This window comes from Nerophis ophidion, linkage group LG03 (genome assembly GCF_033978795.1).
Source record: "Nerophis ophidion isolate RoL-2023_Sa linkage group LG03, RoL_Noph_v1.0, whole genome shotgun sequence".
Taxonomy (NCBI): Eukaryota; Metazoa; Chordata; class Actinopteri; order Syngnathiformes; family Syngnathidae; genus Nerophis; species Nerophis ophidion.
Window position 1 is genome coordinate 67,921,850 of NC_084613.1, and position 136,933 is coordinate 68,058,782.

The 136,933-nt window shown below is 40.3% G+C and overlaps 3 protein-coding genes across 9 annotated transcripts in view; 1 reads left to right on the forward strand and 2 right to left on the reverse strand.

The window, feature by feature from the left end:
* Positions 1-16,976: 16,976 nt before the first annotated feature.
* Positions 16,977-19,219, reverse strand: htr1b (5-hydroxytryptamine (serotonin) receptor 1B). Its single transcript, XM_061893743.1, has one exon. The coding sequence runs from the start codon at positions 18,970-18,972 to the stop codon at positions 17,830-17,832; it is 1,143 nt and encodes a 380-aa protein (XP_061749727.1). The 5' UTR covers positions 18,973-19,219; the 3' UTR covers positions 16,977-17,829.
* A 38,227-nt stretch (positions 19,220-57,446) lies between these two features.
* Positions 57,447-121,631, forward strand: nt5e (5'-nucleotidase, ecto (CD73)). Its single transcript, XM_061893791.1, has 10 exons — positions 57,447-57,452; positions 78,819-79,253; positions 79,340-79,562; positions 98,665-98,853; positions 99,791-99,988; positions 100,112-100,266; positions 100,426-100,534; positions 102,106-102,255; positions 103,296-103,496; positions 120,201-121,631. The coding sequence occupies exons 1-10, from the start codon at positions 57,447-57,449 to the stop codon at positions 120,362-120,364; spliced, it is 1,830 nt and encodes a 609-aa protein (XP_061749775.1). The 3' UTR covers positions 120,365-121,631.
* Positions 121,632-124,645: 3,014 nt separating this feature from the next.
* The window catches only part of snx14 (sorting nexin 14), an 86,095-nt gene continuing 73,807 nt past the window's right edge, over positions 124,646-136,933 (reverse strand). For 3 of the 7 annotated variants that reach the window (XM_061895905.1, XM_061895902.1, XM_061895900.1), the window contains 5 exons: positions 136,829-136,933; positions 131,137-131,232; positions 130,955-131,046; positions 128,481-128,537; positions 124,646-124,821 (listed from right to left, as the gene is read on the reverse strand). The exon at positions 136,829-136,933 is cut by the window's right edge and continues 60 nt beyond it. In XM_061895905.1, coding sequence (XP_061751889.1) covers positions 124,783-124,821; positions 128,481-128,537; positions 130,955-131,046; positions 131,137-131,232; positions 136,829-136,933 — 389 coding nt within the window. In that variant the 3' untranslated portion in view covers positions 124,646-124,782. Of the gene's footprint in view, positions 124,825-128,480; positions 128,538-130,954; positions 131,047-131,136; positions 131,233-136,828 lie in introns of those variants that run through there. The other 4 variants (XM_061895904.1, XM_061895901.1, XM_061895899.1 and 1 more) reach the window with 2 other exon arrangements.

Consider the following 136,933-nt stretch of genomic DNA (forward strand, 5'->3'; position numbering starts at 1 on the left):
AAAAAACACAAAGTTACCTAGTTCAATGTTTTTGTTCATATAGTGCAGTGCTTTTCAACCTTTTTGAGGCAAGGCACATTTTTTGTATTAAAAAATCCGAAAGGCACACCACCTGCAAAAATCGTTAAAAAATTCAACTCCACCAGGTTGTCCTGCCCTATTTTGATTTTGTTGGTGTTTTCCTGTGTGGAGTTCCTTATTTCTTGTCTTGCGCTTTTATTTTGGTGGCCCTTCCTGTTTTGCCTGTGTTTTCCTGTAGCAGTTCCATGTCTTCCTTTTAGTTAGCAAGCGAACCCAAAGGGGAATAAGCGGTAGAAAATGGATGGATGGATGGCAAGGCTATTTACGTTGTCGCTACCCTTCTTTGTGTGGACATTGTTGATTGTCATGTACTTTTTGGAAGTTTTTGCTGTCGTCCAGCATTCTGTTTCTGTTTACTTTGTAGCCAGTTCAGTTTTACTTTCGTTTTGCATACCATGAATTGATTAACGTGGACACCGACTTAAACAAGTTGAAAAACCTATTCAGGTGTTACCATTTAGTGGTCAATTGTACGGAATTTGTACTGCAATGTACAATCTACTAATAAAAGTTTCAATAAATCAATCAATCAATCAAAGCCATTGCTTTTTCCTTTCCCTTTTGTTCATTTTTGGTTTAAGCATTGTATACCTTTTTACCTGCACACTGCCTCCCGTTGTGGTCTGCATGCCGGGATCACAACAAACCATCCTCCTCTCACCAGACACATTCTGACTTTTACAAAGCAATTAACTACCTGCTGTCACCTACTGACATGGAGTGTTCCCTGCCGGGTTTTACACAGCACAGACACTGAGTAACATCACAATATTGGCTGATTCTAATTATTGATTTGCAAAAAATATCTTTTGGACCATTTAGGTGAAGTTGCATAATTTCCCACGCCACACTAGACAATATCTCAAAAATGTTAACCTCTCCACCAACTAAAAGCTTTAAAAACATTTTCAAAAAGTTGCTTCTATGTCACATATTTTAATTTTGATGCGGTCAGTGGTTGAGGTCAGAGGTCAAAGGACTACTGCATATATCCGTCAAATGATTCCTCCCTCTAAGATGAGCGACGATATCTTATTGTGTTGTTATATTGTAACCATGACAACTCACCCTTGCAGGAGCTGCGCCAAAATGAAAAGAAGAGCAGAGTCTCATCCTGAATGTGTGTCACGCCTGTGGATTATGTTGTGTTTTTGTTATGTTTGGTCAGGTTATGTTTTGCTTTTTTTGGACATTCAGTTCTGTCTTTTCACTTCTTGGTTTGTTTTCGTCTCCATGCCAACCCATTAGTCTCCTAGTCACATCCCTTCTCTCAGCCTCAAACCTGTTAATCATTATCATTGGTATTATTTAAACCGGTAGTTGCAAAGTGTTCAGTCTGGCAACTTCACATATTCCTGATGTTCCTCCTTTCCAAGCCATGCCTAGTTTCCCTTCTGCTCATGCCACGTGAGTTTTATTTGTTTATGCCACAGTGCAAGTGTTTTCTTTTCATGTTTGCAGTTTGCAGCATTTATGGTAGTCTTTTGTTTCACAGCCTAGTTTTTGTACTTCCGCCCTCGTGCGCGCTTTTTTGTTTGTCTTTTAGTGTTAAATAAATAAACTCACGCTCACGTCTCGCTCGTGCTAACTTCCCTCTGCGTCGCTGAAACGATCCACGTCCAAGTCATTGTTTGACAATGTGTTCCTTTTCCATCAAGACATGATTGAAACAGTGGGATTTTTCAATAGATCGAGGCAACAATAAAGGTGACGGGAGGTTATGTTTAGTAGGGGAAAAAAAGTAAACGCCTCCGGAAGCCGTTCTAAATATCAAAACCTGTGTCAAAGCCGTCTGACATAAGCGAGACGTCTGCGCGTAAAATGGTCTTGACAACAAGCTGGGAGGCTTTGTGCGCGACATGAAGAGCGCCGAATTAGGCCTGCGTCAGGCCCATTTCACGCTAAAAGCCAGAGTGACATTTGGCGCTGTTATTGCATGTGGAATTGAGAAATGACAAACACGCTCGTTTCCGTCTCAATGCACCTTCCCAGGCTTAATATCAAAAGGTTAATAGACAATATGTAAATGGGGGCCTCAAGGTGCCGGGGAAAAACCCTCATCAATATTCCTGCAGACGCTGCTCGAGTCCATCCGTGTGATGTTTTTTTGTTTTGATCTTTTCACAAAGACGCGGCGCAGAAATAATAGAAGAATGTGTGTCTTCATGTTGTGCCGCACTGTATGTGACAATAATCACTTCCTGTCGCAGTAAACTACGCTATATTTGCTGCTTGGATTACTCGCATTTCCATCCAAATATATTCGGCTGAATGTCACCGAGGGCAAACGAGACCTTAGACGTGCTGTCTGAACCATTGCACGGCCCCACGAGCAACCTTGACCCCCTAGTGGGGGAACGTTTAAGAGCAAGACAACTCATTAGCTTGTTTCCTCCAATACCTTAAAGGCCTACTGAAACCCACTACTACCGACCACGCAGTCTGATAGTTTATATATCAATGATGAAATATTAACATTGCAACACATGCCAATACGGCCAGGTTAGTTTACTAAATTGCAATTTTAAATTTCCCGCGAGGTATCCTGTTGAAAACGTCGCGGAATGATGACGCTTATGTTGACGCGAGCTTGAATGTGGGGTTTTGTAAGAGACACCTAATCTTGATTAAGCTCTGTCTTCTCTGTCTTTGATGTGACATGTGACTTTTAGTTGACCGGGCATCTGTGTTATCTCTTCCTAACCCCCCTCTGGGCTACACTGTTCCCCTTTCCTGAGTGATTCCCCCCCCCCTTTCTGGGCAAACGACACCCCCTCCTCTTCACAGGACTTTGGGTATTCTTTCACTGGTGTACTGTATGTTAAAGAGCGTGAAGGGTTGGACTTCTGAGAATGTATAATTGTCATGTCATATTCTAAAGCAGGCAGAACAGGCTGGGACGGACGCATGTGCCGTTCGGGTTTGGTCTCGCTTTGCAAAGCTCGTTATTATTTCTTGTTACTTTAATAAATCATTTTAAAGCTATTTGTCACTAAAGGATCATCTTTGAAACATTTCCACGACACCACCCCCTAGAGACGCCACTGGAGTAGTGTCACCAAACAGAGTCTGCTCAAGATGTCCATTCTGAGTGATGACTCCTCCTACACACTCACACCAGGACTTAATTCTGCGGCACGGATCCTTTCAGACCTGAGTGGCAGTTAACAATGATGGATTCGGTCGGCGAGCTCCTTCTTTGTAGAGCAGCGGGGGCCTCCACAAGTGTAAACACACAAACAGCGAGCCGCCTGTCAAGTGGGTCACCGGCGACGTGGGATTTTTTTTTTTTTTTTTTAAATGTTGGTGTTTTATTCTTATTTTCTACGGCAGGTCGCGTATAGCGTGGCCAATTTTGTGAGTCTGGGAGGTGGAGGAACATCCGAACCACACGTAGGGGGGGCGACAAGGAGAGATAACATGAAGCCTTTTAAGACCACCTGTGCAGTGAAGCCTGCACACAACACAACAATTATGATGAATACAATGAAGAGTGTGTGTGTGTGTGTGTGTGTGTGTGTGTGTGTGTGTGTGTGTGTGTGTGTGTGTGTGTGTGTGTGTGTGTGTGTGTGTGTGTGTGTGTGTATCAACATGGCGGCTGCTGCTATGCACACACAATGATTGGATAAGGAGAGATAGCTATTCATCCCAATTGTTATTAATTTATTATTCATTTTCCCCATCAAGGTTGGAACAAATCATGCACAATGCAACGGTAGATAACCGATAATTGATAACCGGCTGACTCCGTCCACACCTTGGGGCAGGTCATTTATCCGTAGCAGATGGGCCTGTGTGTTTCCAATTCCTGGTGATTAATGCCCACCAAGGCTTACTGGCGTCCAGGACGGGTAAAACAATCAAGCTGCTAACCAAACCTACATGGAGCAGGGGAATATTTTATGGCTCCATTATCGGCGTGCTGTGCCTCAGCAGCGACGTCCTTCACTCCATGCAAAGCAGCAAAGCAGCACATTGCGGCTAATGGGGGGGGAAATAGACGTGTGCTGCTGCTGCTGTATTTAATGTATTTGCGCCGGAGATGCAATCATCACGTGTCAACACCTGAATGTGTGCCGGCCCACGAACAACGCTGCACTAAGCTGAATGAGGACTCCTTTGGATGCACAAAAATCAGAAAGTGCTGATTGGTAACCTGAAATGATTGCATTGCATGACAATGGGTGTACTTAAAGGCCTATTGAAATGAGATTTTCTTATTTAAACGGGGATAGCAGGTCCATTCTATGTGTCATACGTGATCATTTCGAGATATTGCCATATTTTTGCTGAAAGGTTTTAGTAGAGAACATCCACGATAAAGTTTGCAACTTTTGGTCGCTAACAGAAAAGCCTCGCCTTTAGCGGAAGTCGCAGACGAGGACGTCACCTGTTGAGGGCTCCTCACATCCTCACATTGTTTTTAATGGGAGCCTCCAGCAAAAAGAGCTATTCGGACCAATAAAACGACAATTTCCCCATTACTTTGAGCGAGGATGAAAGATTCGTGTTTGAAGATATTGATAGCGATGGACTAGAAAAAATAAATAAATAAAAAAAGTTTAAAAAAAAAAACTCGATTGTATTGGGACGGATTCAGATGTTTTTAGACACATTTGCTAGGATAATTCTGGGAAATCCCTTATCTTTCTATTGTGTTGCTAGTGTTTTAGTGAGTTAAATAGTACCTGAAAATCGGAAGGGTGTGTCCACGGGTGTCTTGAGACCAGTGTCTGATGGAAGTCGACGGCAGCTGTACGGACGGCACAAGCTCAGCTGATCTCCGGTAAGTGGCGACTTTTTACAAAAATTTCTCACCAAAAACTGCTGGTTGACAAGTGGTCTGGATCCATGTTCGCTTGACCGCTCCGATCCATAGTAAAGTTTCACCCCCGGGAATTTCAAACAAGGAATCACCGTGTGTTTGTGTGGCTAAAGGCTAAAGCTTCCCAACTCCATCTTTCTACTTTGACTTCTCCATTATTAATTGAACAAATCACAAAAGATTCAGCAACACAGATCTCTAAAATACTGTGTAATTATGCGGTTAAAGCAGACAACTTTTAGCTGTGTGTGTGCGCAGCGCTAATATTTCTTAACCGTCCGTGAAGTCACGCGTACACGTCAGCATTCAGCGACGTTTTCAACAGGACACTTCGCGGGAAATTTAAAATTGCAATTTATTAAACTAAAAAGGCCGAATTGGCATGTGTTGCAATGTTAATATTTCATCGTTGATATATAACCTGCATGGTTGGTAGTAGTGGATTTCAGTAAGCCTTTAAACATGTCAGAGCTTTTCTTACCAAGCGCTCACTTCAACGCTCGATACTAACAATTAGTAACATCAATATTTGTATGAATAATAAAATCATAATATTTTCCAATAACACAAATCTAAAACCCATCCGACAAGATTGTGTGTCCAATTGTCAGCGCTCAAGCCTTTGCGATAAAAACACCTTTTGAGGCAGAAAAATGGGTCCTAAACCCAACCTGTGTCCTGATGACTCAGCTTTTATGACAAAAACAACACACTTTACTATTTTGTCCTTGTTAGAATTTAGCAGGAAACACAAAGAAACATATTCCACAAAGAATGCTGACAAACTGCATATATATATATATAGATAATTCTGTCGTTGCCCCCGCACTTGAGGAGCCGAGCTAACTGATAGCAGCGGTCTGATAGCAGTTTTCTAAACTGGACTTTCAATCGAAGCAGGAGGTAATAAAAGATCTCCATTTAGACAGAGAGACTTTTAAAACTGAAGAAAGATAAAGAAGACTTCTATAAACAAGTTATCGATGCTTTTGATCAGAAGGAGCTGCGCATGGACTTCATTTATAAGTAAAGGGAAGACCAAAATAAAGTTTTTTTTATTAAATGTGCTTTTCATGACGGTATCCTTACATCACACTCAAATTTTTACTGCATGTTTTTGGTAAGAGTGAGAAGAGGTTTTAAAATAATTAGCGCATGCTTAAATCTACCGCATGCCTTTGGTAAGCGCAGGAGTGAGAAGAGGTTTTAAATCAATTAGCGCCCTGGCGGCAATCAAAGGAAATAGGGTAAATTTTATGTAATATACCATTGTTGTTTTTTGAAAGTTGATTATGCACTAGTAAGTTATATAAGCATTGCTTGTTCCATATTCAGTGTTAAAGCAAATCGGTGTAGCAAACTGAGCAATAATTCAAGTTTTATTCATGCACTTTCTCTTGCTACTTCAAGGCTTGAATGTTTGATTCATTCATTATTGTTATTTTATTTTCAATTTTATTATTAGGCTGTAAAAAAATTTTATTTTGATATTTGCCTTAGCAGGGTGCAAATAGAAAAGAGGCCTTCAATTTTTATTTAAGTTTTGTTTGATATGCCATTGATATGTTTTATTTCTTATTATTATTATTTGAAACTTAATTTTGCATGTCACTATCAATCAATCAATCAATCAATCAATGTTTATTTATATAGCCCCAAATCACAAATGTCTCAAAGGACTGCAAAAATAATTACGACTACAACATCCTCGGAAGAACCCACAAAAGGGCAAGGAAAACTCACACCCAGTATAAAGTTATATTAGCCTTGCTTGTTCAATAATCAATGCAAAACTTGTTTGGGTCCTCATTAAAAGGTTCATTTGTTCAACCTTGGCCCGCGGCTTTGTTCAGTTTTACATTTTGGCCCACTCTGTATTTGAGTTTGACACCCCTGAGTTAAAGAAAAGGTTAAAGTACCAATGATTGTCACACACACACACTAGGTGCGGTGAAATTTCTCCCCTGCATTTGACCCATCCCCTTGATCACCCCCTGGGAGGTGAGGGGAGCAGTGGACAGCAGCGGTGCCGCACCCAGGAATAATTTTTGGTCATTTAACCCCCAATTCCAACCCTTGATACTGAGTGCCAAACAGGGAGGACATTTTTATAGTCTTTTGGTATGAAGTCACAACCTACCGATCTCAGGGCGGACAATCTAACCACTAAGCCACTGAGTAGGTTGAGATGCTACCTCAGTAGGTTGGAGATGCTACCTCAGTAGACGCATTCAAGTCCCATCTTAAAGAGGAACATTATCACAATTTCAGAAGGGTTCAAACCAATAAAAATCAGTTCCCAGTGGCTTTTTTTTTTTTCGAAGTTTTTTCAAAATGTTACCCATCATGGAATATCCCGAAAAAAGGCTTTCAAGTGCCTGATTTTCGCTATCTGTGTATCCACCCCCCCGCCCCCCATTTTCCTGTGACGTCACTGCGTGACGCCAATACAAACAAACATGGCAAATATAACAGATAGGTATAGCGACATTAGCTCGGATTCAGACTCGGATTTCAGCCGCTTAAGCGATTCAACAGATTACACATGTATTGAAATGGATGGTTGGAGTGTGGAGGCAGATAGCGAAAACAAAATTGAAGAAAAAACTGAAGCTATTGAGCCAATGATGACGAATTCGGCGATCGCCTTCCAACCAACGATTGCATCTTTTGACCACTGGAGCAACTTTGAATCCGTCGATTGGTATTTGTTTGTTTGGCATTAAATGTGGCTGGAGGAAAAGGCTGGATGCAAATATATCTACAAATGTACATACAACTAGCCTAAATTGCATGTTAGCATTGATTGGCTGGCAGTCATGCCGTGACCAAATATGTCTGATTAGCACATAAGTCAATAACATCAACAAAACTCATCATTGTGATTTTGTTGACTTTATCGTTGGAAGTGCATCTGCTTTGAGTGTCGCAGGATATCTGCAGATCTCTGTGCCATCCGTCGTATCATAGCTGTCGTTGGTAAAATGTGCAGAACAAACGAGGGACTTTCGCATCTTTTGTCCACTGGTGCAACTTGAATCCGTCGATTGGTATGTGTTTGTTTGGCATTAAATGTGGGTGGAGGGAAAGGCTGGATGCAAATATAGCTACAAACGAGGCAAAATGATGCAATATGTACATACAGCTAGCCTAAATAGCATGTTAGCATCGATTAGCATGCCGTGACCATTGATACAGTATGTCTGATTAGCACACTCCACGTAAGTCAACTTGAAACCTTCTCTGTTCGTGTCGTTGCACCCTCCGACAACACACAGACGAGGCATAATGTCTCCAAGGTACGGAAAACAGTCGGAAAAAAAACGAAAAATAACAGAGCTGATTTGACTTGGTGTGTGTAATGTTTCTGAGAAAATGGCAGATTACTTCCCTTTGTAACATCACGGGTGAAAGGTCATCGCTCCGACAGCGAACAATTGAAAGGCGTTTCAATCGCCAAATTCACCCTTTTAAGAGTTCGGAAATCTGTTAAAAAAAAAAATCATATGGTCTTTTTTCTGCAACATCAAGGTATATATTGACGCTTACATAGGTCTGGTGATAATGTTCCACTTTAAATAGACCCATTTTTAGACCAGTTGATCTACTGTCTCTTTTTTCTGCTCTGCCCCCCTCTCCTGCATAGAAACCACGGATCAGCTTCCACCAATGACGCGCTAGCTGTTCAAAGTCTGGACCACTTCTCTGTGCCTCTGTTGGTGACCACTTGCAAGAGGATCCCCTGCTGGTCTCCCAATGGACTGGACTCTCACATTACACCGGTCACCAAAGCGGCGCATCCTGTAGAGACGGTCAGAAAGCAGCGTGAAAACGGTCGGTAAAACCTCGTATAAGCAACATTTTGACCAAAGACACCGTTACATTTTATGTCGAGCACCTTTAATGCGTCTTATGGTCGGGAAAATACGGTAACTTCCTTTTACATTTGTAGATGCTTCTGAAAGGATTTCGGGCATTTGATGAGGAAAATTGGTGTTATACTTTTTACGCTTTTTCAGTAAATAGATGTTGCTATTATATGCTTGTTGATTTGTGGACTTCCATCACTTAACACCACATGCTAATTGTGCTTGTGTTTACAAACACATTTCTAATCACGTTAGGAGGCCAGACTCAGATTTTCGCTCATTGACAGTAGAAAAACTAAGAAAAAACGACTGCTTCTGCAAAATGCAGTGACCTTTATGGGCCTTTGATTACGCGTGTGGGATGATGTGAACATACATTTTCTACCGCTTGTCCCTTTTGGGGTCGCAGGGGTTGCTGGAGCCTATCTCAGCTGCATTCGGGCGGAAGGCGGCGCACACCCTGGACAAGTTGCCACCTCATCACAGGGCCAACACATATAGAGAGACAACATTCACACTCGAGGGCCAATTTGGTGTTTCAAATCAACCTATCCACAGGTGCATGTCTTTGGCGGTACTAGGCCCAATTTTGTGTTTCCAATCAACCTATCCCCAGGTGCATGTCTTTGGAAGTACTAGGCCCAATTTAGTGTTGCCAATCAACCTATCCCCAGGTACATGTCTTTGGAGGTACTAGGCCCAATTTAGTGTTGCCAATCAATCTATCCCCAGTTGCATGTCTCTGGAGATACTAGGCCCAATTTAGTGTTTCCAATTAACCTATCCCCAGGTACATGTCTTTGGCGGTACTATGCCCAATTTAGTATTTCCAATCAACCTATCCCCAGGTGCATGTCTTTGGCGGTACTAGGCCCAATTTAGTGTTTCCATTCAACCTATCCCCAGGTGCATGTCTTTGGAGGTACTAGGCCCAATTTAGTGTTTCCTATCAACCTATCCCCAGGTGCATGTCTTTGGAGGTACTAGGCCCAATTTAGTGTTTCCTATCAACCTATCCCCAGGTGCATGTCTTTGGAGGTACTAGGCCCAATTTAGTGTTTCCAATCAACCTATCCCCAGTTGCATGTCTCTGGAGATACTAGGCCCAATTTAGTGTTTCCAATTAACCTATCCCCAGGTACATGTCTTTGGCGGTACTATGCCCAATTTAGTGTTTCCTATCAACCTATCCCCAGGTGCATGTCTTTGGAGGTACTAGGCCCAATTTAGTGTTTCCTATCAACCTATCCCCAGGTGCATGTCTTTGGAGGTACTAGGCCCAATTTAGTGTTTCCAATCAACCTATCCCCAGTTGCATGTCTCTGGAGATACTAGGCCTAATTTAGTGTTTCCAATTAACCTATCCCCAGGTACATGTCTTTGGCGGTACTATGCCCAATTTAGTATTTCCAATCAACCTATCCCCAGGTGCATGTCTTTGGCGGTACTAGGCCCAATTTAGTGTTTCCATTCAACCTATCCCCAGGTGCATGTCTTTGGAGGTACTAGGCCCAATTTAGTGTTTCCTATCAACCTATCCCCAGGTGCATGTCTTTGGAGGTACTAGGCCCAATTTAGTGTTTCCTATCAACCTATCCCCAGGTGCATGTCTTTGGAGGTACTAGGCCCAATTTAGTGTTTCCAATCAACCTATCCCCAGGTGCATGTCTTTGGAGGTACTAGGCCCCTTTAGTGTTTCCTATCAACCTATCCCCAGGTGCATGTCTTTGGAGGTACTAGGCCCAATTTAGTGTTTCCAATCAACCTATCCCCAGGTGCATGTCTTTGGAGGTACTAGGCCCCATTTAGTGTTTCCTATCAACCTATCCCCAGGTGCATGTCTTTGGAGGTACTAGGCCCAATTTTGTGTTTCCAATCAACCTATCCCCAGGTGCATGTCTTCGGCGGAACTAGGCCCAATTTAGTGTTTCCAATCAACCTATCCCCAGGTGCATGTCTTTGGCGGTACTAGGCCCAATTTTGTGTTTCCAATCAACCTATCCCCAGGTGCATGTCTTTGGAGATACTAGGCCCAATTTAGTGTTTCCAATCAAACTATCCCCAGGTGCATGTCTTTGGCGGTACTAGGCCCAATTTAGTGTTTCCAATCAAACTATCCCCAGGTGCATGTCTTTGGAGGTACTAGGCCCCATTTAGTGTTTCCTATCAACCTATCCCCAGGTGCATGTCTTTGGAGGTACTAGGCCCAATTTTGTGTTTCCAATCAACCTATCCCCAGGTGCATGTCTTCGGCGGAACTAGGCCCAATTTAGTGTTTCCAATCAACCTATCCCCAGGTGCTTGTCTTTGGCGGTACTAGGCCCAATTTTGTGTTTTCAATCAACCTATCCCCAGGTGCATGTCTTTGGAGATACTAGGCCCAATTTAGTGTTTCCAATTAACCTATCCCCAGGTACATGTCTTTGGCGGTACTATGCCCAATTTAGTGTTTCCAATCAAACTATCCCCAGGTGCATGTCTCTGGAGATACTAGGCCCAATTTAGTGTTTCCAATCAAACTATCCCCAGGTGCATGTCTTTGGCGGTACTATGCCCAATTTAGTGTTTCCAATCAAACTATCCCCAAGTGCATGTCTTCGGCGGTACTAGGCCCAATTTAGTGTTTCCAATCAACCTATCCCCAGGTGCATGTCTTTGGAGGTACTAGGCCCAATTTAGTGTTTCCTATCCACCTATCCCCATGTGCATGTCTTTGGAGGTACTAGGCCCAATTTAGCGTTTCCTATCAACCTATCCCCAGGTGCATGTCTTTGGAGGTACTATGCCCAATTTAGTGTTTCCTATCAACATATCCCCAGGTGCATGTCTTTGGAGGTACTAGGCCCAATTTAGTGTTGACAATCAACCTATCCCCAGGTGCATGTCTTTGGAGGTACTAGGCCCAATTCAGTGTTTCCTATCAAACTATCCCCAGGTGCATGTCTTTGGAGGTACTAGGCCCAATTTAGTGTTTCCAATCAACCTATCCACAGGTGCATGTCTTTGGAGGTACTAGGCCCAATTCAGTGTTTCCTATCAAACTATCCCCAGGTGCATGTCTTTGGAGGTACAAGGCCCAATTTAGTGTTTCCAATCAACCTATCCCCAGGTGCATGTTTTGGAGGTACTAGGCCCAATTTAGTGTTTTCTATCAACCTATCCCCAGGTGCATGTCTTTGGAGGTACTGGGCACAATTTAGTGTTTCCAATCAACCTATCCCCAGGTGCATGTCTTTGGAGGTACTAGGCCCAATTTAGTGTTTCCAATCAACCTATCCCCAGGTGCAAGTCTTTGGCGGTACTAGGCCCAATTTAGTGTTACCAATCAACCTATCCCTTAGTGCATGTCTTTGGTGGTACTAGGCCCAATTTAGTGTTACCAATCAATCCATCCCCAGGTGCATGTCTTTGGAGGTGGGAAGAAGCCGGAGTAGCCGGAGGGAGAACATGCAATCTCCACACAGACAGATCCCGAGCCTGGGATTGAACTCAGGACTACTCAGGACCTCCGTATTGCGAGGCACATGCACTAAACCCTGTCCCACCAGTGTGAATATTGCTTTACAATTCTGTGTGAGTGCGGGCTTGGATAAAATCCCCCCCAAAAAAGGAGATTAGGAACATCTGCCTGCTCATTATTTAATTGCTTTTGTTAATACATGATGAGCCTTATGAAAATTCATGAGCGCTAGACTGAAACATATGTGTGCGTGCGTGTGTACGTGCGTGTGTGTGTGCGTGAGTGCGTGTGTGTGTGTGTGTGTGAGACACCTCAATCAACAACATCCATCAGTCTGGACTGATGTTCTTTATGTTGTCACATGGGAATCATACGCCAACATAAACAAATAAATAACAGACATCGCATGGGCATTACACGCCGAAACAAACCAAGAAAAAAAAACAAATCCTGCATCCAAATGTCACAGAATAGGCCAAAGCAAATACTTAAAAGTCTTTATTGCACAGCATCTCTGAGAGGAAGGAGATCTCCATGTGTGAGGGTCAAACAGCAGTCAAACACATTCTCACGCGCACACGCACGGAGTCGATAGCAGCACACACAGCATGAATCTTTCATTTCAAAAGGAATTCCAGCCGTGTGACATTTTTAGACTATAAGAAGCTCAGCCATGATATCACAGGTGATCAATTCTCCAAAATATACAAAGAGACACACATACAACTGCATGAGTCGCCGTTGTGCAAAGGTTTGTGATGACCGACTTGCACTATTCTAATTGGATCCAACACGTGGAATAAATGAATACAGTAATTCATAGAATACAAATTAATGACGATAAATTACCGTTATTTTATTTTAAACAAATACAACAAAAGACGATACATTTAAGGGCTGTAATTTCAAGATCCAATATGAGAGCTGTATCAGAAAAACAAATTACACGTTAATAAAACCATTTAAAAAAAACATGATGTATAAAAAATAGGGCTGTCAAACTTAACAAGCTAACGCTTGGGTTTAATTACATAAAAATGTCTCATTATTCATGTTTCAACACAGGTTAATCAGCCAAACATTGTTCTTCATATTTCATATACATTTCTTCAAAATACACTCCAAAGGATAATAATGTCAGCAAGTTCTGAGCAAATAAATTACATATATTCTGTAAAAAAAAAAGAAGGTTTAATATTTGTGTTTTACATTCTGACAAAAGAAATGAGTTTGTGTTCAAATATTGAGGTATTTTGTGCATTTAATTGAAGTTATGCAAGCAAGCAATTTAAAGTGATTAATCATGATTAATCATAATTTTAAAGTATGATTAATCTGAGTTTTAAAATCTATTATTTGACAGCACTAATTTACATGAATGTGTATGTGTGTATATGTAACTTACAAATGTTGTACTTAGATAAAATTATCCTTGACGTTTATGTTTTGATTTGTTATGAATTTTTTATAATAATTTTTTACACCGCATTTGATTAATCCCCCAAAAAAATTGCATTCAGAATGTATCATCATAGTTTAATCTCCCAATTTATTTTCTACTTATTTTATTTATAATTCTTCAAAATACACTGCTGATGGGATTTTAAAACATTGATTGACAAGTTTTGAGCAAATTAAGTATGTAAGTTTAGGAAAAAAAATATTTTAAATTTGTTTTTGTATGACATTCTGACAACAAATTTGCATTTGTGTGAACATATTGAGGATTTTTCCAAAGTTAATTTTAATAATGCAAGCAAGTGATGTGATTATTTATGTTTAATCACAACTTTTTTAAGTGAGATTATTCTGATTCCTAAAATGGATCATCTGACTGCATTAATACATCAATTAAAAATATATATTTAATTATATATTGTAATTAATTGGACAGATTATGTTAGATATCATGATGCCTAAAGGTCACAATATTTTATTTTATTTTGAACTGCCTTACAATGTTTTTTGTATGTTTTTATTGTTTTAATTGGATCGGATAATATGCTTTTATGTTTTTTTCTAATTGTGTGTTAAATTTTGTTGGACCAAGAAATTGGTGCGTTAATAGACTGAAGCCTTGGTTATCCATCAATTGATAATATAAAATAAAATAAAATAAAATAAATAGATAAATAAAAAGTATATATATATATATATATATATATATATATATATATACATACATATATATATATATATATATATATATATATATATATACATTAGGTCAGGAAAAAACATGGAGGCTACAGTATATCATCCCTACAAGCCAGTTTCGCAGGTTTCATTTTATTCCTGAAAATCCCCTGAAGAGCAGGATAACCTGCAAAACAGGCTTGTAAGGATGATATAGCCTCTGTGTTTTTTCCTGACCTAACATATATTCCGCTCGACCCCAGTATTGAGCACCATATAAAGGATGAACCCCAGAAACTTCGACTATGTGTGTGTATATATATATATATATATATATATATATATATATATATATATATATATATATATATATACATATATATATATAATGCACATAGGCAATTGTGTAATAATAATCCTGAGGCAATTATACATCAACATTCAGTTAAAATGTTTAAAAACTGGTTAATCACGCTTTTAAAATTGTGATTAGTCATGATTAATCTAAATTTATTTAAATTAACTTTAAAAATACTTCTATATTTTGATACAAATGTAATGTTATTCTCAGAATGACATAAACAATTCTTTTTGAAGTTTGACAAAATTTTACATGAAAAAACGCAAGATAAATCGAATACATTATCATTATTACATAATATTATTTTTTTAAATATATCAAATTGACAGCATTAAGAAAACACACATTTAATTATCAAAAATAGAAATAAATCAAATGAAAGATAAATTATAAAATAATGATGAGGATATTAAGTAAAAACATTGTAAATAAATTAAAAAAAATAAAATTACAAAAAGAAATATGCATGCATTCTGCTTTGGTCTTTGGCAGCTGCACAATAACCAAAAAAACAAAATTTTTTTCACAAATTTTAACAAACCCAGTCAGTGTAACTCTTGCACTGGATGTCAAAAACAAAATAAAAAATAAAAAATAAAAATAAATAAATAAGAATAAAGCTTGAAAAAAAAGCTTGATTAGATTGTGCAGTAAGTGGTCATAATGTTGCAATTAATATATTTTTTAGCACATGCAGCCATATCTAAGATATAGGAGCTTTAATCAACAAAACACTGGATTTGTGTCCTTATTCTTCCCCAACTGGCTTCCAAATAGCATTTATGGCATTGTAATATTTACTGTTTCTTTTTTTCCCCCCTCAAATAAATGAAACATTTTAAAGGGATCACTCCCTGGAACACCTGAAGTTCACCAATTTGTGGAAAGCCTTCTTGAAGTTCTCGTTGGACATGGTGTAGACCAGTGGTTCTCAAACTATTTTCAGTGATGTACCCCCTGTGAACATTTTTTTAAATCAAGTATCCCCTAATCAGAACAAAGCATTTTTGGTTGGAAAAAAAGAGATAAAGAAGTAAAATACAGCATTATGTCATCAGTTTCTGATGTATTAAATTGTATAACAGTGCAAAATATTGCTCATTTGTAGTGGTCTTTCTTGAACTATTTGGGAAATATATATATAAAAATAACTAGTGATTCAATTATAAATAAAGATTTCTACAGATAAAAGTAACCATCAACTTAAAGTGCCCTCTTTGGGGATTGTAATAGAGATCCATCTGGATTCATGAACTTAATTCTAAATCTTTAACATCAATATTTATGGAACATGTCCACAAAAAAATCTAGCTGTCAACACTGAATATTGCATTGTTGCATTTCTTTTCACAGTTTATGAACTTACTTTCATATACTTTCATATTTTTTTTAAATATTATTCAATAATATTATTATTATTCACGGTGGCAGAGGGGTTAGTGCGTCTGCCTCACAATACGAAGGTCCTGCAGTCCTGGGTTCAAATCCAGGCTCGGGATCTTTCTGTGTGGAGTTTGCATGTTCTCCCCGTGAATGCATGGGTTCCCTCCGGGTACTCCGGCTTCCTCCCACCTCCAAAGACATGCACCTGGGGATAAGTTGATTGGCAACACTAAATTGGCCCTAGTGTGTGAATGTGAGTGTGAATGTTGTCTGTCTATCTGTGTTGGCCCTGTGATGAGGTGGCGACTTGTCCAGGGTGTACCCCGCCTTCCGCCCGACTGTAGCTGAGATAGGCGCCAGCGCCCCCCGCGACCCCAAAAGGGAATAAGCGGTAGCAAATGGATGGATGGATGGATTATTCAATAAATATATTTATAAAGGATTTTTGAATTGTTGCTATTTTTAGAATATTTTTGAAAAATCTCAAGTACCCCTTGGCATACCTTCAAGTAGCCCCAGGGGTACGCGTTCCCCATTTGAGAATCACTGGTGTAGAAGATGGGGTTGATGAGGGAGTTCAGGTAGCCTGTTGCGCAGGTTTCCCTGCTCTTCGGGGGTTTGTATTCCTGAAAATCCCCTGACGAGCGGAGTAACCTGTGAAACAGGCTTGTAGGGATGATATAGCCTCTGTGTTTTTTCCTGACCTAACGTATATTCCGCTTTACCCCGGTACTGAGCACTGTATAACGGATAAACTACAGAAACCTTGACTATATATATATATATATTTATATATATATATATATATATATATATATATATATATATATATATATATATATATATATATATATATATTGGCAATTGTGTAATAATAATCCTGAGGAAATTATACATCAACATTAACGTTTACAACTTTAAATACATGTTAATCACGCTTTTTAATTGTGATGAGTCATGATTAATCACAGTAAATGAATTCATTTAAATTGACTTTAAAAACACCTCTTTTTTTACACAAATGCAATGTTATTGTCAGAACGACATAAACAATTGTTTTTTTAAGTTTTACTAAATTTACATAACTTTATTTGTTCTTATCATGTTAACAAAAAGTGCGAGATAAATCGAAACCATTGTCATTATTACATATTATAATTGGGTTTTTTTTAATATAAAATTGACTGCATTAAGAAAATGCACATTTAATTGTCAAAAATGAGAATAAATTAAGTTAAAGATAAATGAGTAGAAAATAATAATAAAATAATAGTGAGAATAATAAATAAACACATTGTAAATAAATAATAAAAATATACATAAAATATAGTTTTAAAGGGTTTTTTGGGGGGGGTTCAAAAAAAGTTTGCATTCTGCTTTGGTATTTGGCAGCTGCACAATAACAAAAAAAACAACAGATTAACACCCTTTAACAAACCCAGTCAGTGTAACTCTACTGAATGTCAAAGAAATAAAAAAAATAAATAAATGAAAATAAAGCTTGATTAGATTGTGCAGTAAGTGGTCATAATGTTGCAATTAATTATTATTTTTTTGTAGCACAGCCATATCTAACATATAGGAGCTTTAATCAATAAAACACTGGATTTGTGTCCTTATCTTTCGCCAAGTGGCTTCCAAATAGCATGTATGGCATTGTAATATTTACTTCTTTTTCCCCCCCCCTCAAATAAATTAAACCTTTTAAAAGGGATCACCCTCTGCAGCACCTGAAGCGCACCAGTTTGTGGAAAGCCTTCTTGAAGTCCTCGTTGGCCATGGTGTAGATGATGGGGTTGATGAGGGAGTTCAGGTAGCCCAGCCAGGTGAAGAAGTCAAAGAGCTCGGGCAGGTCGCAGCCGTCGCAGGTGGCCACCACCAGCGTGTAGATGAAGAAGGGCAGCCAGCAGACGATGTAAGCCCCCAGGATGATGCCCAAGGTCTTGGTGGCCTTCCTCTCCCTGGCTGCGGAGATGCGCTTCTTCTCCAGAGCCGCGTCGGACAGCGTGACCTTCACCTGGTTCTCGCTGGTGGACGAGTTGGTGTCGCTGGAGGGCGCGTCCTGCAGCCGCGCCCCCTGCAAGGGGCTGGTGGAGGCGTTGGAGCCCGGCGAGTTGGTGGCCAAGTACGCCGAGGTCAGCCTCTTGCCGGCCGCCTTCTTCTTCTTCCGCCGGGGCGACTGCTTGAGGATGCGCTGGCGCGCCTCCACGTAGATGCGGCCGTAGAGGACGATGAGCAGCAGGGTGGGGATGTAGAAGGCGCCGAAGGTGGAGTAGATGGTGTAGAAGACGTGGTCCGTGTTGACGCCGCAGCTCGTCAGCTCGTCCGCCTTCACCTGCCGCCAGAAGAGCGGCGGCAGCGAGATGGAGATGGCGATCACCCAGGCGGTGGCCACCATGCCGGCGGCGCGTCCCGGCGTGCGCTTCTTGGAGTACTCCACCGCGTCCGTGATGGCCCAGTAGCGGTCCAGGGCGATGACGCACAGGTGGAGGATGGACGCCGTGCAGCAGGTGATGTCCGACGACAGCCAGACGTCGCACACCACCTGGCCCAGCGTCCACTTCTGGGTGACGGTGTAGAGGACGCACACGGGCATGACCAGGATGGACACCAGCAGGTCGGTGACCGCCAGGGAGGCGATGAGGAAGTTGGCGGGCGTCTGGAGCTTGGTGGACTGGGAGATGGTGGCGATGACGAAGGCGTTGGAGAGGCTGGTGGCCAGCGTGATGGCGGACAGGAGGGACGCCAGGCTGATCTGGTAGGCGAGGCTGTGCGCGCCCGAGCCCGCGTCCTCCGACAGGCTGAGGTTGGAGGCGTTCACCGGATCGGTAGGCTCCGCTTGACCCTCGACCTCCATCACTTTTGCCTCATGGTCTTCCCGCCGTCTGACATGATTGGGCGTGGTATAACATGAAGACGTTTCAAAAGCTTTTTGTTTTGTTTTCACTTGTAATCCAATCCTCGTAGGAATAAAAGTTCACCCTTCTTCATCCTGACAAGACCCACTGATGATGACGACGTCCTGCTCTTCCGGCGTGTGGGGGACATAATCCGCATGAAGGGCAACAAGTTCTCCTGACAGGTGCGTCTCCTTCAAGCCCACCAGTGGCTGACTGACGAGAAGAATGTTAAAGAGCTGCTTTTATACTGTCTGTGACATCAACTGATGTGTCCGTGGAGGAGCGGGCTGTCTGCTGGGTCATAGTGCCCGTGGTTCATCTGTCACACGATGTACTTGTACTTTTAAACCAAGTAACTGCCATCGCCTTTGATATATTTCAAACCCTTTAATTACAGGGGCGTCAAACTCATTTTAGATTGGGGGCCACATCGAGAAAAATCTACTCCCAAATGAGCCGGACTGGTAAAATCACGGCACGATCACTTAAAAATAAAGACAACTTCAGATTGTTTTCTTTGTTTAAAAATAGAACAAGCATGTTCTGAAATTGTACAAATCATAATGTTGTTGGGTTTTTTTTTTTTACACTTACATGATGCAGCTAATAATATTCTATCCTTAGTTGTCGTTATTTATACTTTCTGAACAAATGATGTTATAATGTTCATTCAATCCATCAAAAATAAAAAATAAATATATCAAAATCAAATTATGTAGTTTGCTCATTTTCCTCGACCGGTTCACTAACATGAAGTGGTTTATTATTATTTTTTTACATATGTAACATCATCTACAAAGATACAAAGAATTGCTATTGCGACATCCAGTGGACAGTTTTAGAACAGCAGTTTCTTTCATTCAAAAATTTCGTCTCATTTTTATACTTAGCAAACTCATCCCGCGGGCCGGATAGAACCTGTTTGCAGGCTTGATCCGGCCCACGGGCCGTACGTTTGACACCCCTGTTTTAAACGAACGAAATGGCATCGCCTTTGATACATTTTTGAACCCTTTAATACAGTGGTGTCAAACTCATTTTAGATGGGGAGCCACATGGAGAAAATTCTACTCCCCAAGTGGGCCGGACTGGTAAAATCACGGGACGATCACATAAAAATAAAGACAACTTCAGATTGTTTTCTTTGTTTAAAAATAGAACAAGTTCATTGTGAAATTGTACAAATCATAATGTTGTTGTTTTTGTTTTTTTACACTTCCATGTTGCAGCAAACAGTATTCTATCCTTAGTTGTCTTTATTTATACTTTCTGAACAAATGATGTTATAATGTTCATTCAATCTATCAAAATAAAAAATATATATATCAAAATCAAATTACAGGATGTTATTATAATATTTATGTAGTTTGCTAATTTTCTTCGACCGGTGCACTAACATCAAGTGATTTTTTTTTTTTGTTTTTTTACATATGTAACATCATCTACAAAGATACAAAGAATTGCTATTGCGACATCCAGTGGACAGTTTTAGAACAGCAGTTTCTTTCATTCAAAAATTTCGTCTAATTTTTATACTTAGCAAACTCATCCCGCGGGCCGGATAGAACCTGTTTGCAGGCTTGATCCGGCCCACGGGCCGTACGTTTGACACCCCTGTTTTAAACGAACGAAATGGCATCGCCTTTGATATATTTTTGAACCCTTTAATACAGTGGTGTCAAACTCATTTTAGATGGGGAGCCACATGGAGAAAATTCTACTCCCCAAGTGGGCCGGACTGGTAAAATCACGGGACGATCACTTAAAAATAAAGACAACTTCAGATTGTTTTCTTTGTTTGAAAATAGAACAAGCTCATTGTGAAATTGTACAAATCATAATGTTGTTGTTTTTGTTTTTTTACACTTACATGTTGCAGCAAACAGTATTCTATCCTCAGTTGTCTTTATTTATACTTTCTGAACAAATGATGTTATAATGTTCATTCAATCCATCAAAATAAAAAATATATACTTCAAAATCAAATTACAGGATGTTATTATAATATTTATGTAGTTTGCTAATTTTCCTCGACCGGTGCACTAACATCAAGTGATTTTTTTTTGTTTGTTTTTTTACATATGTAACATCATCTACAAAGATACAAAGAATTGCTATTGCGACATCCAGTGGACAGTTTTAGAACAGCAGTTTCTTTCTTTAAAAAATGTTGTCTCATTTTTATACTTAGCAAACTCATCCCACGGGCCGGATAGAACCTGTTTGCAGGCTTGATCCGGCCAATGGCCGTACGTTTGACACCCCTGTTTTAAACGAACGAAATGGCATCGCCTTTGATATATTTTTGAACCCTTTAATACAGTGGTGTCAAACTCATTTTAGATGGGGAGCCACATGGAGAAAATTCTACTCCCCAAGTGGGCCGGACTGGTAAAATCACAGCACGATCACTTAAAAATAAAGACAACTTCAGATTGTTTTCTTTGTTTAAAAATAGAACAAGCTCATTGTGAAATTGTACAAATCATAATGTTGTTGTTTTTGTTTTTTTACACTTCCACGTTGCAACAAACAGTATTCTATCCTTAGTTGTCTTTATTTATACTTTCTGAACAAATGATGTTATAATTTTCATTCAATCTATCAAAATAAAAAATATATATATCAAAATCAAATTACTGGATGTTATTATAATATTTATGTAGTTTGCTAATTTTCCTCGACCGGTGCACTAACATCAAGTGTTTTTTTTTTGTTTTTGTTTTTTACATATGTAACATCATCTACAAAGATACAAAGAATTGCTATTGCGACATCCAGTGGACAGTTTTAGAACAGCAGTTTCTTTCATTCAAAAATTTCGTCTCATTTTTATACTTAGCAAACTCATCCCGCGGGCCGGATAGAACCTGTTTGCAGGCTTGATCCGGCCCACGGGCCGTACGTTTGACACCCCTGTTTTAAACGAACGAAATGGCATCGCCTTTGATATATTTTTGAACCCTTTAATACAGTGGTGTCAAACTCGTTTTAGATCGGGGGCCACATGGAGAAAAATCTACTCCCATGTGAGCCGGACTGGTAAAATCACAGCACGATAACTTAAAAATAAAGACAACTTCAGATTGTTTTCTTTGTTTAAAAATAGAATAAGCAGGTTCTGAAATTGTACAAATCATAATGTTGTTTTTGTTTTTTTTACACTTACATTTTGCAGCTAATAGTATTTTATCCTTTGTTGTCCTTATTTATACTTTCTGAACAAATGATGTTATAATTTTCATTCAATCTATCAAAATAAAATAAAAAATATCAAAATTAAATTACAGGATGTTATTTATGTAGTTTTCTTCATTTTTGCTCGACCAAAACACTGATTTGTCAGCATAATTTGGTGTAAAAAGATTCCGTTCACAAAATTCAAACGCAAAAAAAAATCAGTTACATAAATTCCGTGTCAAAAAAAAACTTTGGTAATCCATCCATCCATCCTTCCATCCATTTTTCTACTGCTTGTCCCTTTCGAGGTCGCAGGGTTGCTGGAGCCTATCCCAGCTGCACTGGGGCGGAAGGTGGTGTACACCCTGGACAAGTCGCCACCTCATTGCAGACTTTGGTAATCCATCCATCCATTTCTACTGCTTGTCCCTTTCAGAAAGACACAAATTAACCTCCATAGCAAAGTGCACCACAAGCCTCTTTTACACAGAGCTTCTTCACAATTTCAATTCAGTAGACGTACCTCCTACACAGAACCTAGCAAGGGTAGAGTTTTACATGGTATTCTCAATCACACAGAACAGCAGCAATGCATGTTGGGTATTGAACACCCCTGTCACACCTTTTTGACATTCTCTGTTCCAACCTCAGAAGGTGGAAATTTGCCAGGCAAACGTATTCACCCCTATTCCATGTGTTTTCTGTTCATGCAGAACTACAAGGATCCATCTAAAAAGTGGGAAAATGCTGGCTGGGTGAAAGGAGCTTTTCCATTTTTGTTTTGAGAAAATGTGGTCGATCTAAAATTGCCAAAGATGGTGTTTTCATTCCGATGCAGCAATTTTGCAGCATCTCTGTGTAAATAAGGGTTATCTGTCTATAGATGTATCTATATCAGGGGTGTCAAACTCATTTGAGCTGAGGGGCCACATGGAGGGAAACCTATTCCCAAGTGCGCCGGACTGGTTAAATCATGTCATAATAACTTAAAAATAAGGACCACTTCAGATTTTTTTCTTTGTTTGACTTTGGATAAAAATAGAACAAGCAAATTCTGAAAATGTACGTGCCTCTTGACAAAACACTTCAAGTTAGTCGAAAATTCATAGGAAAGGTTTAGTGCGGTTTCAAAAACACAACAAAGCCCAGAGCAAACTTAGACTTTGTTTCATTGTATCTACAAAGCCAACTTTAAAGTCCTCCTAAACGGGGATAGCAGGTCCAGTCTATGTGTCATAATAGATCATTTCGCAATATTGCCATATTTTTTGCTGAAAGGATTTAGTAGAGAACATTGACGATAAAGTTTGTAACTTTTGGTCGCTAATAAAAAAGCCTTGTCTGTAGTGGAAGTAGCAGACGATGTGCGCGTGACATCACCGGTGTGAGGGCTCCTCACATTGTTTATAATCATAGCCTCCAGCAACAAGAGCTATTCGAACCGAGAAAGCGACAATTTCCCCATTAATTTGAGAGAGGATGAAAGATTCGTGGATGAGGAAAGTTACAGTGAGGCACTAAAAAAAAAAAAAAAAAAGCCACGGCTCCGGGCGGCGGCAGTGTTAGCGTTTCAAATGTAATTAGACACATTTACTAGGATAATTCTGGAAAATCCCTTATCTGCTTATTGTCCGTCCATCCATTTTCTACCGCTTATTCCCTTTTTGGGTCGCGGGGGGCGCTGGCGCCTATCTCAGCTACAATCGGGCGGAAGGCGGGGTACACCCTGGACAAGTCGCCAACTCATCACAGGGCCAACACAGATAGACAGACAACATTCACACTCACATTCACACACTAGGGCCAATTTTAGTGTTGCCAATCAACCTATCCTCAGGTGCATGTCTTTGGAGGTGGGAGGAAGACGGAGTACCCGGAGGGAACCCACGCATTCACGGGGAGGACATGCAAACTCCACACAGAAAGATCCCGAGCCTGGATTTGAACCCAGGACTGCAGGAACTTCGTATTGTGAGGCAGATGCACTAACCCCTCTTCCACCGTGAAGCCCTTCTGCTTATTGTGTTACTAGTATTTTAGTGAGATTAGATGAGTAAAGTCATACTTGAGTGTCGGATGGCTGCGGGGAACGCCAGTGTCTCAGAGAGAAGCCTATGAGGAGCCAAGATCACAGCTGCCTTTTTGACAGCGACAAGAGGAGGTCCGATAATCCACTGAAGTCTCCGGTAAGAGCAGACAATTTTCCCATCCAAAAACTCTCTGTTTGACGTAGAGAAACATGTTCGCTTGGCCGCTCTGTGTTAAAGCTTCACAACAAAGACAAAGAAACACCGGCTGTGTCTCGGTGCTAAAGGCAGCCGCAATCCACCGCTTTCCACCAACAGCCTTCTTATTTATAGTCTCCATTATTAATTGAACAAACTGCAAAAGATTCAGCAACACAGATGTCCAAATTACTGTGTAATTATGCGATGAAAAGAGACGACTTTTAGCCGTAACTGGTGCCGGGCTAAAATGTCCCCTCCAACCAATAACGTCACAAACACGTGTCATCATTCCGTGACGTTTTCAACAAGAAACTCTGCGGGAAATTTAAAATTGTAATTTAGTAAACTAAACCGGCCGTATTGGCATGTGTTGCAATGTTAATATTTCATCATTGATATATAAACTATCAGACTGCGTGGTTGGTAGTAGTGGGTTTCAGTAGGCCTTTAAGTCACATCCTATCTGGGATTGAACAAAATAGACAATATGAAAACTCTTCTAGGGGCTAATAGAAGTGTGGAAATAGATATTCTGTGTACCACACGCACCTACCCACACACACACAGCAGGTTTAGACAGGAGGAGAACAGAGTTTAGGTACACAGAACATCAGAGGGTCAAAATGTGCGAGAAAATGAGAGCAGACCGTGTTGACAAACAATATTGCAACCTTGTGTGGGAACCGCAGGTGTAGAAACACAAAAGAAAAATCCCTGTGGGATGCAAAAACTGGCTGAGAAATCTTCCGTGTAACGTTCATATTGTTACCCAGCCGGCGCTTGTGGGTCTAATGGACCTGTTGCATTTTGTGGCTTTTAATGCCTCACAATCAAACACTTGTATTTTAAATACTGAACAGATGTTTACCTTATCCCAATGAACATATTTTCAGTATTTTAACATAAAAGTGTTCATATTGTTGTTACTCAGTCGGGGTTTGTGGGTCTGATGGACCTGTTGCATTTTGTGGCTTTTAATGCCTCACAATTTTAACATTCTTATGTTAAAATACGGAACAGATTTTTACCTAATCCCAATAAACATATTTTCAATATTTTAACATAAAAGTGTTTATATGGTTGTTACTCAGCCGGCGTTTGTGGGTCTGATGGACCCGTTGCATTTTGTGGCTTTTAATGCCTCACAATCAAACACTTGTATGTTAAAATACAGAACAGATGTTTACCCTATCCCAATAAACATATTTTCAGTATTTTAACATAAAAGTGTTCATATTGTTGTTACTCAGCCGGCGTTTGTGGGTCTGATGGACCCGTTGCATTTTGTGGCTTTTAATGTCTCACAATCAAACACTTTGAATTGATTAACCATGAAATGATTAACGTGGACCCCGACTTAAACAAGTTGAAAAACTTATTCGGGTGTTACCATTTAGTTGTCAATTGTAGTGCGCAATCTACTAATGACAGTTTGAATCAATCAAATCAATCAATCAAAGTTAACAATGTAAATGTTACCAGAGGTTGTTGTTTGTGCTTGTTGGATGAATCCTTCGACAGTCCAGAAGGGCAAAGCAAGAAGGCAGTCTGTGGGCAAGCGAGAGGTCGGGGGCTGGAGGGAGGCGAAGAGGTCCGTGTCCAAGCGGGGGTCGAGGATCGAGGGAAGCAGTCCATAGTCCGGTGGGAAGTCGAGGCGCACAGCTCAATCACAGGATACAGAGGGAACACTGTGGGGAACACAGAGGACATGAGACACGGGCAAAGGGAAAACACAGAGAGAGCTAGTAGGAGGAGGGAAGTCAGAGACGGAATGCTTACTACTTTGATTGATTGATTGATTGATTGATTGATTGATTGATTGATTGATTGATTGATTGATTGATTGATTGATTGATTGATACTTTGATTAGTAGATTGCACAGTTCAGTACATATTCCGTACAATTGACCACTAAATGGTAACACCCGAATAAGTTTTTCAACTTATAAGTTAATACATGTATTATAATATAAGCTACAAGAGTGAAATAAGTTCCGGCACTGGATCTTTGGGTCCGCTGGTCTTTATTCTGTCTGCCCTCATCAGAACCAGGTGCGCTGATTGTTGGTTGCCCGCAGCAGTGCAGGCGCATGGTCGCGACGCGGGAAGAGCGAGCAGGGGGGTGTCCCGGCGCGCTTCTTGATAAGTGCCAAAAAAAAAATAGATAAGTGGCTCGATGACAGTCCGTCTTGTTTCACGTGTTATTATATAATATTAAGCACCATATGGAAACAAGAACTCCTATCAGACAGGACAAAGATGATCTTCCTATTTTAAGACTCATTTTAGGATGTGTTCATCTACAAGGACACACATACAGTACCATCATAGCTACCTACATTTAATAGACTCATCCTTGACTCCCCTCCCACTCATATCATAATAAAGCCATGTCCTTAGTATCAGCTCCTAGCCTAGCATCACCCTTCCCGCTTGTCTGTCTTTTTTTTCCTTTTTTGACACGCGCATGGAGAATGGAGTTCTGCTGCTTTTGGCACCTTAACTGCTGCAGCTGACATTAGCGATGTTAGGGTTGCTTCACTGACACCAGGCTGTGAAGCTGTCGGTGCCACGCTAAGCCCTGACTGGAAATAGTTACTGTGTGTAAGGGAAAACTAATTATACAGGGAGTAATGCAGCTATTTTGCCAGGAAAAAATGAACACTTACTTATTAATGAAGCTGATATTCTATTGACACCGATATGTTTATTAGTGTTGATGCATTGCTTCATACTGATAGCTGCATGTAGTATTGTGGTTACTTTTGGCCGCAATATGTGATGGACACAATATTAGGATCAGCTTTTAGTACCATGCACTACAGCGAATTCTAATGAATTATTAAGTGTGCATTATTACCTATTAAAAATATAAGAGTCCATTATCAAACAAAGTGTAGAGTGAGTGTATACTGCTATCTTTTCAAACCCTTATTAAAATACAGTATTAACTGGGGATCAGATTACCAGTTTTTTGTAAACGTTATGGTGTGGGGTTGCAAAATGGTTCAATTTCTCTCCTGTTGCCGTACATTGGATGAAGTCTGATTTAGATAACATAACCCAAGCTGTCAGGACAATAATGAATAGTGGTGTCATCTTGCTAATGACAAAGGTGAGCCACAGGGTTCAATTCTGGGGCCACATTTATTTAGTCTCTAAATCAGGGGTGTCGAATGTACGGCCCGAGGACCGGATCAGGCCCGCGAACAGGTTTTATCTAGCCCATGGGATGAGTGTGCTAAGTATAAAAATTGACCTCAAATTTTTGAATGAAAGAAACAGCTGTTCTAAATGTGTCAACTGGATGTCGCAATAGCAATTCTTCGTATCTTTGTAGAGATGCTCCATACACTATATTGCCAGAAACATTTGGCCACCTGCCTTGACAAAAATATGAACTTGAAGTGCCATCCCATTCCCATTCCTAACCCACAGGGTTCAATATGATGTCGGTCCACCTTTTGCAGCTATTACAGCTTCAACTCTTCTGGGAAGGCTGTCCACAAGGTTGCGAATTGTGTTTATAGGGATTTTCCCCCATTCTTCCAAAAGCATATTGGTGAGGTCACACACTGATGTTGGTCAAGAAGTCTCCGTTCTTTTTAAAATTTTCTGAAGGAACTCTCCTGAAGGAATCAATAAAGTAATATTTGTCTATCTGTTTCATCCCAAAGGTGTTCTATCTGGTTCAGGTCAGGACTCTGTGCAGGTCAGTCAAGTTCATCCACACCAGACTCTGTCATCCATGTCTTTATGGACCTTGCTTTTTGCACTGGTGCACAGTCACTTTAAAAGATGAAAGGGCCCGCTCCAAACTGTTCCCACAAAGTTGGGAGCATGGATTTGTCCAACATTTTTTGGTATCCTGGAGCATTCAAAGTTATTTTCACCGGAACTAAGGGGGTAAGCCCAACTCTGAAAAACAACCCCACACCATAATTCCGCCTCCACCAAATTTCACACTCGGCACGATGCAGTCCAAAATGTACCATTTTCCTGGCAACCTCCAAACCCAGACTTGTCCATCAGATTGCCAGATGGAAAAGTGTGATTCATCACTCCAGAGAAGGCATCTCCAATGCTCTAGAGTTCAGTGGCGACGTGCTTTACACCACGGCATCCGACACTTTGCATTGGACTTGGTGATGAATGGCTTAAATGCAGCCGCTCGGCCATCAAAACCCTTTCCATGAAGCTCTTTCCCATTCTTTCACTAATGTTTGTAGAAACAGTCTCCATGCTTAATTGCTTGATTTTATACAAGTGATTAGGACACCTGATTCTCATCATTTGGATGGGTGGCCAAATACTTTTTGGCAATATAGTGTATGCATAACCACATGATGTTAGTGCACCAGTCGAAGAAAATGATCAAACTACATAGGGGATCGGCAACCCGCAACTCTTTAGCGCCGCCCTTGTGGCTCCGTGGAGTTTTTTAAAAAGTGTATGAAAAATGGAAAAAATTGAGGGGAAAAAATACCTTTTTTGTTTTATTATGGTTTCTGCAGGAGGAAAAACATGACGCAAACCTCCCTAAAAGCACACCGTTTGTATTAAACATGCTTCACTGATTCGAGTATTTGGCGAGCGCCGTTTTCTCCTACTAATTTTGGCGGTCCTTGAACTCACCGCAGTTTGTTTACATGTACAACTTTCTCCGACTTTCTTGGACGTATTTTATGCCACTTCTTTTTTTCTGTCTCATTTTGTCAGCCAAACTTTTAACGTTGTGCATGAATGCACAAAGGTGAGTTTTGTTGATGTTATTGACTTGTGTGGCGTGATAATCAGACATATTTGGTCACTGCATGACTGCAAGCTAATCGATGCTAACATGCTATTTAGGCTAGCTATGTACATATCGCATCATTATGCCTCATTTGTAGCTATATTTGAGGTCATTTAGTTTCCTTTAAGTCTTCTTTATTCTATTTATATCTCATGATACACTATCTGTATGTAATATGGCTTTTATTTTTTGTAGTTTTGGTTCAATATGGCTCTTTCAACCTTTTGGGTTGCCGACCACTGAACTACATAAATAACTTCTGTAATTTGATTTTGATATTTTTTTTCTTGATAGATTGAAAATTAACAACAATGAGTTGACTGATGAACATTATCACATAATGTATGCAGAAAATATAAATAACGACAAATAACTTGTCAACCGCAACATCCATCCATTTTCTACCGCTTATTCCATTTCGGGGTCGCGGGGGGCGCTGGCGCCTATCTCAGCTACAATCGGGCGGAAGGCGGGGTACACCCTGGACATGTCGCCATCTCATCGCAGGGCCAACACAGATAGACAGACAACATTCACACTCACATTCACACACTAGGGCCAATTTAGTGTTGCCAATCAACCTATCCCCAGGTGCATGTCTTTGGAAGTGGGAGGAAGCCAGAGTACCCGGAGGGAACCCACGCATTCACGGGGAGAACATGCAAACTCCACACAGAAAGATGCCGAGGCTGGATTTGAACCCAGGACTGCAGGACCTTCGTATTGTGAGGCAGACGCACTAACCCCTCTGCCACCGTGAAGCAACATGTAAGTGTATAAAAAACCCAACAACATTATGATTCGTACTTGTGCTTGTTCTCTTTTTAAACAAACAAAACCATCGGAATATGTCTTTATTTTTACGTTTTCGTGCCGTGGTTTTACCAGTCCGGCCCACTTGGGAGTAGATTTTTCTCCATGTGGCCCCCGATCTAAAACGAGTTTGACACCCCTGCCCTACATTAATGACCTGCCATCTGCGAGCTCTGAATGTGGAGTACAAATGTACGCAGAAGATGCCATGACTTATAAACATGGGAAAGACAAGCAGGAAGTTGCAAAAAAAAACCTTTTTTAAAACTATGGAGTCCGTTTCTAAATGGCTTTACAACTCATGTCTTTATTGAAACGTTAAAAAGACAGAGTTTATGTAAGACGAAATTCGATTTACCAGATCCTGAGGTGTTTATTGCAGGGGAATAGATCCGGGTTGTAACTGAGTATAAATACTCGAAAATCATTTTAGATTCAAAATTTACATTTAAAAAGCATGTCAAGAAACCAATTTGCATGGCTCAACTAAATGTTGCTCATTTTAGGTATGTCAGACAGAGTTTATATACAGACGCTGCTAAATACATTTTTTAATTAGGTAATAATGCACACTTGTGTCACCAGCTGGTCTTCGGGCTGAAACCAATCTGCTCTGTTTATAGGCAGGCTCTGAAAGTCCTGGACATATAATGGTTTCATTATCACTGTGATATATGGGACAAATTTCAACTATAACGAACTGGGAATATTTGGTAAAATTTCATGATGCTAATCTGTTTTTTTTACATGGTTTGACCCCACTATAAAAATGGGACACATTACCTTCCTGCTTGACTCTCAGCATCAATGGTTGGAATTGGGGGTTAAATCACCAAAATGATTCCCGGGCGCGGCCACCGCTGCTGCTCACTGCTCCCCTCACCTCCCAGGTGGTGATCAACCGTGATGGGTCAAATGCACAGAATAATTTCTCCACACCTAGTGTGGGTGTGACAATCACCGGTACTTTAATTTACTTTACTTTACTTTAATTTAATTTACTTTACCACCACTTTCTGATTTTGTACATCTGAGCAGAGGACAAACTCGATCCACTCCCTCAAACAACCTGATAGTTCCCCTCAGTAAAAGTGCCTTCGGCCAGTCGGCCTTCTCGGTGAGGGCAGTCCAGTTTTGGAACAATATCCCTTCGCTGTGTTGATACATTAAGGCAGGGGTCGGGAACCTTTTTGGCTGAGAGAGCCATGAAAGCAAATGTATTTCCGTGAGAGCCATATAATATTTTTTAACACTGAATACAGCTAAATGCGTGCATTTTTAAATAAGACCAACATTTTTAGAGAATAATAAGTCTCTTATTCTTTTTAATAACATTGTTATTCTAAAGTTAACCAATAATAAATATAATACTTCTCACCATTAATGCGACATCTTGAACAGGTGCAATAGAAAACGGATGGTTGGATTAAAATGCATGAGAATGTTTTATAATTGGAATTTTATTTTTAACACTGTGATTACCAGCGGAATTATTAGTTATCGTGTTAAGCAGTGTCAGCTAAGATTTATCTGAGAGCCAGATGCAGTCATCAAAAGAGCCACATCTGGCTCTAGAGCAGGGGTGTCAAACACACAGCCCGTGGGCCGGATCAGGCCCGCCAACAGGTTTTACCCGGCCCGCCTGATGAGTTTGCCATGTATTAAAGGGGAACATTATCACCAGACCTATGTAAGCGTCAATATATACCTTGATGGTGCAGAAAAAAGACCATACATTTTTTTAACCGATTTTCAAACTCTAGAGGGGTGAATTTTTGCGAATTAAACACCTTTCTGTTTATCGCTCTGTGGCGATGACGTCAGAACGTGACGTCACCGAGGTAATACAGCCGCCGTGTTCATTTTCAACACATTGCAAACACCGGGTCTCAGCTCTGTTATTTTCGGTTTTTTCGACTATTTTTTGGAACCTTGGAGACATCATGCCTCGTCGGTGTGTTGTCGGAGGGTGTAACAACACTAACAGGGAGGGATTCAAGTTGCACCACTGGCCCGAAGATGCGAAAGTGTCTGCCGCCAAACCCCCTTTGAATGTGCCGGAGTGTCTCCACATTTTACCGGCCATGACAGACATGGCACAGAGATGTATGGATAACCTGCAGATGCATTTGCAACGATAAAGTCAACAAAATCACAAAGGTGAGTTTTGTTGATGTTGACTGCCAGCTAATCGATGCTAACATGCTAGGCCAATCGATGCTAACATGCTATTTACCGGCGGTGTTAAAGCAGACATGGCACAGAGATGTATGGATAACCTGCAGATGCATTTGCAACTATATTATGTTTCCTTCCACCCACATTTAATGCGAAAAAAACACTTTCCAATCGAAGGATTTAAGTTGCTCCAGTGTCACGAGATGCGAAAGTCCTGATCGTTTGGTCCACACATTTTACCGGCGATGCTAACGCAACTATTCGGCCATGCTATGGCTATGAATAGCGTCAATAGCTATTCGCTCAGTAGCTTCAGTTTCTTCTTCAATACTTTCATACTCCAACCATCCGTTTTAATACATGCGTAATCCGTTGAATCGCTTATGCCGCTGAAATCCGAGTCTGAATCCGAGCTAATGTCGCTATATCTTGCTGTGGTATTCGCCATTGTTTGTTTGTATTGGCAGCACTGTATGACGTCACAGGAAAATGAACAGTGTCTTGGCAGAGAGCAAAAAAAAGGCACTTTAAGGCTTTTTTTAGGGATATTCCGGGACCGGTAAAATTTAGAAAAAAAATACAACAAGCCCCTGTGAACTGATTTTTATTATTTTTAACCCTTTTGAAATTGTGATAATGAGTTGCATTTTTTATTTTTAAGAAAGAAACTGCTGTTCTGAATGTGTCCACTGGATGTCACAATAGCAATTCTGTTAGGACCAGCAAGAGGTACAAAGTAAAACGTAGAAACTTAAAACCTGCCGTTTTGTGTCTTCCGCTTCAAACACATCGTTATTTGGAACCCTTACTCCCCGATAATGTCTTTGTGTGGGTTTTAAGAATAGACGGGAGTATCTTGTGTCCTCGGATAAGCAACTTTTACCTTGAAAATCATCTTTTGTCTTGAAAATCAACTTTTACCATTGCAAGATGCCTCGTTGTCGTCGTTTTTCCATAATAATAACATTAATAATAATAATAGATGGATAAAACTCTTTTCTATCATGCCATGATTTTACCATTCCGGCCCACTTGGGAATGGATTTTCCTCAATGCGGCCCCTGAGCTAAAATGAGTTTGACACCCCTGCTCTAGAGCCATAGATTCCCTACCCCTGCATTAAGGCAATTAAAAACATGCTAAAATCACGGCTACTTTACTTTACTTTTATGGGGCAGTATAGCTCGGTTGGTAGAGTGGCCGTGCCAGCAACTTGAGGGTTGCAGGTTCGAATCCCGCTTCCGCCATCCTAGTCACTGCTATTGTGTCCTTGGGTAAGACACTTTACCCACGTGCTCCCAGTGCCACCCACACTGGTTTAAATGTAACTTAGATATTGGGTTTCACTATGTAAAGCGCTTTGAGTCACTAGAGAAAAGCGCTACATAAATATAATTCACTTCACTTGAGAGTCAAACTTGTGAACATCGTCGTTGTGTGAATGCTCCATTATTCAAAAACTTTTTCTTCTTCTCCCGATTTTGGCACGCTTTACCTTCCACATTTTTCACCCGATTCAAACCGTTCCAACTTCAAACTGTTCAGCCTATTCGGGAATCGCAGGCTTTCCCTCAACAAATTCCAAAAATTTTCCAGATTTCCCAGAATTCCAGGTTTTCCGGGACATTTTTCCCATCCAAAATGAATTGGTAATTTTTCACACTCTCACCATTTCCACATTTTTAAACCCATCCATCCATCCATTTTCTACCGCTTGTCCCTTTTGGGGTCGCGGGTGGTGCTGGAACCTATCTCAGCTGCATTCGGGCGGGAGGTGGGGTACACCCTGGACAAGTCGCCACCTCATCGCAGGGCCAACACAGATAGACAGACAACATTCACACATTAGGGCCAATTTAGTGTTGCCAATCAACCTATCCCCAGGTGCATGTCTTTGGAGGTGGGAGGAAGCCGGCAATCGTCACATACACGTCAACCAATAAGAATTCGGCGAGGGAGGGTCATAGCAGAAGTGCATTGTGGGTCATGGGATGCCAACTGCTATATCATGGGTGTCAAACTCTGGCCCGTGGGCCAAATTTGGCCCGCCGTGTAATTTCGCTTGGCCCTTGAGGCAATATCAAATTAACATTAGAGATGGCCCGCCGCTGTAAAACCGCATTCACCACTAACACTCTTACTTGCCAACCCTCTCGATTTTCCCGGGAGACTCCCGAAGTTCAGTGCCCCTCCTGAATTTCATCCCGGACAACAATATTTAGGGTGGGCTTTAAAGGCACTGCCTTTGGCGTTCTCTACAACCTGTCTCCACGTCCGCTTTTCCTCTATACAAACAGCGTGCCGGCCCAGTCACATAATATATGCGGCTTATACAAACACACAAGTGAATGCAAAGCATACTTGGTCAACAGCCATACAGGTCACACTGAGGGTGGCCATATAAATAACTTTAACACTGTTACAAATATGCGCCACACTGTGAACCCACACCAAACAAGAATGACACATTTCAGGAGAACATCTGCACCGTAACACAACATAAACACAACAGAACAAATACCCAGAACGCCTTGCAGCACTAACTCTTCCGGGACGCTACAATATACACCCCCCGCTATCACCAAACCCCGTCCACCTCAACCCCACCCCCGAAAAGAGGCATTCAATTTTTATTTAAATTTTATTTGATATGCCATTGATATTTTTTAATTATTATTATTATTTGAAACTTGATTTTGCATGTCACTATAAAGTTATATAAGCCTTGCTTGTTCAATATTCAATGCAAAACTTGTTTGGGTCCCTATTAAAAGGTTAATTTGTTCAACCTTTGCCCGCGGCTTTGTTCGGTTTTAAATTTTGGCCCACTCTGTATTTGAGTTTGACACCCCTGTGCTATATGCTATATGCTACTGTCGTAGCTATTAATATGGATCGTTTCAACGTCGGCGTTAACTTATAAAAACTGAGAAGGGCTGAACAAAAATGGCATCGAAAAGGAAATCATGTACTGCAGATTACAAGCTGGACGTAGTGAAATATGCAGCAGAAAACGACAAGAAGAAGCGGCGCATACCTTTGGAGTTGGCAGAGTTGTTTAGAAGCGACTTTGAGGAAGAAGATTTCATCAGATTTATCGATTAGGAGTGACAGATTGTTTGGTAAACTTATAGCATGTTCTATAAGTTATAGTTATTTGAATGACTCTTACCATAATATGTTACGTTAACATACCAGGCAGGTTCTCTGTTGGTTATTTATGCGTCATATAACGTACACTTATTCAGCCCGTTGTTCACTATTCTTTATTTATTTAAAATTGCCTTTCAAATGTCTATTCTTGGTGTTGGATTTTATCAAATACATTTCCCCCAAAAATGCGACTTATACTCCAGTGCGACGTATATGTTTTTTTCCTTCTTTACTATGCATTTTCGGCCGGTGCGATTTATACTCCAAAGCGACTTATAATCCGAAAAATACGGAATCTCGTAGTGAGCTATTTAATACATAATAGGGACACTTGCTCTGTAAAAAAAAACACAAAAAAACCATTGCAAACGGATATTATAAAGAGATGACAGTTGGCTGACCGTTGAAAATCAAATCTCTGGTGATAATGAAGCGGCTGCGTGGGGAATAGGTACTCATGGAGCTGACAAGAGGAGTGGGCGATGTTTGCATGCCAATGACAAAAGGTCTTCAGAGAAAAAGAAACTGGTTCTGAAAAACAGACTTTGTTGCAGGTAATGACTGAAATGATTGCAGGTATTGAGCTCATTTGAGCCACATTGCGACAGTCGGTGAACCCCCGAGTGGGTTCGTGATAGTCACACCCCGCCTCGTTTGAAGGTAATGTAACCTTTGCAAACCAGACTTCAAATCAAGGATGGCAAGTCACGCAGTTGGCAACAGTTTACAAACATTTATTTAAATCCCAAAAAGTGTCAAAAGGTGATCAAAACAGGAAGACAAAGCACCAACATTCTCAGTAGCTGTTTGATGTATGACGACCGAAACTCTTGGTCAGGACAGAGAACCTCCTCTGGCAGTGACAGGCAGCAGACTGCTGAAAAATGGCATTTTCCCCACTTAAATTGCCCATAGCCCCGCCCACCAGCTGGGACCAATTTGACAGGCGAAATTAAGAAAACAGTTCTTTTGTAAATTTAACCATAAATAACCATCAGATGTCTAAAAACTATCCACATAGTACTTTTGCATTTTTAAAGCAGTCACTTTTGTCCACAGTGTATTCAGGTTTAGACAATACAACTTTCAAATGTCCAGTGTCCCTCAGCAACACCCAGCTCCTGACAATCATGGTTTGGCCTAAATTAGACCTAGTTAGTCAACGCAGGTGTGCTCACCTACATAAAGTCTTCAGCCCCACCCTGACTCTTTTAGCCATGTACATAGTGCCATGTACATAGTCTATATCATTTTATTAAAAAAAAGATATATATTATTTTTTTTTATTATTAAATCAACATAAAAAAACACAATATACACTTACAATTAGTGCACCAACCACAAAAACCTCCCTTTTTCATGACAAGGAAAGAAAAAAAAAAGGATTTCTACATACTGTGCCTGCTAGGGGTGTGGGAAAATTTTTTTTCGAATTTGAATCGCGATTCTCACGTTGTGCGATTCAGAATCGATTCTCATTTTTAAAAAATTGATTTTTCTTTTTGAATCAATCCAACAAAACAATACACAGCAATACCATAACAATACAATCCAATTCCAAAACCAAACCTGACCCAGCAAGACTCAGAACTGCAATAAACAGAGCAATTGAGAGGAGACACAAACACGACACATAACAAACCAAAAGTAGTGAAACAAAAATTAATATTATCAACAACAGTATCAATATTAGTTATAATTTCAGCATAGCAGTGATTAAAAATCCCTCATTGACATTATCATTAGACATTTATAAAAATAAAAAAAAGAACAATAGTGTCACAGTGGCTTACACTTGCATCGCATCTCATAAGCTTGACAACACAGTGTCCAATGTTTTCACAAAGATAAAATAAGTCATATTTTTGGTTCGTTTAATAGTTAAAACAAATTTATCTTATTGCAATCAGTTGATAAAACATTGTCCTTTACAATTATAAAAGCTTTTTACAAAAATCTACTACTCTGCTAGCATGTCAGCAGACTGGGGTAGATCCTGCTGAAATCCTATGTATTGAATGAATAGAGAATCCTTTTAAATCAGGAAAAAAATCGTTTTTGAATCGAGAATCGTGTTGAATAGAAAAAAAAATCGATTTTGAATCGAATCGTGACCCCAAGAATCGATATTGAATCGAATTGTGGGACACCCAAAAATTCGCAGCCCTAGCGTCCGCTTGTAAGTACTCCGTGATTGTGCGCTGCCAAACATGCTCGTCTGCCCGTAAACCACGGGGTGGTGGACCAGTACTTTTCAAAGGCAGTATAGTACTGAATATGATTCATTAGTATCACGGTGCTATACTAATACCAGTATACCGTACAACCCTAGTCCATTCATGTTATGTCCTTGAACATACTGTGCATGGGATCTCATGCACAGTTCACTCCACCCCAAGGTTACAAAAATTCTCCTAACAACTCCTACATTTGGGAGACCAAACAACATTTGTCCAGAGTTCGCAGACTGTTTTACTCTCCAAAAGAAAGAGACACAGACGCAGAGACCAGCAAGCCGGTTTATTCACCCTAAGATGAGAGGTGGGGGAGTCCGGTTATTGCGGGAAGTGTTTTAATGAGAAAATGGCCAGATCATAAGGACGAGGTCCAGACACAAACTAGGACAAGACAGGTTGCCATGGGAACCGAAACCAAATCGGGAGATCAAATGAGATCTGAGCATGACAAGGACTATATCTGTCGGTAGGGGTGGCTTTGGATTGCATTTTAACCGATGGTAGTAGCACAGCAGTACTTAAAAAAATGATATTGTTGTGCAAAGGATGTTTGGTGGCTGTTGGCGTGACCCCAGGATACAGAGAAACTCAAGGCAATGTTATTATGAACAAAGCAGGCAAAATAAAGCATGCAGCAGACAAAAACACTAACAGCATGTAAATTGTGACAGATGAGCCTCCTATTTGACAACCAGAAATAGGTGAGGAGAACAGTGTTCACAGCAGGGGGGAAGTAACGGCTTAACATGCCAACAAAGGAAGTGGAACCAAAAAAATAGGAGCGCTAATCGGAAATTATAAAAAAACAAATAATGTCCTAATCATCACAATGGCTTTTTGTGGAATTTTGTGACAGTCAAGTTAAACAGACTCAGTAATTTAAATACTTCCATCAATCCATCCATCCTTTTTCTACATCCTATCTCAGCTACACCCTGGACAAGTCGCCGAGCTTGGGTATCGAATCCAGGACCTTCCTAGTAACCAGACAGAAAAAAGAAGAAGCTATCAGTGCCTTATATCCGTGATAAATTAATGCAAACTCATCCACCTGGAACAAGTTACTGTAAGGTGATGTTATAAGTACCGTCTTGTAATTAATGTAGCGTCCCGACAAAAGCACCCAGTTTGATACCCGGAATTATGAGTATCAAACATTACAACTGATGAGGTGGCGACTTGTCCAGGGTGTACGCCGCCTTCAGCCCAAATGCAGCTGAGATAGGCTCCAGCATCCCCCGCCACCCCATAAGGGACAAGCAGTAGAAAATGGATGGATGGAAACATTACAACTCAGCAAGTAATTTTTTCCATTATTTCAATGTTCTGTATTGCTGTAATAATTGATAATTAATTATTACATAATAAAGGATAATACATATACAAAAATATTCAATGTGGTTTGTTTTTATTATTTGAGACTGTATTGCTTAGTTATTTAATTCAAGGGTCCCCAAAAGTACTCCCCAAACCACGGTTACGGGAAGTCCCAAGTTAAAAAAGTTGTTTAAAAAAAATTATATATATAATTTTTTTCTTAATTATTATAATTTTTTTAAATCTAAACTTCTCAATCCATTTTCTACCGCTTGTTATTCTCTGTGTCTCCAAGCCGCTCAGTCAAATCATATTGTCTAAAAATGTGACATCATCGCGCAGCGGCCAAATTTTTTCAACCCAATGCAGTCCCCGTGTCAAAAACTTTGGGGACCCCTGATTTAATTTATAAAATTCTAGTTTTTTAATTAATAGTCTGTTGAACTTAAATGACATAAAATACAAATGTAAAATTTCAATTTTTTTGCATATTTTCGATTTAAAGTACCGGTTGAGTTTTAAAGTACAGATTTAGTACTAGTATCGGTTAAAATGTTAACCACATTAATCACTACAGGTTGCATTCAGGAATACCCGGAATTATGAGCACCAAACATTGCAACATAAGCAAGTTCATTTTTGTACATTCTCTATATATTGCTGCAATATTTATGACAATTTGTCGTAGTTTGTGTTCTTATTTTTGAATGTATTACTTTGCTACCATTCAATCTATATAATTGGGGTATTTCACGTAGTAGTCTGTTCAAGTTGAATGTCACAAAAGGAAAATTTATTTTTTTGGTACACATTTTAAAGTTCCAAAGACATGCACCTGGGGATAGGTTAATTGGCAACACTAAATTGGCCCTAGTGTGTGAATGTGAGTGTGAATGTTGTCTGTCTATCTGTGTTGGCCCTGTGATGAGGTGGCGACTTGTCCAGGGTGTACCCTGCCTTCCGCCCGATTGTAGCTGAGATAGGCGCCAGCGCCCCCCGCGACCCCGAAAGGGAATAAGCGGTAGAAAATGGATGGATGGATGGCATTTTAAAGTCCCTGTTCAGGCACCGTTTAAGCACAGGTACTGTCTTTAAAGTACCAATTTAATAGTATTATCAGCTAAAAAATAAACACACCGTTCCCTACAGGTTGCATTCAGGAACACCCGGAATTATGAATATCAAACATTACATCTCAAGAAACTTATTTTTTGCACATTTTCTATGTTCTGCATTGCTGCAACAATTATGACAATTTGTTGCAGATTGTATTTTTGATTTTTGAATGTATTACAAAGTTATCATTAAGTTTATATAATTGAACTATTTCAATTACTAGTCTGTTCAACCTGTCACAAAACAAATTAAGAATGCTTTTTTTGTTGCATATTTTACATTTTTTTGAGTACCAGTTGAGGCAAATTTAAAGTACCAATGCGATACTAGTATCGGGTAAAATGTAAACCACATCCATCACAGAACATCTTAAAGAACACCTGGGATTATGAGTACCAAATATTATAACTCAAGCAATGTTATTTTTTGCACATTCTCTCTGTACTGCTGCAATAACAAAGACAATTTTTTGCCGACTTTATATTTTTATTTTTAAATGTATTACAGCAGGGGTGTCAAACTCATTTTAGCTCAGGGGCCGGATGGAGGAAAAACTATTCTAACATGGGCTGGAATGGTAAAATCATGGCATAATAACTTAAAGATAAAGACAAATTCAGATTGTTGTCTTTATTTTACTTTGGCCAAAAATAGAACAAGCACATTATCTTGGCAACATTTCAAGTTAGTTGAAAATTCTGAGGCAAAAATTGGTGCAGTTTCAAAAACACTTTAAAAAACTTAGACTTTGTCTCAGTGTTTTTACAAAGCCATAACTGTAAGTACTTCCTGTTACACATTTCCATGTTGGCAGTACACCGTTAAAAACGTGTTTGGAAAAGCAATCGAGTCTTTCCTCAAACCAATGTATTGGTGACATCTGTAACTGCCACAACACATTTATTTAGATAACAATTATGATACAAACAAAATAATTATCAAAATGACACCATAGCCCAAAATCAAGGTAACATAACTACAAACTTGACCAATGTGAACATAATATAGTTATACATAAAATAAAATAGATCAAACAACAAATGTAGAAACACAATTTTTTTTACAATGGCGTTCAGGGTGCGCATCGCGCCTTGAAAACAATTACAAGCGCTACAAATATGATGGTCATATTGACTTAAGTCTTTGCATCTTACCATTTTGTTATTTTATCCATTAAGTGAATCATTTACAATGGAATCAATCATTGTACGTTGTTTGTGCGTCTGCTGCCAGCCACAACAGGAGCAGTTGATTGCTTGTACCTGCGCTGATTTAATTAGCGGCAGGCAATCCAGAGGGTACTTAAAGTCAGCTGACACACCCTCTTTAGACAGTGTCGTTTGTGACGTTGGTTACACTTGAATTGCTTTTGCGACATCCAGTGGACATATTTAGAACAGCAGTTTCTTTCATTAAAATAATGGCAGCTAATTTATATTTTAAAAATTCATCTTGCGAGCCGTGGGATGGAATTAACCTGTTCGACGGTGTGTTTGACACCCCTCCATTACATATTTATGATGTAATTTATATAATTGAAGTATTTCCATTACTAATCTGATAAACCTGAATGTAACAAGATCCATCCATCAATTTCCTACCGCTTGACCCTTTTTGGGTCGTGGTAGTTGCTGTAGCCTATCTCAGCTGCATCCATCCATCCATTTTTTACCGCATGTCCCGTTCAGGGTCGCTGGAGCCTATCTCAGCTGCATTCAGGCGGAAGGCGGTGTACACCCTGGACAAGTCGCCACCTCATCGCAGGGCTATCTCTGCTGCATAAAATTATATATTTTATATTATATATATATTATATATATTAAAGTATATATTATATACTTTCACAGTATCATGTTAGACCCGCTCGACATCCATTGCATTCGTCCTCTCCAAGGTTTCTCATTGTCATCATTGGCACCGACGTCCCACTGGGTGTGAGTTTTCCTTGCCCTTATGTGGGCCTATCGAGGATGTGTAGTGGTTTGTGTTTTGTTTTGTGCAGCCCTTTGAGACACTATTGACTTAGGGCTATATAAGTAAACATTGATTGATTGATTGATTGATATTTTTTGCAGCACATTTTCAATTTATTTCAAGTACAGGCCTCGTTTAAGCACCGGCAATGTTTTTGAAGTACCGATTTAGAACAATCTGTATCGACATAGTCGCTCGGTTATGGGCGGGTTGTTCTCCCAAGATGCAGCAGGAAACTCCGGAGGCAACGTGCAAGTGAGACAATGATTTATTCACATAAATCATGCAGAAAAAAAAAACAATTGTGCCAATAGCACGGGAGGCAAAGCTAAGGAAGGGGCTGGCACCAAAGCTTAGCATACATACAGGCATAGGAATCAAAAATAGGCGTCATTAACTGTTGCATAGCGCAACTAAGGAAGCCAAATTGATTGTGGAGGAAAACAAGCATAAGTAGCTCTCTGATTAATGCCCAGGAGCAGGTGAGGGTCCGGAACACTAATCAGAGGCTGGTGAAACTAATCTGCAGTCATGGCACTAACACACAACCCAGGGGTGCTGAAAACAGAACAAAATATGATCCGGGCAACGGATCATTACACAAGTATCCCTACACGTTGCATTCAGGCACACCCGGAATTGTGAGTATCAAATATTACAACTCTATGAAGTTATTTTTTGCACATTCTCTATGTTCTGTATTGCTGCACAAAATATGACGATTTGTATTTGTATTTCTTAGTTTGGAATGTATCACTTGGATATTGTTAAGTTTACATAATTGCCATGCATCCATTTTCTACCGCTTGTCCCTTTCGGGGTCGCGGGGGGGCTGGAGCCTATCCCAGCAGAAAGCGGGGTACACCCTGGACAAGTCGCCACCTCATTAAGAACTGGCTCTCGGACCTCATATTTATGGAGTATATTGTGAATACATTGAGAACAGGAAGTGAACAAAAGTTTTAGCAACTGTGATGTAAAAGAAAAGGGGTAGGATTTAATAAGCTCTGCTTCTTCCTACTCCTTTTCGAACATGTTGAAAAGAGAAACTGGAAATTGTAATGTATCATGTTGTATGCTTGCATGTTCGAAATAAACTCAAACTTTTACTGTAAATACAAAGCTTTATCACTTGGACTGTTCAACCCCAGGCCACTCTTGTAGCTGAATGTTTTTTACATTTTAAGATTAGGAACCATATGTGGCACTCGGACATCATTCGTTCATTCATTGGTATTATTTATGTTCTTAACTGGGCCACCCCCATATCTTTATAAATGACATGCCATTTGTAAAGACATGCCAGGCTGACAATAGGATCATGTAAACAACACTGCCAGAGCCGCAATGAGTTAATAGTAGGTGTGTGAATGATCAACAATCAATATTATTGGCAGAAATAGAGGGCCCCCAAAATCAAATTTTGCTTAGGGCCCCATGGAGGCTTGGGCCGGCACTGATTAGACGTATTCTTGGTGCGTCAAGTCGTGCTTTGTTCTCGAGGAGGCCATTCGAGATTGTACATCGTTTCGCTCCAATCAATCACATGGTTAAATAAATCTAAGACAGCGAATCGGAAATTGCCCGCCGCTTGGTGAGTCTGCTTTATTAGACGTAAACAAACCCGCTGAAAGAGAAAGTGACTCTGGGCTCTTCCAGAATAGCGTTAATTAAAGATGTGGATAAACATACAATTTAATTGGCATTTGAGGATGTGTGATTTATTTTTTTATATTTCCTGTTAATGTTCAGCACGTGTGACCCAGTTCTGAAGCAGCAACATATTCTCTGACACTGTGCACCCCTCTGTGCAATCTCACCTCTTTTTCGGGCTCATTTTGGCAAAGCACAGTCACAGGCTACGAATTTTATCCATCTCATCTCCCACCGACTCTGAAAGGACTATTTTTAGTCTTGAAAGACTCTCCTTACGTCTTATTCTGAATAGATTTCTCCATCTCTCTGGAAATATTATTTGCTCACAATGACAGCAAAAGTTTGAAATACGGACGAAGAAATTGGAACGTTACGCCGACCTACGGGGCCGAATTTCTATTCTGGTTCATTTGAAAGGTGTTCTTTTATACCAGGGGTCGGGAAACTTTTTGGCTGAGAGAGCCAAAAAGCCAAATATTTTAAAATGTATTTCTGTAAGAGCCATAAAATATTTTTTTTAACACTGAACACAACTAAACAGGTGCATTTTTAAGTAAGACCAACATTTCTAGAGTATAATAGGTCTCTTATTCTTTGTAATAACATTGTTATTCTGAAGCTAACTATGGAGGGGGCGTGGCCCGCCGGCCTGCAGCGTACTGGGATGTGCCAGGACCGGCCTCGAAATCAGCGAGAGCTGCATAGATGGCCCACCTGAGCCATGTTAGCTGTCGCTCTGTTATAAGCAGCAGCCAGGAAGAGCGACGGGGTTGGGGCTGGAGCCAGCGCGCGAGCGAGAAAAATACAATTGCTGGAAAGCAACTGAGAGACTTATTGAAAAATAAAACAATAGTATAACCCTGAAACGGGCTCTCTTGTCAGTGCTTGGTGGTCTGAAGAACCCCCAGGAGGACAAGCCCCACAGTAACCAATAATAAATAAATAACTTCTTAACGCAACTTCTTGAACAGGTGCGGTAGTATACGGATGGATGGACTAAAAATGCATGAGAATGTTTTATGTTTTGAACATTATTTTTAACACTTATTACAAGTGGAATTATTCATTACTTATCATGTTAAGCAATGTCAGCTCAGATTTATCCGAGAGCCAGATGCAGTCATCAAAAGAGCCACATCTGGCTCGCGAGCAATAGGTTCCCTACCCCTGTTTTATACAAAAAAAATATAATAATTAGGGTTCAGGGCAAAATAAGGGGTGGAATACAAACGCTGATTCATTCGATGGGTAAATAATTATGAAGGGTAATTATAATTATGAAGGATGTACCATTTCATGACAGCATTGAAAGATATGCTTGCATACATTTAATTTCTATACCCTTAACATTTTAAAATCATTTGACATTTGACAATGACTTAAGGACAATTACAGTATTACCCAAATTGACAAATTTAATTGGTTCTGAGATGGAGCTTATAAGTCAAAACATTTGCATCTCAAATTGTCTCCCATTGAAACGTATTGAAAGCAATTCAATTGGTGCTTGGTTCCCCCTAAAGCAGCACCATTTAAACATTTAACAGACACTTTAAAAATACAAACTTTTAGGTAATAAATATTGTATAAAAAACAATACAATTGGATGTATTACTAACAACTACAGTTGTTTTAGAACAGGCGTGTCAAAAAATCTGCTCCCAGGTGGACCGGTCTGGTGAAAGTGTCAGGGTTATTTTGTGTCGAACCCCAAGATGCAGAGAAGGAGGGAGGCATTTTGCAGGAAAACATAGTTTAAGGCTTCACGGTGGAAGAAGGGTTAGTGCGTCTGCCTCACAATACGAAGTTCTTGCAGTCCTGGGTTCAAATCCAGGCTCGGGATCTTTCTGTGTGGAGTTTGCATGTTCTCCCCGTGAATGCGCGGGTTCCCTCCGGGTACTCCGGCTTCCTCCCACTTCCAAAGACATGCACCTGGGGATAGGTTGATTGGCAACACTAGATTGGCCCTAGTGTGTGAATGTGAGTGTGAATGTTGTTTGTCTATCTGTGTTGGCCCTGCGATGAGGTGGCGACTTGTCCAGGGTGTACCCCGCCTTCCGCCCGATTGTAGCTCAGATAGGCGCCAGCGCCCCCCGCGACCCCGAAACGGAATAAGCGGTAGAAAATGGATGGAACATAGTTTAATTTAAAATACTACAACTAGAACAAACAAAGGGTACAAACAAAAAGCACGCATGTGGGCGTAATAACAAACTAAGGGAGCTAGCACTGGAAGCTAGAAAAACAAAAGGAACTTTGGCATGGAAGCTAGAGGATAACAAACAGAAAGACTGGAAATAGCTAATGGCTAACAAAAACAGCTTACCGCTACGACGACCGGGACAAAATGTAGCACGACAGGTAGTAGCTGTAATGATGCCAGACAAGACAGGTAGCAAAGACACAAGAACGCCATGTGGCAACGACAAGACAATACAATACAAATGACAATGATCCAGCACTGACTGGAGGAACAAAGCAGGTAAAATAGGAGCTGGCCAATTGACATCAGGTGTGACCAGATGCCAATCACCCGAAGCTGAGTGAGAACAGGACACAGGGAGACAAACAGGAAGCTGAACCAAAATAAGAGCACTAGACAGGAACTAAGGACAGGAAATACTAAACACACAGAGGAGAAACTAAAACACAAACAAACTGTCAGTGGCAACTCTGACAGAAAGCACGGCACGATAGCTTAAATATAAAAACAACTTCAGACTGTTTTCTTTGTTTAAAAATAAAACTAGCACATTCTGAAATTGTAAAAAATATAATGTTGTTGAGGTTTTTGTTTATACCATTACCTGTTGCGGATAGTAGTATGTATACTTTATTTGACGTTATTTATATTTTCTGAATAAATTATGTGGAAATGTTCATCAGTCAACTCTATCCATCCATCCATCTTCTTCCGCTTATCCGAGGTCGGGTCGCGGGGGCAGCAGCATAAGCAGGGAAGCCCAGACTTCCCTCTCCCCAGCCACTTCGTCCAGCTCTTCCCGGGGGATCCCGAGGCGTTCCCAGGCCAGCCGGGAGACATAGTCTTCCCAACGTGCCCTGGGTCTTCCCCGTGGCCTAAACACCTCCCTAGGGAGGCGTTCGGGTGGCATCCTGACCAGATGCCCGAGCCACCTCATCTGGCTCCTCTTGATGTGGAGGAGCAGCGACTTTACTTTGAGTTCCTCCCGGATGACAGAGCTTTTCAACCTATCTCTAAGGGAGAGCCCCACCACCCGGCAGAGGAAACTCATTTCAGCCGCTTGTACCCGTGATCTTGTCCTTTCGGTCATGTCCCAAAGCTCATGACCATAGGTGAGCATGGGAACGTAGATCGACCGGTAAACTGAGAGCTTTGCCTTCCGGCTCAGCTCCTTCTTCACCACAACGGATCGGTACAATGTCCGCATTACTGAAGACGCCGCACCGATCTCACGCCTGTCGATCTCACGATCCACTCTTCCCCCACTCGTGAACAACCATAGCTGTTTATTTTCTTTCCATTAAGATAAAAAAAATATATATAGCCAAATCAAATTACAATATGTTATTCATGTAGTTTGATTATTTTCCTGGACTGATGCACTACCAGCTCAGTGGATTTGTGGTTATAGTGACCACCCTAAAACCGGGAGGTCTTTGGTATGACTAAAACCGAGTCATACCAAAGACCACAAAAAATGGGATCCATTCCCTCCCTGCTTGGCACTCATCATCAAGGGTTGGAATTGGGGGTTGAATCACCAAATGATTGCCGAGCACGTCGCACGCTGCTGCTCACTGCTCCCCTCACCTTGCAGGGGTGAACATTGGAATGTGTCAAATGCAGAGGACACATTCCACCACACCTAGAGTGTGTGAGACAATCATTGGAAGTTTAACTTTAACATCATGTGGTTTATTTTGTACATATGTGGCATCATCTACAACAGGGGTCACCAACCTTTTTGAAACCAAGAGCTACTTCTTGGGTACTGATTAATGCGAAGGGCTACCAGTTTGATACACACTTAAATAAATTGCCAGAAATAGCCAATTTGCTCAATTTACCTTTAATAAATAAATCTATATATATATATAATAAAAAAAGGGGTATTTCTGTCTTTCATTCCGTCGTACATTTGTTTTCCTTTTACAGAATGTTTTTTGTAGAGAATAAAAGATGAAAAAAACAGTAAACTGAGAGGTTGAAAAGAGGAGAAAACACGAAAAAAAGGAAAATTCAATTTTGAAATATAGTTTTTCTTCAATTTCGACTGTTTAAAATTCAAAATTCAACCGAAAAAAATGAAGAGAAAAACTAGCTAATTCAAATCTTTTTGAAAAAATTAAAAAAAGAATTTTTGGAACATCATTAGTAATTTTTCCTGAATAAGATTAATTTTATAATTTTGATGACATGTTTTAAATAGGTTAAAAGCCAATCTGCACTTTGTTAGAATATATAACAAATTGGACCAAGCTATATTTCTAACAAAGACAAATCATTATTTCTTCTAGATTTTCCAGAACAAAAATTGTAAAATAAATTCAAAAGACTTTGAAATAAAATTTAAATTTGATTCTACAGATTTTTTAGATTTGTCGGAATAATTTTTTTGAATTTTAATCATAAGTTTGAAGAAATATTTCACAAATATTATTCGTCGAAAAAACAGAAGCTAAAATGAAGAATTAAATCAAAATGTATTTATTATTCTTTACAACAAAAAAATACATTTACTTTTGAACATTGATTTAAATTTTCAGGAAAGAAGAGGAAGGAATTTAAAAGGTATATGTGTTTAAAAATCGTAAAATAATTTTTAAGGTTGTATTTTTTTCTCTGAAATTGTCTTTCTGAAAGCTATAAGAAGCAAAGTGAAAAAATAAATGAATTTATTTAAACAAGTTAAGACCAAGTCTTTAAAATATTTTCTTGGATTTTCAAATTCTATTTGAGTTTTGTATCTCTTAGAATTAAAAATGTCGAGCAAAGCGAGACCAGCTTGCTAGTAAATAAACATAATTTAAAAAATAGAGGGATATCACTGGTAAGTGCTGCTATTTGAGCTATTTTTAGAACAGACCAGCGGGCTCCTCATCTGGTCATTGCGGGCTACCTGGTGCCCGCGGGCACCGCGTTGGTGACTCCTGATCTAATAAAGATAAAAAGAATTGCTATTGCGACATCCAGTGGACACATTTAGAACAGCGATTTATTTTATTAAAACATTTCAGGTTAATTTTTAATAATAATAATAATAATGGATTAGATTTATATCGCGCTTTTCTATTGTTAGATACTCAAAGCGCTCACAGAGAAGTGGGAACCCATCATTCATTCACTCCTGGTGGTGGTAAGCTACATCTGTAGCCACAGCTGCTCTGGGGTAGACTGACGTAAGCATGGCTGCCAGTTTGCGCCTACGGCCCCTCCGACCACCACCAATCATTCACCAGTGTGAGCGGCACGGGGGGCAAGGGTGAAGTGTCCTGCCCAAGGACACAACGGCAGCGATTTGGATGTTAATAGGTGGGAAGCGAACCTGCAACCCTCAGGTTTCTGGCACGACCGCTCTACCCACTACGCCATGCCGCCCCACTTAGCAAACTCATCCTGCGGGCCCGATAAAATCTGTTCGTGGACGTTTAACACCCCTGTTTTAGGACGTAATGTAACAATAAAATGCATAATTTATGTCAACGCACCTCTAACAAGGCAATGTCGCTGTAGTGTTGTATTGCTGTGGTTGTACCTAATAATTATAAGTCCTTCATGAGCATCCATGCTGAAAGACCCGCTTCTGGGCATATGTTACCGTTTGTTGCAGGCTCAAATCTTCATCAGCAAGTCTGTACTTGGAGATTCCTGATTCACACTGTGTTCTGCTGCTCGACAAAGAAAGAAAAAAGGGATGAGGTGGAAGAGAGATGCAAAGAAAATGCAGGGCTGATTAGGAACCGCTGAGTCAATTCTGTGCAGGTTCCTGGCTAAGAGTGACGATTGGAGGTTTGTAAGTGAGTTGCTGAATGTTCCAGGGTTCATATCAGCAGCAGTATCGGTGACCTTTTCAGTTCTCGTGATATATTAAAGTGCATCTGGAAAATATTCACTGTGCTTTACTTTTTCCACATTTTGCTATGTTACAGCCTTTTGCCAAAATGGAATTAATTAATTTTTGTTTTTAAAATTCTACACTCGTTGGTGACAAACCCCAAGATGCAGAGAAGGCGGCAAGCATTGTGCAGGGAAAACTTGATTTAATGTCCATAAGTAAAAATAAAGAAAAATCACAAACCAGAAATTAGGAGGACAAACTGGAAACAAAAAGACAGTAAACTACAAACAGCTACAGAATATAGTTTACCGCTCCCGCCTACAGCTACACTGACATTGACACGACGGGTAGGAACGACGATAATCCAGCACGGACTGGATGGGAAGGCAGGTTCAAATAGCGTCCTGGCTGATTGACACCAGGTGTGGCCAGGTGCCAATCAGCAACAGCTGAGGGGACACAGCCCTCAGGGAGACCAACAGGAAGCAAAACCGAAATAAGAATGCTGACAGGAACTAAAGACAGGAAACAAAGACAAACGCAGAGGAAAAACTAAGAGAAAGTCAAACTGTCAGGGACAAGCCAGACACATTCAATAATACCACCTGATGACAATGGGAAAAGTTTCTTCTTTTTTTTTCAACTTTATTTTTAAAAACAACTGTAAAATCACATGTATTTTAGTAATTACATCCTTTGCTCAATACTTTGTTGATACACCTTAGGTAGCAATTACAGCTTGTTGGATGCCACAAGCTTGGCACACCTATTTTTGGGCAGTTTCTCCCATTCCTCTTTGCAGCACCTCTCAATTCCATCGGATTGGATGGGAAGAGCTGGTCTTCATCCAATATGTCTCTGTGCATTGCTGCATTCATCTTTCCCTCTATCCTGACTAGTCCCCAAAAACATCCCCACACCATGATGCTGCCAGCACCATGCTTCACTAAAGGAACGTATTGGCCTGGTGATGAGCGGTGCCTGGTTTCCTCCAAACATGACGCCTGGCATTCACGCCAAAGAGTTCAATATTTGTCTCGTCAGACTAGAGAATATTGTTTCTCATGGTCTGAGAGTCTTCCAGGTGCCTTTTGGCAAACTTTCACGAAGGAATAGCTTCCGTCTGGCCATTATATCATACAGGCCCGATTGGTGGTTTGCCGCAGAGATGGTTGTCCTTCTGGAAGGTTCTCCTCTCTCCACAGAGGAATGCTGTAGCACTGGCAGAGTGACCATGGGGTTCTTGGTCACCTCCTTGTCTCGACTAAGAAGAATGCAGCAATGTACAGAGACATCCTGGATGAAAACCAACACTTCCATTCCAACCTGATGCAGCTTGAGAGGTGTTGCAAAGAAGAATGGGCGGAACTGGCCAAAGATAGGTGTGCCAAGCTTGTGGCATCGTATTCAAAAAGACTTCCATCCATCCATCCATCCATTTTCTACTGCTTATTCCCTTTTTGGGTCGCAAGGGGCGCTGGCGCCTATCTCAGCTGCAATCGGACGGAAGGCGGGGTACACCCTAGACAAGTCGCCACCTCATCGCAGGGCCAACATAGATAGACAACATTCATACTCACATTCACACACTAGGGCCAATTTAGTGTTGCCAATCAACCAATCCCCAGGTGTATGTCTTTGGAGGTGGGAGGAAGCCGGAGTACCCGGAGGGAACCTTCGCATTCACCGGGAGAACATGCAAACTCCACACAGAAAGATCCCGAGCCTGGGATTGAACCCAGGACTGTAGGACCTTCGTGTTGTGAGGCAGAAGCACTAACCCCTCTTCCACCGTGAAGCCCTCAAAAAGGACATTTGTTGCTTTTTTTGTAATGACTTTGCAAAATTATGGGGTATTGTGTGTAGTATTTTGAGGACAAACATTATTTTTTTCCATTTTGCGAAATGGTTCATTCGACGGGCAGCACAGTGGGACATGGGTTAGTGCATGTGCCTCACAATACAAATGTCCTGAGTTCAATCCCGAGCTTTGGATCTTTCTGTGTGGAGTTTGCATGTTAATAATGATAACATGCAAACATAACAATCTCTCCTTGAACACAGACAAGAACAAGGAGATGATTATTGACCCACGGAGAAGGAGTGCACAGTACACACCTCTGTACATAGGGGGGAGAAAGGTGGACAGGGTGAAAACCTTTAAATTCCTCGGGACCCACATCAGCGAGGACTTCACCTGGGATCACAACACCCAACAAACAATAAAGAAAGCCCAACAGCGACTGTGCTTCCTAGAAGGCTGAAAAAAATTTGGCATGCCACCCAAAATTCTCAGCAACTTCTATAGAAGTACGGTTGAGAGTGTCCTTACCAGCTCAATCACGGTCTGGTATGGAAACTGCACTGCTAAGGACAGAAAGGCACTCCAGCGAGTCATTAAAACTGCTCAGTACATATCAGGAGCAGCCTTCCCCTCACTACAGGACATGTACTCTACCAGGGCCACCAGGAGAGCACACAACATCATAAAGGACAGTACACACCCCCAGCACAGTCTCTTCAGCCTCCTACCATCAGGCAGACGATACAGGAGCCTGAAAATCCAGGACAACGAGACTGACAAACAGTTTCTACCCACAGGCCATCAGGCTTGTGAATGCTAACCTGCCCCCCGTTTTTACTTTTTTCTTTTTGAACAAAAGACAGCTACCTTGACCACCCCCGAACTGTGAACCATTACTGTAGACTCTTTTTACCTTTGATCACTAAATACACTTTAACTGCTGCTGTGACCCAAGGTCACCTCCATATTTATACTGTTGACTGTCAATCAGAATGTGCAATTATGTTATGTTACTTACTGTGCATTGTATTTACATTTTTATTTTTTTATTTTGTGTTTATTTTTAGCTAAGTACCGTGTGACTTGTTGAAGGGTGGACTAGACTGTCTGTTCAACTGTGCATACGACAATAAACATCTTGAATCTTGAATCTTAAATGTTCTCCCCGTGACTGTGAGGGTTCCTGTTCTCCGGCTTCCTCCCACTTCCAAAGACATGCACCTGGGGATAGGTTGATTGGCAACACTAAATTGGCCCTAGTGTGTGAATGTAAGTGTGAATATTGTCTGTCTATCTGTGTTGGTCCTGCGGGTGTACTCCGCCTTCCGCCCGAATGCAGCTGAAATAGGCTCCAGCACCCCCCGCGACCCCAAAAAGGGAAAGCGGTAAAAAATGGATGGATGGGGTTCATTCGACCTGAATAGCCAAAATCTATCTGTGGCATCATAGGGGTATTGTACACTGTGTATGTGTTTACCTCTTGCATCTCATTGCACATAACTGCGGTTCATTCAAGGACCCTCGATTAAAGTTAGAAACAGAGGTGTCACTATGTTTTAAAGACAAGAAGAGTCTTAACCCCCAGAAGCTGTACTAACAATAATGTAATCGTAAAAACAATGATGTATAGATTGGATTTATAATAATCCAGTTATGATAATCCTATATGTATCAGCTAATCTCCGCTTTACAGATGTATAATCATTTTATACTAGTCTGTCGTGCATGAAAACAAATCATAGCTTCTATTCTCATTATAGTCTAAAAATGTGCACATAAGTAACCAAGTCTACTATGTTGAATACAATTTTAACAATTATAAACTGGATTACTGTAGCATCTGTGCCCTATTAAATGCATGTGAGCTAAATGGTATGGTATAGTATATTATGGTATGGTATGAATTTATTTCGAACATGCATACATAATAGTCTAAAATGGAATCAATGCTATGATATTGACTACATTTTAAATGATTAAAAACAGATTACTGTGCCTGTCCCCTATTACACACATAATATTGGCTTCTGTATATAGTCTAGATCAGTGCTTCTCAACCTTTTTTCAGTGATGTACCCCCTGTGAACATTTTTTAAATTCAATTACCCCCTAATCAGAGCAAAGCATTTTTGGTTGAAGAAAAGAGATAAAGAAGTAAAATACAGCACTATGTCATCCGTTTCTGATTTATTAAATTGTATAACAGAGCAAAATATTGCTCATTTGTAGTGGTCTTTCTTAGTTATTTTAATATATTTTTTTCCAAATAGTCCGAGAACTTGTTGGAATATAAACTAGGGATTCAATTATAGATAAATGTTTTTGCACATAAAAGTAATCATCAACTTAAAGTGCCCTCTTTGGGGATTGTAATAGAGATCCATCTGGATTCAAAAACTTAGTTCTAAACATTTCTTCACAAAAAAAGAAATCTTTAACATTAATATTAATGGAACATGTCCACAAAAAATCTAGCTGTCAACACTGAATATTGCACTGTTGCATTTTATTTTCACAGTTTATGAACTTACATTCATATTTTGTTGAAGTATTATTCAATAAATATATTTGTAAAGGATTTTTTAATTGTTGCTATCTTTAGGATATTTAAAAAAAATCTCACGTACCCCTTGGCATGCCTTCAAGTACCCCCAGGGTACGTGTACCCCCATTTTAGAACCACTGGTCTATATAGTGTATTAAGAATAAAGGCTATGACATAAACTATATTTTTGAGTATTAAAAACTGGATTACTCTAGAGACTGTCCCCTATTAAAACACATACCGTATTTCCTTGAATTGCCGCAGGGCATATAGTATGCGCCTGCCTTGAATTACTGCCGGGTCAAACTCGCTTCCCAAAATAATTCGCGCATGCTTAGAATTACCGCCTGGTCAAACTCGTGACGTCACGAGTGACACTTACCCTGTCATCATTTTCAAAATGGAGGAGGCTGATTTCAATACCGGTAATTTGAAATCGCATGAAGGGAAGAAGATTAAGAGCTATTCAGTAGGATTTAAGCTCCAAGCTAACATCACACTCAAATTTTTACTGCATACCTTTGGTAAGTGCCGGCGTGAGAAGAGGTTTTAAAATAATTAGCGCATGCTTACTTTTACCGCATGCCTTTGGTAAGCGCAGGAGTGAGAAGAGGTTTTAAATTAATTAGCACCCCGGCGGCAATTCAAGGAAATACGGTATCTGCTATTTTAGTTATGATATTAACTACATTTTAATTAATAAAACCAAATTACTAGAGATTGTGTCCATTACTAAAACATAAAAATATTGACAAAAAAAAAGTTTTTTTTCCATTTTGAAATAAGGCTGTGTAACATAAGAAAATGTAGAAAAAGTGAAGCGTTGTGAATACTTTCCCGGTCCACTTTGTGGGAAGTTGAGGCATTTGTGTACTCAGTACCAAATAGAGCGAATCCAAAATTGAGGCCATATCCCAGGTTGTTGCACCCGCCCCTTTCCACCTACCCCCAAAAACCTAAGCCGCGGGAAGTGTCTTCATCTCGTCCAAGTGATAATAAGACGCCACACGGGGGGAAGAGGCGACCACGCTGAGCTACTAGGTCAGCCATGTTTGGGTTTGGATGATTTAAGGAAAAAGGAAGCGTGTTTCCATGATGATTGTGATTACATTCATCTATCACGCTCAGTATTGAAACTGCACAGGTTTGTCAGGCAATGTGCTATTTTATGCAGTGTCTTTACAGTGGACATTGACATCTTGCCTGCTATCATATCAGATATTTAGGGAGATATAGCAATCAAATCAGGCATGCGCAGAAGACCGTTTTTCTTTTTGGACACATGCATCTTGACACATTTATTGCGTCCAACATCTTCATTTTATAGGGAAAAGTCATCATGTCGGAATGAATGGATTTAATCAAAACCCAGAAAAGTATTGATTTCCACCATTAAACACACAATACCTGCATCGATAAACAACAGAAAAGCCGGCTGGTTGCTATGGCAACCGTTTTGGCAAGACAGAGCTTCAATTTTATCGTACGCACTAATCACATGTCACTGGGAAGCTCGGGATGTTCTCTTCACAGAACAAAATTTTATTCTGCTCGTGTTTGAAGTAAATGCTTTTTTCTCTCAGAGAGGACAAAAAAAGTAGAGCTCAGTTCAGATTGGCTAAATTGGAGCCCTGAGTAGAATTTTCTTTTTATCTTTTTTTTTTTTCATACTTTTAAGTCAAATTTGAATTGAATTTGATACTTGTTTTATACTAAAACACATTTGTGGAAAATAAATCATTTAAAAAAATTATAATTTGTGCAAAATATGAAGAATTGTACACAACTTCCGAATCCTATTTATCTCATTTTGCGAATCACAACTTATAAACAACTATTTATTCATAAGAACTTCATTTGCTTATTTATGTTACATATTGAGCACAGGAAGCGACTAACTATATTACAAAATTGTTACCAAATGGAAAAGGGGTAGGATTAATTACACACTGTTTCTTTTTACTCTTTTTCAGAAATGTTAGAATGAGAATCTGGAAACATGTAATGTAGCAGATATTGTAAATGTATGCATGTTCGCAAAAAAATTCTTATGGGTGCACAGGGGAAGAAGACAGCAGAGACAACAGGGACGTCATTTAACTCTATGTTTAATTTTATATATATATATATATATATATACATATATATATATATATATATGTGTATATATATATATATATATATATATAATATATATATATATATATATATATATATAATGTCTTGATTGGATTATCCAGAGAATAGTGCTCGATACCGTGGTAGAGCGCAATATGTAGGTGTGGGAAAAATCACAAGACTACTTCATCTCTACAGAACTGTTTCATGAGGGGTTCCTTCAATCATCAGGAGATTTTAATGGAAGCATTCACATACAATGGTTTATATAGGACACAGAGTGGGTGGGTACAGGCAGGCGTAGGGGCGTGGTGATTGGCTCATGTGTTACCTAGGAGGTGTTTCCGTCTGTGGCGGCATGTTGAAATGATTTCACTGCGCTTGTTGAGGGATGATAGATCTGGATGATATATAATAAACAGTTTCTCTTTCAAGCATAGGTTGCATCTTTTATTACCACTGTTGTAAGGTGTGCTGGATGCAAGAATTTGCCATGTTATTGAATATTCAACATTATTGTATTTGAGGTTCCAAATGTGTTTGCTGAGTTCTGTAGCATTCCGCAAAGTCTGGTCTCTAAAGGAGGCGTTTCTAAAGGTGTATATATACTGTATATACATATATATATATACATATATATATAAAATGTATATATATATATACATACATATATATATATACATACATACATACATATATATAAACATATATATGTATGTATATATATATATATATATATATACACATATATATTTATATATATACTGTATATATATACATGTATATGTATATATATATATAAATATATATATATATGTATATATATATATATGTATATATATATATATGTATATGTATATATATATATATATATGTATATATATATATATATGTATATATATATATGTATATATATATATATATATGTATATATATATATATGTATATATATATATGTATATATATATATATATATATATATATATATATATATATATATATATATATATATATATATATATATATATATATATATATCAGAAATGATGTGTATGAACTAATCGCAATGTTTGTATGGTGTGTGACGAGGTGTAGGAATTAAATGTTGAGCGAGAGGCGAAAGGACTGGCTCGGAGGTCCGTGAGCGGGCAGGAAGTCGGGAGGCAATAGAGAGGCGTCAAAGTCCAAGTCCAGGCAGAAGGTCAAGATCCAAAAGTGAAGCCAGAGAACCAAAGGGGAACACAGAAAGGCGAGACTCACAGCTCGCAACGCGGGAATGGAGGTAGGCGGTGCACAGGAACAGGTAGCTATGTTCTTGCCCCGGATAGCAGGTTGTGCTGCTTTAAGAAGGCAGGTACTTCTCATCAGCGACAGGTGTGTTAATTGCTGGGGATTGATTGCAGCTGCTTACTTCAGCCGGACTGGTGCGCGCCTGCCGCGCTCTTGGAGGTGTGCACTGATGTGCACCCAGCCATGACAAAATTTAAACTATACCTAATCATAAATATCTCTAACCGGGATTTGATCACACTACAGTATCACTACAGGACAATTCTAGGTGAAATTTCCTTATGAAGTGTCCGGTCATTTATTGATTGACATTTTGCATAAACTTGTTTATATTTGATGCAAGGGGCTGTTTTATATTCTAAGCCGATTTTACATGATCATAGAACATTTTTATATAGCTAACCGCTAACTATTTAAAAAAAATAACAAAATAAAACATAATACGGAAATACTTTTTAATAAAAAGTGCATTTAAATTAGAAAAGGTTAACTTTAAGCATCTAGATTTTTTTCTATGTCCCAGTGCCTCCAAGATTTCACTTGCATTGCTTTTTTTGTGTGAGTGCGGCGGCCTGAAATGCCTGATTTCGCGGCAGCTTTTTCAAAAAGTTGCACAAAAGATATATTAGCCTCATGGCATGATGCAAAGACACTGTAGAACAGCTTTGTTACTTTTAGTACTAAGTACCATGAATATAACCAGGTACACCAAGACAATACTGGGAATAATCTGTCATAGTAATTTTTTTTTTTTTCACAAAAATAAAATAATGTGTATTAAAGGCCTACTAAAATTTGATTTTCTTATTCAAACGGGGAGAGCAGGTCCATTCTATGTGTCATACTTGATCATTTCGCTTTATTGCCATATTTTTGCTGAAAGGAATAAGTCTAGAATATTGATGTTAAAGTTCACAACTTTTGGTCGCTACTAAAAAAGCCTCACCTTTACTGGAAGTCGCAGACGATGACAACAGCCGTGTGAGGGCTCCTCACATCCTCATGTTGTTTTTAATGGGAGCCTCCAACAAAAAGAGCTATTCAGACCGAGAAAACGACAATTTCCCCATTAATTTGAACGAGGATGAAAGATTCATGTTTGAGGATATTGATAGCGAAGGGCTAGAAAAAAAATAAAATAAAATCAAGTTTTTAAAAAAAAAGGCGATTGCATTGGGACGGAGTCAGATGTTTTTAGACACATTTACTAGGATAATTCTGGGAAATCCCTTAGCTTTCTATTGTGTTGCTAGTGTTTTAGTGAGATTACATAGTACCTGATAGTCGGAAGGGTGTGTCCACGGGTGTCTTGACGCCAGTCTCTGTGGGAATTAGTCATGGCAGCAGCAGCACGATGGAAGTTCCGCTGATCTCCGGTAAGAGGCGACTTTTTACCACAATTTTCTCACCGAAACCTGCTGGTTGACAGGTGGCCGGGATCCATGTTCGCTTGACCGCTCTGATCCATAGTAAAGCTTCACCTCTGGGAATTTTAAACAAGGAAACACCGTGTGTTTGTCTGGCTAAAGGCTAAAGCTTCCCACCTCCATCTTTCTACTTTGACTTCTCCAATATTAATTGAACAAATTGCAAAAGATTCAGCAACACAGATGTCCAGAATACTGTGTAATTGCGCGATGAAAAGAGACGACTTTTAGCCGCTAGTGGTGCTGCGCTAATATGTCCCCTCCAACTCGAGACGTCACGCATAGGCGTCATCATTCCGCGACGTTTTCTACAAGAAACTCCGCGGGATATTAAAAATTGCAATTTAGTAAACTAAAAAGGCCGTATTGGCATGTGTTGCAATGTTAATATTTCATCATTGATATATAAACTATCAGACAGCGTGGTCGGTAGTAGTGGGTTTCAGTAGGCCTTTAATAGCACATTTTTTACGTTGACAATATTGGAAAGTGCATGAAAATTGATTGAGAAAATGAGCAAATCATGATTAATTTTCTTTCTTTTTTTGTCCTGTCCAGCTACTCAGGCAAATCATATAGTTGATGTAGATGTCCAGATGGGCTGTGCAAACTTACTTTACAAAAGAGAAGTGTGGGATACTTCTCATGTTGCATTATTTGTGTTTGACTTTATTAGATGGATTTACATTATTATTTGGTGCAGCCGGGCCGGAGCAAGAGGATAGAGAAAGAGAAAAAGGCAGACAGACGGGGTAAATTGCGGGGACAAAAGGGGGAGAAGACAGAGAGACGACAACAACAGCAAACAACAATAACAACAACAGTCAGAGCAAATTCCAAACGCACCATTTGGAGGAAGTATGAAGGAAGGCAAAATTGTTTTATAAATATCTCTGCAATGCCTCCACGGTTAGATTTTCAGGACTTATGCAGATCCAAAATACACATAAGCAGGAACCACTACCATTTAGTGGTACGCCAAAGAATCCCCTAATTAAATATTCAAATACAACGTTACTGTTCAAACTGTGTGCAATGTTACATTAGCCAAAATAGATGTACATTAAAAACACATACTCTTTAAAGTAAAAGAACATTCATCCATCCATTTTCTGTGCGCTCAAACTAATTTGTTGCGATTAATCTGCGTTTGGACATGCCATGATTTGTTGTGATTGATCGCAAGAGTTAAAGCAGCATCCAAAATCCGGGCCACGGGAAGTCCCAAGTTAAAAAAAAAGGGGGTTGGGGGTTTTAAGAAATGAAAAACAAAACTCCTTTCTGAGCTACCAACTTATCATGAAAGAGGAGTTTGCATGCCCCAATGATTTTAGGAGCTGTTGTCCGGGGGCTTCGTGGGTCCCCCCTCCAATGAGCTCACCACTCGTAGGAGGGGCCAAAGAGGTCGGGTGCAATGTGAAATGGGCGGAAGTCAAAGTCAGGGCACTTGGCGGTCCGATCCTCGGTTATATAAGCTAGCTCTTGGGACGTGGAACGTAACCTCGCTGGGAGGGAAAGAGCCAGAGCTAGTGCGCTAAGTGGAGAAGTTCCGGATAGATATAGTCAGACTCACTTCGACGCACAGCAAGGGCTCTGGAACCAGTTCTCTCGAGAGGGGCTGGACTCTCTTCCACTCTGGCGGGCTGGGGTGGAAATTCTTGTTTCCCCCCGGCTCAAAGCCCGCATGTTGGAGTGCAACCCAGGGGACGAGAGGGTAGCTTCCCTCCGCCTTCAGGTGGGGGGACGGGTCATGACTGTTGTTTGGCCTTATGCACCAAACAACAGCTCAGAGTACCCACTATTTTTGGATGCCCTTGAGGGAGTACTGGAGAGTGCTCCCTCGTGTGATTCTCTTGTTCTGCTGGGGAACTTCTACGCTCATGTTGGCAACAACAGTGAAACCTGGAGAGCAAGATTGGGAAGAATGGCTGCCCGGATCTGAACCCGAGTGGTGTTTTGTTATTGGACTTTTGTGCACTTGGCACCAGGACACCCTAGGCTGATATTCCATGATGGACTTTGTAGTTGTGTCATCGGATTTGCGGTCTCATGTTTTGGACGCTCGGGTGAAGACAGGGACAGAACTTTCTGCCAATCCCCGTGAGCTGGCTCCGATGGTAAGGGAGGATGCCGGACAGACCTGACAGGCCCAAACCCATTGTGAGGGTCTGCTGGGAACATATAACAGAGTCTCCTGTTAGAAAGAATTTAAATTCCCACTTAGGTAGAACTTGTCAAATGTCACGAGGGAGGCACTAGATATTGAGTCCGAGTGGACCATGTTTCGTGCCTCTATTGTCAAGGCGGCTGATTGGAGCTGTGGCCGCAAGGTGGTTGGTGCCTGTTGTGGCGGTAATCCTAGAACCCGCTGGTGGACACCACCAGTGAGAGATGCCGTCAAGCTGAAGAAAGAGTCCTATCAGGTCGTTTTGGCTCATGGGACTCCAGAGGCAGCTGACAGGTACCGACACGCCAAGCGGTGTGCGGCTTCAGTGGTCGCAGAGGCAAAAACTCGGACAATGGAGGAGTTCTGGGAAGCCATGGAAAACAACTTCTGGATGGCTTCGAAGCGATTCTGGACCATCATCCGCCGCCTCAGGTGGGGACGCAGTGCACTGTCAAAATTGTGTATGGTGAGGATGGTGTGCTGCTAACCTCTACTATGGCTGTTGTGGAACGGTGGAGGGAATACTTTGAAGACCTACTCAATCCCACCAACACATCTTCCTAATAGGAAGCAGTGCCTGGGCACTCTGTGGTGGGCTCTCCTATTTCTGGGGGTGAGATTGCCAAGGTAGTTAAAAAGCTCCTCGGTGGCAAGGCCCCGGGGTTGGATGAGATCTGCCCAGAGTTTCCTTAAGGCTCTGGATGCTGTAGGGCTGTCTTGGTTGACAAGACTCTGCAACATTGCGTGGACATTGGGGGTGATTACTCTGGATTGGCAGACCGGGTTGGTGGTTCCTCTCTTTAAGAATGGGAACTGGAAGGTGTGTTCCAACTATCGTGGGATTACACTCCTCAGCCTTTCCGGTAAGGTCTATTCAGGTGTACTGGAGAGGAGGCTACGCCGGATAGTCGAACCTCGGATTCAGGAGGAACAGTGAGATTTTCGTCCAGGTCATGGAACGGTAGACCAGCTCTATACTCTCGGCAGGGTCCTTAAGGGTGCATGGGAGTTTGCCCAATCAGTCTACATGTGCTTTGTGGAATTGGAGAAGGCATTCGATCATGGAAGTCCTAAGGGGAATGCTCAGAGAGTATGGGGTATCGGACTGTTTGATTATGGCGGTCCGCTCCCTGTATGATCAGTGTCAGAGCTTGGTCCGCATTGCCGGCAGTAAGTCGAACCTGTTTCCTGTGAGGGTTGGACTGCACCAAGGCTGTCCTTTGTCACCGATTCTGTTCATAACTTTTATGGACAGAATTTCTCTGCGCAGTCAGGATGTTGAGGGGATCTGGTTGGGTGGCTGCTGGATTAGTTCTCTGCTTTTTGCAGATGATGTGGACCTGATTGCTTCATCTGACCAGGATCTTCAGCTCTGACTGGATTGGTTCGCAGTCTAGTGTGAAGCGGCTGGGATGAGAATCAGCACCTACAAGTCCGAGTCCATGGTTCTCGCCAGGGAAAGGGTGGAGTGTCATCTCCATGTTGGGGAGTAAGTCTTTCCCCATGTGGCATGGCGCGGTTGGGAGAGTGGCTGTGCCAGCAACCTGAGGGTTCATGGTTCAATCCCCACCTTCTACCATCCTAGTCACGTCCGCTGTGTCCTTGAGCAAGACACTTCACACTTGCTCCTGATGGGTCCTGGTTAGCGCCTTGCATGGCAGCTCTTGTATCAGTGTGTGAATGTGTGTGTGAATGGGTGAATCAGGAAATAGAGTCAAAGCGCTTTGAGTTCCTTAAAAAGGTAGAAAAGCGCCATACAAGTACAACCCATTTACCATTTACCATGTGGAGGAGTTCAATTACCTCGGAGTCTTGTTCATGAGTGAGAGAAGAGTGGATCGTGAGATCAACAGGCGGATTGGTGCGGCGTCTTCAGTAATGCGGACGTTGTAGTGAAGAAAGAGCTGAGCCGTTAGGCAAAGCTCTTAATTTACCGTTCAATCTACATTCCCATCTTCACCTATGGTTATGAGCTTTGGGTTATGACCGTGAATTGATTTACGTGGACCCAGACTCAAACAAGTTGGAAAATGTATTCGGGTGTTACCATTTAGTGGTCAATTGTAAGGAATATGTACTGTACTGTGCAATCTACTAATAAAAGTTTCAATCAATCAATCAAAAACCGAAAGGATAAGATCACGGGTACAAGCGGCCAAAATGAGTTTCCTCCACTGGGTGGCGGGGCTCTCCCTTAGAGATAGGGTGAGAAGCTCTGTCATCCGGGAAGAATTCAACAAAGTAAAGCCGCTGCTCCTCCACATTGAAAGGAGCCAGATGAGGTGGTTTGGGCATCTGGTCAGGATGCTACCCGAACGCCTCCCTGGGGAGGTGTCAAGGGCACGTCCGGCCAGCAGGAGGCCACGGGGAAGACCCAGGACACATTGGGAAGACTATGTCTCCCGGCTGACCTGGGAACGCCTCGGGATCCCCCGGGAGGAGCTGGACGGAGTGGCTGGGGAGAGGGAAGTCTAGGCTTCCCTTCTTAGGCTGCTTCCCCAGGGACCCGACCTCGGATAAGCGGGAAAAAATGGATGGACTGAAAACACAAGAAAAACAAAAAAAAAAGCAAAACGCAAGATTGAGTGAGGTTGCACGCGGGTTTTTTTTTCCGTAATTTTTTAAAATGTCCTCTAAAATCTCCTATAAAGAGTTAAAGCAGAAAGTGTGATGACTTATGTAGGCCACTTGATGAGTTCCAGAGGTGTAGTGCAGGACAGACCAGCCTGGTCCGGCGGCATATGGCGCCTTGTGCTACGCCAATCGGCTCTAAAAAAAAAAGTGTCTGGAGAGATTTCTATTTTGAAGCGAAAGATTTCGGAGAGAGGGGGCTGCTATGGGTGTCTAGCTTTCCGGATGTGATGATGGTAGAGAACGAAGGAGACATGTACTAGGGGTGGGAGTGGGGGGTGTGCCACTTTATGCCCCAATTTTACATGCAAATCAGCAACTTTTTAGCTGATGAATGTGACAAGTGCGCATTACGAGCACCAACTTTGGCGCCTTTGGGAAAACGTGACAGTAAATGAGGCGTCGCTGCCTGTTTTTAGAAGAAAAACACTCCGGTCCATTTAGCAGCAGAACGGTCAGATGGGAAACCGAGGCCAGGGGTTTGGAGGCAGGGAAAAAAATGATTTATTAAAATGTCAATTCCATCGTGCCAATCAACTCAGGATTATTATGCATTCCGAAAACTCCCTGGTATTCAGCCACAGTATCACAGATGGAGCTTTCCTTTCAGCAATTAATAAGAGATTACCCGACGGTATACAAACAATGTGCTGTGAGCGCAATTGGCGCAATTATTCCAGCGATGTGAGAAGCAGGCTTGATTGGCCGCCCTCCCACAGGAACGACTCTGTCGCATTTTGCACGTCTCTGTCTCCGTGTCATACGTGTTCGCTTGGCATGTTGAGGACTGACGCATGACGTGCAGGCGTGTGCGAATCACGCTCGCACAAAGGGGGAAGAGGAGTGCGAAAGAGAGGATAGGTTAGCTGCACCGGAAAAGAGAGGCGATAGAAAGTCAAACAAGATGTGCTCAGATATTATCAGTTCAGATAAATTGTTAAGAACAAAAGTTAAAGGCCTACTGAGGTATAGTGAAGTGAAGTGAATTATATTTATATAGCGCTTTTCTCTAGTGACTCAAAGCACTTTACATAGTGAAACCCAATATCTAAGTTACATTTAAACCAGTGTGGGTGGCACTGGGAGCAGGTTGGTAAAGTGTCTTGCCCAAGGACACAACGGCAGTGACTAGGATGGCGGAAGCGGGAATCGAACCTGCAACCCTTTAAGTTGCTGGCACGGCCACTCTACCAACCGAGCTATGCCGCCCCAGCTCGGTTGGTGGAGCGGCCGTGCCAGCAACTTGAGGGTTGCAGGTTCGATCCCCGCTCTGCTATCCTAGTCACTGCCGTAGTGTCCTTGGGCAAGACACTTTACCCACCTGCTCCCAGTGCCACCCACCCTGGTTTAAATGTAAAAAAAATAAATAAATATTGGGTTTCACTATGTAAAGCGCTTTGAGTCACTTGAGAAAAAGCACTATATAAATATAATTCACTTCACTTCACACTACTGAAACCGACTACTACCGACCACGCAGTCTGATAGTTTATATATCAATGACAAAATATAAACATTGCAACACATGCCAATACGGCCTTTTTAGTTTACTAAATTACAATTTTAAATTTCCCGGGAGTTTCTTGTTGAAAACGACGCGGAATGATGACGTGTACGCGTGATGTCACGGAAATAAGAGCGCTGCGCACACACACAGCTAAAAGTCGTCTACTTTAACCGCATAATTACACAGTATTTTGGACATCTGTGTTGCTGAATCAATTAAAGATGGAGTTGGGAAGCTTTAGTCTTTAGCCACACAAACACACAGTGATTCCTTGTTTAAAATTCCCAGAGGTGAAGCTTTCATCTGGGTCAGAGCGGTCAAGCGAACATGGATCACGACCAAATGTCAACCAGCAGTTTTCTGTGAGAAAATTGTGGTAAAAAGTCGCCACTTACCAGAGATCAGCTGAACTTGTGCCGTCCACACAGCTGCCGTCGACTTCCTTCAGAGACTGGCCTCAAGACACCCGTGTACACACCCCTTCGACTATCAGGTACTGTTAAACTCACTAAAACACTAGCAACAAAATAGAAAGATAAGGGATTTCCCAGAATGATCCTAGTAAATGTGTCTAAAAACATCTGACTCCATCCCAATGCAATCGCCTTTTTTTTAACTTGATTTTATTTATTTTTTTTCCAGCCCTTCGCTATCAATATCCTCAAACACAAATCTTTCATCCTCGCTCAAATTAATGGGGAAATTGTCGTTTTCTCGGTCCGAATAGCTCTTTTTGTTTGAGGCTCCCATTAAATACAATGTGACGTCATCGTCTGCGACTTCCGGTAAAGGCAAGGCTTTTCTATCAGCGACCAAAAGTTGCGAACTTTATCGTGGATGTTCTCTACTAAATCCTTTCAGCAAAAATATGGCAATATCGCGAAATGATCAAGTATGACACATAGAATGGACCTGCTATCCCCGTTTAAATAAGAACATCTCATTTCATCTCATTTCCTCTCTGAGCTGCCACCTTACCGTGGTAGAGGAGTTTGCGTGTCCCAATGATCCTAGAAGCTATGTTGTCTGGGGGCTTTATGCCCTCTGGTAGGGTCTCCCAAGGCAAACTAGTCCTAGGTGAGGGACCAGACAAAGAGCAGCTCGAAAACCTCTATGAAAAGTAAAAACAAAGGACCCAGATTTCCCTTGCCCGGACGCGGGTCACCGGGGCCCCCCTCTGGAGCCAGGCCCGGAGGTGGGGCACGATGGTGAGCGCCTGGTGGCCGGGCCTGTACCCATGGGGCCCGGCCGGGCACAGCCCGAAGAGGCAACGTGGGTCCCCCCTCCAATGGGCTCACCACCCATAGCAGGGGCCATAGAGGTCGGGTGCAATGTGAGCTGGGCGGCAGCCGAAGGCAGGGCACTTGGCGGTCCGATCCTCGGCTACATAAGCTCGCTCTTGGGACGTGGAACGTCACCTCACTGGGGAGAAAGGAGCCTGAGCTAGTGCGCGAAGTAGAGAAATTCCAGCTGGATGTAGTCGGACTCACTTCGACGCACAGCAAGGGCTCTGGAACCACTTCTCTTGAAAGGGGCTGGACTCTCTTTCACTCTGGCGTGGCCGGCAGTGAGAGGCGACGGGCTGGGGTGGCAATTCTGGTTGCCCCCCGGCTTAAAGCCTGCACGTTGGAGTTCAACCCAGTGGACGAAAGGGTAGCCTCCCTCCGCCTTCGGGTGGGGGGACGGGTCCTGACTGTTGTTTGTGCTTACGCACCAAACAACAGTTCAGAGTACCCACCCTTTTTGGGTACACTCGAGGAAGTACTGGAGAGTGCTCCCCCGGGTGATTCCCTTGTCCTACTGGGAGACTTCAACGCTCATGTTGGTAACGACAGTGAAACCTGGAGAGGCGTGATTGGGAAGAATGGTCGCCCGGATCTAAACCCGAGTGGTGTTTTGTTATTGGACTTCTGTGCTCGTCACAGTTTGTCCATTACAAACACCATGTTCAAACATAAGGGTGTCCATATGTGCACTTGGCACCAGGACACCCTAGGCCGCAGTTCCATGATCGACTTTGTAGTTGTGTCATCGGATTTGCGGCCTCATGTTTTGGACACTCGGGTAAAGAGAGGGGCGGAGCTTTCTACCGATCACCACCTGGTGGTGAGTTGGCTGCGATGGTGGGGGAGGATGCCGGACAGACCTGGCAGGCCCAAACGCATTGTGAGGGTTTGCTGGGAACGTCTGGCAGAGTCTCCTGTCAGAGAAAGTTTCAATTCCCACCTCCGGAGGAACTTTGAACATGTCACGAGGGAGGTGCTGGACATTGAGTCCGAGTGGACCATGTTCCGCACCTCTATTGTCGAGGCGGCTGACCGGAGCTGTGGCCGCAAGGTAGTTGGTGCTTGTCGTGGCGGTAATCCTAGAACCCGCTGGTGGACACCAGCGGTGAGGGATGCCGTCAAGCTGAAGAAGGAGTCCTACCGGGTTCTTTTGGCTCATAGGACTCCAGAGGCAGTGGACAGGTACTGACAGGCCAAGCGGTGTGCAGCTTCAGCGGTCACAGAGGCAAAAACTCGGACATGGGAAGAGTTTGGGGAAGCCATGGAAAATGACTTCCGGATGGCTTCGAAGCGATTCTGGACCACCATCCGCCGCCTCAGGAAGGGGAATCAGTGCACTGTCAACACCGTGTATGGTGCGGGTGGTGTTATGCTGACCTCAACTCCGGATGTTGTGGATAGGTGGAAGGAATACTTTGAAGACCTCCTCAATCCCACCAACACGTCTTCCTATGAGGAAGCAGTGCCTGGGGAATCTGTGGTGGACTCTCCTATTTCTGGGGCTGAGGTTGCTGAGGTAGTTAAAAAGCTCCTCGGTGGCAAGGCCCCAGGGGTGGATGAGACCCGCCCGGAGTTCCTTAAGGCTCTGGATGCTGTGGGGCTGTCTTGGTTGACAAGACTCTGCAGCATCGCGTGGACATCGGGGGCGGTACCTCTGGATTGGCAGACCGGGGTGGTGGTCCCTCTCTTTAAGAAGGGGGACCGGAGGGTGTGTTCCAACTATCGTGGGATCACACTCCTCAGCCTTCCCGGTAAGGTTTATTCAGGTGTACTGGAGAGGAGGCTACGCCGGATAGTTGAACCTCGGATTCAGGAGGAACAGTGTGGTTTTCGTCCTGGTCGTGGAACTGTGGACCAGCTCTATACTCTCGGCAGGGTTCTTGAGGGTGCATGGGAGTTAGCCCAACCAGTCTACATGTGCTTTGTGGACTTGGAGAAGGCATTCGACCGTGTCCCTCGGGAAGTCCTGTGGGGAGTGCTCAGAGAGTATGGGGTACCGGACTGTCTTATTGTGGCGGTCCGATCCCTGTACGATCAGTGTCAGAGCTTGGTCCGCATTGCTGGCAGTAAGTCGGACACGTTTCCAGTGAGGGTTGGACTCCGCCAAGGCTGTCCTTTGTCACCGATTCTGTTCATAACTTTTATGGACAGAATTTCTAGGCGCAGTCAAGGCGTTGAGGGGTTGCGGTTTGGTAACCGCAGGATTAGGTCTCTGCTTTTTGCAGATGATGTGGTCCTGATGGCTTCATCTGACCGGGATCTTCAGCTCTCGCTGGATCGGTTCGCAGCCGAGTGTGAAGCGACCGGAATGAGAATCAGCACCTCCAAGTCCGAGTCCATGGTTCTCGCCCGGAAAAGGGTGGAGTGCCATCTCCGGGTTGGGGAGGAGACCCTGCCCCAAGTGGAGGAGTTCAAGTACCTAGGAGTCTTGTTCACGAGTGAGGGAAGAGTGGATCGTGAGATCGACAGGCGGATCGGTGCGGCGTCTTCAGTAATGCGGACGTTGTACCGATCCGTTGTGGTGAAGAAGGAGCTGAGCCGGAAGGCAAAGCTCTCAATTTACCGGTCGATCTACGTTCCCATCCTCACCTATGGTCCTGAGCTTTGGGTCATGACCGAAAGGATAAGATCACGGGTACAAGCGGCCGAAATGAGTTTCCTCCGCCGTGTGGCGGGGCTCTCCCTTAGAGATAGGGTGAGAAGCTCTGCCATCCGGGAGTGACTCAAAGTAACGCCGCTGCTCCTTCACATCGAGAGGAGCCAGATGAGGTGGTTCGGGCATCTGGTCAGGATGCCACCCGAACGCCTCCCTAGGGAGGTGTTTAGGGCACGTCCAACCGGTAGGAGGCCACGGGGAAGACCCAGGACACGTTGGGAAGACTATGTCTCCCGGCTGGCCTGGGAACGCCTCGGGATCCCCCGGGAAGAGCTAGACGAAGTGGCTGGGGAGAGGGAAGTCTGGGTTTCCCTGCTTAGGCTGTTGCCCCCGCGACCCGACCTCGGATAAGCGGAAGATGATGGATGGATGGAAACTGGATAACTGTAGAGGGTGTCCCCTTTTATAGCACATAATATCAGCTATTAGTGACTGTATTTAAGATACCTTATTAGGAATCAAGGCTATAATATTACCGTATTTTTCGGATTATAAATCGCTCCGGAGTATACGTCGGACCGGCCGAAAATGCATAATAAAGAAGGAAAAAAACATATATATACGTCGCATTGGAGTATAAGTCGCATTTTGCGGGGAAATTGTGCAATCTTCTAATAAAAGTTTCAATCAATCAAGTTACTGCCAACGTTGAAATGATCCATATTAATAGCTACGGCAGTAGCATATAGCAGTTAGCATCCCCTGACCCACAATGCACTTCTGCCATGACCCTCCCCCTCCGAATTCTTATTGGTTGACGTGTGTGTTTCTTTGTCTCTTCCGCGAATTAGATAAGTAATATTATTTAATATTTTACGGTAATGTGTTAATAATTTCACACATAAATCGCTCCGGAGTATATGTCGGCCAAACTATGAAAAAAACTGCGATTTATAATCCGAAAAATACGGTAGCTACATTTTTAAATATTAAAACTGGTTTACAGTAGAGTATGTCCCTTAAACTACTTCAAAGCTTCTATTCTAATTATAGTTTAAACAAATGTACTGATTAGTAATCAAATTTACTATATTAAATACACTTTTTACAATTGAAAACTGGATTACTATAGGATCTGTCCCCTTCCCCCAGGAGGAAGAAAATATTTTGCGCTCTAAAATCCATCCATCCATCCATCCATGACTTTAAATTGAATTAATTCATGTAATTCATACATTTAAAAACCTACTTTATTGAATGCAATTTTTACAATTTAAAACCGGATCACTATAGGTTCTGTCACCTATTAAAACACAAATGTGCTATTTTAATTATAGTCTAATAACTTATTAGGAATCAAAGCAATGACATTAACTACATTTCAATAAATGAAAACTAGATTTAGTAGAGCCTTTCCTCTATAAAAACACACAATACCTGCTTTTTTAATTACAGTCTAAATAGCTTATTACAAATCAAGACTATGATTTTTATCAAAATTTGTATTAATTAAAAAAAATTTACTATAGAGCAGGGGTCTCAAACTCAATTCACCTGGGGGCCACTGGATGCAGAGTCTAGGTGAGGCTGGGCCGCGAGAAAATATTTCTTTAAAAAAAAAAATGTTGCATACTCCTCAGCAGTAGTATAATGACGCTTCAAATTGTATCCCTTGTGCACCGCAACTTTCTCTGTGCAAATAAGACACGTCGGGGTGCCCCTGTGCTCAACAAAGAAATATTTCATCTCCCACTTTTCCTGGAATTGTCTTTGCTCATCACTGACCTTTCTCTTCACTGCAGGCTTTGAAAAAGACATGTTTGGGGTTGTGGAATATATTTGTATTTAGCCGACGCACGGAGAATAATGTTATTTCCGCAATGTGTGTCGTTCCGCTTTTCCTCCCTATAGCATCACGGCGGTCGGCGGATAAAAGCCAAAAAAGTACCCGGATAGCGAGCGCAAAAAAAGTTATCCGGCTTCATATAGAAATATATGTAGTGTTCATTGTGTGAGGGAATGCAAATTAAATCACAAAAAAAAAAAAACAACGGTTTGAATTGGTCCAGGTTATCAGGGACTGTTATTACTGACGGACAGGTGTCGCGGTGTGACTGCAGCCAGGCACGTAAGGAAACCCTCGTCTCCATGGCAACGTCTCTATCGCTTTCACTCATTTGCCACTTTTCCACTAATGCAGGGGTAGGCAACCCAGAACGTTGAAAGAGCGATTTTGGACCCAAATAACACAACACTGTCAAGCGCCATTCATATAAGACTTGCGGGCCGCACCAACATTAAACTTTCATATTAAGGTGGGTGCCTCAAAATAACGTCTCACAGGTTCAAGGTTCAAGGGTCAAGGTTCAACTTTATTGTCCCCGCGGGGAAAATTGGTCTTGGACGCAGTGCATCATTGCTTTCTTAACATACACAAAAACAACAGAACAAAAACACAAGCACAGACACAACCACAACCAGACAACTAACATTTAAACATATAAACATCAGCACATGGAGCTTGATAGACATGGGTGGCACTTTGATGTAGGCATGAAATCTACAGTATGAAGATAAAGATAAAGTACCAGTGTGCATTGCACTAGAGCTCATGGATAAAGTGCTGTGTGCTAAAGTGTTTAGTTCTAAACTGCTATGTGCTATAGTGCTATGTGCTAAAAAAAAAATAAAGTGCTAACCTATGTATTAATATTCTATTGCACATTGTTGGTCAGCTTAATGGAGGCTGGGACAAATGATAATTTAAGGCGGTTAAATTTGCATAGTGGGACCTGGAGTCTTCTCCCTGATGGCAGGGTTCCATATTCAGGGAAGAGTGGGTGTTGTGAATTGGAAATTATTGTCTTAGCTTTTCTTAGGCTGTGTGTCTGAGACCCCTTCTGTAGAGCCTTTCCCCTATTAAAACACATAATAGCTGCTATTTAAATGGTAAATGGGTTGTACTTGTATTGCGCTTTTTTTACCTTCAAGGTACTCAAAGCGATTTGACACTATTTCCACATTCACCCATTCACACAAATATTCACACACTGATGGCGGGAGCTGCCAAGCAAGGCGCGAACCACGACCCATCAGGAGCAAGGGTGAAGTGTCTTGCTTAAGAACACAACGGACATGACAAGGTTGGTAAAATCTGGGGATCGAACCAGGAATCCTCAGATTGCTGACACGGCCACTCTACCAATCGTGCCACGCCATCCCCAAATAAATACTTTCTTGAGTTTATTAAGATCAAAGCTATGACATCAACGACATTTTTAATAACTGGAGTACTCGATAGTGTAAATATCGATCCATGCCTCATGACAATAAAACTCTAAAACTTGAATCCCTGAACAATGCAGAATACAATTTGAACAAACTACTGCAGGTTTTGTCCCCTTTTAAAACACTGAATATCTGCAATTTTAATAATCATCTAAATATATTATTATGAAGAATTTTACATTATTGACAACAAAGTTCACAATCAAACACTGCATTACAGTAGGGGTCTGTCCCCCTTTTAAAAATCATAATAGGTACTATTTTATTTACGGTTTAAATAGCTATGCAAATTAGGAATCAGGCCATTGTCAAGCAGCTCATTGTAACAAAAATGCACATTCTGTTATGATGACCTTTTGACCCGTCCGTCATGCATCATTCTGTAGCCATTAGTGGGCGATGAGGCTTGGAAATGTGTCCTCATCTTTCTCTCTCTCTCTCACACACACACACACACACACACACACACACACACACACACACACACGCCACGAGACGCACACACACTGATCTCCTCTAAGTGTTTTCACTGAGCGATACAGATAAATGGAGGATGCTTGTCAAGATGTATTAGTGCAAGGGGGAACGTGGACAACTTTCCTTTTTGTGCACTCTCACCATGTTTCACAGTGGCGGCGGTGGCGATGCTCCCACTCAATAGGCTTGGCTTCTTACCCGCAAGTTACTAAAGCCTGCAGGTCTCCATGGCTACAAAGCTGCCATGTGTGTCTACAGCTTGGCTGTTCGGTAAAGAAAGGTCTGTGTGTGCTGTGGATCATCCACTGACAACATGGATGCTTCACCTTGCACATGACAAGCCTGCCTCCATTTGTAATACGTGTAATATACTTGGAACAACACAATCATGAACATTTGTCGAGCAAAACTGAGCATTGTTATCTTTGTATGGGCACATGTTGGACATGAATTTTTTTGTATTGGATATTATTGAATATAAACAGTCCAAATATTGACGCAAAATTATGCAGTCATCCCGTTTGAAGTGCAATTATGGAAACAACATTATTACTGGTAAACATAAAGCTCCTCTCAAACACTGCAGTCTAAAGCAGTGTTTGAGAGCACCTGAGTCAAACTGTTTGACTCAGGTGCCGCATTGAGTTTAAAGAAATTGGCCGGGGGCCGGGCTGTATACATACATATATATATATACGTGTATATATATATATATATATACGTGTATATATATATATATATATATATATATATATATATATATATATATATATATACGTGTATATATATATATATATATATATATATATATATATATATATATATATATATATATATATATATACACGTATATATATATATATATATATATATACACGTATATATATATATATATATGTATATATAAATATATATATATACATATATATGTATATATATGTATATACTTAGTCAGCCACCGATTGTGCAAGTTCTCCCACTAAAAATGATGACAGAGGTCTGTAATTTTCATCATAGGTACACTTCAACTGTGAGAGACAGAATGTGGAAAAAAAATCCCGGAATTCACATTGTAGGAATTTTTAAGAATTTATTTGTAAATTATTGTGGAAAATAAGTATTTGGTCAACCATTCTAAGCTCTCACTGATAGAAGGAGGTTAGGGCTCAAAATCTCACGATACATGGCCCCATTCATTCTTTCCTTAACACGGATCAATCGTCCTGTCCCCTTAGCAGAAAAACAGCCCCAAAGCATGATGTTTCCACCTCCATGCTTCACAGTAGGTATGGTGTTCTTGGGATGCAACTCAGTATTCTTCTTCCTCCAAACACGACAAGTTGAGTTTATACCAAAAAGTTCTATTTTGGTTTCATCTGACCACATGACATTCTCCCAATAAATAAATGGTTTGTACTTGTATAGCGCTTTTCTACCTTCAAGGTACTCAAAGCGCTTTGACACTACTTCCACATTTACCCATTCACACACACATTCACACACTGATGGAGGGAGCTGCCATGCAAGGCGCTAACCAGCACCCATCAGGAGCAAGGGAGAAGTGTCTTGCTCAGGACACAACGGACGTGACGAGATTGGTACTAGGTGGGGATTGAACCAGGGACCCTCGGGTTGCGCACGGCCACTCTGCCACTGCGCCACGCAATCCTCTGCTGTATCATCCATGTATCCATTTTGGTATAAACTCAACTCGTCGTGTTTGGAGGAAGAAGAATACTGCGTTGCATCTCAAGAAAACCACACCTACTGTGAAGCATGGGGGTGGAAACATCATGCTTTGGGGCTGTTTTTCTGCTAAGGGGACAGGACGATTGATCCGTGTTAAGAAAAGAATGATTGGGGCCATGTATCGTGAGATTTTGAGCCAAAACCTCCTTCCATTAGTTAGAGATTTGAATGGTTGATCAAATACTTATTTTCCACCATAATTTACAAATACATTCTTTAAAATTCCTACAATGTGAATTCCTGGATTTTTTTTTCACATTCTGTCTCTCACAGTTGAAGTGTACCTATAACGAAAATTACAGACCTCTGTCATCATTTTAAGTGGGAGAACGGTGGCTGACTAAATACTTTTTGCCCCACTGTATACATACACAAATATGTATACAGTGTATACATATATGTGTCTATACAAAGACACATGTATGTCTTTGATGTTTGATGTTTCCCTCTTACACACATGGAAGAGGGATGTGTACTATGGCTATGAGTTGTTCTTTTCCCTTGGCCTCAGTCTGCACCCCCACTCCAGGGCCTAGGCTAAGACCGTTTTTTTATTTATTTAATTTATTTTAATCTTCTATCCCCCCCCCCCCCTTGTTTACCTGTATGTCATCTTTTTTTGTAAGGGGCGCTGGAAGCCGGCAGACCCGTCAGCGATCCTGTTCTGTCTCCCTGTAATGTTTGTCTGATCTTGAATGGGATTGTGCTGAAAATTTTAATTTTCCTGAAGGAACTCTCCTGACGGAATAAATAAAGTACTATCTAATCTAATCTAATCTAATATACACAGCCCGGCTGTATATATTTTTTACGTTCTTTTTTATGAGCGTTCCATCAAAGCTTCTGGGCCATAAAACAAAACAGGGCAAATGTCTTCCTTGAAAGAGAAAGGACACAACAATAACATATATTTTATAAATATATTTCCTTGGCACTTATCCTGTCTTTTGCAATACCAATGAGACTTGCTGGTGATTTCCAAGCACAAGCCTGGGTGCAGCCATGCATGCCACTTTGATTACACACAAGTGTTTTCACTTGTCACTTATCATTGCTCTCTGCATCTCTTTTGTGCAGTATTATTTTGTCAACATTTATTGGTTTTCATTTCATTCTCTGACAGCCGAGAGCCGGCCCTTAGCTGCTTTGAAGGCCCCCCCCCCATTCTTCCCTCATGTTGTTTGCTTTGCTATTGCTTCACAAATCACAACAGGGACCTTTTTGATGGCAAACGTCTTAAAATAGTGAAAGCAGATTAATTGGGGTATTTTAAACATGTTTTTTTTTCTGCAGCCAAACACAGTCTTTAAAGCATATCTAAACTAGATTTTAATATTTATAGTATTTTCCGTAAAGATGTATAAATTAAAATCAATATTTTACCACTGATATTTCAGTTCCTGAACTATCTTTTTAGCCAACAAGTGTACTCAACGCTCATTAATGATTATGTTATTGTTGTAGTTATTATAGGTACAATAATGGTCTGAGTAGTAATATGAACATGAGGTTATTTTGTAATGCTTAACTCTGCACACTTGGTGTCGCCATTTAGACTTCATGTTGCATTCATTAATACATAAATAAAAAACAACTAACTGTTTGCTAAAGTAATTAAAATTATATATTTTCTTTGGATTTCGGGAAAGAAATTGAATCCTGGGAAAAAAAAGAATTCAAATAAAAAAATAAAAAAAAAATAAAAAAATTAAAAAAATAAAAATAACAAAAAAAAAATTATATATATATATATATATATATATATGTGTGTGTGTGTGTGTGTTTATACACACACACATATATATACATATATATACAGTGGGGCAAAAAAGTATTTAGTCAGCCACCGATTGTGCAAGTTCTCCCACTTAAAATGATAACAGAGGTCTGTAATTTTCATCATAGGTACACTTCAACTGTGAGAGACAGAATGTGAAAAAAAAAATCCAGGAATTCACATTGTAGGAATTTTAGAAAGATTGTTTGTAGATTATGATGGAAAATAAGTATTTGGTCAACCATTCAAAGCTCTCACTGATGGAAGGACGTTTTGGCTCAAAATCTCACGATACATGGCCCCTATTGATATCTAATGTATTCATACATTGTTTATGGAGAATATAAGCATGTTTATATAACCTAATCATATTGTTTATTCAATTTCTCTGGGATTATATTCCCAGTTTTGATCTTGGACGTCTGGTTACTTGTAGCATATAACAATATTCTATTACTGTTAAGCAAACTGAATAATAAAACACGCGAAAACATGTTTCATTTATCATAGCTATACTTATGGAAAAAAAAAGGGAGAAAATCAGTGGTAATCAGTGAGGTAATATGAATTAAATGCGCTGACAGTTCATTGCTCCTGCCAAATGAATTGCACTGAGTGGAGCGGATCACCACTCCAAGATGGCGCCCCAGCGTCTCGTCAGCGCCAGTGGGCAGTAGCGCTCGATGCTGCGTCTACTTAGATGTCTATGGTTATAGCGTTAGCAGTGAGTTTACAGTCTTACTGATTTAACTACACAGCAAATAAAAGTTTCGTTACTTAGCCAAGAAACGCTTACATTCAAAACTTACTGTTCTGTGTGCAACTTCAATTGTCGAACAAAGTTGGAAGTTGTTGCAATTGCAATTCGTTTTTTGTTGACCAAGTCGTAGTTTTAATACCCGAACAAAAACTACCGGAGCGCTCCTGAATAACTTTTTAATCTTTGGGTTTTGGGGAAAGTAGCAAGTCATGTTAAGTCAAAAGGCTCAAGTCCAAGTGAAGTCACAAGTCATTGATGCTAAAGTCCAAGTCGAGTTGCAAGTCTCTTTTCATTTTGTCAAGTCGGATCTAAAGTCATCAAATTCATGACTCGAGTCTGACTCGAGTCCAAGTCATGTGACCCGAGTCCACACCTCTGCTTTATACAACCTATACAGCAAGATGTAGTCTGCATTGACCAATAGGTGCAAAACAAACTATAAATTAATTTGTTTTATATATATATATATATATATATATGTCTTGATTGGATTATCCAGAGAATAGTGCTTGATACCGTGGTAGCGCGCAATGATTGATGATTGAGGGAACCCCCCATGAAACAGATCTGTAGAGATGAAGTAGTCTTGTGATTTTTTCCCACACCTACATATATATATATATATATATATATATATATATATATATATATATATATTTCACAATGAATGAATGAATTCATTCTTACAAACCTCGTTTCCATATAAGTTGGGAAATTGTGTTAGATGTAAATATAAACGGAATACAATGATTTGCAAATCATTTTCAACCCATATTCAGTTGAATGTGCTACAAAGACAACATATTTGATGTTCAAACTGATAAACATTTTTTTCTTTTTGCAATTATTCATTCACTTTAGAATTTGATGCCAGCAACAAATGACAAAGAAGTTGGGAAAGGTGGCAATAAATACTCATAAAGTTGAGGAATGCTCATCAAACACTTATTTGGAACATCCCACAGGTGTGCAGGGCTAATTGGGAACAGGTGGGTGCCATGATTGGGTATAAAAACAGCTTCTCAAAAAAAATGCTCAGGCTTTCACAAGAAAGGATGGGGGCGAGGTACACCTCTTTGTCCACAACTGCGTGAGCAAATAGTCAAACAGTTTAAGAACAACGTTTCTTAAAGTGCAATTGCAAGAAATTTAGGGATTTCAACATCTACGGTCCATATTCAGATCAGATCAGAGATACTTTATTAATCCCTGAGAGGAAATTTAAATTTTCAGCAATTCGGTGGTAGAGGGGTTAGTGCGTCTGCCTCACAATACGAAGGTCCTGCAGTCTTAGGTTCAATCCCAGGCTCGGGATCTTTCTGTGTGGAATTTGCATGTTCTCCCCGTGAATGCGTGGGTTCCCTATGCACCTGGGGATAGGTTGACTGGCAACACTAAATTGGCCCTAGTGTGTGAATGTGAGTGTGAATGTTGTCTGTCTATCTGTGCTGGCCCTGCGATGAGGTGGCGACTTGTCCGGGGTGTATACCGCCTTCTGCCCAATTTCAGCTGAGATAGGCGCCATCGCCCCCCTCGGCCCCAAAAGGGAATAAGCGGTAGCAAATTGGATGGATGGAGTTGGTAAATTATACGCCACCCCTCTTAACCGCGCCCCCACCTCCCGAAATCGGAGGTCTCAAGGTTGGCAAGTATGATGAAAAGTGCTATAAAAAAATAAAGTTGCCTTGCCTAGGATGGAAAGAAAAGAACACGCCTTCTTTTTTTTTTGTCGTCCCCTTTTCACACCTTGGCCTCCACACACACACACACGAACACACACACACACACACACACGCGTACATCCAAAATGACTCCACCTTGCCTTCACTTGCTGCTCTTGTTCCACACTTGGGCCGTGGGTTCGAGTTTCGAGCTGACCCTGTTGCACACCAACGACAACCACGCGCGGATCGAGGAGACCAGCGTGGACTCCGGGAGGTGCCCGGCCGAGGGTCGCTGCTTCGCGGGCGTGTCGCGCCGCTTCACCAAGGTGTCGGAGATCCGCCGGAAGGAGAAGAACGTCCTGTTGCTGGACGCCGGAGACCAGTTCCAAGGCACCGTGTGGTTCAACTTCTACAAGGGAGCGGAAGCGGCTTACTTCATGAACAAACTTAAATATGACGCCATGGTAAACGTTGGGAGCAATTATTTAAAATACTAAAAAAAAGAAAGAAAAAAAAGGGGGAAATCTCCACTTATCGCTTTGTGTCACAGGCGTTTGGCAACCACGAGTTTGACAACGGAGTGGAGGGTCTGATTCAACCTTTCCTGCGGAATGTTAATTGCTCCGTGGTGAGCGCCAACCTGAAACCGGACGAGACTTTGGCTCCAAAGCTGAGTGGTTACTACCAGCCTCACGCCGTGTTCACTGTGGGCTCCGAGAGGGTGGCTGTGGTGGGCTACACCACCTCAGAGACCCCCTTCTTGTCACAGCCAGGTAAGAAGATGAAAAACACACACAAACAGGCTCCACGGCATGTGACAATTCCTTGGAGCAGGGGTAGGGAACCTATGGCTCTCGAGCCAGATGTGGCTCTTTTGATGACTGCACCTGGCTCTCAGATAAATCTTAGCTGATGTTGCTTAACACCATAAGTAATAACTGAGCTTGAACTGAACTCTCGCGGCTGTGTTGGCGCCACTATGGATTGAACTTTCACAGTATCATGTTAGACCCGCTCGACATCCATTGCTTTCGGTCCCCTAGAGGGGCGGGGGTTGCCCACATCTGAGGTCCTCTCCAAGGTTTCTCATAGTCAGCATTGTCACTGGCGTCCCACTGGATGTGAATTCTCCCTGCCCACTGGGTGTGAGTTTTCCTTGCCCTTTTGTGGGTTCTTCCGAGGATGTTGTAGTCGTAATGATTAGTGCAGTCCTTTGAGACATTTGTGATTTGGGGCTATATAAATAAACATTGATTAATTGATTGATAATAAATAATTCCGCTGGTAATCACAGTGTTAAAAATAATGTTCAAAATATAAAACATTCTCATGCATTTGAATCCATCCATCCGTTTCTATCGCACCTGTTCAAGAAGTCGCATTAATGGTCAAACGTATTTTATTTATTATTGGTTAGCTTCAGAATAACAATGTTATTAAAAGAATAAGAGATGCACACATTTTTTTGTAATCAGGGAAAGTCCAAATAAAAGAGGAGGTGTAGCATTCTCTTGTTAGAGCATGGGTGTTAAACTCTGGCCCGCGGGCCAAATTTGGCCCTTGAGGCAATAGGAAATTAACATTACAGCTGGCCCGCCGTTATGGGGCGCCGCTAGGGATTTTGGGCCCCATGAAAATAATCTTTACAGAGCCCCCAACACATAATGTCATATAATTTCATCATCATTAGGGGCCTCTCTGGGCCCCCCTCCATCATGGGCCCCTAGAATCCGTCTCCTTTACCCACCCTTTTCGGCGCCCCTGGCTGTAACACCGCAATTTCTCACACTTGCCAATCCTCCCGAAGTTCATTGCCGCTCCCAAAAATCTCCCGGGGCAAGCAAGCATTCTCCCGATTTTCACCCAGACAACAACATTGAGGGCGTGCCTTAAAGGCCCTGCCTTTAGCATTCTCTACAACCTGTCGTCACGTCCACATTTCCTCCATACAAACAGCGTGCAGGCCCACTAGCGTAATATATGCGGCTATTACACACACATAAGTGAATGCAAGGCATACTTAGTCAACAGCCATACAGGTCACACTAAGGGTGGCCATATAAACAACTTTAACACTGTTACAAATATGCGCCACACTGTGAACTCACACCAAACAAAAATGACAAACACATTTTGGGAGAACATCTGCACTGTAACATAACATAAACACAACAAAACAAATACCCTGAACCCCTTGCAGCACTAACTCTTTCGGGACGCTACAATATATCTTGATATTTACCTCTGAAGGCTGCAAATAGAAAAGAGGCATCACATTTGTATTTAAATTTTATTTGATATGCCATTGATATTTTTTAATTATCATTATTATTATTATTTGAAACTCGATTTTACATGTCACTATAAAGTTACTGTATATAAGCCTTGCTTGTTCAATGTTCAATGCAAAACTTGTTTGGGTCACTCTTAAAAGGTTAATTTGTTCAACCTTGGCCCGCGGCTTTGTTCAGTTTTAAATTTTGGCCCACTCTGTATTTGAGTTTGCCACCCCTGTGTTAGAGCGTGGGACGACACTGTACAACAGTGGTGTCAAACTCAAATACAGAGTGGGCCAAAACTGAACAAAGCAGTGGGCCAAGGTTGAAAAAATTAACCTTTAAATAGTGACCCAAACAAGTTTTGCATTGAACATTGAACGAGCAAGGCTTATATAACTTTATAGTGACATGCAACATCGAGTTTCAAATAATAATAATAATAATAAAAAAAATATCAATGGCATATCAAATAACATTTAAATACAAATTTAATGCCTCTTTTCTATTTGCAGCCTTCAGAGGTAAATATCAAAATATATTGTAGCGCCCTGGGTATTTGTTCTGTTGTGTTTATGTTATGTTACAGTGCAGATGTTCTCCCGAAATGTGTTTGTCATTCTTTTTTTATTTGCAGCCTTCTCAGGTAAATATCAAAATAAACTTTTTTCACAGGCTAAAAATAAATTTGAAAATAAAATAATAATGAATGAATCAAGCATTCAAGTCTTGAATTAGCAAGAGAAATAAAACATTGCTCAGTTTGCTTAGCTGATTTTCTTTAACACTGAATATGGAAAAAGCAACGCTTATATAACTTAATAATCTTAATAGTGGTGGTAGCGGAGGGTGTATATTGTAGCGTCCCAGAAGAGTTAGTGCTGCCAGGGGTTCTGGGTATTTTGTTTATGTTGTGTTACTGTGCGCATGTTCTCCTGAAATGTGTTCGTCATTCTTGTGTGGTGTGGGTCCACAGTGTGGCGCATATTTGTAACAGTGTTAAAGTTGTTTATACGGCCACCCTTAGTGTGACCTGTATGGCTGTTGACCAAGTATGCTTTGCATTCACTTACGTGTGTGTAATAGCCGCATATATTATGCGAGCAGGCCTGCACGCTGTTTGTATGGAGGAAATGCGGATGTGATGACAGGTTGTAGAGAATGTTAAAGGCAGGGCCTTTAAGGCACGCCCTCAATATTGTTGGCCGGGTGAAAATCGGGAGAATGCTTGCTTGCCCCGGGAGATTTTTGGGAGGGGCACTGAACTTCGGGAAGATTGGCAAGTGTGAGAAATGGCGGTGTTACAGCCAGTGGCGCCGAAAAGGGGGGGTAAAGGAGACGGATTCTAGGGGCCCATGATGGAGGGGGGCCCAGAGAGGCCCCTAATGATGGTGAAATTATATGAAATTATGTGTTGGGGGCTCTGTAAAGATTATTTTCATGGGGCCCAAAATCCCTAGCGGCGCCCCTGGTTACAGCGCCACCGCTGCTGTGTAATAACGGCGGGCCAGCAGTAATGTTAATTTGATATTGCCTCAAGGGCCTAATTAAATTACACGGCGGGTCAAATTTGGCCCGCGGGCCAAAGTTTGACACCCACGCTGTACAAGGTTTCTCCACATTGAGCTAAATTAAATCCAGTCTCTGTTTAATTCCTTGCTTCTAGTCTGTTTAATAGATGTGATCAGTGTTTGAACCTGACAGTTGTATTCAGTGTTAAAAATATTATATGGCTCTCACGGAAATATATTTTAAAATATTTGGCTTTCATGGCTCTCTCAGCCAAAAAGGTTCCTGACCCCTGCTTTGGAGGAAGCGGTTTGTTAATAGCATGAGGTTGTTGTCCTTTTGTGGACACTTCTTGCAGTTGCACTCTTAACACGCTTCCACATTAAGACCGAAAGAGGAACAACAATATTCTCTTTAAGTGTCAAGAAAAGTCCCTTGAAATGGAACAGAAACACATAAAAGATCAGAGGCTCGCAACCTTTTTTTCACGGAATGCTTTGCTCTCCAACTACCGCATAATGACCAGTACTGTAGTAGGCCTAGATATTCATTAAAAACCTGCTCAGTGGCCTTGTGGTTAGAGCATGGGTGTCAAACTCCGGCCCGTGTAAATTCATTTGGCCCTTGAGGCCATATCAAATTAACATTAGTGCTGGCCCGCCGGTATTATACAGCCGCATTTACCACTAATACTCATACTTGCCAACCCTCCCGATTTTCCCGGTAGACTCCCGAAGTTCAGTGCCCCTCTCGAGAATCTCCCGGGGTAACCATTCTCCAGAATTTCTACCGATTTCCACTCGGTCAACAAAATTGGGGACGTGCCTTAGAGGCACTGCCTTAAAGCGTTCTCTACAACCTGTCGTCACATCCGCTTTTACTCTATACAAACATGAGTGAATGCGTGCATACTTGGTCAACAACCATACAGGTCACACTAAAGGTGGCCTTATAAAGAACTTTAACACTATTACAAATATGCGCCACACTGTGGACCCACACCACACAAGAATGACAAACACATTTCGGGAGAACATGCGCACGGTAACACAACATAAACAAAATACCCAGAATCCCTGGCAGCACTAACTCTTCCAGGACGCTACAATACACACCCTCCGCTACCACCACTATTAAGATTATTAAGTTATATAAGCGTTGCTTTTTCCATATTCAGTGTTAAAGCAAATCAAGCAATAATTAACGTTTTATTTGTGCACTTTCTCTTGCTACTTCAAAACTTGAATGCCTGATTCATTCATTATTGTTATTTTATTTTCAAATGTATTTTTAGCCTGTGAAAAAAGTTTATTATGATATTTACCCCAGAAGGCTGCAAATAAAAAAAGAAGCATTAAATTTTTATTTAAATTGTATTTGATATGGCATTGATATTTTTTAATTATTATTATTAATATTATTATTATTATTTGAAACTCGATTTTGCATGTCACTATAAAGTTATATAAGCCTTGCTTGTTCAATATTCAACGCAAAACTTTTTTGGGTCCCTATTAAAAGGTTAATTTGTTCAACCTTGGCCCGCCGCTTTGTTCAGTTTTAAATTTTGGCCCACTCTATATATGAGTTTGACACTCCTGGGCTAGAGTGTTCACCCTTAGAGGTCGTGAGTTCAAACCCCGGCTGAGTCATCAGAATCAGAATCAGACATACTTTATTAAACCCCGAGGGGAAATTAATATTTTCAGCATAATCCCATTCAAGATCAGCCAAACATTACAGCAGGGGTCACCAACCTTTTTGAAACCAAGAGCTACTTCTTGGGTACTGATTAATGCAAAGGGCTTCCAGTTTGATACACACTTAAATAAATTGCCAGAAATAGCCAATTTGCTCAATTTACCTTTAATAAATAAACCTACATATATATATATGTATTAAAAAAAAAGGTTATTTCTGTCTGTCATTCCGTCGTACATTTTTTTTCCTTTTACGAAAGGTTTTTTGTAGAGAATAAATGATGAAAAAAACCACTTAATTGAACGGTTTAAAAGAGGATAAAACACGAAAAAAATGAAAATTAAATTTTGAGACATAGTTTATCTTCAATTTCGACTCCTTAAAATTCAAAATTCAACCGAAAAATATGAAGAGAAAAACTAGCTAATTCGAATCTTTTTTTAAAAATTTAAAAAAATAATTTATCGTACATCATTAGTAATTTTTCCTGATTAAGATTAATTTTAGAATTTTGATGAGATATTTTAAATAGGTTAAAATCCGATCTGCACTATGTTAGAATATATAACAAATTTAACCAAGCTATATTTCTAACAAAGACAAATCATTATTTCTTCTACATTTTCCAGAACAAAAATTTTAAAAGAAATTCAAAAGACTTTGAAATAAGATTTACTTTTGATTCTAAAGATTTTCTTGATTTGCCAGAATATTTTTATTTTATTTTCATCATAATAAGTTTGAAGAAATATTTAACAAATATTCTTCGTCGAAAAAACAGAAGCTAAAATGAAGAACTAAATTAAAATGTATTTATTATTCTTTACAATAAAAAAAATAAATTTACTTGAACATTGATTTAAATTGTCAGGAAAGAAGAGGAAGGAATTTGAAAGGTAAAAAGGTGTATCCATCCATCCATTTCCTACCGCTTATTCCCTTTCGGGGTCGCGGGGGGCGCTGGCGCCGATCTCAGCTACAATCGGGCGGAAGGCGGGGTACACCCTGGACATATGTGTTTATAAATCCTAAAATCATTTTTAAGGTTGTATTTTTTTCTCTAAAATTGTCTTTCCGAAAGTTATAAGAAGCAAAGTAAAAAAATAAATTAAATTATTTAAACAAGTGAAGACCAAGTATTTAAAATATTTTCTTGGATTTTCAAATTCTATTTGAGTTTTGTCTCTCTTAGAATTAAAAATGTCGAGCAAAGCAAGACCAGCTTGCTAGTAAATAAATACAATTTCATAAATAGAGGCAACTCACTGGTAAGTACTGCTATTTGAGCTATTTTTAGAACAGGCCAGCGGGCCACTCATTTGGTCCTTACGGGCTACCTGGTGCCCGCTGGCACCGTGTTGGTGACCCCTGCTCCACAGCATGTGACAATGCCTTGGAGGGAGCAGTTTGTTTATAGCATGAGGTCGTTGTCCTTTTATGGACACTTCTTGCCGTTGCACTCTTAACACGCTTCCACGTTAAGAAAGAAAGAGGAACAAAAATATTCTCTTTAAAGGCCTACTGAAATGAGATTTTCTTTTTTAAACGGGGATAGCAAGTCCATTCTATGAGTCATACTTGATCATTTTGCGATATTGCCATATTTTTGCTGAAAGGATTTAGTAGAGAACATTGACGATAAAGTTCGCAACTTTTGGTCGCTAATAAAAAAGCCTTGGCTGTACCGGAGCTAGCAGACGATCTGCGGGTGACGTCACGGGTTGTAGGGCTCCTCACATCCTCACATTGTTTATAATCATAGCCTCCATCAGCAAGAGCTATTTGGACCTAAAAAGCGACAATTTCCCCATTAATTTGAGCAGGGATGAAAGATTTGTGGATGAGGAAAGTTAGAGTGAAGCACTTAAAAAAAAAAAAAGACAACGGCTCCAGGCGGCACCAGTGTGAGCATTTCAGATGTAATTAGACACATTTACTAGCATAATTCTGGAAGATCCCTTATCTGCTTATTGTTTTAACAGTGTTTTAGTGAGATTGTAAAGTCATACCTGAAAGTCGGATGGCTGTGGTGAACGCCAGTGTCTCTCAGAGAAGCCAATGGAGGAGCCAAGATCACAGCAGCCTTTTTGAGCTGCAGGATGAGGTCGCATAATCCACTGAAGTCCCCGGTAAGAGCCGACCTAATATCACAATTTTCCCATCGAAAAACTTGCTTGTTGACGTAGAGAAACATGTTCGCTTGACCGCTCAGTGTTAAAGCTTCACAACAAACAAAGAAACACCAGCTGTGTTTCGGTTGCTAAAGGCAGCTGCAGTACACCGCTTTCCACCAACAGCATTATTCTTTATAGTCTCAATTATTAATTGAACAAATTGCAAACGATTCAGCAACATATAGGCCTACTACTTTTAGCCGTAAGTGGTGCTGGGCTAATATGTCCTCTACAGCCCGAGACGTCACAAACACGCGTCTTCAAAACCTGCTTAGTGGCCTTGTGGTTAGAGTTTTCACCCTAAGAGGTCATGAGTTCAAACCCCGGCTGAGTCATACTAACGACTATAAAAATGGGACACATTACATCCCTACTTGGCAGCCAGCATCAAGGGTTGGAATTGGGGGTTGAATCACCGATGTGATTCCCACCGCTGCTGCTCACTGCTCCCCTCACCTCCCAGGGGGTGAACAAGGGGATGGGTCGAATGCAGAGGTTAATTTCACCACACCTAGTGTGTGTGTGTGTGTGTGTGTGACAATCATTGGTACTTTAACTTTTAAAACAAGGCAGAGGTTTTATTTAACATCCATCCATTTTTTAGCGATTGTCCATCCCGGAATCGCGGGTGGTTCTGGAGCCTATCCCAGCTGCATATGGGCCAACACAGATAGACAGACCACAGTCACACTCACATTCACACACTAGGGCCAGTTTAGTGTTGCCAATCAACCTATCCTCAGGTGCATGTCTTTGGAGGTGGGAGGAAGCCGGAGTACTCGGAGGGAACCCACATACAGACTCCATACACCTTTTTCACAAAGTATCACCTCAGAAAATACATGGCTTTCCAACTACTACTGTAATTACCAGAAGCGTAGTAGGCCTAAAAACAAGGCAGGGGTTTTATTTAACAAATATATGTAATATTTTTAGCCACTGTAACATTACACACAGTTTGAACAGTAACACTGCTATGAAGACTTTAAAAGCCTACTGAAATGAGATTTTCTTATCTAAACGGGAATAGCAGGTCCATTCTATGTGTCATACTTGATCCTTTCGCGATATTGCCATATTTTTACTGGAAGGATTTAGTAGCGAACATCCACGATAAAGTTCGCCGCTTTTGGTACTTCCTGAAAAAGCCTCGCCTTTACCGGAAGTCGCAGACGATGACGTCACATGTTGATGGCTCCTCACATATTCACATTGATTTTAATGGGAGTCTCCAACAAAAACAGTTATTCGGACCGAGAAAACGACAGTTTCCCCATTAATTTGAGCGAGGATGAAAGATTTGTGTTCGAGAATACTAGGGGAAAAAAAAAAAACGAGTAAAAAAAAAAACGCGATAGCATTGGGACGTATTTCGATGTTTTTAAACACATTTACTAGGATATTTCTGGGAAATCCCTTATCTTTCTATTGTGTTGCTAGTGTTTTAGTGAGTTTAATATTACCTGATAGTCAGAAGGGTGTATCCACGGCCGGGTGTTGATGCGCAGTGTCTCAGGAGAGTCGACGGTAGCTCAGCTTTTATCCGGTAAGAACTGACTTTTTAACCACAATTTTCTCATCAAAACCTGCTGGTGGACATTTGGTCTGGATTAATGTTCATAGTGATCCATAGTAAATTTTCACCGCCGGGAATTTTAAACAAGTAATCACCGTGTTTGTGTGGCTAAAGGCTAAAGCTTCCCAACTCCATCTTTCTACTGTGACTTCTCCAATATTAATTGAACAAATTGCAAAAGATTCAGCAACACAGATGTCCAAAATACTGTGTAATTATGCCGTTAAAGCAGACGACTTTTAGCTGTGTGTGTGTGCGTAGTGCTCACACTTCCTAAAACCCTGTGAAGTCACGCGTACACGTCATCATTACACGACGTTTTGAAGACGAAAGTCCTGGGAAATGTAAAATTGTAATTTATTAAACTAATAAAGCCTTATTGGCATGTGTTGCAATGTTAATATTTCATCATTGATGTATAAACTATCAGACTGCATGGTGGGTAGTAGTGGGTTTCAGTAGGCCTTTAAATCATGTCATTACAATATTTTATTAGGAGTCAATGCGTGTGCCTCACAGTACAAAGATCCCGTGTAACATTACACACAGAACAGTAATACTGCTATAAAGACTTAAATCACGTCATTACAATATTTTACTAGGAGTCAATGCGTGTGCCTCACAGTACAAAGATCCCGTGTAACATTACACACAGAACAGTAATACTGCTATAAAGACTTAAATCACGTCATTACAATATTTTACTAGGAGTCAGTGCGTGTGCCTCACAGTACAAAGGTCCTGGATTCGATCCTGTGCTCGTGATCTTTCTGTGTACAGTACAAAGGTCCTGTGTTCGATCCTGGGCTCGTGATCTTTCTGTGTGGAGTTTGCATCTTCTCCCCATGACTGCGTAGTAGGGTTGTACGGTACACCGGTACTGGTATAGTATTGTGGTAATAATTAATCAGAAATGATACCATACTCTGTTTGAAAAGTATCGGTTCCCCTGGCATGACGCCACGTCGTCACATCATGACATTGCTGGTTTACGAGCAGACAAGCATGTTTGGCAGCGCACAATCACGGAGTACTTGTAAACAGACACAGTGTGTAGACAGAAAAGGGAAAACGGACACATCTACACCGAACATCCACTGTAATGATACCAAGTACAATATCGTATCTAGTCGATACTGCTGTGATTACATCAACAATTTTTATCGTCGCAATTTTTTTTACCTTTTTAAAAAAATTCACATTATATTTATGAAGTCAGGAAATGTGTCTCTGGACACATTAGGACTTTGAATATTGACCTAGGTATGACCCTGTAACTACTTGGTATCGGATCGATACCTAAATTTGTGGTATCATCCAATAATAATAACAATAACAATAAGCAGATATTAACAGTAAATGAACAAGGGGATTAATAATAAACTTTTCCAGCTTGTCCCTCATTATGTTGACTAAATAGAATGAGAAATTACACTGTGTTACTGCATACATCAGCAGACAAATTAGGAGCCATTGTTTGCTTACTAACTAATAAAAGACAAGTTGTCTAATATTTAAGGCCAAAATTGTTCTTCGATTGCAATAATGAACATATGTTTAATGTACTGCAAGATTTTTTTGTTAAAATAAAGCCAATAATCCAATTTTTTGTGGTCCCTTTTTAAGAAAAACAACTCATAGCCATAGCACACATCCCTCTTAGATGTGTGTAAAAGAAAATATTGTTATTTCGATATAATTGATTTCATGTTAAAATGACCAAACGCCGCTTATTTGTTGTGTTCCTTTTTCTCCCCCGGCCCCCCTCCATGGGCTACTAACCCCCCACCCTTCCTCCTTCCAAGACGTGCTTGCATGTATAAGAACATCCATGATTTGTTACTTGTTTACTATGATGAGTCACGATTGGCGAGGGACATGCCATTTAGGAAGGAAATCACAAAGTGCCTGCCTGCAAATGTATTTTTTTTTTCTAAGTTTGATAAAAAATGTATTTGCAAAGCTATCTTATTTATTTTACACAGAAATAATATTTTTTTAAATTTTATTTCTTATGTAATTCCGTACTACTTAGTTTATTTTCTGTGCGGTTAATACCAATCTTGACTAAACAGGCCGCCGACTGTTTACGGTACAGTTGTCATTCACTTTAATTTCACTGAATATCGCTTAAAAATGAATACCTTTTATATGTATACTTTCACCGAAAAATATATCGAGATATATAACGAATATCGAGTTTAAGTAGAAGTATATCAAGATATACTTTTTCGTCCATACCGCCCAGCTCTACTCGTTATCTATTAAATTAGTAATCTCTTCTATTATTTCCATTAATGCCATCGACAACTTTGTCGTGTTTTGGAAGAGCCAATGTCTCTTTGTGCCAGACAAGCTCCATTTAAACAGAGCTGGAACTGTCTGCTGTCTACTGTCCGCCATGCAGCACGCCAGTCACTCCACACCTGCACCAGCTCAACTGTCCATCACCGATTAACGTCCCCCAGGTCCAAGATCCCACACACACAGTTTCACCTCCCACCACCATACACACGTCTCGGGACTTGGACCTATACTTAATAACAACACTTCACACATTCCTGTCATCACGTCAGAGCACACCAGACACCTCGATATACATTCTCTTAACTCAGCAGTCAGCAACCCGTGGCTCCCTGGAACATTTTTAAAAAAGGATTGAAAATGGAAAAAGATGGGGGGGAAATGTATTTTTTTGTTTTAGTATGTTTTTTGTTTGAGTACAAACATGACACAAACCTTCACAATTGTTAGAAAGCCCACAGTTTAAAGGCCTACTGAAACCCACTACTACCGACCACGCAGTCTGATAGTTTATATATCAATGATGAAATATTAACATTGCAACACATGCCAATACCGCCTTTTTAGTTTACTAAATTGCAATTTTAAATTTCCAGCGAGTTTCTTGTTGAATACGTGGCAGAATGATGACGCGTACACGTGACGTTACGGACTGTAAGGAAATAGCGCCGCACCAAACACGGCTAAAAGTCGTCTCTGTTCAAGGCGTAATTACACAGTATTTTGGACATCTGTGTTGCTGAATCTTTTGCAATTTGTTCATTTAATAATGGAGACTATAAAGAACAATGCTGTTGGTGGAAAGCGGTGGATTGCAGCTGTCTTTAGCACTAAGACACAGCCGGTGTTTCTTTGTTTGTTGTGAAGCGGAGCGGTCAAGCAAACATGTTCTCTCGACGTCAACCAGCATGTTTTTGGATGGGGAAATTGTGATATATATATATATATATATATATATATATATCTTACCGGAGACATCAATGGATTGTTCGTCGTCCTGCAGCAGCTGTCATGTCAAAAGAGGCAGCTGTGAGCTTGGCTCCTTGGCTTCTCTCTGAGACACTGCATGTTCACCGCAGCCATCCGACCTCGAGATATGTCTTTACAATCTTTAAAATCTCACTAAAACACTATTAAAACAATAAGCAGATAAGGGATCTTCCTGTATTATCCTAGTAAATGTGTCTAAAACATCTGAATCGCTCACAATGCAATTGCATTCTTTTTTTATTTTTACTTTATTTATTTATTAATTTTTTTCTTGTCCTTCGCTATCAATATCCTCAGCCACGAATCGTTCATCCTCGCTCAATTAATGGGGAAATTGTTGTTTTCTCGATCCAAATAGCTTTTTTTGTTGGAGGCTCCCATTATAAACAATGGGAGGACGTGAGGAGCCCTCACACGAGTGACGTCATCGTCTGTGACTTTCGGTACAGGCAAGGCTTTTTTATTAGCGACCAAAAGTTGCGAACTTTATCGTGGATGTTCTCTACTAAATCCTTTCATCAAAAATATGGCAATATCTCGAAATGATCAAGTATGACACATAGAATGGACCTGCTATCCCCGTTAAAAGAAGAAAATCTAATTTGTGTAGGCCTTTAATATGTTTGTGTGTATTCTTCTCTGATGAGAGTATTTTGTGAAAATCGTTTTGTTCTACTAATTTCGACGGTTCTGGAACTCACCATAGTGGAGACTGTGATGCTACAGTTTGTTTACATGTAAAATCTTCCACTCCTTCTTTATCCCATTTTGTCCACCAAAAGTTTCATGCTGTGCGTGAATGCACAAAGGTGCGCTTTGTTGATGGTATTGACTTGTTGGAGAGCTAATCAGGCATATTTGGTTAGTGCATGACTGCAAGCTAATCAATGCTAATATACTATTTAGGCAAGCTATGTGTACATATTGCATCATTTTGCCTCGTTTGTAGGTATGTTTGGGCTCGTTTAATGTCCTTTACTTTTATCCTCTTTGTATATAATTTAGCTTTGCATGTCTCATGACATTATCTGTAAGTAATATTGGCTGCATTTCAGATAGTTGTTTGAGTGCCATGTTGTTCCAGACCACAGCAAACGTTACCCAGCTTGCAAAAATTGTATTGAATCTATTAAAAGAAAACAGCCTGCCGTTTCCTTTAACTTGGACACACACATCTATACCTTTGGCCATTAAAAGCCCTTAATTTCCAGGAGTTATCTTACCTTCTGAGTAGCCTCTGATTTGCTAATGGTTTCCAATGGTGTAAAAATGTGTAGACCAAATATAAAATTTCAACATTTCTGTCAACAAAAATTTGCGTCGGCCTGCGACACAGTAATTTTGATAGTAGGCTATTATAGCTAACATAGACACTTACGTCATGTGTTACTACCTTCATAATAAGACTTGTGTACGACTTTTTATCTTTTTGCCCGCAAATTATCTATGGATGATATTTGATTAGTATTAGAACTGGCCCGCGGGCCACAGCCGCCTGCTGGTGTTTTACATGCACCAATACTCCATGAGTGTTGTCGTTAGGAACTTTTAAAATGGGGTCCCAGGCACCTCAAGTCTTGAAAATGAGGTCCCACGGTAAAGTTTTGGGGTCCCACTTTTTTATAACCGTTTTTAAAACAAATGATATATGCATGCATTATCCTGTTATATCTCACATTCTATATTGTGTTGTGGAAAAAGGCTGTCATTAACATTACTTAATTAATTTAAAAAAATAAAAATACAAAAGCAAACAAATTTGTATGCATGCGTAAATTTATTCAGTTACAAACATTCATTCACTTTCATCTTTTCTTCATGGATCTAAACTTTACGGCTGCCGGTATGTGTTTCTTCTATTTTTGGCCAAAGCGAGACAAAGAAAACAATCTAAAGTTGTCTTTATTTTTTTTAGTTTTAATGCCATGATTTTAGTAGTCTGGCCCGCGTGTGCACAGATTTTTTTCCGTGTGGCCCCTAAGCTAAAATGAGTTTGACACCCCTGTCCTATATCCAAGTCTTCCTTTTCAATGGCGCCTTTGGATTGTAGTAGTGTTAATATTTAATGTAGATGTTTGTTTTCTGTCACACTCCATTATCGTTGTTGTTGTTGTCAAAGTGCTGTAAGCTTTAGTATTTGTCCAGATCTTTGATGTCTTTGAAAACAAGTATGTTTGCTTCTGGAAATTATTTCAATTGAATGTAAATGTTGCCTGTATCTTCAAGTCACATGCTTTCTTGGCACATTTCAGAGTTGCCTTTTATTGTGGCCAGCTTAAGGCAGTGATTTTAAACCACTGTACCGCGGAGTAGTGTGCCGTGAGATACAGTCTGGTGTGCTGTGGGAAATGATCTAATTTCACCTATTTGGGTTAAAAATAGTTTTTGCAAACCAGTAATCATAGTCTGCAAATTATGTGTTGTTGTTGACTGTCAGTGCTGTCTAGAGCTCGGCTGAGTAACCGTGTAATACTCTTCTATATCAGTGGGTGGCAACCAGTAGCTAATTGCTTTGTAGATGTCGGAAACAGCGGGAGGCAGCGTACAGGTAAAAAGGTGTCTAATGCTTAAACCAAAAATAAACAAAAGGTGAGTGCCCCTAAGAAAAGGCATTGAAACTTAGGGAAGGCTATGCAGAACGAAATTAAAACTGAACTGGCTACAAAGTAAACAAAAACAGAATGCTGGACGACAGTAAAGACTTACTGTGGAGCAAAGACGGCGTCCACAATGTACATCCGAACATGACATGACAATCAACAATGTCCCCACAAAGAAGGATAAAAACAACCGAAATATCCTTAATTGCTAAAACAAAGTAGATGTGGGAAATATCGCTCAAAGGAAGACATAAAACTGTTAAAGGAAAATACCAAGAAAAGAGAAAAAGCCACCAAAAAAAGAGCACAAGACAAGAAATAAAACACTACACACAATAAAAACACTCAAAATAAGTCACAGCGTGCTGTGACAGGTCGTGACAGCACACCTACTTTGAGACAAGAGCTATAGTTGATGCATGCTTGGTTATGGTTTTAAAGTTAAAGTTAAAGTACCAATGATTGTCACACACACATACTAGATGTGGCAAAATTATTCTCTGCATTTCACCCATCACCCTTGATCACCCCCTGGGAGGTGAGGGGAGCAGTGGGCAGCAGCAGTGCCGCGCCCGGGAATAATTTTATGGTGATTTTTTCAACGCAAAATGTGCCTTGGCTCAGAAAAGGTTGAAAAACACTGGCTTAAGGCACAACCGTGCAAAACCCATGCTGTTTAATCAGCCCCTTGATGTGGCACACCTGTGCGGTGGGATGGATTATCTTGGCAAATAAATGCTCACTAACACAGATTTGTGAACAGCATTTGAGAGGAATGGGTATTTTTGTGTATATAGTAAAAGGTTTAGATCTTTCAGTTCAACTCTTGAAAAATACAGGCAAAAACAAAAGTGTTGCGGTTATATTTTTTTTCAGTATATTTTACGCTGACAAAACCCACAAAAATACACTACTGTGTATGTATATATATAATGTATATATATAATATATATATATACATATATATGTATGTATGTTTATATATATATATACACACATATATATGTATGTATATATATGTGTATACATACATATATATGTGGATATATATATGTATGTATGTGTATATATATGTATACACATATATATGTATGTATATATATGTGTATACATACATATATATGTGGATATATATATGTATGTATGTGTATATATATGTATACACATATATATGTATGTATGTATGTATATATATATATATATATATATATATATATATATAATATACCGAAATGGATGATACAGCAGAGGATTGGGAGAATGTCATGTGGTCAGATGAAACCAAAATAGAACTTTTTGGTATAAACTCAACTCGTCGTGTTTGGAGGAAGAAGAATACTGAGTTGCATCCCAAGAACACCATACCTACTGTGAAGCATGGGGGTGGAAACATCATGCTTTGGGGCTCTTTTTCTGCTAAGGGGACAGGACGATTGATCCATGTTAAGGAAAGAATGACTGGGGCCATGTATCGTGAGATTTTAAGCCAAAACCTCCTTCCATCAGTGAGAGCTTTGAATGGTTGACCAAATACTTAATTTCCACCAAAATTTACAAATTCTTTAAAATTCCTACAATGTGAATTCCTGGATTTTTTTTCACATTCTGTCTCTCACAGTTGAAGTGTACCTATGATGAAAATTACAGACCTCTGTCATCATTTTAAGTGGGAGAACTTGCACAATCGGTGGCTGACTAAATACTTTTTTACCCCACTGTATACATCCCAATATATATATATATATATATATATATATATATATATATATATATATATATATATATATAATTTTTCTTTTTTGCCTTTTGGTCCGGGACCCTTTGGGACTTTGTGACAAGGGGTGGCACTTTCGTGACTTCTGCAGTGCTTTTTTGTGGACTTCTGGATCTGCCTCCCGGAGAGTCTTTTGGCCATGGGGATCAGCTACTGGGTCTTTGCCACATCAGAGTCCGTTTGGAGAGACTGGAGGAGATGCGGATGAAGAGACAGGGCTGCGGAGCTGGCACTGAGCGCCGGGACGAACAAGCTTCACAGGGTCTTGGCTGAATGAGCAGGTATCGGACACCTCAGTCTCGTTGGACGCATCCTCGCTCATCCATGCGGACTGGACACTGGCCGAGAGTTGGTTGGCGGCCGAGAGTGGAGTCGGCTCTCTTGGTTGCTTTGTTGGGTCTGTCTCTGGCTATGCTCCCCCCATCCCAGCAGACGATGGCGTGGAACACCGCAGAGGACATCACAGTATATATGTTTCTTTTACTTTTTATTCATAGCTGTATGTAGAAGTGGCTGGTTGCATCATCTCTGCTCATTTAATGTATTTAATGTCCTTTGTTTTTCTTTTGATGTTTGATGTTCCCTCTTACACACATCTAAGGGGGATGTGTGCTATGGCTATGAGTTGTTGTTTTTTTCCTTGGCCTCAAACTGGACCCCCTCTCCAGGGGCCCAGTCTTAAACTGATTTTTTTTATTTATTTTATTTTATTCTTATTTTAATTTTTTTCTCCCATTCCCCCACTTGTATCTCACCTTATTTGTAAGGGGCGCCGGAATTTGGCAGACCCGTCAGCGATCCTGTTCTGTCTCCCTGTAATGTTTGTCTGATCTTGAATGGGATTGTGCTGAACATTTTCATTCCCATCTCCTCTTTGGTGTTATTTTCTAGCAACTGTTGGCGCGATGCTGCAATCTCCTTTTGCAGAACGTTCAGCTCCTCTCTCACTGCTGTTGTTCCTTCTTGTTCTACTCTCACCTTTTGTACCCACGCTGTGGTGTCTGCTCTAAGAATCTTCATTTCCTCACTGAACTTCTGCATATCATATCCTGTCTTTCTCATGTCGTTATACTGTTCATTTAGCAGTTCCATCTTTGATTGTAGAGCCCAACTATCTGATCTTAAATGCATGTCTACAATGGATATTTTTGTTTCTACTATTGTTCCCACTATCCTTCTCATATTCTCCATTAGATCATCGGTTTCTTGAAATCCGATCTGTGAGCCTGAAGGGTCCAGGGTGGGAGTTTTGTTTGTGTATATGCGTTTTCCCGAAGCAGCCGACATGGTTAGCTTTGAGGTCTTCAACTTGTTTAGTTCAACGCTGCGTCAGCCTGTTTTGGAGATCTTTTTGTGTGATCAAAAACGTTTAAAGTTTGTCAAATCTTTTGCGACTTGATCGTTGTCTCACTTCGGGTTGCTCGCAAACCGCTTTAAGTTAGTTTGCGCATTGGCTAGTTAACGCCTTCAATTAGCTTATTATAGGGAAAGGGTGCCTCTCGTTGGGTGGAGTTCAAATTGAATATGTTAGCAAGCGGTGATGTGGCTGTGATCACAATCAGTGGTCGGGAAAGCTCCAATTTAAGTCGAAACTCAGGGAAAGGGAGCAGAGCATTTTGTTTTGCATCCTCTCCCGGTACCAGAAAGTAACATTAATTTTGAGTGAATGACGCAGTAAGTTGAATGATGCCGACACGTTTGTGCCTGCATACTTTATGATATGATTGATACTTGTTTATATTGACAAATATGGTGTTTTATTATATTATGACACGCAGTCGCCATCAAAAGTTGACATACACTTGTAAAGAACATTATGTCATGGCTGTCTTGGGTTTTCTAATAATTTCCACAATTCTTATTTTGTGTGATAGAGTGATTGGAGCACAAACTTGTTGGTCACAAAAAACATTCATGAAGTTTGGTTCTTTTATGAATTCATGTCCCTTGGCAAGTTTCACTGCAATAAGGCACTTTTGGTAGCCATTCATAAGCTTCTGGTTGAATTTTTGACCACTCCTCTTGACAAAATTGGTGCAGTTTAGCTAAATGTGTTGGTTTTCAGCATTGTCCACATGTTTAAGTCAGGACTTTGGGAAGGCCATTCTAAAACATTAATTCTAGCCTGATTTAGCAATTCCTTTACCACTTTTGACGTGTGTTTGGGGTCATTGTCCTGTTAGAAAACCCAACTGCGCCCAAGACCCAACCTATGGGCTGATGATTTTAGGTTGTCCTGAAGGATTTGGAGGCAATACTCCTTTTTCATTGTCCCATTTAAAGCATCAGTTCCATTGGCAGCAAAACAGGCCCAGAACATAATACTACCGCCACCATGCTTGACGGTAGGTGTGGTGTTCCTGGGATTAAAGGCCTCACCTTTTCTCCTCCAAACATATTGCTGGGTATTGTGGACAAACAGCTCAATTTTTGTTTCATCTGACCACAGAAATTTCCTCCACAATGTCTTATCTTTGTCCATGTGATATCAGATGAAACAAAAATTGAGCTGTTTGGCCGCAATACCCATCAATATGTTTGGAGGAGAAAAAGGTGAGGCCTTTAATCCCAGGAACACCATTCCCACCGTCAAACATGGTGGTGGTAGTATTATGCTTTAGCTTGTGTGCTTAGCTGTTATGTAGCTGCTCAAAGTCTATAGTCTACCATGTTTACCTTTTTATAAAAGTATTTATTAAAATGAAATTAAAGACCAGCCTGGTGTGTGCTTATTGGAGGACATTTAGCTGTTTTGCACAAGTAAACACACTGCAGGACTGCGTGTCAAAATAATGACTTGTGTACTCACCCTTTGATGACTACCGGACATGCTGCTGCATATGAGGAATGTGCTAAACCACTTTAAGTGTAAAAATATGTTAAAAGCTCTTCATAGTATTATTTAAAAACAGACTGCACCCACCAATCCTTTCATCAAGCCTTCCCTCTTGTCTTGTGTGGCATGTTTTAGGACCACACTTAAAATTTGAAGATGAAATAGAGTCCCTCCAGGCTGAGGTTGACAAGCTCCAGACACTGGGCTATAATAAGATCATCGCCCTGGGTCACTCTGGCTTTGACGTGGATCAGAAAATCGCCAAGCATGTGAGAGGAGTCGATGTGGTCATCGGAGGACACACCAACACATTCCTGTACACAGGTATGTTCTCTTCGGTCATTGGTCAGTCCCTTGCTCGGTCCCTTTACATATTGTATTCAGAATAATTACAACTGTTTTGTTTTATACTGTTTTTTTGGTCATGGGTATTTTAAACTAAAATGTTTAGGAATGTTTTGGCAAAAAAAAAAAAAGTAGGCTTTGTTATAGCTTTGGTAGAATATTTGGGCAAAAATCATCATGGTTTGTTATAGCCGACTTGTTTTTGCCCAATAATCTTAAATATTCAAGCTCAAAGTCCCAATGACCACAAAATTTGTTTTATTTTAAATATTTAATTATTTGGGCAAAAGGTATCTTGGCAAGTTGCAAAAGCAGGCATATTGGGTTGCTACCTCCAATTGAATGGGTTTTGTGACTGATTTTAAAATACATGATGTACAATTTTGTTGAATACATTTTGGAAAATAATAATTTGAATAATTAAAGTCATTATAACTTTTACTTGAATATGTGTACTTTTCAAAATTAAGATTATTTGGGCAAAATGCTATTTCAATGCGCACCAAGATTATTTAAAATAATAAAAAAGTAACTATTCTGATTTAAAGTTTTGGTTGGTGGAAATCGGGATTTTAAAGCGGAACAGATTTAATTGAATCAAAATTCTTAACACACTGTAACAATAAATGATATTAATTGTATAACATTTATTTAAAATATTCAACTTTTATTGAATTTTTTTTTATTTATGTTATTTAGTGGGGCATTTCAATTAATTCATAAATAAATGTTGTCCTTTGAGTCTTGGATAAGGAAAAAGTTTAAAAGTAAGTAAAAGAAGAAAAAACAAAACCTGGACCTTCATTGGCCACCCTTCCAAAAAAATTGTCATTTGACTAATTCTGCTGGTAAACACACAAACATGGCGGTTAAAGCTTAACTATTTACTAAATTCTACTTTGTTATTGTCCTGCAGGCACCGCTCCATCGACTGAAATACCAGCAGGTCCATACCCATTCATGGTGAGATCTGACGACGGCAGAAACGTTCCAGTGGTCCAGGCATACGCCTTTGGAAAGTACCTGGGCTACCTTAAAGTCACCTTTGATAAGGCTGGGAATGTTATCAAAGCAGCCGGAAACCCAATCCTCTTGGACAGCAGCATTCCACAAGGTATGTAATAATGACCTTGGCTGGTTTAGTGTGACTACCAAAGAAAACCAATGACACATCACTGATTACATATGTCTGCTTGACCTAATTAACTAGTTTTTTGTTTGTTTTTTCAACCCAAAGACTCCGCCATCCTTGCCGACGTAAAGAACTGGAAGAAGGCTCTGGCTCAGTACTCGTCGCAATATGTCGGACAGACTTTGGTCTACCTCAATGGCTCGTTTGAGGAATGTCGCTTTCGGGAATGCAACCTTGGGAACTTGATTTGTGACGCAATGGTAATGAGTAGGAAGTGCTGTGAACTAGGAGCTTATCCAAACAAAACTGTTATCAGGAACTTTGGAGTCCAGCGTGTGCATGCTCAGCCCTAGGGTTGAGATCCAAATCTGATAGATCACACTACTTTAACATCAGTCTTTTGTCTTTTCTGATGCCAGGTGAGTCACAATGTAAAGTACGCCGATGAAATGCAGTGGAATCATGTGAGCATTTGCATGTTGAACAGTGGTTCCATACGCAGCGCCATCGACGAGCGCTACAACAAAGGTAAACTTTTTTCTAGAGGAAGATGTTTTTGTTTGTTGGCTACCGACCGTGGTTAACGCAGGATTGCAATGATTAGTGTTCCACTTCAAACTGCTTAAAGACCTGGTAATGATCAGAACGAGACTCAGTAAAGAGACACATTTTATCCAATAGTAGACTGAGGGCAGCAATGAAAGTGGAGACTGAAGTATAACACTGCAGCATCCAGAGCTACAGTAAGGCACAGATTATTTGTGTCAACCATAGGGCGCACCGGATTATACGGCGCACTGCCGATGAATGGTCATTTTCGATCTTTTTCTTCATATAAAAGGCGCACCGGATTATAGGGCGCAATACAGTAGTCATATTACTATTATTTTTTTCTAAATTGAAACCACTTCCCTGTGGTCTACATAACATGTAAAGGTAGTTTATTTGGTCAAAATATTGCATAGATTATGTTTTACAGATCATTTTTAGGCCGCTTTCTGACAGTCACTTCTGGTTGCGTCGTTCTTATTTACGTGGCTCACCTTCGACGGCGTCTTCCCCCCGTCGTATTTGTTGTAGCGGTGTAGCGTGCAAAGACGGGAGTGGAAGAAGTGTCAAAAGATGGAGCTAATTGTTTTAATGACATTCAGACTTTACCTAAATCAATAACGGAGCAGCATCTCCTCATCCCGAAACAACCACATTGGAAATGTGTCCCGTGAAAAAACGTCCGACCGGAACGTTAATAACTAAAGTTCCTTGGGTGAATAATGTAAACTCACTACACCGGTAGGTTTTAGAGCTTTCATGGCGAGTTTACTGACAGATGTAAGTAAGAACTTTACTCTATATTAGAAATGGCAACAGCGGAAGATGAATGACACATGACAAAAAGATAGAGAAAAAGAAGAAGCTTATCAACGGACACACTACAAAGGTGGACGTGCACAATTTTTCAGGGTTTATGCAGATCCCAAATACTGATTACAGGTACCAGAAGGTAAGAAAAGTTGCTTTGCATAATTTTGTTAAACAAAACACAAGATAATGTCTTACCTTATACACATACCATTATAATACAAGTATGTTTAATATGCCGACAATCCATCAAGCGGTGCAGTTTCATAGCTTCCTAAAGTCGTAAATTATGATATATTTTAAAACATTTTGATTGATTTTTGAGCACCGTGTGTAATGTTCTATATTTTCAATGGAACATATAAAATGTTGTTTACTTGAGTCGCATTGCAATCATACTTCTTACCACATATCTCTTATGTTTGACTGCCATCTACTGGTCACACTTATCATTACACCAGGTACCAAATAAAATTGATTCGAGGTCGGTGAGCCAAACCAGAATTATTCCGTACATTAGGCGCACCGTTGAGATTTGAGGAGGAAACAATATTTTAAGTGCGCCTTATAGTCCGGATAATATGGTACCTTTTAACATTACAATTCTGAATCTGCTCGACCAATGGCGCTACTAGTTTTGCCTATTGGAATGCGCCAATGGCCGAGTAGGTACCGTGCCGTGGGAAAAAGTTGTTTCTCCATGTAGTATTCACAGTAATACATGTGCTTTTTTTCCTCAGGTATCATAACAATGGAGGAAATCCTGACTGTTTTACCGTTCGGCTCAACAATGGACTTGATCCAGATTACGGGAATGACGATGAAAAAGGCATTCGAGCACTCCGTTCGCAGATACGGAGGCATGCATGGAGAATTTCTACAAGTCTCAGGTATCTTGACTTAATTCTCTGAGATTGTTTGAAAACAGGTACTTTACCTGTAAAAAAAAGTCAGTTGTTTGAGTCCCTTCTTAAGCAGTATATTTGGTTAGTACTTGTTTTTTTAATCAGCCTGGCCTAAGCCTAAGGTTTATATGATTAAATAGTAGTCTTTGTGACCACCGCATGGTTTCATATCATTGGACTAGGTTGTAAATTTTAAGTAGGGTAAGTATAAGTGTTTAATACGATTAAACTAATTCATTGTCAATATTTGAGTGGGCCCCAGGACCCGCTGTAGTGGAAAAGTTGGGCTCCGAGGTCAAATAAGGTTAAGAACCCCTGATCTAGACCAGTGTTTTTCATCCTTTTCTGAGGCAATGCACATTTTTTTCATTGAAAAAATTTTGAGGCACACCACCAGCTGAATAGAATTTAAAATTAATCTCAGCAGCTGATATTGACAATAAAAAGTTGTTCTCGCAATTGTTGTTCATGAATTCAAACCATAACCAAGCATGCACCACTATAGCTCTTGGTTCAAAATAGGTGTACTGTCACGACGTGTCACATTACGCCGTACTTATTTTGAAGTTGTTGGTGTTTTCCTGTGTGTAGTGTTTTAGTTCTTGTCTCGCGCTCCTATTTTGTTGTTCATTGTCATGTCATGTATGGATTTACTTTGTGGACGCCGTCTGCTGCTCAACACGCTGTAAGTTTTTGCTGTTGTCCAGCATTCTGTTTTTGTTTATTTTGTAACCAAGTCCCACCCATTGTGTCTTGCTCTTCACCCTTCATTTTACACACTAAAATGTTTTAGTCTTTTATTGACATCTCCCATAAAAATATTGTACCGTGATATTTCGATACCATAACATCCCTTGTTTTAAATGTAGATTAAAATCATCGCCCCACTTTAAAAGGTTGCTGGACATCAAGGCCAATCCAGAAAAAAAATAACACCCTCTTTGGGTCACTACCATAACTTCTATTCACCCTTTTTGCTTTTCCCTTTTCTGTTACTAAAGATCCTCTATCTCTTCCATGTGCAGGAATCCAAGTAGAGTATGACTTATCAAAGCCAGCAAACCAACGAGTGGTTTCCTTGTCGGTGCTCTGCACCAAGTGCAGGGTGCCAAAGTACGAGCCGCTGGACCTGAAGAAGACGTACACCGTGGTCACGCCTTCCTACATAGTGGCCGGCGGTGACAGCTACAACATGATCAAGGAAGAGACCTTGAAGCACAATACAGGTAGGAAAATAATGCTTTACTGCAACATCAATTCATTAAAGTCCTACTGAAATAAGAATTTCTTATTTAAACGGGGATAGCAGGTCCATTCTATGTGTCATACTTGATCATTTCGCGATATTGCCATATTTTTGCTGAAAGGATTTAGTAGAGAACATCCACGATAAAGTTCGCAACTTTCGGTGCTAAAAGAAAAGCCCTGCCTCTACCGGAAGTCGCAGAAGATGACGTCACATGTTGATGGCTCCTCACATATTCACATTGATTTTAATGGGAGCCTCCAACAAAAAGTGCTATTCGTACCGAGAAAACGACAATTTCCCCATTAATTTGAGCGAGGATGAAAGATTCGTGTTTGAGGATATTGATAGCGACGGACTAGAAAAAAAAAAAAAAACGCGATTGCATTGGGACGGATTCCAATTGTTTTTAGACACATTTACTAGGATAATTCTGTGAAATCCCTTATCTTTCTATTGTGTTGCTAGTGTTTTAGTGAGTTTAATAGTACCTGATAGTCGGAGGGGTGTGTCCACGGGTGTCTTGACGCCAATGTCTCAGGGGAGTCAACGGCAGCTATGGACGGCACAAACTCAGCTTTTCTCCGGTAAGAAGCGACTTTTTAACCACAATTCTCTCACCGAAACCTGCTGAATGACATTCCGTCGTGATTCATGTTCGCTTGACCGCGCTCTGATCCATAGTAAAGATTCACCTCCAGGAATTTTAAACAAGGAATCACCGTGTGTTTGTGTGGCTAAAGGCTAAAGCTTCCCAACTCCTTCTTTCTACTTTGACTTCTCCAATATTAATTCAACAAATTGCAAAAGATTAAGCAACACAGATCTCCAAAATACTGTGTAATTATGCCGTTAAAGCAGACGACTTTTAGCTGTGTGTGTGCGCAGCGCTCAAACTTCCTAAAAACCTGTGACGTCTTGCGTACACGTCATCGTTACACGATGTTTTCAAGACGAAACTCCCGGGAAATTTAAAATTGCAATTCAGTAAACTAAAAAGGCCGTACTGGCATGTGTTGCAATGTTAATATTTCATCATTGATATATAAACTATCAGACTGCCTGGTGGGTAGTAGTGGGTTTCAGTAGGCCTTTAAAAACACAGAATTACAGCAACTTTCATGACATTGTGATTTATGTTGTCTGTGCTATACGGCAGATATTATTAATGACTGGTTAGAAGCGATATTCCTCTAATTATATGACATCTGCACGCATATGCACAAATGTGAGCAAGCATACTCTGTGGAATAGTTGGAGTTTCTATTATGCAAGGTGTAGGGATCTAAAGATAAATATTATTAATGACAACCGCCCTAAAACTCCCAGCGGTTAGTGCTATCGTTTTGAATTAAAATGATTGAAAAACCATGATTGATAACTGAACTTACAGTCGTGGTCAGAAGTTTACATACACTTGTAAAGAACATAACGTCATGGCTGTCTTGAGTTTCCAATCATTCCTACAACTCTTATTTTTTTGTTATAGAGTGATTGAAGCACATACTTGTTGGTCACAAAAAACATTCATGACGTTTGGTTCTTTTATGAATTTATTATGGGTCTACTGAAAATGTGAGCAAATCTGCTGGGTCAAAAGTATACATACAACAATGTTAATATTTGGTTACATGTCCCTTGGCAAGTTTCACTGTAATAAGGCCTTCACCTTTTCTCCCCCAAACATATTGCTGGGTATTGTGGCCAAACAGCTACATTTTTGTTACATCTGACCACAGAATTTTCCTCCAGAAAGTCTTATCTTTGTCCATGTAAGGTCAGATGAAACAAAAATTGAGCTGTTTGGCCACAATACCCTGCAATATTTTTGGAGGAGGAAAGTTGAGGCCTTCAATCCCAGGAACACCATGCCATCTAGTCATAAAAATTGGGTGCCACTTTTTTGTAACCGATTTGAAGACAAATGATAAATGCATGCATTATCCTGTTATATCTCACATTCTATATTTCTGCCATCCATTTTGTATATTGTTTAAAAAAAAAAGGTTGTCATAAATGTTACTTAATTCATTAAAAAAATGATACTAAAGAAAACATATTTCTATGCATACAGTGGGGGGAAAAAAAAGTATTTAGTCAGCCACCGATTGTGCAAGTTCTCCCACTTAAAATGATGACAGAGGTCTGTAATTTTCATCATAGGTACACTTCAACTGTGAGAGACAGAATGTGAAAAAAAAAGTCCAGGAATACACATGGTAGGAATTTTAAAGAATTTATTTGTAAATTATGGTGGAAAATAAGTATTTGGTCAACCATTCAAAGCTCTCACTGATGGAAGGAGGTTTTGGCTCAAAATCTCATGATACATGGCCCCATTTATTCTTTCCTTAACAAAGATCAATGGTCCTGTCCCCTTAGCAGAAAAAACAGCCCCAAAGCATGATGTTTCCAACCCCATGCTTCACAGTAGGTATGGTGTTCTTGGGATGCAACTCAGTATTCTTCTTCCTCCAAACACGACGAGTTGAGTTTATACCAAAATGGATACATGGATGATACAGCAGAGGATTGGGAGAATGTCATGTGGTCAGATGAAACCAAAATAGAACTTTTTGGTATAAACTCAACTCGTCGTGTTTGGAGGAAGAAGAATACTGAGTTGCATCCCAAGAACACCAGACCTACTGTGAAGAATGGGGGTGGAAACATGCTTTGAGGCTGTTTTTCTGCTAAGGGGACAGGACCATTGATCCGTGTTAAGGAAAGAATTAATGGTGTTATGTATCGTGAGATTTTGAGCCAAATTCTCCTTCCATCAGTGAGAGTTTTGAATGGTTGACCAAATACTTATTTTCCACCATAATTTACAAATAAATTCTTTAAAATTCTTACAATGTGAATTCCTGGATTTTTTTTTCACATTCCGTCTCTCACAATTGAAGTGTACCTATGATGAAAATTACCAACCTCTGTCATCATTTTAAGTGGAAGAACCTGCACAATTGGTGGCTGACTAAATACTTTTTTGCCCCGCTGTATGTACATTTATGCAGTTTTATTCACTTTCTTCTTTCCTTCATGGATCGAATCTTTACCGCTGCCTGTATTTTTTTTCTATATTTTTATTGTAATATTTTCAGAATGTGTTCTATTTCTGGCCAAAGTAGGACAAAGAAAACAATCTGAAGTTGACTTTATTTTTGGGTTTTAATGCCAGGTTTTTAATACTGTGTGCACAGATTTTCCTCCACGCGGCCCCTAAGCTAAAATGACTTTGACACAACTTTTTTAGTGGGGTTATTCACGATCTGTGGTCAAGCTGCGTAAAGTATGCTATGACATTAACATTGGGTAATAAAGATGAGTCAAATAAGGAGTGGGGGAAAAACATGTTCATCTGTGGCAGCATCATGGAAAGTTAACACTGTAAACAACAACGGTGCATTTAAGGACAGCTGAAGAGAGTCGGCCGCCACAACGCCTGCCAAAACACACTCAGGGAAGCATAAGAAACACAAACATGCAAATTAGTGGCCTTTCTAAGTCTGTCTACTACTTTCTTATACAACTTTCCTAAAAGAAGTTTGTTTATGTACTTTTTGAGCCATTCGACAATAACAGTAAAGTTAGACTTAGACTTTGACCTCCTTTTTATTGTCATTCAAATTCGAACTTTACAGTACAAATAAGAACACAATTTTGTTGCATTAGCTCTTGGTAGTGCAGGATAAAAAAAATAAGGTGCAGATATAAATAAATAGATTACTGTACAGATAAATACATTGCACTTTTTTACATGCATCCATGTTTATGGATGTATATTATATTGTCTTTTTTATTCCAGCGAGTTAATCCATTTCGGGGGGAGTTGAGGGGATAATTTAATTATGATGCGTTCAAGAGTCTTACGGCCTGAGGGAAAAAGCTGTTACAGAACCTGGAGGTTCTGCTACGGAGGCTGCGGAACCTCTTCCTAGAGTCCAGCAGTGAAAAACAGTCCTTGGTGGGGTTGGGAGGAGTCTTTGCAGATTTTCTGAGCCCTGGTCAGGCAGCGGCTTTTTGCGATCTCCTGGATAGGAGGAAGTGGAGTCCTGATGGTTTCCTGCTGGCTCCACTTTGGATGGGACTCTCGCTACTATATTGGATCCACTTTGGACTTGATTCCCACGGTTACATTAGATCCACTATGGATTTGACTTTCACAATATCATGTTAGATCCGCTCGACATCCATTGGGGGGGTGGTTGCCCACATTTGTGGTCCTCTCCAAGGTTTCTCTTAGTCATCATGGTCGACGTCCCGCTGGGGTGAGTTTTTCCTTGCCCTTATGTGGGCCCTACCGAGGATGTTGTTGTGGTTTGTGCAGCCCTTTGAGGCACTTGTGATTTAGGGCTATATAAATAAACATTGATTGATTGATTGATTGATTGATTGATCTTTTCCGCCGTCCTCACCACTCTCTGGAGAGACTTCCAGTCTGACACATTGCAAGCTCCAGTCCAGACAGAGATGCTGTTGGTCAGTAGGCTCTCTATAATGCCTCTGTTGAATGTGGTGAGAATGGGGGGAGGGAGCTGTGCTCTTTTCATCCGATGCAAAGTGATCATGGTTACAAAAACAGTGATGTGAAATTTTCATGTGGTTAGATGCCTCACAAGTTGACATGTCATAACCTTTTTTACCCCTCTCCTGGATTCTCCCAGGTTCACATGGCACGTTCCTTGCAAAAGAGTTAAGGAATGTTTAAAACTTGATGCATTGAGGGCATCGCATGTTTGCAACGTGATGCATTCAGGGCAGCTTGGCGCTTATGTGGCTTCCTCTCACAGTCCAAAAACGGCTGTCCCGAAAGACCCTAAATTACTATGCAGTAGGTGGAGATGGTTGATGGCCGGAGTCCAGACCAGAAATGGGTTTTCACTTTTGAATTGCCACCCGCAGATAAAAACAGGGAAAACGCTCGGCCCCAAAGACGTGGGCAGAGTTATTGGCATTGACCAAAAGCCTGATCACACCATGAGAGGAAATAATAGAAAGATGCATTGTAGGATGAGACCGTTCTCACTTTTTTTGTTATCAGCCCTTTTTGGGATTCATTTCCCAGAGGACTGGCAATGCTGGCTTTGTGTGAATAAGTGCTATATTTTAAAAGCTTTGGGCCCTATTCTCCCTGTTTGCGTGTGTTTTTACAAGCTTCAAGTTATGCAGTTCCTTTTGTACTCTCTCATCCAGCCGGCTCATAGTAAGAAAGGCAAAAGTGCCGAAGGCGGGCGCGTTTCTAATGAGGCGGACTTTGCCGTGCCACATTTTTTTGAGCTGCGTGAAAATCGTGCAACGTGGAGTTTAGAAATCTATTAAAAAAATCACACTTTAAATTTGAAAAGGCTGTGTATTACGCCAGGCTGTTCTAGATGTACAGTCACGGTCAAAAGTTTACATACACTTGTAAAGAACATAATGTCATGGCTGCCTTGAGTTTCGAATAATTTCTACAACTCTTATTTTTTTTGTTTTAGAGTGATTGGCGCACATATTTGTTGGTGACAAAAAACATTCATGAAGTTTGTTTCTTCTTTGAATTTATTATGGGTCTACTGAAAATGTGACCAAATTTGCTGAGTCAAAAGTATACATACAGCAATGTTAATATTTGGTCCCTTGGCAAGTTTCACTGCAATAAGGCGCTTTTGGTAGCCATTCACAAGCTTCTGGCAAGTTTGTCGTTTAATTTTTGATCATTCCTCTTGACAAAATTTTTGTAGTTCAGCTAAATGTGTTAGTTTTCCGGCATGGACTTGTTTCTTCAGCATTGTCCACACATTTAAGTCAGGACTTTGGGAAGGCCATTCTAAAACCTTAATTCAAGCCTTCAATATTTGTTACATTTGACATCACATGGACAAAGATAAGACCTTCTGGAGAAAAGTTCTGTGGTCAGATGAAACTAAAAAATAGCTGTTTGCCCACAATACCCAGCAATATTTTTGGAGGTGAAAAGGTGAGGCCTTTAATCCCAGGAACACCAATGCCTACCGTCAAGCATGGTGGTGGTAGTGTTATGCTCTGGGCCTGTTTTGCTGCCAATGAAACTGGTGCTTTACAGAGAGTAAATGGGGGCAATGAAAAAGGAGGATTACCTCCAAATTCTTCAGGACAACCTAAAATCATCAGTCCGGAGGTTGGTTTTGGGCGCAGTTGGGTGTTCCAGCAGGATAATGACCCCAAACACATGTCAAAAGTGGTAAAGGAATGGCTAAATCAGACTAGAATTAAGTTTTTAGAATGGCCTCCCTATAGTCCTGACTTAAACGTGTAGACCAGGGGTCCCCAACATTTTTGAAACCAAGAGCTACTTCTTGGGTACTGATTAATGCAAAGGGCTCCCAGTTTGATACACACTTAAATATATTGCCAGAAATAGCCAATCTGCTCAATTTACCTTTAATAAATAAATCTATATATATTTAAAAAATGGTATTTCTGTCTGTCATTCTGTCGTACATGTTTTTCCCTTTTATGGAAGGTTTTTTGTTTTATAGAATTTTGATGACATGTTTTAAATAGGTTAAAATCCAATCTGCACTTTGATAGAATATATAACAAATTGGACCAAGCTATATTTGTAACAAAGACAAATCATTATTTCTTCTAGATTTTCCAGAACAAAAATTTTAAAAGAAATTCAAAAGACTTTGAAATAAGATTTAAATTTGATTCTACAGTTTTTCTAGATTTGCCAGAATATTTTCTTTTAATTTTAATCATAAGTTTGAAGAAATATTTCACAAATATTCTTCATCGAAAAAACAGAAGCTAAAATGAAGAATCAAATTAAAATGTATTTATTATTCTTTACAATAAAAAAAAATGTACTTGAACATTGATTTAAATTGTCAGGAAAGAAGAGGAAGGAATTTAAAATGTAAAAATGTATATGTGTTTAAAAATCCTAAAATCATTTTTCCATCCATCCATCCATTCTCTACCGCTTATTCCCTTTTGGGGTCGCGGGGGGTGCTGGCGCCTATCTCAGCTACAATCGGGCGGAGGGCGGGGTACATCCTGGACAAGTCCCCACCTCATCGCAGGGCTAACACAGATAGACAGACAACATTCACACTCACATTCAGAATCATTTTTAAGGTTGTATTTTTTTTTTCTCTAAAATTGTTTTTCTGAAGGTTATAAGAAGCAAAGTAAAAAAAAATAATAATAATTGATTTAAACAAGTGAAGACCAAGTCTTTTGAAATATTTTCTTGGATTTTCAAATTCTATTTGACTTTTGTCTCTCTTAGAATTAAAAATGTCGCGCAAATCGAGACCAGCTTGCTAGTAAATAAAAAAAAATAAAAAAAATAGACGCATCTCACTGGTAAGTGCTGCTATTTGAGCTATTTTTAGAACAGGCCAGCGGGCGTCTCATCTGGTCCTTACAGGCGACCTGGTGCCCACGGGCACCGCGTTGGTGTAGACAATGCTGAAGAAACAAGTCCATGACAGAAAATCAACTAATTTAGCTGAACTGCATTCATTTTGTCAAGGGAGGTGGTCAAACATTCAACCAGAAGCTTGTGGATGGCTACCAAAAGCGCCTTATTGCAGGAAAACTTGCCAAGGGACATGTAACCAAATATTAACATTGCTGTATGAATACTTTTGACCCAGCAGATTTGATCACATTTTCAGTAGACCCGTAATAAATTCATAAAAGAAGCAAACTTCATGAATGTTTTTTGTGACCAACAAGTATGTGCTCCAATCACTCTATCACACAAAAAAAAGAGTTGTATAAATTATTAGAAATTCAAGACAGCCATGACATTATTTTCTTTACAAGCTCAGTGGCCTTGAGGTTAGAGTGTCCGCCCTTTGACTGGGAGGTCATGATTTCAGACTTTGGCCGAGTTATACCAAAGACTAAAAAAAAATGGGACCCATTACGTCCCTGCTTGGCACTCAGCATCAAGGGTTGGAATTGGGGGTTAAATCACCAAATGATTGACTACAATAGGGCCCCACAGGACACTGGATTCCAGTTAACTGAAATACCACAACACTGGATATTGTTCAGATAGGTTAAATTTAAGAACTTGCACACAAAGCAACACTGGAGGTGACTATGACGTGTGCATTTGCCGCGCACGTGTATTAAGTCGCGTTGCACCGGTTGACGAAGGGGGGGAGGGGGGTGGGGGGGGGGTCTTAAACGACAGTTGTGTGTGTGTGTGTGTGGACAAGGATAAGGTTAGGTGGGATTTACCCAGGATAACCTCAGCCGACTTAGGGGCTTTAGTGTTCAGGCTTTCCCTTTCCCAGGTTAATTCTTTATTTTGTTATGTCCAAATAAAGCAAGGAGACAATAATTGAAGTTTAACAATTTGTTTTATAAACTGAGTAAGTACAATCATTGGCAATACCCGCACTGGAGAAAAGCCCAAGCTCTACAAAGTCCGGTGCGTTTTCCCCTGATGGTCCCTTATGTGATTTTGTCCATTCTGCTACCTATCCCAAGCAGAGTTGCTCAGGCTTTAGCCCAACGAAACCAAAAGTTAAACTCTGTGTGTGCTTCATCGAAACTGGGAAGTATGCGTAAAGATACAAACACAAGGTGAGAATGATTATGTTTCGCTCCTCGAGCGGAAATGAGTACACACAGAATGACTCCATCCTGATACACAGCAAAAAAAATCCTCTGTGCATCATTAAAGTTTGTCTAAGCCTATTTCATTCCTCTAAGGTGGAAAATATTCCTCTTAATATTAGGAATTATGTCTACTCATGACGTGTCAGGGTGGGCTTGAACAGCTGTTTTAGTGCTTTTGTGTGCTTGAAAGGAGGAGCGTGCCAACAGACCGTGAATGTCAAAAATAAACTGAATCAATAGATAAGACACTACATTTTTATGTACAGTGGGGCAAAAAAGTATTTAGTCAGCCACCGATTGTGCAAGTTCTCCCACTTAAAATGATGACAGAGGTCTGTAATTTTCATCATAGGTACACTTCAATTGTGAGGGACAGAATGTGAAAAAAATCCCAGGAATTCACATTATAGGAATTTTAAATAATTTATTTGTAAATTATGGTGGAAAATAAGTATTTGGTCAACCATTCAAAGCTCTCACTGATGGAAGGAGGTTTTGGCTCAAAATCTCACGATACATGGCCCCATTCATTCTTTCCTTGACACGGATCAATCGTCCTGTCCCCTTAGCAGAAAAACAGCCCCAAAGCATGATGTTTCCGACCCCATGCTTCACAGTAGGTATGGTGTTCTTGGGATGCAACTCAGTATTCTTCTTCCTCCAAACACGAGGAGTTGAGTTTATACCAAAATGGATACATGGATGATACAGCAGAGGATTGGGAGAATGTCATGTGGTCAGATGAAACCAAAATAGAACTTTTTGGTATAAACTCAACTCGTCGTGTTTGGAGGAAGAAGAATACTGAGTTGCATCCCAAGAACACCATACCTACTGTGAAGCAGGGGGATGGAAACATCATGCTTTGGGGGCTTTTTTTCTGCTAAGGGGACAGGACGATTGATCCGTGTTAAGGAAAGAATGAATGGGGCCATGTATCGCGAGATTTTGAGCCAAAGCCTCCTTCCATCGGTGAGAGCTTTGAATGGTTGACCAAATACTTATTTTCCACCATAATTTACAAATAAATTCTTTAAAATTCCTACAATGTGAATTCCTGGATTTTTTTTCGACATTCTGTCTCCCACAGTTGAAGTGTACCTATGATGAAAATTACAGACCTCTGTCATCATTTTAAGCGGGAGAACTTGTACAATCGGTGGCTGACTAAATACTTTTTTGCCCCTCTGTATTTTCTGTAAAAGAGTCACACAGTTCAATGGTGGCCTCACCAGCTAAAAGCACTACATGCATTGTATTATGTGGGATGTACACACAACCTTCAAGTACAATACAATGTTTAATATTCCAAGGAACAAAATAACGTAATTTGTCGTTAAAAAAGGTAGAAGGCTCGATTGGACTGGGAACGGCTCCATTTAAGGGTTTCTGCCACCCAGAGTGCACATCTTGGATGAAGGCACGCAGTGACGGAGTTCAGTCGGAATCTCTGCAATTGTGCAGCTTTTTTCACTTTTAAGCACATGTGCAAATAGCAAATAACAATAGAATAGGACAAATATGTGAGACGTCAATCTAGATCATGTTGAATTGATGGAGTCTGTATGGAAAGCACAGGCAGTACACTTCCAGAGCTGTTTGACACGTGAATAATCTCTGTATAAATAGGGCTCTGACAATGGGGAAACTTCAAAGACAAGCAAGCTGAACTCAAAGGAAAATAGTCGAGAGAAACAACTTGAGACAAGCCCTCTGGACAAGACACAGGTCTGGGAATGCAAGAGAGTCCAAGGAGCTGATTGGCTGGATGCTAAAGCGGTTGGGGCTGAAGACACAAATGTGGATTTAACTCTATAAATTTTAAATTGAAAAATAAAATAGAAAAGTCTGTGATTGTCCTACTAGAATTTACTAGTTTAAAAAAAAAAAGTTTATTAGTTTGGGTTTTTACTCGGGGTGTGAGAAAAAATCGATTCGAATACGAATGAAATCGTTTATGTTGTGCGATTCAGAATCGATTCTCATTTTTTTAAAATCGATTTTTTTTTTTAATTGTATTTTTTATTTATTTTTTTTTTTTTTTATCAACCCAACAAACCACTACACAGCAATACCATAACAATGCAATCCAATTCCAAAACCAAACCTGACCCAGCAACACTCAGAACTGCAATAAACAGAGCAATTGAGAGAAGACACAAACACGACACAGAACAAACCAAAAGTAGTGAAACAAAAATGAATAATATCAACAACAATATCAATATTAGTTATAATTGCAGCATAGCTGTGATTAAAAATCCCCCTGACATTATCATTAGACATTTATAAAAAAAAAAAAAAGTGTCACAGTGACTTACACTTGCATCGCATCTCATAAGCTTGACAACACACTGTGTCCAATGTTTTCACAAACATAAAAAAGTCATATATTTTTGGTTCGTTTAATAGTTAAAACAAATTTACATTATTGCAATCAGTTGATAAAACATTGTCCTTTACAATTATAAAACCTTTTTAAAAAAAAAAAATACTACTCTGCTAGCATGTCAGCAGACTGGGGTAGATCCTGCTGAAATCCTATGTATTGAATGAATACAGAATCGTTTTGAATCGGAAAAATATCGTTTTTAAATCGAATCGAATCGAAAAAAGTCGATATATTATCGAATCGTGACCCCAAGAATCGATATTGAATCGAATCGTGGTACACCCAAAGATTCACAGCCCTAGTTTTTACGAACAAACAAGGCAATGGGTACAGTGCAAAATAAACAGTATAGTGCTTAGCTTTGTGCAACTACCGCAAATTCCGTACTATGAGCAGATCCTTTTTTCCTACACTTGGAACTCTGCGACTTATAAGACAGTGCGGCTAATTTATGGGGGGGTTTTTTGGTGACCATAATGCAAGTGGACATAGGAAGGAAGGGCTAGGCTAGGAACCTTTAGAAGGGCTTTGACGAGGCTTGGGGGGAAGAAGAGTAGGCAGCTAGTTCAAGGCGAGGTGAGGGCAGCGGCGGAGGGGGAAAGGTACACCGAAGCAGTAGGAATGTCACGTCAGGGGGTCTGGACAAAATGGGAACAAACTGTGGAGAGGAAGGATCACTTGGGCGGATCTCTGGCAGGCAGAGCCACACCGCATCAAGTTCCTAGTTCAGGCAGTCTACGACGTCCTCTCCAGACCATCCAACCTGCACACCTGGGGTTTGGCCGATACACCAGAATGTGCCCTGTGCAAGAGAAAGGGAACTCCTGAGCTGCTTTCCAAAAGCTTTGGGGGAAGGCCGGTATCGCTGGCAGCATGACCAGGTGCTCAAAACAATCGCGGAGGGCATCCAGGTTAACATCAACAGCTGCCGGAGGTCAAATCCCTCCAAGCTAACCATTAGCTTCATCAGGGCCGGAGAGAAACCAGAAAGGTGGTCGGGGACGTGGTTAAGAGGGAAGGAGTATATTTACAGCTAGAATTCACCAAGTCAAGTATTTCATATATATATAAATAAGAGAAATACTTGAATTTCAGTGTTCATTTATTTACACATAGCCCTGTGATGAGGTGGCAACTTGTCCAGGGTGTACACCGCCTTCCGTCCAATTGTAGCTGAGATAGGCACCTGCGACCCCAAAGGTAATAAATGGTAGAAAATGGATGGTTGGATGGATTTATTTACACAAATACACACACATAACACTCATTGTTATGTGTGTGTGCCGCTGCCCTCACCTCGCCTTGAACTAGCTGCCTACTCTTCTTCCCCCCAAGCCTCGTCAAAGCCCTTCTAAAGGTTCCTAGCCTAGCCCTTCCTTCCTATGACCACTTCAACCCTTAACTCATTGTTGAGTTAAGGGTTGAATTGTCCATCCTTGTTCTATTCTCTGTCACTATTTTTCTAACCATGCTGAACACCCTCTCTGATGATGCGTTGCTGTGTGGCGCACACAAAAGTGCTTTCATCAAATGCACTAGAGTCTGGAATCTTCCATCTCTCCCTAGCTTGGCCCAAAACCGGTCAATCTTTGCTTCCTGAGGAAGATCTTCACTGCCAAGCAGTTGATAGTCCACTGCTTCTTCCCGTAGGCTATCCAGGTCCAATCGCAGCTGCGGCTTGGAACTTACAAGCGTAATTCTTCATCTTACTCGTCGTCGCCATGGCTGTATCTTCCTCGTTCTTCTGCTTCGTCTCTCTAAAAGCCGTAGATGTTATTGTCACATATGCATGTACAGTAGATGGCAGTATTGTCCCGTTTAAGAGTGTCACAACATTGCTGTTTACGGCAGACGAACCGCTATACGGTAGACAAAAACGTCACTGCTGTTGTTGTGTGTTGTTATCGCGCTAGGAGGACGTTAGTGAAACTGCCTAACAATAAACCCACATAAGAAACCAAGAACTCGCCCTCGATCATTCTACAGTTATAAAATCATTGGGCAGGCTCGCTGTTTATATTGTGGGAAAGTGGACGTGAAAACAGGCTGTCGACACGTCACTCAGGTCTGCATGGAGCTGGAGGGGGCGTGGCCTCCAGCTCCGCCTGAATTTCGAGAGATTTTCGGGAGAAAATTTGTCCTGGGAAGTTTTCGGGAAAGGCGCTGAATTTCGGGAGTCTCCTGGAAAATCCGGGAGGGTTGGCAAGTATGCCGTATCGTATGTGAAAACTGTTAACAAATGTGGGACAGGCACAGTAAAAAGTAGTGTTTTACTTTATGAACAGTTCTCTTCTCAGCGTCACTTCTATTTTGAGGCCTTTTTTTGAAGGAAACTATTAATTTAAGACCAACAAAATGACAAATCCGATAAAAACCTTTGTTTATTTGGAACAGGTTTTCCCAAATATCTTATATTGATGTATAAATAACCCTAATAATAAAGAGCAAGCAAGCACGCACTAACCCCTGTTCCACCGTGCTGCCCGAACAAAACTTTGGAAATTCTAGTTGGTTATTTAGTCATTTGTCTGTCTTTTTGTTAGTTAGCAAACATATTTCCAAAAGTTATTTACATTAAACATTTAGGATTTTTTTCACGAACAAGTGTTTCGATTCTGGGGGCGATCCGGATCATTTCTACTATGTTACCTTACAGTGTGTTGATGTTACAAGCCTCAAATTCACTATCTGCAAATGCTCGCGGCCCCGCCTCCACCGACGGAGACAAAGACAGGGGATGCCTGACAAGAGGATTCGGTCTGTTAATTTCATTTCGTGGTAGATTTAGCTCAAAAAGTTATGGGTGGGTTTAATGAAAATTTCAGGAAATGTCAGAATGGGATAAGGAACAAGTAATTAGATTTTGGGGTTGATCCATATCATATTACTACTACATACTATTTATATATATAAAAAAAAAAAATATATATATATATATATATATATATATATATATATATATATATATACACACACACTATATTTAATCTGACATCACATGGACAAAGATAAGACCTTCTGAAGGAAAGTTCTGTGGTCAGATGAAACAAAAATGTAGCTGTTTGGCCACAATACCCAGCGATATGGTTGGAGGAGAAAAGGTGAGGCCTTTTAATCCCAGGAACGCCATCCCTACTGTCACGCATGGTGGTGGTAGTATTATGTTCTGGGCCTGTTTTGCTGCCAATGGGACTGGTGCTTTACAGGCAGTAAATGGGGGCAATGAAAAAGGAGGATTACCTCCAAATTCTTCAGGACAACCTAAAATCAGCTTGGAGGTTGGGTCTTGGATGTAGTTGGGTGTTCCAACAGGACAATGACCCTAAACACACGTCAAAAGTGGCAAAGGATTGGCTAAACCAGGCTAGAATTAAGGTTTTAGAATTGCTTTCACAAAGTCCTGACTTAAATGTTGAACACTAACTTATAATAATAATTTAATTGATTGATTGATTGATACTTTTATTAGTAGATTGCACAGTTCAGTACATATTCCGTACAATTGACCACTAAATGGTAACACCCGAATAAGTTTTTCAACTTGTTTAAGTCGGGGTCCACGTTAATCAATTCATGGTACAAATGTATACTATCAACATAATACAGTCATCACACAGGTTAATCATCATAGTATATACATTGAATTATTTACATTATTTACAATCCGGGGGGTGGGATGAGGAGCTTTGGTTGATATCAGAACTTCAGTCATCAACAATTGCATCAACAGAGAAATGTGGACATTGAAACAGTGTAGGTCTTATTTAGTAGGATATGTACAGCCAGCAGAGAACATAGTGAGTTCACATAGCATAAGAACAAGTATATACATTAGAAGTACATTTGAGTTGTTTATAATCCGGGGAGATGGGACGTGAATGGAGGAGGGTATTAGTAAAGTGTTGAAGTTGCCTGGAGGTGTTGTTTTAGAGCGGTTTTGAAGGAATATAATTCACCCCTTTACAATATCCTGCCCTAATACCCTACTGTGCAATACTACTCTTCGAGTGCAATACGTCCGACACTGATTGTTATTTATTACTTCGGTACTCTTGTCTTGTTCTGTATATTGTACAGTGTTTTGTATTTCTATAGTGTTTTGTATATTGTACAGGATTGCTTGTTATTTTTATTGGATAGTAGTCTGTTTATTTCAATTGTTAGTTGTTCCTTTATTTCCTCTTGTGTTATTTATTTTACCCCATATTTGTTCCCACAACCGCACCTTAAGTTGGAGTCTTTAATCTCGTTATATGCAAATATAATGACCATCAATTATATTCTATTCTATTATATTCTTCTAAACGTGTAGACAATGTTGAATAAACAAGTCCAGGTCAGAAAACCAACAAATTTAGCTGAACTGCACCAATCTTGTCAAAAGGAGTGGTCAAAAATGCAACCAGAAGCTTGCCAGAAGCTTGTTGATGGCTACCAGAATCGCCTTATTGCAATGAAACTTGCCAAGGCACATGTAACCAAATATTAACATTGCTGTACGTATACTTTTGACCCAGCAGATTTGATCCCATTTTCAGAAGACCTAAAATAAATTCATAAAAGAGCCAAACTTCATGAATGTTTTTTGTATGTGCTCCAATCACTCTATCACAAAAAAATAAGAGTTGTAGAAAGTATTGGAAACTCAAGACAGCCATCTTTGCAAGTGTATGTAAACTTTTGACCTCGACTGTATATACCTTACCCTATGTTTAGGTTACAAGCCTCAACTTCTCTCTGCGTTTATGCTAGTGATCCCGCCTCCACCCACAGAGACACGAGGGTTAACTGTTTTTTTTTACTCTTCTATAGCTAGCTCAAAAACGGTGGATTTTGATGACATTTTCAGAAAATGTCATAAAATTGAATAAAGAACAAGTGATTAATGATTGGAGCTGATCTGGATCGCTGTCTGGATTCAGTTTTTTTTTTTTTTTTTCAAAGGATTTCTCACTATTGGGCGATGGGGCTTGGCGGAGGTCTGTGCTCTTGAGTTTGTTTAGTTTATTTAAAGGCCTACTGAAATGAGATTTTCTTATTCAAACGGGGATAGCAGGTCCATTCTATGTGTCATATTTGATCATTTTGCGATATTGCCATATTTTTGCTGAAAGGATTTAGTAGAGAACATCCACGATAAAGTTCGCAACTTTTGGTGCTGATAAAAAAGCCTTGCCTTTACCGGAAGTGGCAGACGATGTGCGCGTGACATCACGGGTTGTGGAGCTCCTCACATTTTGATCACAACTGTACACTGCTTACCACCCACAGCTTTCTTCTTTGATGTCTCCATTATTCACTGAACAAATTGCCAAAGATTTAGCAACACAGATGTCCAGAATACTATGGAATTATGCGATGAAAACTGACGACTTATAGCTGGGAACGGTGCTGGAACAAAATGTCTTCTACAATGCATGACGTCACGCGCACGTGTCATCATACCGAGACGTTTAAACAGGATACTTCGGCGCGAAATTTAAAATTGCAATTTAGTAAACTAAAAAGGCCGTATTGGCATGTGTTGCAATGTTAATATTTCATCATTGATATACAAACTATCAGACCGCCTGGTCGGTAGTAGTGGGTTTCAGTAGGCCTTTAAGCTACATTGTGTAAAGTTTTTAAGCTATTTCAAATAACTTGCTTGTTTTAATTTAATATTTTTGTTTTGTCTTGCAGGGGATATGGACATTTCGGTTTTGTCCAATTACATCAAAGAAATGAAACGAGTCTACCCAGCGGTGGAAGGTCGCATCAAGTTCAGGAACTCTGCGGCGCTTGCGGCCCAAAGCCTCTGCCCTCTGCTGCTGAGTTTATGTCTGAGTCTGCCATTCTGGTTATGAGGCATTTAGGAGACTCAGGTAGGTTTTTATCCTAGGGGCAAATTCAATAGCCAGCCACGGGAACGTCGGGGCTGATTTATTATAAATATGTTCCTTACATTTCTTGACTTTGAAGTGGGATATAGTTATTTCCACCAGGCATGTATTATTTGACACATAGTTGCTATTTAAGCCTGCACTGTACCATGCAGTCATCTCACGCACATTTAGAGGCGTTGGTGGCTGTAAATCATGCTGATTAGGACCAATCGTTCGTCACCTACTGTTTGCAAGAAAATGGACGAAGTTCGAAGTTAAAAGAACATTTTATCAACATTTTTTAAAATATAGTGTTTTATTTCAATCATTGCATACAGTGGGGCAAAAAAGTATTTAGTCAGCCACTGATTGTGCAAGTTCTCCCACTTAAAATGATGACAGAGGTCTGTAAGTTTCATCATAGGTACACTTCAAGTTGTATTTTGGTTTCATCTGAGCACATGACATTCTCCCAATCCTCTGCTGTATCATCCATGTATCCATTTTGGTATAAACTCAACTCGTCGTGTTTGGAGTAAGAAGAATACTGAGTTGCATCCCAAGAACACCATACCTACTGTGAAGCATGGGGGTGGAAACATCATGCTTTGGGGGCAGTTTTTCTGCTAAGGGGACAGGACGATTGATCCGTGTTAAGGAAAGAATGAATGGGGCCATGTATCGTGAGATTTTGAGCTAAAACCTCCTTCCATCAGTGAGAGCTTTGAATGGTTGACCAAATACTTATTTTCCACCATAATTTACAAATAAATTCTTTAAAATTCCTACAATGTGAATTCCTGGGGAAAAAAAATCACGTTCTGTCCCTCACAGTTGAAGTGTACCTATGATGAAAATTACAGACCTCTGTCATCATTTTAAGTGGGAGAACTTGCACAATCGGTGGCTGACTAAATACTTTTTTGCCCCACTGTATATTAGATGGTATGCAATAGATTAGTTTAAGTCATATTGTATTTAAGACGCTTGTGATTAAGGGTTATATAAATAAACATTGATTGATTTATTCTTATTTTTTGTAACAGAAAGTCTCCCAATGATTAGTGAGGGTTTTTTTTGTAAAAAAGGCGATTATTATGCCCACAATTTTATATCAATGTGGGAAATATATGTTTTGTGAGATTGTTTAATATCATTTGCAGAAGTAATTGTTGTACCTGCACATAGTTGCACTTCATGCTACTCAATAGTATTTAATGAACTATTAAAGGCTAGAGTACTATATCAATATGTTCACTGCTTATTGTGTTTCTTAACCAGAAGTGGGTAGTAACGTGCTACATTTTCTCCGTTACATCTACTTGAGTAACTTTTGGGATAAATTGTACTTCTAAGAGTAGTTTTAATGCAACATACTTTTGCTTGAGTATATTTATAGAGAAGAAACGCTACTTTTACTCCGCTCTATTTATCTACATTCAGCTCGCTACTGATTTTTATCGATTTGTTAATGCACGCTTTGTTTTATTTGGTGTGTCAGACAGACCTTCAAAGTAGGATCTATCACATGCCTGCATTTCACCAATCAAATGCAGTCACTGGTGACGTTTGCTCCGTTTCACCAATCAAACAGAGCCAGGCGGTCACATGATTAACTGCACATTTTTTTATTTTTTTTTTTAAAGAAACCTCTACTTATAAATTTTAACATCTACAAACAGTTGAAAATAATAATCAAAGTAAGTACAAAACAGTATAAAAAAATGTACAAAACAGGGCCAGGGGTTTTTAAATTCAAAGTAACTAAAATAGAATGCAAAAAAATATATATACTGTATATAAAATAAAGTGCAAAGCCATAGGCTCACTCAATCTCAGTAAATAACTTAAATTTGGAACACAGCATCATTGTTTTAATGTAGAGTTGTAAATCTTTTTTAAAGGCACAAAAAACAAGTAGGGTATTGAGAAACTTACATTTATGAATATAAAACTTAGCCAATAGTATAATGAGGTGGCAAAGGTCAAATTTGTTGTCAAATATTTTTTAATACAGTGTAAAACCAAATATATATTATTTAATATATATTATTGTTCTAGATGCTTAAGAGATATTCCTGGCTCTGAACTTGTTCATTGCTATTTTTATGTTTTTGTGCATTACTTGTTGCCGTCGTCATTAAACGAACAGGTTACTCATCAGTTACTCAGTACTTGAGTAGTTTTTTTCACAATATACTTTTTACTTTTACTCAAGTAAATATTTGGGTGACTACTCCTTACTTTTACTTGAGTAATAAATCGCTAAAGTAACAGTACTTTTACTTGAGTACAATTTCTGGCTACTCTACCCACCTCTGTACTTAACCCTCGGGCCAGGGCTCATTGTTGGACCACAAATGTACCCTAGAGGGCCGCCAAAAAAGAATTGTTTGTCGGCTGTGGTCCGAATGAGCAAAAACGGTACTCAGTTGTAATACACTTTTCCACCACTTGTGGCAGTAGTGACAATTTCAATCTCAGCTCTGTCGCAAACAAACAGAAAAAGTCTGGAGCCTAAGTCATAGAGAAGTTTCTTAAGCGCAAAAAATATGACTAAAGTGGTGAGGTTGTATTTTCAGTTGCACTTAAATTTTACTGACTGTTTCGGTAGGAGACATATTATTATTTACCGTACTTTCTGGACTATAAGGCACACTTAAAATCCTTTTTTTTTTTTCCTCAAAACACGACAGTGTTCCTTATAACCTGGTGCGCCTAATGTAAGGAATAAGTTTGGTTGAGCTTACCCACCTTTAAGCAATTTTATTTGGTGCATGGTGTAATGATAAGGTTGACCAATAGATGGCAGTCAAACATAAGAGATAAGTGTAGGCTGCATCGTTTGATGTGTTTCAACATACGATTATTATTAGGGGGTGTGTGTATAAGGTAAGACATTATCTGGCGTTTTGTTTCACAATATTATGCAAAAGCAACTTTTCTTACCTTCTGGTACCTGCTGATCTTTATTTGGTATCTGCATAAATCCTGAAAAATTGCACGCCTTTGTAGTCCGTCGATAAACAACTTCTTTTTCTTTAATTTTTTGTTATGTGACATTCATCCTCTGCTGTTGCCATTTCTAATATAAAGTAGTGTAAAGTTCTTGCTTACATCTGTCAGCATACTCGCCATGAAAGCGCTAAAACATACCGGTGTGGTGCGTTTACATTATTCACCTAAAGAACTTTAGTTATTAAAGTGTTTCGGTCGGACGGTTTTTCACCGTACACATTTCCGGTTTGTTGTTTCCAGATGAGGAGATGCCACTCCGTTATTGATTTAAGTGAAGTCTGAATGTCATTAAAACAGTTAGCTCCATCTTTTGACACTTCTTCCACTCCCGTCCTTGCACGCTACACCGCTGCAACAAAGACGCTGCAGAAGGTGAGCCACGTAAATAAGACCGCCCACAAAAACGGCGCATCCGGAAGCGACTGTCAGAAAGCAGCTTGAAGATTATCTGTAAAACATAATCTATGCAACATTTTGACCAAATAACTACCGTTACATGTTATGTAGACCACAAAGAAGTGTTTTCCATCTAGAATAAATAATAATAATATGAGTCCTTTTTAATGCACCCTAAAATCCGGTGCACCTTATATATGAAAAAAGAATAGACCATTCATCAGCAGTGCACCTTATCATCCGGTGCGCCCTATGGTCCGGAAAATACGGTAGTTTATATTAGCACAACATAATTGTATGTACATTTATTTTTCATTAGTTATTTGAGTGCCTTTTTATGCAGTATTTTTGGTTAGTACTATTTTTTTCTCATCAGCCTGACCTAAGCCTAAGGTTAATAACTAACGTGTTAAATAATATTTGTGATTACCACATGGTTTTACACAATTTTACAAGGTTGTGAAATGTAAGTAGGTTAGATATAGTTATTCAATTTGTTTAAAATCAAGAGTACAATTGGTAACTCGGTGTGGGACTCGAGGTCAAAACCCCCTGGTTTAATGCAGTTGGAGCAACTTTGGGTGAATAATTTGTATTTTATTGTAGTTTTATATTGGTTGATTTGGTGTAGATTATTACACCTCTGTGTTACGACAGGGTTTACTTTGCTCACTTTCAATCAATCAATCAATGTTTACTTATATAGCCCTAAATCACTAGTGTCTCAAAGGGCTGCACAAACCACCACGACATCCTCGGTAGGCCCACATAAGGGCAAGGAAAACTCACACCCAGTGGGACACTTTAATCATGAAGTATTTTAATTCAACATTTCTGACATGGCAGCTCAACAGTGTTATATATGTCTTTATTTTACATGATAAAAGCATACATACTGTACATCAGAACAATAATATCAACATAGGTCTTTGTGAAAGTACAAGTGCCTTAATAGTGTCATTAATTAGTGTGTCAGTAGTACCAGTTCACATCCAGGGAGCATTGATGGAAGACTCCTTCTGCAACTGCTGATAGGAAAACAAATACAAACACAGTATGAGGATTAAAAATAAACTTTTTAAAAATCCTAGAAATTTTTCAATATTTGTTCATGATGTTCTAGCACTTAACCATTGTTTTAAATCACATTGTTATCCAATTTTAGACTCACTTTACTTAAGGGTGCTGTTTGCAAACTTGCTCACCGTTAAATTTTTCAAAGTCAAAATATAAAAATAACACCATTGGCGGTTTAACCGAAATGATTTTTCTTTAAACGGTCTATATTTTTACAATTACTACTTTTTTTAACCGGCCCAAACAACATATTTTGGGTTTACGGCATACAAAAGCAGTCCGAGAGAAGCAACGAACAATTAGCAACCATGTTTGCTTTTATGATAAAATAAACATTTAATGTCAGCTCACACTAAATATCCCAATCGCTATTATAAGCTAACAACACCCGAAGCTGAAGCATGTGCATTACGTCTTAGAAGCTGGAAGAGGGTGGGATGTACTGTGCAAAATACATTGGAAAGTTGATTTGATTGATTGATTGAAAGTTAACACCCTCTGGACCAGGGGTGTCGAACTCATTTCAGATCGGGGGCCACATGGAGAAAAATCTACTCCCAAGTGGGCCGGACTGGTAAAATCACGGCACAATAACTTAAAAATAAAGACAACTTCATATTGTTTTCCTTGTTTAAAAATAGAATAAGCACATTCTGAAAATGTACAAATCATAATGTTGTTGGGGTTTGTTTGTTTTTTAAACATACATGTTGTGTTCAATAGTATTCCATCTTTGTCACTATTTATATTTTCTGCATAAATTATATGATAATGAACATCAGTCAACTCATTGGTGTTATTTTTCAATCTATCAAAATAAAAAAAGTGTATCAAAATCAAATTCAGTATGTTATTTATGTAATTTGATCATTTTCCTCAACTGACATATGTAGCATCATCCACAAAGAAACAAATAATCTATATTGCGGCATCTAGTGGACATATTTAGAACAGCATTTTCTTTCATTCAAAAATTTCAGGTTAAAAGCCTACTGAAACCCACTACTACCGACCACGCAGTCTGATAGTTTATATATCAATGATGAAATATTAACATTGCAACACATGCCAATACGGACTTTTTAGTTTACTAAATTGCAATTTTAAATTTCCCGCAGAGTTTCTTGTTGAAAACGTTGCGGAATGATGACGCTGATGATGCACGTGAAGTCTCGAGTTGGAGGGGACATATTAGCGCAGCACCACTAGCGGCTAAAAGTCGTCTCATCTCATCGCGCAATTACACAGTAATTTGGACATCTGTGTTGCTGAATCTTTTGCAATTTGTTCAATTAATAATGGAGAAGTCAAAGTAGAAAGATGGAGGTGGGAAGCTTTAGCCTTTAGCCACACAAACACACGGTGTTTCCTTGTTTAAAATTCCCGGAGGTGAAGCTTTACTATGGATCAGAGCGGTCAAGCGAACATGGATCCCGACCACTTGTCAACCGGCAGGTTTCGGTGAGAAAATTGTGGTAAAAAGTCGGAGATCAGCGGAACTTCTGTCATGCTGCTGCTGCCGTGACTAATTCCCCCAGAGACTGGCGTCAAGACACCCGTGGACACACCCCACCGACTATCAGGTACTATTTAATCTCAATAAAACACTAGCAACACAATAGAAAGATAAGGGATTTCCCAGAATTATCCTGGTAAATGTGTCTAAAAACATCTGAATCGCTCACAATGCAATCGCCTTTTTTTTTTTTTCCTAGTCCTTCGCTATCAATATCCTCAGCCACAAATCTTTCATTCTCGCTCAAATTATTGGGGAAATTGTCGTTTTCTCGGTCCGAATAGCTCTTTTTGTTGGAGGCTCCCATTATAAACAATGTGAGGCTGGCACGTGCACACATAGGGCCCTATGAGTGCTTGAGCCCCTGCCCTTTTTTGCCTCGTCTTAAAAAGTGCCCTCTGCCTGAGTGTGTTTTTTTTGTCTTTAAACAACATTAATAAATTCCTGTTAGGGATGTAAAAAAACAAAACAAAACAAAAAAAACAGTGGTACAAAAACGCCACGTTTTCTTATAATACCGGGTTGTTTGAACCTGCGCTTCCGCCAGAGAGAGAGAGAGAGAGAGGGCGAGTGAGTGAGTGAAAGGAGAGAGAGCCAACTGCGGCCTGAGGAGACGTGACAGTGGAGCAGCTTGAACCTGTGAGTTATGGTCTAGTCGCCGTCCACTTATTCAGCATCTAATATGGGTAATATTTCAGAAAAACGCTGTAATATTCTATTATTCAATCTGTCAGCTTCTGTTTTTGCCGGACGTCGGAGCACAGCGCATCAATTGAGCACGGCACATCAATTCCGCAGAGCAGAGCGGATCGTGCGGGACAGGAAGTAGTGTACAAAATACAAAATAAAACACCGGGTTAATTTTCAAAATAAAATGCACTGTGTTTCTCTCACAGTAGAGGTTTAGATATAAAGTTGTATTGCGTTTCAGTTGTTTAGTCTGAGCATTAAGTGAGAAAGACCATAAGTTACAACTTGATGGTGTTTTTCATCAAGTTAAGGGAAGAAAGACAGATTTTCACATTGAAGTTTTTTCCATTTGGGTATTTATTTATTTATTTATTTTCGAAGTTCATGTTGCACCGTTCAATTGTCAATATGAAAGTGCTTATCTTTAACAATAAATAGCCTAATAGCCTTGTTGCTTTTCATGTCTTCCAAGCCTATGATAATGTGAATTAACTCATTATGACAATAATTTGTTGACACAAAAGAAATGGCAATCACTTTTACCTACCAAGGACACACAGCTAAGTAGTTAGCTTCCTATTAGCAAATTTAATCTTGCATGAATTTCCATATTGTGTAAAGGACCAAAAAAAAATTCCCTTCCCTTTTCTGACTTTGAGCCCCTGCCCCTCTACAATCATGTGCACGTCCCTGATGTGAGGATGTGAGGAGCCCTCACGCGGGTGACGTCATCGTCTGCGAATTCCGGTAAAGGCAAGGCTTTTTTATTAGCGACCAAAAGTTGTGAACTTTATGGTCGATGTTCTCTACTAAATCCTTTCAGCAAAAATATGGCAATATCGCGAAATGATCAAGTATGACACATAGAATGAACCTGCTATCCCCGTTTAAATAAGAAAATATCATTTCAGTAGGCCTTTAATTTTTATACTTAGCAAACTCATCCCGCGGGCCTGATCCGGCCCTCGGCCCCATATGTTTGACAGCCCTGGTCTAGATTTGTGTAAATTTCAAACAGCCTCTTTGACTTATTTTATTTTTAATTTTGTCCTCATTGAGGTCATAAGTAAAGTAAGTAAAAAGGCACAGCATACACAGGACAGGTCAAGTTAGTCAACAGCCAAACACAGGGCACATACTGTACATAATCAAGGAACGATTCACACTCACATTCTTACCTATGAACAATTTAAGAGTGCCCAGCTCATCTAATGTGCATTTTTTTAGAAAGAAGGTAAGAGGCCACAGTTCCCAGAAAACATGCAAATGCAACACAAAAAATATCCAAACAGTCCTGTGAAGCCAACATTCTAACCACACCTCCACCGTGCGGCCCAAGTCATTTATTTGGGTAAACTCATCAATTTTTCAGAATATAATTTGACATGTGCATTTGGTTACCTTGTTTAGCTCAGGAAAAAGTTCTTGAATGGCGATATCCAAGAGAACGTAGGTCAACTGAGGACAGCAGAAAGGCATTGAGAAAGATTAGAAACTGTTACAGTATTCAAAACAAGGCACCACAGAAAAACAGTGTAGATTATTTTGGGACATTGTACAAATATTTGGATGACCACATTCCATGTGTCATCCTCCTCCAGAGACCCATCTGACTAAAAGAGCCACTATTTACTGAAGCTACACAGGGCCAGCCCCTGGTTTTAAACACTCTATGCCAGGGGTGGGCAAACTTAGTGGCCCAGGGGCCACATTGGCTTTTAAAATTTGACAGAAAGCATATCTGTTGGAACAAAGAGTATACTTCTCAGACGTGGACTATTTAATTATTCTTAACAATGTATCAGGACATACAAAAAAAAACATTAACATGGTATTACAGAGTAAACACTTTTTATCTCTTTTTAGTGGGAGCAGTGTTGTTGGCATACCTGCCAACCTTGAGACCTCCGAATTCGGGAGATGGGTGGGTCTGGGGGGGGGGGGGGTATATTGTAGCTCCCGGAGGTATTAGTGCTGCAAGGGTTTCTGGGTATTTGTTCTGTTGTGTTACGGTGCGGATGTTCTCCCGAAATGTGTTTGTCATTGTTGTTTGGTGTGAGTTCACAGTGTGGCGCATATTTGTAACAGTGTTAAAGTTGTTTATACGGCCACCCTTAGTGTAACCTGTATGGCTGTTGAGCAAGTATGCTTGTATTCACTTATGTGTGAGTACAAGCCGCATATATTATGTGACGGGGCCAGCACAATATTTGTATGTATGTATGGATGGATAGATAGATAGAACTTTATTGATTCCTTCAGGAGAGTTCCCTCAGGAACATTTTAATTCCAGCAGCAGTGTACAGAAATGAGATCAAATTTAAAAAGTAAATAATGGGGGTACAGAGGGAATGTATGAAGAAAAAGCGGGCGTGACGACAGGTTGTACAGGACGCCAAAGGCAGCACCTTTAAGGCACGCCCCCATTATCGTTGTCCGGGTGGAAAATAGAGAGAAATTCGGGAGAATAGATGCCCTGGGAGATTTTCGGAAGGAGTACTGAAATTCGGGATACTCCCGGGAAAATCGGGTGGGTTGGCAAGTACAGTGGGGCAAAAAAGTATTTAGTCAGCCACCAATTGTGCAAGTTCTCCCATTTAAAATGATGACAGAGGTCTGTAATTTTCATCATAGGTACACTTCAACTGTGAAAGACAGAATGTGAAAAAAAAATCCAGGAATTCACATTGTAGGAATTTTAAAGAATTTATTTGTAAATTATGGTGGAAAATAAGTATTTGTTCAACCATTCAAAGCTCTCACTGATGGAAGGAGGTTTTGGCTCACAATCTCACGATACATGGCCTCATTCATTCTTTCCTTAACACGGATCAATCGTTCTGTCCCCTTAGCAGAAAAAAACGCCCCAAAGCATGATGTTTCCACCCCCATGCTTCACAGTAGGTTTGGTGTTCTTGGGATGCAACTCAGTATTCTTCTTCCTCCAAACACGACGAGTTGAGTTTATACCAAAATGGATACATGGATGATACAGCAGAGGATTGGGAGAATGTCATGTGGTCAGATGAAACCAAAATAGAACTTTTTGGTATAAACTCAACTCGTCGTGTTTGGAGGAAGAAGAATACTGAGTTGCATCCCAAGAACACCACACCTACTGTGAAGCATGGGGGTGGAAATATCATGCTTTGGGGCTGTTTTTCTGCTAAGGGGACATGATGATATATTCGTGTTAAGGAATGAATGAATTATGAGATTTTGAGCCAAAACCTTTGAATGGTTGACCACATACTTATTTTCCACCATAATTTACAAATAAATTCTTTAAAATTCCTACAGTGTGAATTCCTGTATTTTTTTTCACATTCTGTCTTTCACAGTTGAAGTGTACCTATGAAGAAAATTACAGACCTCTGTCATCATTTTAAGTGGGAGAACTTGCACAATCGGTGGCTGACTAAATACTTTTTTACCCCACTGTATGGTTGTTGGTCACCCTTATTTCCAGGGCCTTGAAGTGTAGTATCAGTTTTGTTGTGGCAGTTCTCAAAACAGATATTTACTCAGTTCTGTTCTATTTGGCGGGCCAGATGTGGCCGGCCTAGGCCGTAGTTTGCCTATCCTTGTTCGACGCTGATGTTTAATCATGTGACACAACACAACAACAACCACAAAGTGTAGTACTGAAGTAACTGGTCGCCACATGATTATGGCAGCCAGTCACTTCAGTTACTGTAACTGTTACACTGGTAATATTAAAGACCAAAATTGGGAAAAAAATATATTGTTTAAGTCCACAAAAAGCCTGGTTTCAGGCCTGCGGCTCTACGAAGTCCATATTTTCATGCTCTCCTGCAGTGAGGTGTGCAGGAGATGAGTCACGCATGTGATGGCACGGAGGAGAGTGCTGTTACCTGCTTGTTGACAACCGGCTGCTGCAGCCCATCAAAGAGAAGACATACACCTTCATACTTGGCCTCTTCTCCGATACATTTTCCCAGAAGGTCTAAAAGATAAATGCTTTTTCAATTGGCGGCCACCTCTTAAAATGTGTTTGTGTCTTGTAAGGGCGGTGGGAGAGCTGACAGGAAATTACCTGGAATGTATCTCATCATCCCTGCAAATGTCCTCTTCTCTCTTCTCTGCTTATCCTGAGCCGAGCGAGGTGGACTGCTCTCACAGAAAACAGCATCTGTGGGAGGCATATTATACTTCATTTTGTTTTATTTGTCCAGTGTCATACATTCATTTTTGACCGCCTGTTCTATTGAAGGCCACATATCTCAGCTGGAGTACACCTTGGACTAGGACAGGCTCATTTAGACGAGCTACTATTTACACTCACATTCGCACCAATGCACAATACATGTGTTTTGACATTGGAAGGAATGCATTTGTCCATTCATATTTTCCTCTTACTTAACTTAAATGTACATTTTTCAAAATTACAGTTAATATCACATTTTAAGGGTGAAGGACTTGCACTGAGCCTAGTCTATAAAATCTGCTACACCTCCCTGATACCGAAGTATATGTCAAACCTCTTCCTTAACGTAAATGACCACCATAACCATAATACCAGGGGGAGCTCCACAAACTACGTTAAACCCAGATTCCGATCTAACAAAGCTCTTAACTCATTCTCTTTCTATGCCACATCAATGTGGAATGCACTCCCAACAGGTATAAAAGTAAATGCATCTCTATACTCCTTCAAAACTGCTCTAAAACAACACCTCCTGGCAACTTTAACCCTTTACTAATACCCTCCTCCATTCACATCCCATCTCCCCAGATTATAAATAACCTAATGTAAATAATCAAATGTACTTCTAATGTATATACTTGTTCTTATGGTATCTGAACTCACTATGTTCTCTGCTGGCTGTACATATCCTACTAAGTATGACTTACACTGTTTCAATGTCCACATTTCTCTGTTGATGCAATTGTTGATGACTGAAGTACTGATATCAACCAAAGCTCCTCATCCCACCCCCCGGATTGTAAATAATGTAAATAATTCAATGTATATACTATGATGATTAACCTGTGTGATGACTGTATTATACTGATAGTATATAACGTGGACCCTGACTTAAACAAGTTGAAAAACTTATTGGGGTGTTAGCATTTAGTGGTCAATTGTACGGAATATGAACTGAACTGTTCAATCTACTAATAAAAGTATCAATCAATCAATCAAAAATGATATCTATTTTACTATTTTTCTTTTAAATCTGAATGTTTTTTTACACAAAGTTTCCCTATATCGGGGGTCGGCAACCCGCGGCTCTGGAGCCGCATGTGGCTCTTTAGCGCCGCCCTAGTGGCTCTCTGGAGCTTTTTCAAAAATATATGAAAGTGAAAAAAGATCCATCCATCCATTTTCTACCGCTTATTCCCTTTGGGGTCACGGGGGGCGCTGGTGCCTATCTCAGCTACAATTGGGCGGAAGGCAGTGTACACCCTGGACAAGTCGCCACCTCATCGCAGGGCCAACACAGATAGACAGACAACATTCACACTCACATTCACACACTAGGGCCAATTTAGTGCTGGTAAAGATGAGGGGGAAAAAAACATATTTTTTGTTTAAATATGGTTTCTGGAGGACAAACACAAACCATCCTAATTGTTAAAAGCACACTGTTTATATTGAACATGCTTCATTGATTCGAGTATTTGGCGAGCGCCGTTTTGTCCTAATTTTGGCGGTCCATGAACTCACCGTAGTTTGTTTACATGTATAACTTTCTCCGACTTTCTAAGACGTGTTTTATGCCACTTCTTTTTCTGTCTCATTTTGTCCACCAAACTTTTAACGTTGTGCATGAATGCACACAGGTGAGTTTTGTTGATGTTATTGACTAATATTGACTAGTGCTAATCAGACATATTTGGTCACTGCATGACTGCAAGCTTATCGATGCTAACATGCTGTTTAGGCTAGCTGTATGTACATATTGTATCATTATGCCTCATTTGTAGCTATTTTTGAGCTCATTTAGTTTCCTTTAAGACCTCTTAATTCAATTTATATTTCATGACACACTATCTGTATGTAATGTGGCTTTTAATTTTGTGCGGCTCCAGACAGATTTGTTTTTGTATTTTTGGTCCAATATGGCTCTTTCAACATTTTGGGTTGCCGACCCCTGCCCTATATGGTATGTATTTCCTACATTTGTTAATAATATGATTAGCATTATACTACTGTATTTTTAAAAAAATGAAAACAATATGTATTAACATTTCACTTTATCTTTTTTCTCATCCTCCCTTTATGTGCAGAGTTCAGCTTGTATTCGGTGATAGGCAAGCTACTTGGAAAATGTAGCAAACTAAGCTACAAGTTACTCTCGAATAAATGTAGCTAAACTACTGGGGAACCTATCCCATGAGGATTGTAGAAAGCTACACTACAAGCTTCAAGTTGAAAGTAGCTTGCTACATCAAAGCTACATATATTTATAATATCCATGTTAACGTATATAAGAGCGTACAAATGGCCCCAATAAGGGTGCATTACTATGAACTATCTGTCATTTAGCTGACAGATAGTTACCCTACAACTACCTATAGGGGTCCCAGCACCCCACTGTATGTATTTATTTTAGTTTGCTTCTTCTTTGGCCCACCCCTACAATGTCATTAATTTTGTCTACCTACAGTAAAAAACAGCATCCATCTATATCTTGACAACAAAAAAAACAATGACTTGTGTGTTGTTTGGGAACAGTTGGTAATGGTTATGTGCAGTAAAAATTTGCATAAACTCAACTCACCTTAAAATGTGTTATTAAATCTGTGTTCCACGTCTTAGAGGAAGAGCGCAGGCATGATTTCTGTTTACGGAGTAAACAACTAAAAACTGTTTCTGTAAACGCATACATATGTTTAAATATGTCTAAAGACACGCATTATTGAAACTGAGGGCAGCACGGTAGAAAAAGGGGTTAGTGGGTCTGCCTCACAATGCGAAGGTTCCACTTTCAATCTTTCTGTGTGGAGTTTGCATGTTTTCCCCGTGACTGCGTGGGTTCCCTCCGGTGGCTTCCTCCCACTTCCTAGTGTGCCCTAGTGTGTAAATGTGTGTGTGAATGTTGTCTGTCTATCTGTATTGGCCCTGCAATGAGCTGGCGACTTGTCCTGGGTGTACCCCGCCTTCCGCCCGATTGTAGCTGAGATAGGCTCCAGCATCCCCCGCGACCCCGAAAGGGATAAGCGGTAGGAAATGGATGGATGCATGATGAAACTGATAAAACGTTTGTTTCGTATTCATCCAGTTGCGCATTGGAATGAATGAGACGACGACGATGTTGCCCTGTTGGATACATTGTGGTTTTCTAAAACCATGAGTTTACATTTTTAATCCAATGGGTAAGATCACAGACATTCAATAGCAACCTTGATTCCCCTCAGTGGATTAATAAAGCATACTATAGCTATAAAAAATATATATTTTGCATATAACTCAAAATTAGACTGTTTTAAGCCATATTTGCACCAGTACCAGACAAAGCTGTCTATTTTATGTTTTCTCTATTATTGAACCTCTTTGTCAAATAAAGCAGCTTACGTCCGCATGAAAAACAATCTTGGAAACTAGCTGTAATTTATTGATCCCCATTAGATTTAAAAATGCAAACAAGCTCGGACAACAGTATAGTGAAATCTTGATTTACTAACCCCTCTATTTACAAACTTTTAGATCACGCCAAAAACATATGTATGTGTGTGTGTGTGTGTGTGTGTGTGTGTGTGTGTGTGAGACCCGTGTCTATATGTGGTACATTAATTAATTTTGTGTGCCACTGGTAGTCATTTTGTGCTTGCTCGTTATGACGAGATTGACCACGTTTTTAATTGTAAAGAGAACTGCCTTTCTGGAAAAAGATGCAAAAGCGGACTTATTTCACAGCGGAGGAGAACACTACCTCTCGTTCAGTGGTGCCTCTTCCAAGACCACACACTTGCATACACAGCTCCTTCCCCCGCCCTGGCCCTTCTCTCCCTTTTTCTGGTTGATTCTCTTTTCTCGCAAGGAGCAGCTCATTAAAGGAACTTTGCAGATAATGTATAACCGTATTTCACTTTTTAAAATGTTACCTATTGTAGCAATATGGTTGTTAAATTTGGGGGGAGGTTTGTGACTTATGACAGTTTGTGAGAGCACCAAAGGGACTTCTGTGTGTGTGCACGGCAATTGGCAGAGCAGCGCAAACGGGACACTTCAGTTTGTTGTTATTATTTTAGCTTTAGCATAGCTCGGTTGGTAGAGTGGCCGTGCCAGCAACTTGAGGGTTTCAGGTTCGATTCCATCCTAGTCACGTCCGCTGTGTCCTTGGGCAAGACACTTTACCCACTTGCTCCCAGTGCCACCCACACTGGTTTAAATGTAACTTAGATACTGGGTTTCACTATGTAAAAGCGCTTTGAGTCACTAGAGAAAAGCGCTACATATATAATTCACTTTACTTCGTTAATAAAGAGACAGTTTGTTTTAAATATAATATTGCATTGCAGTTTATATTGTGTTGAAAGTGTACCGACTTTAAAGGCCAACAGAAACCCACTACTACCGACCACGCAGTCTGATAGTTTACATATCAATGATGAAATATTAACATTGCAACACATGCCAATACGGCCTTTTTAGTATACTAAATTGCAATTTTAAATTTCGAGCGATGTATCCTGTTGAAAACGTCGCGGTATGATGACGCGTGCGTTTGACGTCATCGGTTGTAGCGGACATTTTTTTCCAGCCCGATCCAATTCTATAAGTAGTCCGATTTAATCGCATAATTACACAGTATTCTGGACATCTGTGTTGCTGAATCTTTTGCAATTTGTTCAATTAATAATGGAGAAGTCAAAGTAGAAAGATGGAGGTGGGAAGCGGTGTATTGCAGTGCCCGTGGCAACACAAACACAGCCGGTGTTTCCTTGTTTAAAATTCCCGAAGGTGAAGCCTAACTATGGAAAAGAGTGGTCAAGCGAACATGGTTCCCAACCACATGTCAACCGGCAGGTTTCGGTGAGAAAGTTGTGGTAATAAGTCGGCTCTTACCATAGACATGAACGGAGCCTGCGACCTCCTGCAGCTGCGTGGCTTCCCTCACCCATGGCCACACCCCTCCGACTTTCAGGTACCATATAATCTCACCAAAACACTAGTAACACAAAATAAGCAGATAAGGGATTTTCCAGAATTATCCTAGTAAATGTGTCTAATAACATATGAATCGCTCCCACTGCCCTCGCCTATATATTTTTATTTTTTTCTAGTCCTTCACTCTCACTATCTTCATCCACGAATCTTTCATCCTCGCTCAAATTAATGGGGAAATTGTCGCTTTCGAATCGCTCTAGCTGCTGGTGTCCATGATTGTAAACAATGTGAGGATGTGAGGAGCTCTACAACCAGTGACGTCACGCGCACATCGTCTGCTACTTTCGGTAAAGGCAAGGCTTTTTTTATTAGCGACCAAAAGTTGCTAACTTTATCGTCGATGTTCTCTACTAAATCCTTTCAGCAAAAATATGGCAATATCGCGAAATGATCAAGTATGACACATAGAATAGACCTGCTAGCCCCGTTTGAATAAGAAAATCTCATTTCAGAACTAAAATAAGGACTGTTGTAGAGGCTGGAACCCATAACTCATATCTACATTGTTTTCCTTCACGAGACACATTTTTAGATTTACCAGCCAATTAAGTTCATAAATCAAGTTTCCACTCTCCTGTGGACATTTAAAAAGAGAGGTAGGAAGGTGCACCTCTAAGCAAAGTGATGAGGGAGACTAGCCGGTGTTCTTCCACCACCTGGTTCAGTTTCTGCTGAAGATAGTAATCGGTGTAGGCCTCCAGGGAGTTCTTGAACA

Excerpts from the sequence above, each read along its gene's own strand:
- htr1b (XM_061893743.1), bottom strand. The coding sequence starts at position 18,972 with ATGGAGGTCGAGGGTCAAGCGGAGCCTACCGATCCGGTGAACGCCTCC.
- nt5e (XM_061893791.1), top strand. Across the intron at positions 98,854-99,790 it reads CAACACATTCCTGTACACAG|GCACCGCTCCATCGACTGAA; the intron begins GTATGTTCTCTT and ends ATTGTCCTGCAG. Across the intron at positions 99,989-100,111 it reads GGACAGCAGCATTCCACAAG|ACTCCGCCATCCTTGCCGAC; the intron begins GTATGTAATAAT and ends TTCAACCCAAAG.